General features: G+C 40.5%; 2 protein-coding genes across 2 annotated transcripts; both read left to right on the plus strand.

The window, feature by feature from the left end:
• Nucleotides 1–6,698: 6,698 nt before the first annotated feature.
• LOC148028264 (uncharacterized) lies at nt 6,699–91,807 on the plus strand. Its single transcript, XM_087690052.1, has 11 exons — nt 6,699–7,387; nt 7,473–7,585; nt 53,053–53,227; nt 61,699–62,336; nt 62,421–62,488; nt 66,022–66,109; nt 66,229–66,339; nt 66,410–66,565; nt 90,502–90,621; nt 90,733–90,888; nt 90,996–91,807. The coding sequence occupies exons 1-11, from the start codon at nt 6,820–6,822 to the stop codon at nt 91,302–91,304; spliced, it is 2,502 nt and encodes an 833-aa protein (XP_087546178.1). The 5' UTR covers nt 6,699–6,819; the 3' UTR covers nt 91,305–91,807.
• Nucleotides 91,808–110,195: 18,388 nt separating this feature from the next.
• Nucleotides 110,196–111,350, plus strand: LOC148028265 (membrane protein PM19L-like). Its single transcript, XM_087689022.1, has 4 exons — nt 110,196–110,499; nt 110,590–110,770; nt 110,926–110,971; nt 111,075–111,350. The coding sequence occupies exons 1-4, from the start codon at nt 110,379–110,381 to the stop codon at nt 111,174–111,176; spliced, it is 450 nt and encodes a 149-aa protein (XP_087545148.1). The 5' UTR covers nt 110,196–110,378; the 3' UTR covers nt 111,177–111,350.
• The last annotated feature ends 32,829 nt before the right edge of the window (nt 111,351–144,179 follow it).

Genomic DNA, 144,179 nt, shown 5'->3' on the forward strand with positions numbered 1-144,179 from the left:
CTCTCTTGCAACCAAGGAATAGTAGACATATTTATGCTTCAAATAAGACATAATCTAAGATCTTGAGAGTATTCAAGATGGAAGCATGTCTCATGAGAGGCATGAACTTAATAAAGTGCATCTATTTATGAACTTAATAACCATTCATAGATTCATTTGAGAAGAGCACCACTGACTTGGTAGATAGACCTAGAACACATGGGCTAGGGTTCATTCTAGTAAATTTTAAGTCATAGGCAAAAACAAGATTAGCCATCACTATCAATAGAAATCCCATCAAGTTCTATCATATGATTTCTCGACATCCATGTTGATCAATACAAATTTTCCACCACTTTTCATGGTGTATTCCAATGAAACCATAAGGTTGAGTATCGTATCATGGATTTACAAGAAGCAATATTGGCACTTGTGGAGAATTTCAAGGATAAATATGATCACCATAGTGAGAGATTTAGCAACAATCTTATAGAAAAAATTTAACATGATAAAAGGCTTTAGTTGGCATGGCTTTGATCTCCTAGGGAGATTATTGTAGAGCTTAATATGGCAAACATTCACAAGGCAAGTAGAGTACCTAACATCCAAACATATGCCTCTTCTCATATTTGATGTTGATGGAAATTTAGAACAAAGTTAAAGTACATGATTTCTCCAAAAAATATTTGCAACCTATTTTTGGACCCTCATGGTTTCATTTGAATGCATAGCTTCATATAGAGTAAAAATGTCAAAATCATGATTGAAACATTCCTCACATGACTTTGCAAACTAACACAAAGTTATAAGTAGGGTTGCACCACATGCATGTTAATAACTTGACATGTGGTTAAAAATAAGCTATAAATTAGAGGAGTGCAAGTCCCTAATGTTAGGTCAATCACCCATATATATATATATATATATATATATATATATATCTTTGTGCTTCAAGATTATAGTGCCCTTCAAAGAGGCCTTCTCAAAAAGGGATTTCTAAAACATGATCCTTGAAACGACATTAAATATCACACATGCCCTTTTTTTAAAAAAGATAATGTATTTTTTATCGTCAACATAAGGTTTAGAAAACACATAAGTTATAACACTATAATTAGCTTGGATTCTTTCTTAATATTTGGTGCTCGATTAAGAATAACGTGTTTCAAGGTGTGTAGGGTTTTTTCCTTGGGCCTTTTTACTCTATATAAAAGAAGTCATGACATTATTAAGTCCTTTGGATAGATTCATAACATTAGCTAGATTTTCAATATGTTGCTTTGTAAGGTTAGGGTGGTAGGGCCCAAACTCTAGACCCATGCAAATAACAAAAGCTTCACGGTCAAGTTGAGGGTTGTTAGGGCCGATACTTTAGAAAGTGTATAGAAAGGGATGCCACTTCTTTGTGAGGTGAGGATAATAGGGTAGTGGTGCCATTAGGTTATCACTAAATATCATCTCCTTCAATCTTTAGAAACTTGTTGCGGACCTACAACTAAGCAATGTTAGGCTGCTCGATCAGCCACACATGAGTGGGAGAAAAATTCTACATGTAGAATGTTGCAAATCAAAGAACTGTAACGTGTCCATTCGTTCGCTTGTGGGACACTCTTAGCAGCCCATCGGGAAGAGAGTCTAGAAAGTGCTGCTTGGCACTCGTAAGGAATGTCACTGGGTTTGTGATTTGGGTCTTCCCAAGTCTGCCCCGCACGGAAGTATCCGGCCGTTCCCACTAGGATCGACCTGAAGTCAGGGTTTCTTTCATATCAGCAAGGTCTCTAGGAAGTAGCTAGCATCGAGCTCCAGAGGAACCACTTTGCATAGGAACAATAGAGTCGAAGTGGATTCATGCTACACTTGGTTCATGGAGAATGGGAAACAAGAGGGATGCGAAGCTCAACCTCTCTACCATAAGGCATAGCCCCATTCCTTTCCCCTAAAATAACATAAATCGGGATTCTAACTCTACTGATACTAGGTCTTTATAGTCTCATTATGTCGTCTTTTGAGAAAAGTTCCCAGCTAACTGGGACCACCCTTTCAGAGGACGGACCCAAGTCACGTCCACCGCACTTTCCTCAATTTGCTTAGTTATCTAATTACCTACCACATTACATTTGACATGCAAAAGCAGCTTCCTTAATTAATCAATTTAATCATTGGTTCCTTCACGTAACTTAGGCACTGACACAAAAACAATGTCAAGCAAGTTCATTTTTTTTCAAATATCTAATCTTTATTTATCATAATCTCGGAGTACATCAAGTATCATGCCCAAAGGCTATCCCAGCAATCTACAGGATTGCTGCTCCAAGTTCTGTCCGTAGACTAGTACACGGGCCTCGAGATCCCATCTCGAGTCGCGTCAGCCTCTTGTGTGGGATCCGGAGGCAAGGAATTTACAATCAGAGCCTCCCCTGGCACCCAAGTGTCCTCTCGCTCCAAGTAGCACCCACGGAGAGACCTCTCACAGCGAGTTAGGTCCATATACCCGGTGCGGATAACAACCCCCTTGGATAGGGCTAGGTAGATAGTCGGAGGTAACTGATTTTGCCTCTCCTTCCAGGATTTTAATGTGAAGCATTAAGTGTTTTGCCTTGAATTAGTTCGTTGAGCAAAGAAGTTCAAACAATGTACTAAGTGTACAATCACGATCATTTCGGAGGCCGTTTGTATGACCAACTGCTAAGGTGTGATTCCTTTTTCTCGAATGCTCCCAACATCTAATCCTGGATTGTTCGCGACTTGACGAGATCTCAAACAAGATCATGCAAGCAAATGTTCTTGGTAAGCTAACTAATTTTGACTTACTCTTCCCCTTGGTTTTGCCTTATGGTATCTTAACCCTAACTCAAGCATTAACTGGTTAACCAAGGCAATGGACATGCTTTATTCGCAACCCAACTAAGGGTCTTTTATTCTTCCAGTTCTTTACTCATCTTCCCCTAACCAAGTTCAGTTAACACACTTGGCAATGTAAGACTTTTCATCTAGGCCTTCAGGATACAGTCTAGATGCATGCGTCCCTTCCATCTCTCTTAGTGCGGTACTATGCAGAATTTCCCAATCAAACTTACCCATCATGCACATGGTGCATTTAATATATTTGTACATCCTAAACAGCCTTTAACTCTCTTCATACCTAGCAACGAATACTTATTCCTAATGCACCAGATCTCATGTGACTTGCGTATATGAAAGTCTAGGTTTCTATCCATCGGTGCAATTGCATCCTTTGAACGGAAACTAACATTTCATGTGTTTATTTTAATCACGATTGCGAAGCATGAATTCTAGATGACTATTCATGCACTGAACTAGTTTAAAAACTATTATTTTATGTGAAATAATGTGAAAACATTATCATTCTATGCATATAAACTTATGCGAACTCCATGCTCTACCATTTCATGCATGCAACCTATCACTTGGAGTAAACAAAAATTCTAAGGCTCGTTCTGGTTCCATGCATGTAACTACCCCTTTATTTCTTCTTCTTAAAATAATACAGAATATGCTTAACTAAAATTAATTATAAAGCCTAGGATATCAAAAGGACTTGGGTTTGATTCGTGATCGTAGGGGCATTTCTTGCGTTGGTCACTCCGCTCGCCTCTCTCGCATTTACCAGTACCATTGGTAGCTCTGGTACTTACACTTCCCATTACTCTCCTTTTGGGAGCCATTTACCACACGAAATTTGGATAGTCCTGACCTTAACGGACCTTCAAGATGATAGGCTTGGGAAAGGAAAGGCCGTGAGTAAGGTGGCCTTTGTCGACGAGGGGGTGGCTGGAAGAGTGGCTTCTCAAACAGAGCTCCTCAAACATGGCCCTCGACACCTTCTCTACTCACCAACTCTCTCTCTCTCTCTCTCTCTCTCTCTCTCTCTCTCTCTCTCTCTCTCTTCTTCTTCTTCTTCTTCTTCTTCTCTTCTCCTTCTCTCTCTCTCCCTCTTCTTCTTCTTTTCTTCTCTCCTTCTCCTACTCTCTCTCTCCCTCTTCTTCTTCTTCTTCTTCTCTTCTTCTCCTTCTCTCTCTCCCTTTCCTTCTTCTCCTTCTTTTTCTTCTCTTCTTCTCCTCTCTCCCTTCCTCTTCTTCTTCTTCCTCTGGGTAGTAGGGCGGCATTATTTTCTTATCACGAGGGGGGGGGGGGGAGGGGGGTTTTCTGTCAAAGACGAAGGGGGGGCTGTCTAGGATGACGGGGGGGCCGTGCTACAATCGGGAGGGGGGGTTGCTGCAGTAGCAAGGGGGCTGCGGCCTAGCATGGAGGGGGGGTTCTGCAGACTTATGAGGAGGAGGAGGAGGGGGGGATGCTGATCACGAGGAGGGAGGGGCTACGCTGCCGGAGGGAGGGGGAAGGTCCCTCTTTTTAAAGAGGGGGAGGAGGGTGGCATGGCCGCCACCCCTCCCACCTGGGGGGCTGCATGCCCCCCTATCGCTCACTTCACTCCCTCTCTCTCTCTCTCTTCCTGACGTACTGTCGGCGAGGAGAGAGAGAGGGAGCTTAAAAAATTGCATTAAAATTAAAATTTTTAAAAAAAGGGGGAGTATATTACAAGAACTATATGTTAAAAAAATAAGTTGCACCCGGGGACTAGTATAATGAAGCAACTTGCAAACAATTGTTGTGCAATCTCAACCATTAGATGTGCTAAAGTTGAAATCTGTGCCATTGATCATTTGTGTGAAGTGCACCTCTTCTGGGGGGTGCGACACTCTTTCTTAGGGGATTGCACCATTATTGGGCTTGTTACCCTAGAGCCTAGACTCTAGAATCATTGGGAGATTGTAGTTGTAGGTAGACTAATAGGTCATGGAGGCAAAAATCGAAAACTATACCAAGATCCAAGTGGCAACACAACTTTGGTCAACTATCAATTGTCATAGCTACATAATGCAACCCACATAGCCTAGTGCCCATAGGTGTTGTAACATTGGCAAATATACATTAATAGCATAGGCTAGAGATTTCAATGTTTATAATGTAAATCTACTCCTTTATATTATAACAAAATGTTGATCCTATTAGCTTATATTATATACTAACAAACTTTTAGTAATAGGGTACTAATAATTTAACCTAATCTCTCTCTCTCTCTCTCTCTCTCTCTCTCTCTCTCTCTCTCTCTCTCTCTTTGAAGTTCATATACTAGCATTTACTAACAAACTTACACTAACAACCCATAAGGTTTTTTAAGGCTTAGATTCACTAGACATGAAACTAATGCTAATTTATAGTGTACATTGTATACTATAATCTCTAATGCTTCATATTCCAGTTTGTTGCTTTTGGAATTTACTTTTATATTAGATTGTGTGTGTTATGTGTGTGTGTGTGTGTGTGTGTGTGTGTGTGTGTGTGTAATATTTACTAGTACTCTTTGAGATGTATCTTTCAAAATTTCATATAAATAAATAAATAAATAAATAAATAGAGAGAGAGAGAGAGAGAGAGAGAGAGAGAGAGAGAGAGATCTTATACCAACATATACTAACAACTTATGCTAACATTCTAGAAAGTTTTAATGTGTATATTTAGTAGACATCAAACTAACATTAATGTTAACACACACACACACACAAAATTATGTACTACGTGGTGCTAGTATTTAACTTTGAGATGTCTCTTTGAAAATTTTAGATAATTTGCCACATTTGAAACATTTACTAATATGTGACTAATAGTATGGATTCTCTCTCTTTGTCTCTCTCATATGTGTCAAAATCTTCATAGTCACAAAAAATGAAACTAGTGTGTGAGGTTCCTCCTCCAATAGACACAGAGGAGTCCTCTAGTAGTCAACTAAAATTCATATCCGTGCACATCACCATCCCGTCTCCCCATGAGAAACCTTGGACTTAGTTGAACATGGGAATCTCAGTTCTACTTCACAGGGGAAGCGTGGACAAGTCACCCCTAACAGCAATCTAATTCCCACCTAAGAAAGACCACTTTGTAATCAATCAAAGGTAGGAGTGAGGTTAACACCGCACTTGGTTCAAAGAGAGTGAGAGATGGGGGAGAGTGTAACTCGATCCCCCTACCCATAAGGTAAAATCTCAGCTCCAGCCCCCTAAAATAGTGTTAAACCTGATAACTAATCCTACCGATATTGGGAGGGTCATGATTTAATCAGCTTTATCTAATGTTGCCTAACTTATCGGGTCCACCCAGCCATAGGTGTCCAATCGTCAGGATCGAAGCTCCCACTTTCTTCGATGGGTTTGCTTAGTTTTCTAATGAGAGTTGCACTATCTTAGGAGGATGTTTGGATATGCATGCCATGATAGGCTTGATGTGAATAAAAATCACCATTAAATTTATTTGTCATTGAGAAATAGTCATAAGGGTTCTTTGGAGATATAATAAAGGCTTGATCCTGTTAATGTTGGTCTTCCACTCCCTATATATCAATGAATGCCACATCCCCATGTATTGTATTCCTATGCATGTGCATTCAATATTGTATTAATTTAAATTGACAAAGCTTTCAAGACTCGAATTCTATTCCTTATATCAACCTTTCATGAATTCTCTTGCCACATGAAATACACTTTTGAACCTTAGTTACATCAATAGTTGAAACTCGCTTTCAAACATCATAGATTTATCTTATCTTGGATCTCTACAATGTGGAAGGAGCACGACTAGATTTGTCCTAGGATGTTACAGCAACAATTCCTATTTGTTGCCCCATTTCCTATCAACAAATCGAACGAACCACCGAGGTGCGCTCTTGTCCAGCTGTGATGTATAGAAAATCAGTAAAATTTGCTACCTCACAACGAAACATAAATGCCTCGATCTCACGCGCGCACTAGGCAGTGAGGCAAGGCAATGGCTCGAATCGGCTCCCACCACCATTACGATTACGAGGAAGAGGAGGAGGGGGGCGAGGAGGAGGAGCAGGAGCAGGAGGAGGAGGAGGAGGAAGCGGAGGAGGGGGAGGAAGGGGGGGGAATGGTGGCAGGGACGGCGGCAGAAGACGACGACGACGACGACGACGACGACGACGATTGGGGTTTATCATCTTCGTCGCCGTCTCGTTCTCCTCCCCCTCCTCCCCCTCCTCCTCCTCATCGACGTCATCCCATTCATCAGCCCTATGCAATTACGGCGGAGGACCTGCGCAGCTCCTCTCTTCTGCGGACTCCAAGGACTATGCTCCTTAGCTCTCCTCAATGCAGCATGGACGATGATTCTTCAACGGAGTCGGAGGGAGACGTTGCAGCCTCCCAACCGCAGCTGCATCGACAAGTCAGCGCCACTTCGTTCCCCGCAAGAAGGGTCTCCCGGCAGCAGCATCAAACGGCAGCAGGCCAAACAGGGAGTAGTGCTTCTCGCATTGTCTCCACTCCCTCTTCTCTTACAAGCTCCGAGCTACAGCCGAGCGACTTACATCCAGGTTTAAATATTTGACAATTCTTGCCGCTTGTCATTCTGTGTGAAAGATGGCTTAAACCGCTTCCTTTTGACTGTCGCCATGTCAGCCACGTCTTTCAAGCACAGGAGGTCTATAATTAAGGATCTGGAATTGACGTATTACCAGGATTGCCTTGTTCATTGCCGAACACTGCTAGCTCTCCAACGTCAATGGCGTCAGGTTGGCATTTTTAAAAATCTCTCTTGCATTTGCGTTACACGTAAAGTCAATACGATTACTTTGTTTTGTATGCTCTAGATATGGAACTTGGCACTTGTGCTTGATTTTGCTTGGTTTGCTTGGATACTTGATTAGAGCAAAAGAATGGAAACACTTATGACTGTTCAGGCTTTGTGACATCTCCTTTCTGAAGACCAGGCTAACATCCACTCACTGTTACACAATTACTACAAATAGGCTGCCCGTAAAGGCATAGTCTAAATTATATACCTGGTTGGCATCATCCCTATGGCTCACTGGTAGTAGGGGTTTGCAAGGACATTTTGTTTAGGCACAAAAGTTGATATGTTTGGTCATGGCTTGTGTGCCAACAAGGACTGCTGAGAGATCATGTAAAGCGTTTGAGAGGGACCATCGAAGTTCAAGGGATTTTGTCAAGTCATTTAAAATAAAAAATGAGATAGGCAATTTTTGCCTGTCTTGATTTCAGATTGATGTTTCTCCAGAAAAACAAGTTAGTTGTGCAGATGCATCATTTGTTGAGCCATCAAAACTTGCCTCAAATCTATTGTAATTTTCTGGCATTTTTTGGCTCATTAAAGCAGTCCCAACAAGGCATTGATCAGTTTTGAGACATTCTTCGTCAGATTTTCAGTTATTTTCACCCGCACTCTGCTATGGATTCTTTTCTTGTCGCTTGCAATTCAGCTGTGATTTAGACCACCGGATACCTTCCCATCTGCTGTCCATCTAATGGATTTACAACAACATTTTTGCATCAGCAAAGCATGCATGCATGCATCCCAAGACAGCCATGCATGCCTTAATTCTTGCTTGTTAAAGACTTGGGATCAATAAAATCCTAATAGCAACACTCTAGGTGCAGAATTGAGGCTCTAAACATCAATTTTCAGCACCTGATTGAACATCTTGTTACATCACCTTCAGCTTCATTTGAGCATGGTATTGGTGCTAATCATTCTCAATTTCCTCCCATCCCTCCTCCCTCTTCAAACAATGATTTACAATCTCTTTCTTATGCTTTCAATACCTTAGGATTGGATTCTACACTTGCATCATATACATTAGGTTTCATTCCTCTAATGTAAAGTACATTAGGCTTAGGATCTTCTATTTCATTTCAAATTTCATTTTCATTTTCTGTTCCACATGTTACTTAACATGTGTATCACACTTTGCACCCCGGTATCTATTGTCAGAAATGCCACCCATGTGGAGAAACGATAGGGTTTGCAAGGAGGAACATAGAGTATGTGTGGCAAATGTTGTGACTCAAAAGTTAGCAACACAAAAGAAGGATGAAGTAATGAATCATGAACACTGAATCATGCTAATGCGATGGAGTGAGCCTTAGGGTGGTTGTATCTCTAGGGCTTTTATTGAGGTGAGTGAAGCTCAGAGATAGTTACACTATTGTGGGTGTTTAGGCGGCAGTGCCTGTGGATGAAGATGCTTTGTGGAGGGAGTGAAACATAGTCCTTCGAGTAGTGGGCTGTTGGAGTAGATGGCGGGAGATGATGGATAACAATAGAGGGAGCAAAACACAGTCCTTGGGTGCTTTTGGTGATAGAGGAGTGTTGTGCTATAGCTGAAACCGGCAAAATGCAAAGGGGCTAACCAGCTATGAAGCCGCCAAGAGTTGTAGAGTTGTCAACGGGTTGTAGGAGATCATCCAGCAACAAAACACTAAGTTGGTGATAATAATCATGATGAGGGATAACTAGGTGACAGATGTGGCTCCACAAAATGCAGGGTAGCAAGCATTGACTGGGTCACCTTAGTCTGTAAACTCAAAACTCAAAGAGGGCAGTAGGCTGGGTGGCAGCCAATTGAATCAAGGTGGTAGCCCCAGCTGAGATGGGTGGCAGTAGATCCACTTTTGAAGGCAGCAACCAAGCCACTGCTTTGGATAGCATCCATAGAGCATTGGAGAGGTGAAGGTGCTTATAGCAATTAGAGAGAAGGAAGATTGATTGATTGAATGAATGATTGAGGTGTCTACGTACTGACAATGCCCAACCCTATCAATAGGGAAGGATCGGGTGTTTGCCCTAATGTGCACCATAGTACCAAATAATACAAATAAGCCTTTACAAGGCTGTAAATGGAGACCAAAATTAGGAATCATTGTAGTACAATGATTTATTAATGCACTTAATGACTTGAATTACTCAACACCTTTAGACCCAAAAAGGTGCCCTAAGAAGAGTGTGAGAGACATTCTCCACTCAATATGGTTGTTAAATGTATAGCAAATAAAAGCATGGTACCCGATTGGTGAAATTGAAGGGAAGGGTATTTGATGATGAATGAAACACCTCTAACCAAGTATTCCACTGAAAGGAAACTTGTCCGAATGAAACACTTGTTTCCATGTTGGTCCGAACACGAAGGGCCTTGTGAGAGAGAACACTATCCTTATCTTTATGCTAGGTAAGGTGTGAAGGCATAACCACCAAGTCATGGCTGCAACATTGATCTTAGGTAATCAATAGGGGGGAAGTTAGCTCAAGGTTGACCACCTCGGACCACATCCAAGGTTAGATGAAGTATGAAAAAAGCTTTTTACTAAGTTGTGTAAAGGACCGCAAGATGAGTGGTAACCCCTCTAAAGCCTTCTCTAAGAGAGCCAAGAATTCAGATCCTCATGAACCATGGGTCTTTGTGTCTTTGATGACAATGGAATAATTGAAGGGATTTGAGGTTGCATTGGGACGGAGGTTAGCTGCCAGATAGCTCCCAGAGGTGTCCTTCTGAATTTGAGTGAAAGAGGGATGGGAGGGAGGGGTATCATAGATGATAGCCCCGATGCTCATGTCAAAGTCCGTGTCCATGGAGTCTTACAAGGGAGGAGTATAAATGTGTAACTTTTGTGGAGTCGTGTGGGCGACAACCTTTGTTTCTTAGTGGAGCTAATTGCCAAAACAGTGATATCCAACAACCTTTCTCCTGGTGGAGTGGATTGCAGAGCTAAGGGTTGTGGATGTTAGCCTGCTCTTTTTCAGTCTCAGTCTGTCATCTCCTGGTTGTGAGCTCCTGTCAGAGTCTGACAGGAGACAGAGGAGCTCTGTCAGGACATTTTCTGTTCAGCATGCAGTCTTGGTTTTGTTCCAGCCCAAACTGGGCTGTTTTTGTGCTGACTGCCCATTTTTCTGGGCAGTCGGCCAGATCTGGCCATAGTCGGCCAGATCTGGCTGGTCGGCCAAATCTGGCCAGGTCGGCCAGTTTGCTGGCCTGGGGGCTATTTATAGCAGCCCCCCCAGTCAGTCCAGCATTGTTCTCTGCAGGTACAGCACTGCTCCTTCCGTCTCCGTCTCCGGCATTGGTGCTGCCTCTGCCTCCAGTCTGTCCTGGTTCCCTCACTGACGCTCCGGGCTGCGTGCAGGGACTGTTCTGTCCATTCCAGTGTATTCAGCATTCATCTCAGTCAGTGCAGACTTTCTTCCTTCATTCTCTGCTTTCTCTCTCCTCTCCTCTGTGTTCGTGTTTTTCTTCCGCTGCGCACTCTCACAGTGGAAGCCATTGGACCCAAAAATGGGTGGGGAAAAATTCCATAGCACATTGTAGTGGTCTCTAGGAGGCTTATCACCTTGTGGAGTCTCCTTTTGCTTGCAATGGCTTATTGCATGTTGTATGTGTCTTATTGCCTTGAGCATAGAGTTGTGATTAGTTGATGCAGAACGAACCTAGTCGCTTGAGGTGGCACAAGGGATGCTTGGGGGGTAGACACGTATACTTGTGCGTAGGGAGCAAAGGTCAATGATGATAGCAATAGGTGCAACTAAGACTGCCTAGTAAGCCTTGTCACACATTTGGATCCATTGTGTTGTATACCTTGCTGATCCATGGTGGGCAATTTGGGGCAAACCCCCAAGAGGACTCCAATCCCCCACCCTACTCTCCCTAGGGCCTAGTCACAACTTAGCACACATATGCCCATTGCTGCAGTCAAGAATGCTTTTAGTGACAGGCCTCATTTTAATGGGTTGGATTTCATGCAAGAGTACCATCACTAATTAGTAGCAATGGAGTCCAACTTCCCTTCCATGGTCTACAACCGATGTACATCTTGCTGTGCATCATCAAATGAAGTAGGCTCATCTTCATCCAAAAGTGAGCTCATCAATGCATGCTCATCAAAAAAGCATCTACTTCCTAATTTCATCCAAAAGTGAGCTCATTAAAAAAGCACCTACTTCCTAATTTTTTGCAAAATGTGCCCCCTCACCCCCCACATGATGGGTAGCCTTTCGAGTGGGTTGAAGCAGACAAGCATCAATCTTCGTCTCCTAGAGAGTTTGTAGTAGCCATCTCAGGAGTGTTTTTGCTGCATTTACAGCAGCCCTTTCTTGCTCAACTACTTGGTCCACTGCCGGAGGCAGAATAGGATCAACCAAGGGCTGATCTAGGGCAAGTGGAGCAGTGCAACAACTTTCTGTAATACATTTGTTTCTGTGTTTATAGTAGGTATGGATCCCAATGCAAGTGGCAAAAGACCCTCAAAGACATCATAGTCTCACAAGTGGTTGGGATCTCAAATGGATCTTGAGAATAGGTTGCATTTTCAACAAAAATGATATCTCTATTGACAAAAATCTTTGGAGTGTGAGAATTATACAAATGATAGTCTTTGCTCTCTGAATTGTATCCAACAAATGTAGGTGCTTTATCATTTAGCTTTCCACAAAGCTCTTTAGGCACATGAGCATATGTTATACATCCAAACACATGAAAGTAATCAACCTTCTGCTTCCTATTTTGCCATGCATCATAAGAAGCGATTGTCTTAAGTGCCTTAGTTGGAGCACAATTAAGTACATGATTTGCACATTGAAGGCCCTCAAGCCATAATTTGTGTGGCAGTCCTTTGCTCCGGTCATTTTCATGAGTGTGCGATTCTTTCTTTCAACCACTCTATTTTGTTGAGGTGTCATCCTCACAATGGCTTGACACGTAATGCCATACTCAAACAATAATGTTTCAAATGCAGGAGACATATAGTCTCCCCTTCAATCCATATATAGTGTTTGCAACTTCAAACCTGTTTTTGCTTTCAATTTTGCAACCAAATGTTTAAAGTGCATAAGCACATGGGACTTTGCCTTGAGATCATACATACATGTGTAATGAGAATAGTCATCTATAAAAGTGACAAAATACAAATGACTATTGAGTGCTCTAGTCCACATAGGACCACATATAGAGATTTCTACAATTATCAGCTCCATTGGCCCAAGTTCTTTCTAGTGCTTCGGATTCACAAATTTGCCTAATTATCTTATCTAGGACAACCTTTCCTTTATCTCGACCCACCTCAAACGGTCTTCACCTTGATCAAGCCATAAACACTCCCGCTCAGTGTTCCTCGCGCAACTCGACATGAATAGAAGAAGAAGAAGATGCAAAAGTTCACCACCACCACCATGATTGCCACAATCCCTCTCATGGGTCGTCATTAGCCCATTTTATGAACACCTTGAACTTCATGCAATCGACACCCAATTGCATAGGATATCTTTTTTTTTTTGTTTGTTACTTTTGTTGATTGATACTTCATGAGTCCAACTTAAATTTTTGAAATGCCGCATCATCAAAACAAAAAGCTGAGTTTAGGAAAAATGTTGTCTCCAGCCTTCACGATGAAAAAGCGTCATCTCGCTACCCATGATCCAAGATGACCTACTTGCCTAACACATGTATCTCATCTCTCGTGCAATCGTTCCCTTGTGTGCTTTCATGTAACGTGTCCACTTGTATTTTTCAGGACACGTCTTAGCAGTCCATCGGAAAGGATGTTTAGAAAGCTCCGTCCGGCACTCCCATGGAATGTTACGGGGTTTGCGATCTAGGGCTTTCCGCGTCTGCCACGTAGCGGAAGTATTCCGGCCGTTTCCACTTAGGATCGACTTGAATTAGGATTTTCCTGATTGGTCATTTCCTAATAGCCACTAGCGTCAGACCCAAGCGAATTACTTTACGTAGAAACGCCAGGTCCGAAGCTGATTCACGCTACACTTGGTTCAAGGAGAATGGGAAATGAGAGGGATGCAAAGCTCAACCTCTCTGCCATAAGACATAGTCTCATTCCGTTCCCCTAAAACAACGTAAATCGGATTCAAATATAACTCTAGGTCAACGCTCTTGTTGTTCGTGTTCTTTAACGATCTTCCAGCTGTCCATCGTGATTTGAGAAAAGTTCCCGGTCAACCGGGACCACCCATCCGTAGGACGGACCTATGGCCCATCCTCCACACTTTCCTCGGGTTGTTTTAGTTATTTAATTACCTAACACATTAGTTGGACATGTAACAACCAGCTTTTTTAATTAACCCATTAGGGACTGGTTCCTTCACGTAATCTTATCACTTGGCATAGAAAAACAATATCAGACAAGTTCCTTATTAACAGGTTATCATATTTTTCTTTGAAATACAAAGAGTCCAATCCGTAGGCTTATCCACAATCCGCCCGAAGGCTATCCAGCAATCCACAGGGATCACTAATCCAAGTTTCCGCCCGTAGACTAGTATGCGGGCCTCGAGATCCAATCCCGAGTCACGTTAGTCTCTTGTGCAGGGCTCGGAAGGCGAGGGATTTACGGCCAGAGTCCCCCCTGGCACCCAAGCGTCCTCCTGCTCCAAGTAGCGCTCAACGGAGAGACCTCTCGCGGCGGGTTCGGTCCACTTGCCTGGCGCGGTTAACAACCCCCTTGGTTAGGGTTAGGCAGGCAGTCGGGGGTAACTGAAGCTGCCTCTTCCTTCAGGCCTTCAACCTGAAGTATAGATATCCATTTATCTTTTAATTCATTGATTAAACAAAGCCAAACAGTGCTCTAGAATCTGTAGCAAGCACAAACATTTCCATTGATCGTTTTTGTTGGCAAACTGCTAAGGAATGAATCCTTCATTTCGAATGCATCCAGCACTCGATCCGGGATGACTTGCAACTTGGCAAGATCCCCTATATCCTAGGTTAGGGCGTACCTTATTAACCCAACTTGGTCAAACCTTAAGTTCATTGGTTATTTCGGTTTATCGGTTAGTCATTACCTTCCAATCAATCTTCTTTACTCAAGAAAGATACTAAATTGGGATGATTATTCATCCTCTTGCAAGATAATCTGCGTAAGGACTTGCCATCCTTGTTGCGAGAATTTGGCCATTCCCTTGTGATCCAATCACAAGATCATATGACTCCACACTTGTTGCAAAAGTGTCGCATTGAATGGAGTTTCGAAACAATCTGTTCTTGATTACATTAGTCTAACGTCGTTTAGACTTAGGGTTTCCAAGTTTCATCTTGTAAGATTCTTAGGGACAAACCCTAGCTCACTTCCCAATTACATTTTCACTGTCCCTACATTCAGTGAATTTGGGCAAGTATTTAAGGTATAGGAATATCAGTTTTAACAATACGTACGATTAGGTCACGTATTAAATTCCCCAGTGAATTCTTTGGAATTCAACTTTTTCTAAACGAGTACTCCGCGGTTTAGGTGTTTTAGGTTTATGCCAATTTGGTTAACTCTAGAAGATAATTTCGAGATTACTTCCACATGATTCGTTGTCTATGCGTAAATTGATTTTTCAACCTTAACTTATCGATTTGAGGTCAGGCACAGGTTAGGTTAATTTCAACTAATCTTCCCTTTGCTTTGCGAACAAAATTCATGCTAAATAAGCAATCTTTTACTTGATAACTTATGTAATTGACAAACTATAATTTCATAGAGTTTATGCATCGTAAGAATCATTTCATGCTTTGCACTTTTCATGATGATTCATTGCGAAGAGGATATGGGTTAATAGTGCGAGATGCAGTTTATACTTCTAGGCTTAACCGAAGTATACTATTTTAATGGATAATAATCTAGCTTATAATTCATTTCAATGCATAAAGCTATTTACTAGAAATGCATTTATGCTTTCTTTATTTTGCATGTTTCATTAAAAGTATTAATGACTAAGTTCCTTCGTCGTGAACAACTAGGACAAAAATATATCCTATTTCTAACAATTAACCTTGCATGATTGAATTACAACAATATCAAATAAAAATTAGGAAGGAAAACCTGGGCTTGGGGTGAGATGTCCATGTGGATGCTGGGAGACGACCCTCCCGCGGCTGCACCTTGGACTTTCTTAGGAGGCATCGCAATTGTAGTCTTTCGGATGTGGAAGTAGCTTTACAACTCCTCTTTGAAATTCCACCGTCGCTCCCTTGTACCGTTCGTCGAAAGTAGTTTTAGAAGGCTCCCTCCTTGAAGTAGGGATTTCGAAGAAAGGGGTGTTTCAAAATCTTTTGCAGATAAGACCCATTAAAGCCATGGGAGTTTAATGGCCTTATACTGACTCGCACAAACAGGGAATAAATAAAGTGTGGAATCCCTTACGAGGTTTTTTGAGTGGGAAAGGGAGGTGTTAAAAGATCCTCAACACTCTCTTTCCTTTCGCGAGTGGGGAAAAGAAAACAAAGCCCAAGGGTATTTTGCATTGGCCTGGGAAAGGGCTAAGGGGTTTAAACAAGAGGGGGGGTGTGGTTTCAAGATGCCCAAGGGAAGGGCTTAAGGGTTAAGACACGGGGGAGGAAAAGGGTTTTAAAGCCTTAGGGAAAGGCTTAGGGGATAAAACACGGGAGGGGGGGGGGAGGGGGATAAGACCTTTAAGGTTTGAACTCTTTTTTTGGGGGGAAAAGGGGCTTATAAAGCTTTAAAACCCGGGGGGGGGGGGGGGGGGTTTCCAAAGCCCAAGGGAAATGGGGCTTATAGGGGTTTAAAACCGGGGGGGAGGGAAGGTTTCAAAAGGCACAAGAAGGGGGCTTATGAAGCTCCTTTCTGGAAGCTTTTGGAAGCTTCTACGTGTGGTAGGGGGGAGAGCACAGTCGACGGCCGGCCCTTAAGGCTAGCGTAGGGCCTCAGCGGCGGGGCGAATTCCATGGCGGCGGTCTGCTTGACCTCCCTCCCTCTCTGCAGCAGCAGCGGCAACGCTGATAATGGCAGCCCCTCCGTCTAGCGTCACGGCAGCCCACACCCTGTATCTCCTTCTTCACGGTAGCGGCCCCCTTCTGGTTAAATAGGGGAGGGGAGGGGGATCCTCCCTCTCCTATGTGTCGACTTGCATGGCCTCAAGTGTGAGCAAGCTCCAGCAAGGAGCTTGTTGGACCACGACCGTCGGCTGAGGGGGGGGAACAAGGAAAAAAAATTCCCATTATCCTTAGTAATTTTTTAAAAAATTGCTATATCATTATCCTTATTTCCTATAAGAGGTAGTTCACGCGAAGAAAATTTTATAACGTTACATTTCATGATCCTTCTCACTCACAGTCCCTTGACCATGTCATCCACCTTGGTTTGTCCCATTGCTTGCCCAATGTACGAGCACATGCATATGGATGCAATATTAAGGTGCATTACATAGTTATAGAGTGAAAATGCAGGTGGTCGCCTACTAAGTAGAGGTTGAGGAGAGCAAGGAGAACACTGTAAGCAACTCCATCATTGCTAGAGACGGCGGGTGTAGACAGCAATGGGCATGAAGAGGGCTGATGGTAAACAACAAGGATAGCTCTTTGAGCAGCTCCATGAACTTGGGATATCCACTGCAGAGGAGTGTGTAGACAGTAGTGGGCATGAAGAGGGCTGATGGTAAAATCTAGCTTGTAATGATGAATTATGGATGAGGGGGCACTTACATAGGCTCTTATTTATAGAAGATCTGGGGTGCACTTAAACCTTTTGCCAAAAAGTAATCCATTTAATATGAATAAGCATTAAAGTACTTTTGGGGTTGGTTAAAGAGACTTAATTATGGGTTATTGAAAACCCTAAAATTAGTGGCCCAATGAGAAGTAGCCTCTACATCAACTCAACATTTGTTGTGGCATTGCAAGCCTTTCATTGACAAATATGATTAGGGTGGGCCAGTTGAGGTTCGACATAGACTACCAAAGACCTTGAGAATTGATCAATTTTGTCGAGTTGCCACTTGGCACGAAGGCTACTGGCACTAAATGGGGTTTTTGAACTCAAATGCAAGGTTGATGGTTCCATTGACAACTACAAGGCACACTTGGTTGCCAAATGGTATGCTTGGAATAAGGGCATAGATTTTGAGGAGACTTTTGCTCCTACCTCCTGTATGAGTACCTTTAGATATGTTACTGCTATGGCAGCCCATCATGGATGGAAAGTGCATTAGTTGGACATTATGACAACATTTCTTAATGGTGATTTGCACGAGGATGTTTGTGTATCGCAACCTCTAGGGTTTGTGGTTCAAGGCAAAGAGCACTTGGTTTGCAAGTTAAACAAGGCTTTGTATGGCTTGAAACAAGCTCCTTGTGCATGATATTCAAAGATAGATGCTTATTTGAATAGCAAAGGGTTTAAGAACAATCCAATTGGTCCTACTTTATACATTAAGAATGAAGGCAAGGACTTGGTGGTCATCATTCTTCATGTAGATGATATGTTGCTTGTAAATTTTAAAAAAACTTGTATCTTTGTGGGTATACAAGGCTTGTTTATATAGCCATAAGATAATGGAAAGAATGATTACAAAGTGAGTGGGCATCTATGAGTTGGGGCATGCGCAAAAAGAGAGTTGAGTGCGTATGAAATTTCTTTACAAAAGGTATGGGATAAGCTATCAGCCCAAAAAGTGTAGGGTACCAAATGTTGAAGAATGTTAGTCCCAAGTAAAAGATCATATCTCATTTGCTTCATGAGTTGAGTTTCAATGGGGACTTTTATATGACCAAGCTGGAGATATGCTGGTGTCACATGTATCAAAGTAACCTTCTTGTTATTGGATAATTCAACTGTAATAGGGCTTGTGACTTTGATATAATGAGGAGGAAATAGTTCATAGGGTATAATAGTGAGACTTGATCCAATGCCAATAAGAGTATCCACATAGAGAGAAAACTGTGGCATGTTCTTTAACTGGACACAAATCATGGGGATTGGTCCCTTAGAATCGAGAGCATTCGCTGTGAGAGCATTAACCTTGTGAGTAATTGGTTTTGAAGATAGCCGGATTTGGTTTAGAGGTGTCAGTGGATTATTAGGTGGGATTGCTTGAGCTTGTAATTCTACTAGGACTTCTGTAGTATTCTAAGCTATAAGTTTTTGTCCTTTTAGAATTCTTTTGAACACTTTACATAAAGTGTATAACTCCTGTTGCATCTGAGTAAGCATGCAACATTTCATTCCCTTCATGCTGAGTTAAAGTACTGGCATGGTGGAGAGATTGTAAGACTTGAGTAGCTGTGCGAGGGTGATGCATTTGCTCAAGAACATGGGGAACAAACATATTAACTTTAGCTTTTGTGTGAGCACTTAACATACGTGGTTTTGGTAAGTCATATGGGTTATGAAAGAATTCTTGGCTCCATTTATCCTTTAGCCTTCTTATTTAAGATTCTTTAGTTGGTGAGGTAGCAGAATTATCAGAATCTGAGGGAACGTGTTTACCCTTCTGTTTCTGTCTAGAAGTTGATGCTCCTAAAAATACCTTATCCTTTTTTCCAGAAAACTGTACGGAATGTGCATTCACTGGTATAAAGTGTTGTGTTCGGTGGGAGCGAGGATTGAGACACGTAGTGCTTGCTAGTAGCAGAGAAAGACACAGAGAGAGTGAAGAGCGAGCACAACTTGTGGGTACAATCACGAGCGTACCACTTTAGGTTTTATATATATATATATATATATATGAAAGTATGTGTGCGCTAAGGGTGTGTTCACACCTAAGCACATATAAAAGTTTGTTGTGTTTGGTGGGAGCAAGGATCGAGACACGCAGTGCTTGCCACCAACAATGAGAGAGAGAGAGAGAGAGAGAGAGAGAGAGAGAGAGAGAGAGAGAGAGAGAGAGAGAGTGTGTGTGTGAAGAGTGAGCACGACTTGTGGGTACAATCATGAGTGTACCACTTTAGGTGTTTCTCTCTCTCTCTCTCTCTCTCTCTATATATATATATATATATATATATATATATATATATATATATATATATATGAAAGTACAAGTGTGCTAAGGGTGTGCGCATACCCGAGTACATATAAAAGGCATGAGGGCCCTTTATTCCCAACAATCTCCCACCTAAAGGCAATGTGCCTTAAGAGGAGAAAAAAATCAGCTAAGTCTAGGTATGTACAAAGCTGAAATACATATATCTATCCAACTCCCATCATCTGTCGGCAATGAGCAAACCGCTCTACTGGAAGACCCTTCGTAAGAAGGTCTGTAGTATGCAATTTGACAAGCTCAATGCTCTTGCTGTCAAGTACATCTCTAATGAAGTGGTACTTCACCTGTATGTGCTTCGTCTTTGCATGAAAGACCGGATTCCGTGCTATCATGATAGCACTCTGACTATCACAATGAAGAACATGTAACTTTGTAATGCCAAGCTCTCCCACCAGATGTGAAAGCCATAAAGCTTACTTGCACGTCTCAGTGGCAGCCACATACTCTACCTCTGTAGTAGACAATGCAACACACTTTTGTAGCCTAGAGATCCAAGAGACTGCTCCTCGTGTGAAGATAAACACATATCCAAAAGTGGACTTTTTGCAATCTGCATGACCAGCATAGTTTGCATCCGTAAAGTTAACGATAGATGCCTTCTGCTTTCCAAAGTAGATGCACAAATCCTTTGTGCCTTGGAGGTATCTCATAATACCTTTCACTGCTTCCCAATGCTTTTTACAAGGGTGTATCTGCTAACCACTCCCACTGCAAAGGCAATGTTAGGATGTGTAGCAACCATAGTATATATCAAACTGCCAACAACTGAAGCATATGGTAACTTGGCCATTTCAGCCTTCTCATCATCAAATGTAGGACTGTCCTCTGCAGTGAGTTTCACATATGGAGGCAATGGAACCCCAATTGTTTTCCCCCCTTCTATATTAAAACGGTGCAAATCCTTGGAGATATACTGTTGCTGAGATAGATAAAGTAAACCTTTCAACCTATCTTTGAGTGTTCACATGCTAAGAATGTGATTTGCATCACCAAGATCCTTCATGTCAAAGTTGCCATGAAGACTTTGCTTCAGTGAGTCCAAGGCATGAGTATCCCTGCCAGCAATCAGCATGTCATCAACGTACAGAACCAAGATAATCAGGCTGCCATCTGCGGCCTTCTTGGTGTACAAGCAGTGATCCACTTGACTTCTATGAAAACCTTTAGACTACATAAATGTATCAAACTTATGATACCATTCTCTTGGTGCTTGTTTTAGCCCATATGCAAACTCCTTTTCAGTTTACATACCATCTTCTCTTTCCCCTTTGCCACAAACCCTTTAGGCTGCTGCATATATATGTCTTCATGCAGATCACCATGTAAGAATGCAGTCTTTACATCCATCTGCATGAGCTCCATATCTTCAGTTGCAACCAAGCCCAAAATGGTTCTCAATGTAGTCATCTTGACTGCAGGAGAGAAGATCTTATCAAAGTCAACTCTATGTTTCTGCTTGTACCCCTTTGCAACCAATCTTACTTTGTACTTTGGTGAGAAACTAGAAGTGACCTTCATCTTGTAAACCCATTTGTATGGAAGGTTTTCTGCCCTTTAGGCAACTGCACCAAGTCCTAAGTGCCATTTTTCTCAAGAGATTCCATCTCTGACAACATGGCTTTATACCATTTCTTGCTGTTCTGTCTGTCCATTGCTTCCTTGAAGCAAGACAGTTTATCACAGTCTGTCAACATGACATAATCAGCCACATTGTTTGCATCAGGAACAAATATATCAGGTTGTCTAGTAGCCCTAGACGATCTCCTAACCCAATGATCATTGTTTGCTGGCTGTTGAGCATTTTCAGCTTGCTGTCTTGGCATTTCAGCCTTCAGCATTAACAGCTTGCTGTCCTGGCTGTTCCTGCACATGTAGTGGCTCATTATCATGGGCAAAAAGGCAATAGCTGGCTGATCATTTCCAGCATTATTTTCTGCATTTGCAGGTTCATTTACAGCAGTTATTTGTTGCTGTACAACGGGCACATTTTGCTGTCCAAAAGGTATTTCTTCTTGGAATATAACCCTACGGACCTCCTCAGTCTTTTCGGGCTATTTATGCATGCGATCTTCCCGGAAGCTAACATCATTGCTGTGTACTACTTTCCTTTTCTCGGGATCCCATAATCTATACCCCATTTCAAGCTTTGCAACTCCATTTTGGGGTGGATTATGAGGGCAGTGAGCTCCCTCTTTATCCCTTTGCTGTCACAAAATGTTTGAAAGGCCTTGGACACATATTCCCCACCGTTGTTAGAGCGAAGACACTTAAGTGTCTTATCAGTCTGATTTTCAATCAATGCGAAGAATTTTTTAAACTTTTCAAGCACTTCATCCTTGCTACGAATAGGGTAAACCTATACCTTCTGTGGAGCTTCATCGACAAAGGTGACAAAATATTTCTTTCCCCCTAAAGATAACCGTGGCATTTGACATACATTAGAATGTACTAAGTCTAGAGGAGAAGATACGCCTGTGCATGTTTACCATAAACACAATGATCACAATGCTCAAAATTAGCATAACGAAGACAAGGCAAGCAACCCAAATGAGAAAGCACTTTCATTCGAGCTTGACTCATGTGTCCCAACCGGCCATGCCACAAAGAAACACTTGGCTGCTCGGTCATGGCAACAACATGATCACTCACACTAGATACATGGAGAGGATACAAGGCATCACTTTTACAACCTCTGACAATCACTCTAGATCCCTTACAGATCTTCCATTTTCCATCTCCAAAGGTGGTATGAAATTCATCGCCATCTAGCTCCCCTATGCTAATCAAGCTCTTCTAGAGCTGAGGTACATGTCGTACATGGTGAAGTGTGAAGACAGAACCATGCTGAAACTGCAACTGCACACTGCCAATATCTGCAATGTGACATGCATAGATGTCCCCAAGATGGACAACACCATGTCGACCCCCTGTATAGTCAGAGAATCACTCATGATGAGGGGTGATATGAAAGGAAGCACCTGAATCGAGAATCCAAGTATGCATGTCATCATCTGTATCTGCAAGTAAAGCATGTGCACTAAAGTGTGAAGAGACCAAGAGTACGTCATTCCCACTGTCAGTGTCATGAGTGACTACATTCACCTCTTCAATTTTGACACTGCTCTTCTTAGGCTGACTCTCTTTTTTCTCTTCCTTGCTATTGTTTGTCTTCTTGCCCTTTTCTTTCTCTTTCTTCCATTTGTAGCAGTCACGTTCAAAGTGACCCTTCTTGCCATAGTGATGGCATTCAACATCCTTGCCATGTGGTTTCCTACGTCCCTTGCTATCAGATTTGTCTTTCTACTGTGATCTGTCCCTAGTATGCAAAGCTTTGGAAGACTTACTAGATGCATTGTTCTGCCGATTCATTTCTTCCATGAGTAGAGCACTCTCTACATCAGTACACAAAAGAATTGCATTAGAATTGCTCATAGGATACATAGTGCAAAGCAAGAACGTAGCCTTAAATTCTTCATCAATCAAGAACTTCAAGGCAACCAGCTGGCTGAAAATGGAGTTAAACTCACTCAAGTGAGTAGACATTGCTGTACCCTCTTTTGTATGCAAATCCATAAGCTTTTTTAGCCAATATACTTTGCTTGCGGTACTCTTTTGTACATACAGTTCTTCCAGTCAAGTCCAAATAGCATAGGGAGAATCCAAACCTTCAATGTTAAACAACAAGGCATTAGAAATCGATAGCTCGATGGTTGAGCGTGCAAGCTCGTTTAACTCATCCCAATCTTCCTATTCCACAACTGCAGGCTTTTCCCCTTTGGTCTTAATTGGCTTTGCCTGCTTCTTCTGCAACAAGATATTGTAGCATAGTTTTTGCTAGACTGCAAAGTTATGTACTTCTTCAAGCTTCTTAATGTGCATGAGATTACTGCTGTCATTGCTGCTAGCCATGATTTTCAGCCCAAATGTGACCAAAAAATTCAGCAAATGTAGGCCCAAACTGTCACACAAGTGACCAAGGTATAAACAAGTACCAACCAGCAAAAAATAACCACGTTGAAGTAGAAAATTCAGATCTGCAGATAAATTTTCAGAAGCACTAAACCTTGTGCTACAGCACTCCACAACTGATTACAGCTGTTTCAAGGGCAAATACATCGCATTACATGAGAAGTCCCAAATTTTAGTTGCAATTTCTCTTGTACATGCACCCATAGGCACAAAATTGGACACGCACGGTCAAAAGCCCCAAAATTTTGTGCTCAAAGCATCAACCATACATCTACATTGTTTCTGACATGCATAGAATAGACCAATTTTGCCAAAATAGAGCAATTTCAGCATCCCCCCAAATTTTTCCAAGTGCTAGATGTCCAAATTGCATGGAATTAAACCCGCTTGTATATAAAATGACCAAATGGTGCAGAAATTTTGCCCAAACAGCAAAGCCCCAAATTGCATGGGGTCCAATATGCATCAATATAGAGAAATTGGGCAAATTTCAGCTCAATTCTTGCATGTACATGAAAAGCCCCAAATGTTGGAGGCAAAATGTCACAAATTCTTGCAATTTCTGAGGCAAATGGTCTTGTCTTGCATCACAATGTGCAAATCCGAGAAAAGCCCCAAATTTCCAGGCCAAGATTGCACAAATCTGCACTTCGTGCTTCCACGTGTTAAACCTCGTCAAGAAAGAGGGGTAGAAGCTGATTTTTTTGAAAGAAAAAAAATTTGTGCGTGACCTGACGTGGGTCTTTGTCCAACTCCTTGTCTAGATGTAGGTTGGTTGGATGTCATCTGTGCCTCAATAAATGATCTAACTCTAGTTAGGAGTATGGTTAGGTTAGCATTATGGTTTTCACTCTATTATAGTTGTGTATAGTTATGTGTGTTACTCAATGAATAATGAAGGAGACTACTAAGAGCACTCTACTCTTTAAGATTGCCTCACTCCATCTCTCTCTCTCTCTCTCTACATCTTGAATATGATATCAGAGTAGGAGAGCTTGGCTTTATGGTCCACTGAGCTCAACCATGAAGGAGCTAGAAGCTGAAGAGTGATGTTTACTTGTACCTTCAAGAAGGAACCTTGTAGAGGTTCCTTGATACCCATAGACTGCACTTGATGTGGTATGTATTAGTGATTTTTTATGCCTACTCTTAATGAAGCCTATTGAGGCTTATAAAGTGAGCTCATTAGTAACTACTAGAGCCTAGAGAAATTATTAGAGTGGCCAATATTAGCAGTAGTGGAAGACGTGATGACCTGTTGAAGCCTCCCGTCCGCCGCGTGCCATGGTCCCACTGTCAGATCCCGTGAAGTTGCCTGGTGGTCCCGCCGTCTCGTCGGCAGCCTGAACCAGGTCGTGTGCCGCCTAGTTGGTCGCGATTGTTGCCCCATCGACCTGCAGCTGCTGCTGTCGCCTACTCCGTCGCATGCCTGCGCCTAACTCACGCTGTCGCCATCTGCAGCCCACAACCTGACTGCTAGCCTTTGATTATTTGCTGTCTGCCGACGTGCCCAGTCTGCAACTTGACGTCTCCTCCTTAACTCGCCCTCTGCGCACATGGTCTTCTGCCTCAGCCCGACACATAGGTCGCTAATAACTCCAGTTGTCTGCTGGTCTCGTCAGATCTCGGGTAGTGCGCAGAACCTGATGGCTCTGATAACAATTTGTTGTGTTCGGTGGGAGTGAGGATCAAGACACGCAATGCTTGCTAGCAATAGAGAGAGAGTGAAGAGTGAGCATGACTTGTGGGTACAATCATGAGTGTACCACTTTAGGTTTTTAGATAGATATATATGAAAGTACAAGTGTGCAAAGTGTGTGTTCACACCCGAGCACATATAAAAGGCACAAGGGCCTTTATTCCCAACATAAAGTTCTTTGGATTAATCGGTGAATCAGGCGAAGAAGTAGAAGCAGAAGTAGGTGTTAGATCTATACTGGATTCTGTATACAAAGTATCATCAGTGAAAGAAGTATCCTCTGAAGCTGTATCATTCTCTGTAGAAATGTCTGATATAGCTGTATCTGAAGTAGCTGTTTCATACCAAGACTCTTCATCATCACTTTCTGAAGTAGAGCCAGAATCATAAGAAACAGAGTCAGATGTATACTCAATGTCATACTCATTGTCAGAGGAATCACTCAGATAGTGCATATTTACTTTGGCAGCTTCTTTTGTTGAGTTTTCTTTTTTTGAAGGGCACTTGTTGGCAAGGTGTGATGAACTTCCACACAAAAAATATTTCAAATTCTGTGTCTTAGCTTTGTCTGTCTGTTTAGACTTGTATGCATGCTTTCTTGAAGAGTGCTTGCGATGATATAATGCTGTTTATGCCTGTAATTGTCATCTCTGTATGTAGTGTTGAATCTGTAAGAATGTCGACCCCGAGATGAGTGATATTTGGAGGATGATCTTCTTTGGTATCTATTATAAGGGGAGTAGGAACACAGTTGACATCCAAAGTCAGCTTCATACTTAGCAGCAGTTTTACAGACAATTGCGGGAAACTTTTGATTTAAAGCAGTCATCTTCTGTTGTTGGTAGACTTCTCCGATGGTTTGTTCTATAGATTGGATTATTTGGCCAACACTATCTGAAAAGTCTTTGTTTTCTTGTTTCATTTTCTACTTGCAGTAAAATGAAACGGGTTTAGGGAAAGAACAGATTAAGTGTTCTTTCATGCTATTATCATGGCCTCCAAGGTCTTCATATAGTAGATCTCTCATGTAAATTCAATATTCTTTGTATTGCCTAGGATCACATAGCTTTGATTTGAAAAATGCTTCACGGGCTTCTAAAACGTCATCTAATTTAGTACCAACCAATTCACCTAAAAGAAGTTCAAAGAAGAGTTGAACTGGATCCACATGTTGAACAATAGCAAGTTTCACTTGTGGATGAATGGAAATCCACCACTGTTTCAATCCTCCTACAAACCCATGTGTCATAGCATTGAGGATGTCAATGCGATTGGTTTGGGGTTTGTCTACCATCTTTTGTCCAACATATGCATACATCATATATATCAACAATTTAATTTCTTCTGGAGACTTGGTATCAATAGACCAAATAGGGAATGAACCAACCTTTTCGAGCACTCCAATCTTTTTGTAGAAATTGGTGTATGAGGGAGTAGCTCAAGAAGTTGAAGTAGTAGTAGCATTTACAATGCCAGATTATTGTTTAGCAACATCATGATGTTTTGTGGCAGAATATAGAGGAGTAAGATCTGTAGTAGCAATATGAGCATTTAGTGTCTCATGAGGAACCCATTGCTCTGGAGTTTACATGATTTTCCACATCTTGTTGTCTATCATCCTTAGATGTGTCTGCTGGATCTAAACAAAGAGGCATTTGATCTAAAATCTTGTTGGCTTCCTTTTGTCACCAAATTTTGTCCAGCATACATCCATCAATATAATCAAAAGCAATGTGATAGTCTTTTTCAGACCACTTGGGAAACATCAATCCTAGATATTCAGAAAGGTTGAGTGCTGAGTCACCTGATTGTAGAGGTGGTTGGAATAAGTTTGGTGATTGACTTGTACTGGGAGCTGCATCATTTAACATAGAAGCAAGAGACGGATAATAGATCTGTTGTAGATCCTTGAAAATACCATCACGGTCTTTAGGATCCTCTTTAGATTCTTTAGAAATAACTTATTTTCCCTTGTCTTGTAAAATTTCCATATGCATATTTAGGAGAGGGAGAAGAGAAATGAGAACTACATCCCTTTTGCAATCTTTTTGTAGAAAAACTATTCTAATCAATAGCAGGGGTAGCAACTACTATTGGAGAAGAGCCAGAAGTAGATACAGACTGTGATGGGGAACCAATTTGTGATGCTTGGGTTTCACCGGTTGTTGACAAATTTGAAGCGCAAATTCATAGACCATCACAAGTTGATCTATTTTTTCCATAAGGCTAGATAATGCTAATGAGTCCAATTTGAGGCTTGAAGCTCTACAGTCCAGGAAGAAGCATCCTGTGGACGAAGATAAGGGGCAGCCTTGTATGTACGATTCTCATATTCAAACTCTTATAAAACATTTACAATAGAGGAAGAAGCTTGCTCTATCAATTTTTTACAATGTTGACATATACCATTGAGAATAGTAGTGTGAGAGCATGGTTGAGTATGAAACTTTAATTGATTGGTCTGCTGAGAGGGTGAGATCCTCAATTGTGGTTGAGGTGAGAGTTTTACAATTCTTTGAAGTAAGTGCAGAGTCTTACCTTTGATGTTTTGTACAGTGATAACTCTTGGAGGTAAAAGTTCCTTCTTCTTTAAGGAAGATATATCTAATTGCCATTCATGTGGTAAGTCAATTTTTGATCAATTGACACAGTCCGGTAAGAAACGCCAGTGCTTTCATCCGACTTCATTATAATAGTTTGTCCTTTGTCTTTGGAGGAATTCATTCCTTCTACAACTCTAGGAATAGCCAAAGACAGAGAGCGGAATACCATGCGATATTGAATAGCAAGGTGAGCTGAGAAGGCTTTCATTTGCAAACCCATTGTGCGGATATGTAATACGAATATCTCAGGCAAATATAGGTCATCCATAGCTATGACATAGTTTGGTCTAAGGAAAAAGAAAATAGGTCCATTAGAGAGGGGAGAAATTGTAGGTCCTACTATCATGTCCATAAGTTCTATATGACGAGTATCTAATATGGCAGCCATACAAGGAACATTTCAGCCACATCAAAACAGAGGAATATGTCTATTGCTATGTAGCCAAGATGCAAATAAGGATATTCAAAAACGTTTTTTTCACTTGCAAGGCCAAGTTTTGCCAAGTGGTAGCCTTCCAAACTCAAAATTTCAGCATTATCAAATTTATTTTTGGATCGAAGCTTTTGAAAATTAAGTTAATAATTATTTGAGTATCGAAAAAACTAGTTTGACCAACCAACAATTAAATTGGCTAGGCCAATTAATCTCGCAAGTATTCCTGAGTCTTCTTTAGCCTCCCAATTGGCCTTATCTACCATTAAATACCAAATCCCTAGTGTCACCAATTGGCATTGATGGCTAATAAAATGTCTTAGGCCAATTTTTTGCACGAGATACACCTAGTATCTGTGCAAATATTACTTAAGACAACTTTTGCCTTTGACATTCCACAGATTTCCTCGGGTCCTTGGCTCATAAATATGAAATAATCTCAGTTGCACTTCACATGTAATCCAAATGTTAAGTAAAGCAAGTAAAATTTCACGTCCTTATGACAGTTAGCCTCTACGCTATGCACACGCATCTCTGAACCATGTTTTACTTCGGGTCCCTGAGCTTCTCGATTGACCATGTCATCCTCACGTTGCAACGGAGAGGTGATTAGTGTTGTTAGCTGAGTGCTCCAACTAAGATGTACCTGGTGAAGGAGTATGAGACAAAGAAGAGTTGAAACATTGTTAGTGATACCTAAAAGAAAGGTTAGTAGGTGGAGCGTTGTCCTCCAAATCAAGACTATAATGCCTTTGTAGAGCCTCCATTGAAGTAGCAACTTGAGAAAGCATGAGAGTATTCGAAGATGGAGTTTGAGCAATTGTGAATTGGTTATGTGTCATTTGTGTATCTCACACAAACCAAGCTCTCCATGATAGCCACATGATACTCTTTATGAAAGCACTGGCTCTGATACCATGTGAAGATATGCTAACTTTTACATAGAGAAAACACAAAATGTATGAGCATGACTAGAACACAATAACTCCAACAATAACACAATAAATGCAAAATACAAGGAGAAACACAAACACAAATAGAGAAGAAAGAGAACTTTGAAGTGAATGAATGAATGCTATAAATGAAGGAAAGAATGTAGAAGATGCTGAAGGGCAGAGCTGTCCAACAGCTGATGGCTCTTGTGGGAGTGGGCTAAGGGAGTAGTTAGAGTGTGATGTTCATTGGAGATGGATCCTGAGTGCTGTAACCACCGGTTGGAGCTAAAAGAGTGCTAAATTGGAAGGGCACCAGGCTGGTAACCAAAACACAGCAGTCTGGAGGTTGAAATCTCCTAAATGCAGTAGTGTACCACCCGGCGGAGGCTAGAAACTGATCATTGGAGCTACAAATAGCAGGGCTACAGTTGGAGTGTAAGTTGATCCAGGGCAGCCTGCTAGACAGCGACATGCAGGCTGTAGCAGGTGCAATGATGACATCAGCAGCTGGGGCAGAAAATGCAAACTGTACAGCAGATTCTAGAGGAAGGTGATAGCTGGCTGATGTCCACGGCTGCAGCTGCAGGAGTAGGCGGCAGCAAACTTGAGTGAAATGCAGGCTGATTAAGTCATTAGGCTGGTGGGCATCAACTATGGAGAGCTGATGGGCTGAAATAATGCAAAAACAGGATGGGCTCAATGGTGGGCAGCCTGTCTATTTATAGATGCAAAAGGATCCTCCCAAATTAGGGGTTTGTTTATGGGACACAAACTCTCTAGGAACACAATTCATTTTTAATGAAAGTTTTGGTAAATACATGTTTTGGGGTTGTTTAAAGTAGCTAATCAGTTTGTAATGCATTTTTAGCTCAACACTAGGTGCTTTGGTGTGGGAGCCCTCGAGGTATTAGGGGCTGAGCTATGCTTGCAATCCCTTTCTAGTTCTAATTTTGGGCGTGAGAGGGGGTGCTAAGTAAAAAATGATGCATTACACATTTAAAACTTCATTAGCTCATTAAAACAGCCCCAAAACTCAAAGATTACCAAAATTTCCTTGTCCCATAAGCAAAACACCCAAACTTTGGGAGGATCCACATCTATAAATAGAGGCTGCCCACACCACTTAGTTTATCTCTCTCTTGCAGATTTCATCTTTGTTTTTTCAGCCACTAACACTCTTCCACTAGTTGTCTAGTCCCTAGCTAGTGCTGCTACGTCATCTACAGCCCTTGGTGCCTTGTACATCGCTGCTGCCTACTATCCAACAGCCTAGTGATCACTTCTAGAACCTTTTGACGGCTACAATTTTAGTTTGAGTAGGTGGCCTTGTTGTTGAACCTCCTTAAGAGCATCTTCTAGCTAGTATTGTTTGTAATGCAAGCCCAATATACATGAGCTTCACCTTCATTTGTTGTTGCCCAGTCTTGTACAACTTTTGGTAATCAGTTGCCTTCATCCTTGGGTGGTTACACTACCGCATTTACTAGTTCCAGCCCGAAAGACTGTTGCGTTTTGGTTTCCAACTTGTTATTCTTATTGTTAGCCTTATTTGAGCTTTGATTGATGGTTATAGACCTTGGACTTTGTCTCTTGTGGATGCCACTCTGTGACTACTCCTATTGCTTTGCCTTTGAACATCTTGGACACTCTTTCATTTGTTTACAACATTCATTCATTTACTTCAGAGTTCTCTTTCTTCTCTGTTTGTGTTTTGTGTTTTTGTGTTTATTGTGCTATTGTGTTTTAGTTGTGTTTGTACATTTTGTGCTTTCTCCATGCAAACGCTAGCATCACTTCATAGGCACCATGAGTAGTGGGGAGACTTCTAAGAGGGCAGCTGCTCGGGAGGAGCAAAAGAGGCCAAAGGAAGAGAACAAGTGTTTCACATGCAAGCAAATGGTGAATATCCCCAAGAATTTCCTTGAGAATCTTGACTCGAAGAATGCAACTTTCAAGGTGCGAGTCAAGATTGTGGAGGCAACTGCAGCTTCGTTCGTCATGGCTTCTACCCTAAAGATAGCATCCTTGGGAGATGTGGGCTCTCCTTCCTTGGGGTGGCATGGTCTTGTGCTTGTGGTCATAGGCCATTTGACACTTTGCTTGGTTGATGGTGGAGCATTTGAGAATTTGATCTAAGATAGTGTGGTGATTGATGCGCAGTGGAGGTTCAATGTTAGGCAATGGCGATGGTGCGTGCGCACACACACACACACACACACACACACACGGAGCAGTAGTAGAGTGTGATGCACGATATGTGGTTACAAAAAGATGTACCACTCTACATATTGAAAAGATATACCACTCTGTAGGTTTTTGATAGTTATATGTAAAGGACTAAAGTACAAGTGCAAGGGTGTATTTACACCCAAGCACGCATAAAAGGCACAGTGGCTCTTTATTCCCAACAACCTCCCATCTAAAGGCAGTGTGCTTGAAGGTCAAGAGAAGAGTCAGCTTAGTCTAAGTATGTACAAAGCTGAAGTACATATACTATCCAACTCCCATCATCTATTGGCAATGAGTAAACTGCTTTGCTAGAAGTCCCTTTGTGAGAAGATCGGTAGGATTATCATTTGTATGTATCTTGACAAGCTCAATGGTTTTGCTATCAAGTACGTCCCTATAAAGTGATACTTCAATTGTATATACTTCGTCTTTGCATGAAGGATGGGATTCCGTGCTAGCATGATAGCACTTTGACTATCACAGTGGAGGACAAGATTCTCAGTAATACCAAGCTCTCCCACCAGACGTGAAAGCCATAAAGCCTCATTGCATGCCTCAGTGGCAGCCACGTACTCTGCCTTTGTAGTAGACAATGCAACACACTTCTGTAGCCTAGAGTCCAAGAAATTGCTCCCCCTATAAAGGTGAATACATACCTTGAGGTAGACTTCGTGCAACGAGCATGACTAGCATAGTCTGCATCCACAAAGCCAACAACAAATGCTTTTTGCTTTCCAAAGTAGATGCACACTTTCTTTGTGCCCTTAAAATATCTCTTGATACCTTTCATCGCTTCCCAATTCTTTTTACCAAGATGTGCCATGTATGTGCTAACCACCCATTGCAAATGCTATACCAACATGTGTAGCAACCATAGCATACATCAAGCTACCCATAGCTAAAGCATATGGGATCTTAGCCATTTCAGCCTTTTCATCATCAAATGTAGGTGTGTTCTTTGCACCGAGTTTCACATCTGGAGGTAATGGTATACCAATTGCTTTCTCTCCCTCCATATCGAAATGCTGCAATATCTTAGATACATACTCCTGCTGTGATAGATAAAGAAGACCTTTTGATTTGTTTCTAAGTATATGCATCCCAAGAATATGATTAGCTTCACCAAGATCCTTCATATCAAAGCTGCTATGTAGGTTCTACGTCAAATGTGTCTAATGTATGAACATCCCTACCACCAATCAGTCTGTCATCCACGTACAAAATCGGTAAAATAAGGCTGCCATCTGCCACCTTCTTGGTATAAAAGCAGTGATTCACTTGACTTCTTTGAAAACCTTGAGATTGCGTGAATGTATCAAACTTATGATACCATTCATGCGGTGTCTGTTTTAGTCTATACAAGCTTTTGTGGAGTTTAGATACCATCTTTTCTTGCCCCTTAGCCACAAAACCTTTTGGCTGTTACATATATGTCCTTATGCAGGTCACCATGTAAGAAAGCAATCGTTACATCCATTTGTATGAGTTCCATATCCTCATATGCAACATGCCCAATATGGTTCGTAAAGTAGTCATTTTGACTACAGGAGAAAAGATTTGATCAAAGTCAATCCCATGTTCCTACTTGTATCCTTTGGCAACCAGTCTTGCTTCGTACTTTGGCAAGGTATTAGAGGTGACCTTCATTTTGTAAACCCATTTGCATGGTAGGATTTTTTGCCCCTTGGGTAAATGCACCAGATCCGAAGTATCATTTTTCTATAGAGATTCCATCTCTGATAGCATAGCTTTATGTCATTTCTTGCTGTCTTTTTTGTCCATTGCTTCCTTGAAGCATAACAGTTCACCACAATCTATCAACAAGACATAATCAACAATATAATTCGCACTAGGAACAAGTTCCAAAGGTTCAGCATGCTGTGCTGCTTGTTTGAGCCTTCCAAAGGCACATTTTCTTGCTGAAACTGTGGTATATCATGGCCAACTTCTTGCTAATCTATTTTAGCATCATTCCTTGCATTTAAAGGGTCATTTACAGCAAGTGTTTGCTGCTGTATAACAGACACTCTGTCACGAGGACGTGAAAATTTGATGCTTTGCTTATGTTTAATTGACATTTGATTAAAGGATTAATCAAATGTGCAATTAAAAGATGCACATGTGTTGCACATGTGAGGTGCAAGCTACTTTTTCACAGTTGAAGGCCGAAGGACCCTGTGAAAAAGATGGGTGTCAAAGGCAAAAGTTTTAACAAGTTACACTTGTTAGATTCTAGGTGAATTTTGGTGTCGGTTTGCCCCTAGGACCATTAATTGGCCATTAAGTGTCAGTGGTGACACTAGGGACTAGGCATTAATTAATGGATTAATGCTTGTCCAAGGGTGAATTAATGCATGGGACCACTTTGGGTTGCAAATGGCCTAGCCAATTAATTTTTGGATGGGCAAGGTCAATTTTTTGGGTATGGATTAAGGGTTGAATTAATTTTCAGAATTAATTAATTTTGAAAATTAATTAAATGGCTGGAAATTGCTGAAAATGGATTAAGAAAGCTGCCACTTGGCAAAACTTTCCCATGCAAGTGGGGGAAAGGTTAAATAGAGTTGAAGGGAGAGGGAAATCTCGTTTTTTCATTTTGGAGCTGTTGGGAAGAGGTGTTGGACTGTTGTTGCCAGCTTTTGGGGCCATTTTGGTGATGGAGATTGCATATTCTTGACCTTGGGAAGCTTGCAATTGCTGCTGATGCACTTTCTCCTGAAGATCACAGTCTCTGATGCTCCTATTGTTGTTAGTGCATCCGTTTGGGGCTGATACAGCAGGGCAATAGCTGATTTTGATCAGTTCTTCATGATAGATCTCAAAATTTTCTCTCTACACAGCATTCTCTCATCTCCTTCAGCCTATGCTCAGCTATTCTCAGCAATTCTCTGCCATTTGGAAGAGATTTCAGCCATTTTTGGTGGGCTGATTTGTAATTTCTGCAGTAAACCCTAATTTACAGTAGAAATTAGGGTTTAGCAGCCACCTTGGGATCCGTGCGAGAGATTGAAGGCTCCAGGGACTGAAATCAGCAGAGCTGATCATTGAAGATTATCAAGGGAATTTAGGAGCTAGCCCATCCCAAATTGATTTGGGGCAGCATTCGGCCAGCCAAGGGTCGAATTGGAGAAGAAGTCCTGGGTGAATCAAGGGGCAAATGACCCAAAAGGCTTGCTGGTCATTTATGATAGCAAGAGCAATTGGTTAGCAGGAGGAGATTGAAGAATCTCAAGTTGTACTCCTTCCAATTGAATGAAAGCTAAAGAAATACCGCAAGGGGCGCCAATTTTGGGGCCAACAGGGTGTCTACTGTCCAAGAATGTTATGGTAAAGTGTGTATTTCATTTTATGTGCATTTACTTATTGCTGTAATTAACTCTTAAATCAGGTTATCACCACCCATTCCAAGAAGGAAGGCTGGTTTCATGGTTCCATTGCGGGGATACATAAAATCTCTCGATTTGGTGGGCCCGAGGCACCTGATTGTAAGCCAAAGCTTTGTGCTAGTGTTGATCTTTATGCTCAGCTGAGAAATTACAGCAAGATGTCTTCATATAGTGGGATGCAATCAAGCGGTAATGATGCCTCTCATGATGGACATTTACATGGGAAAGAAGGAAATGCAATGCCTGATCTTGGACAAGGTACGAATCATGGACAACATGTTGAAAATGTGGCTGAAGGCCAAGATGTTGGACCCTTAATGCAGAAAGAGGATGATGATCAACAAGGGGAAATGGAATTTGATGATGCATTCAAGAATCGAATGAGGGCAGCAGCCAATATCTTTGCTGAATTAGCAAAAGATCCTCAGATTACTCGGTTTTTGAACACTCCTACGAAGGACAAGAAGGGCAAGAAGGGCAAGAAGAGAAAATCCTCTTCTACAACTTCGGGACAGCAATATGCACCGAAGAACAAGCCAAAGCCTTCTCAAGATGCTCCTAAAGATGCTCATGATGAAAAGTAGTTGGTGCCAGTTGGGCAAGAAATGCAAATGCAAGTTCATGATGTAAATGCTAATCCTATGGTTTTTGGACAGCAAGGTTTGTATGAGAATTTGGGGCAGCCAACTTACTTTGGTGGTAGCACAAATTTTCATGCTATGGTGGGTGAGCGACCGAATGTGGGAATGTATGGCACGCCTCCCCATAATTTTCAGCAACCAATGCATGGCTTGCATAACCTAATGTACTCGGGTATGGCTCATGGAATGCATAATCCGATGTATGGCAGCATCGGTATGATGCGTGGTGTGCAAAATCACGCATATGGGCAAGCATCGGTACACCTCGTGCTTTTGGAGCTTAAGGAATGAGTGCTGGTCATGCAAATGCTCCGTTTAATGCTGGCTATCATGGAAATTGCCTCTACACTAGCGGATACACTATGCCTTTTATGTTGAGGCCTTTTTATGCTAATGGGCCTAAGGATGTATCTGCTGAAATTCAGTCCAATGTAGAGGAGCTAAATGAGATATTGGTATCTGAGTAGATTCTGGCACATAAAGAGAAAAGGTCAAAGGTAATGCTTCCATAAGCTATTGGGTGAAGTTTCACAACTGTTCACCAATGGATGCTAAATGGATGGAAGAGGATGACTTGGCAAACCATCCTCAGTTGTTGCAGCTTTACCTTGATGCCTTTCAGTTAGAGTCGACTTTGGATCGGGCCCTTTCAGGTTCAGCAGGGCAAGGGTCTTGAGTACCACCTGATACTCAAGGGGGAGGTAGCAATTCCACTCCTCCAGGAATGGACTGCTCTCGTGTATAGTGGATCTCGGATGTATTCAGTATGTATCCAAGGTACTGTGCTGACAGTATGTCTGCCATGAGGTCACTATTCAGTGTACTAGTCACTATAGTATGTATGCAGATGGATATGGTTTTCATTGCAGCTTTGAAACTGTACATTTGCATCAGGTTATGATCACGAGAGACTGATTTTCAAGTGCTAGTTTTCAGTGTATGATCATTAGTTTCAGTGTTATTCAGTTGGTTCTATGGACAACAGCATGTGTATTGAATGCCATTGACAATTCAGCCATGGTTTCGGCTCGGTTTATGCTTTACTATGGTTGTGTAGTCAGCACTGTTGAGAAACAAGAGTTTGGGATACATCCGATGAGTTTCTGGCAATAGTTCTGGACTATTGTTGAGCTTTATGCTATGTTTATGCTGGCTAGAAATTTTCAGTAAATGGTAGGCATATGAGATAGTTAGCCAGCAGTGGCTAATGTTGTGTGATGACTATGATGCCTTGTGAAATTTCCAGTGCAGTATTGTTTGCTTTGACACATTACAGTGCAATTGAGGACGATTGCAAGGATTTCAAGGGGGTGGTCTGTCACGAGGACGTGAAAATTTGATGCTTTGCTTATGTTTAATTGACATTTGATTAAAGGATTAATCAAATGTGCAATTAAAAGATGCACATGTGTTACACATGTGAGGTGCAAGCTACTTTTTCACAGTTGAAGGCCGAAGGACCCTGTGAAAAAGATGGGTTTCAAAGGCAAAAGTTTTAACAAGTCACACTTGTTAGATTCTAGGTGAATTTTGGTGTCGGTTTGCCCCTAGGACCATTAATTGGCCATTAAGTGTCAGTGGTGACACTAGGGACTAGGCATTAATTAATGGATTAATGCTTGTCCAAGGGTGAAATAATGCATGGGACCACTTTGGGTTGCAAATGGCCTAGCCAATTAATTTTTGGATGGGCAAGGTCAATTTTTTGGGCAAGGATTAAGGGCTGAATTAATTTTCAGAATTAATTAATTTTGAAAATTAATCAAATGGCTGGAAATTGCTGAAAATGGATTAAGAAAGCTGCCACTTGGCAAAACTTTCTTATGCAAGTGGGGGAAAGGTTAAATAGGGCTGAAGGGAGAGGGAAATCTCGTTTTTTCATTTTGGAGCTGTTGGGAAGAGGTGTTGGACTGTTGCTGTCAGTTTTTGGGGCCATTTCCCAACCATTGGAGACCATTTTGGTGATGGAGATTGCATATTCTTGACCTTGGGAAGCTGGCAATTGCTGCCGATGCACTTTCTACTGAAGATCACAGTCTCTGATGCTCCTATTGTTATTGGTGCATCTGTTTGGGGTTGGTACAGTAGGGCAGCAGCTGATTTTGATCAGTTCTTCACGACAAATCTCAAAATTTTCTCTCTTTATAGCATTCTCTCATCTCCTTCAGCCTATGCTCAGCCATTCTCAGCAATTCTCAGCCATTTGGAGGAGATTTGAGCCATTTTTGGTGGGTTGATCTGTAATTTCTGCAGTAAACCCTAATTTACAGCAAAAGTTAGGGTTTAGCAGCCACCTTGGGATCCGTGCCAGAGATTGAAGGCTCAAGAGACTGAAATCAGCAGCTGATAATTGAAGATTATCAAGGGAATTCAGGAGCCAGCCTGTCCCAAATTTATTTGGGGCAGCATTCGGCCATCCAAGGGTTGAATTGGAGAAGAAGTCACGGGTGAATCAAGGGGCAAATGACCCAAAAGGCTTGCTGGTCATTTATGACAGCAAGAGCAATTGGTTAGCAGGAGGAGATTGAAGAATCTCAAGTTGTACTCCTTCCAATTGAATGAAAGCTAAAGAAATACTGCAAGGGGCGCCAATTTTGGGGCCAACAGGGTGTCTACTGTCCAAGAATGTTATGGTAAAGTGTGTATTTCATTTTATGTGCATTTACTTATTGCTGTAATTAACTCTTAAATCAGGTTATCACCACCCATTCCAAGAAGGAAGGCTAGTTTCACACTCTTTGCTGTTCTATATGTATTTCTTCTCGGAACACAACCCTTTTTACTTCTTTTGTTTTTTCGGGCTATTTATGCATGCGATCTTTCTGGAAGATTAAATCGTTGTTGGTTACAATTTTTCTTTTTTCGGGATCCATAACTTATACCCTATTTCTCCCTTGTCACCATATCCCAAGAAAATGCATTTTGTTGGGTTTCACTCACGCCTACGCTCACATAGGAGTGTTGGTGATCGGTAGGACACTGGCGTACTTTTTACTCTCCATATGAGAGGTTTTTTCCCCTAGATTCATTCTCTTTATTGTAGGTGTCTATGCTATACATTTATGGGCACTTATCATGTTGCCCACACTTTCGAGTGTGAACACCCTCTTACAACCCTAAGGTTTAAGGGTTGTACCTTGTACTTTTATCTTACACTCTTTCAGTCTATTGCATTGGGTGTTTTGCTTCACTCTCCACATTGTCTACTGCACTCTCAGCTGAGCTTCGATCTTCTCAACTACTCACATTTGGTATCAGAGTTGAGTTCAACTCTTCTCTAGGAGTCCTCGCCAAGTCTACAACTCCTGCTTAGCACCTCCACCAGGTACAAGGCCGCTAGTGCTAGTGCTGCCCATCTCTAGCTCACGTGTTGCCAGCTTCCACCCTGAATGGGCGCGCCACTGCCCTGCTGTGCGTTGCCCTGTGGTGCTCCTCTTGATATGTGTCGGCTGCCCCCCCCCCCCCCCCCCCCCCCCCCCCCCCCCCGCGCGTCTGCTGGCACAGCCTGATTGTTCCATCGGAGCCCTTGGTCTGCACCACCTGTCCACCAGTAGTCTGCCTCCAACCCAGCTGCGCCTTGCTGCTTCCAGCCCTGCGCCTGCTTGCTCTGCCCCTAGTGCCTATCAGCGCCGATACTTCGCTAGTCCGCCACTGCTGTTTCTTGTGCCCTACCCCAGGTCAACACCGCCTCTGACTTGAAGTGGCACTGCTACACATGCCTGCCTACGCCCTAAACAAACGCCGCCTGTATGCCAGCGCTACCTATCCCACGCCTGCTGCGTATGACTGCAGCTTTGCCAGCACCCCTGGCCCGCCACAGCTCAGCAGCGCTTGGTCCTGTGCACCTCCAGTATGAGCCTGCATGACAGTCAAATTCAAGGTAAAACGACATTTTTAAATCAATTTTTTATTTCAAATCTTATTTGCAGGAAAAGGATTGTGCTTGGGCAACATATCTCTGCATTTGCAAGTGTTTGGGACACATTTCACGGAGAGATTTTGTGAAATTTTGGGGCTTTTGTTGTCAGTTCAGAGATTGGCAAATGTACTGCAGTTTTAGTTTGAACTAGACTCTTTTTGACCATTTTGGGGCAAGAAAATTTGGGGCTTTCGCTTCTAGAGTGTTGCTGAGCATTAAATGCACCTTGGACTGTGTGCATTACAGACAGTTTTGACAGAGTGAACTGCAGTTTGTGAATTGCAGCAACCTATTTGCTGTAATTTCTGGGGAGCTTGAGACATTGAAGATGGATGAGGGTGATTCTATGCAGGATCACTTGAACAAAATTCAGGACTTGCACGAGAAGCTTATGAATGTCGATGAGTATTACTCAGATGCGTAGTTGACACTACTACATTGAACTCACTACCGCCCTCATACTTGGCCTTTTATATGGCCTTAAACCTCACCATGAGGATTTCCCCACAGCCGATTACTTTTCTTCAGCTGGTCAGTTTGCTCTTAGAGGAGGAGTAGGCAAGAAGAAACAATGGTGTGGATGTCATAGTCTTTGAGTAGGCTTTTATGGCACGACAGAAGGGCAAGGGCAGCCAAGCAAAGAATGCTCCACAGAGCTCTAGAAATTCAGGCACTTCACAGGGTAAGAAGCAAGGGGGCACGCAAGCCAAGAAGAAAAAATGCCATTATTGCAAGAAGCTAGGCCACTACATCACTGAGTGTAGAAAGCGCATAGCCAAAGAGAAGAAAAATGAGTTAGGGATATCTGTTTTTGATGCTTCTTCCACTACTACTGGGTCAGCTTCCTTTGTTGTAGACATGAACTATTGCTTTTATATATGCAGTTATGACTCTTCTTGGGCTGATAGAGCATTTAGCTCTATTGAGGATGTAGGCACTTGGTTTTCTGACAGTGGTGCTTCTAGACACATCACATCTCGCAGAGATTTATTTGCTTTTGTTGGTGTAGCTCCAGTTAGCAAGTTTGTATAGTGTTCCAACAATGCATCATACCCTGTTAGAGGTATTGGGGAGATTGTGCTCATAGCCATTGATGGCTCTATTCTCTGCCTACAGGATGCTTTGTTTGTGCCAGGTATCAAGAAGAATTTGCTCTCTATTTCTTCTTTGACAGAATGTGGATTGCAGGTCACCTTTGATGATGGCAAATGCATGGTGCGAGATAAGGAACACATGACTTTAGTATTGATTGGTACTCTTGGAGACCTCTTAACTACTTATGCAAGGGATGTATTTTGGGGAAAATGTATCGGTTTTCGTTTCCCTGTGATGTTGCTTGTAGAGTCACAGCCAAGTTACAGTTAGTGCACTCAGATATATGTGGCCCTATACAGAGAAAGTCATTGGATGGATATTACTATTTTGTGACTTTTATTGATGACTTTACTCGCTTCTGCTGGGTCTATTCTTTAGTGAAAAAGTCAAGAGTGTATGATGCATTTTTTGCTTTTGTAGCACTTGTTGAGATTCGAGAACCAATCTGGCTGTAAAGCAAAGACTTTCCGTTCGGACGGAGGGGGGGAATATATGTCCTCTATGCTAAATTCTTTTTTGAAGCAGAAGGGCATTGTTCACATCAGTTTACTACTACTTATACTCCACAACAGAATGGGGTTGCGGAGAGGAAGAATCGGTTACTCATCGAGATGGCCAGATGTATGTTGAAAGCAAAGAGCTTGCCACACAGTTTTTGGATGGAAGCCGTTATGTGTGCTTGCCATGTTTTGAATAGATGCCCCACCAAAGCATTAAAGAATGTCACGCCTTTTGAGGCTTGGAATAGTTAGAAATCTTCTGTTGGGCACTTTCGTACCTTTGGGTGTCTTGCATATGCACACATTCCCCAGGTACTCAGAAAAAAGTTGGATAACAAGGCTGTCAAATGCATTTTTGTGGGATATAGCAGCGAGAGCAAAGGATACAAGCTATATGATCCTGTCTCTAAAAAGGTATTTGTTAGTAGATAGAGATATACTTTTTGATGAAAAATTAGAATTATCCCTTGTTGGTTTTGACACATATCAGGCTGCCCGTGATGTATTTGAAGTGTTGCTGTCCGTTTCATTTGGTGATTCAGTTGGAGTTTCAGCAAGTGAACTTAATGTTCAGCCAGTTGCTCCATTGGAAAATGTAGAAAATCAGCCATTTGCTGATCTAAATATTCAACAAAGTGCTGAATCTGAAATTGAGCAAGAGCTTGTGCATAGTCAGGAGGCAAGACAAATGCCTAGATGGCATTTACAGACTATGAAAGATAGTCATTTGGATGCTCCCATGGTTGGTCGTACTAGAAGGCAAGCTCGTATGCATGATAGTGCACATACCACCATGGAGTTTGTTATGGCAACAAGTACAGTTGATGATGAGGAGCCTGAATGTTTTGAGGATGCACAACATAGTGTGCATTGGATGGCAGCGATGTAAGTTGAATTTGATTATATCATCAAGAATCAAACATGGGATTTAGTGTCTTTGCCTATTGGGAAGAAAGCATTGGAACAAAATGGGTCTACAAGTTGAAACGGAATGCAGATGGATCCATTGACAAATATAAAGGCAAGGCTTGTAGCGAAGGGATATGCACAGAAGAAAGGCATTGACTATGAGGAGACATTTGCTCCTTAGTTAGATATTAAGACTGCATTTTTGCATGGGGAACTTCATGAAGAAGTATATGTATAGCAGCCCATTGGTTTTGCAGTTGAGGGATTCGAACACTTGGTTTGCAAGCTAAAAAGGCTTTATATGGCTTGAAACAAGCTCCTAGAGCTTGGTACGTAAAGATTGATGCCTTTTTACTCAGCCAAGGGTTTATAAACAGCTCATCAGAGTCTACCCTTTACTTATGTAAAGAAAGGGGATCCATGCTGATCATTTGTCTATATGTTGATGACCTTTTGCTTACAAGGACACATGTTGATAAGATTTGAGGATTTAAACAAAATTTGCAGCATACTTTTGAGATGTTAGACTGGGGTCTTTGCATTATTACTTGGGCATACAGTTTATACATGATGCTAGAGGTATTGGTTTATCACAATCAAGATACATTGGTGAACTCCTTAAGAGGTTTGGCTTACAGGATTGCAAGCTAGTTTGTACACTAATGGAACCTGGACTAAAGCTGTCATTGCATGATGACAATGATGTGTTTGATATACACACATGCTCCAGGAGTTGGATGCCTTATCTACCTATGCAACACTAGGCCGGACATACAGTTTGTAGTTTTAGCCCTGAGCAGATATACGCATCAGCCAAACATGTCACATTGGCAAGCTGTCAAGCATGTCTTCCGTTACTTGCAGGGTACTAGATCTCTTGGATTGCTTTATGCCAAGGGGGAACCACTGCACTTACATGCTTATAGTGATTCTAATTGGGCTGGTGATTATGATTCACGTCACTCTATCAGTGGCAATTGTTTCTTTCTAGGCTCATCTTGTATATCTTGGCTTAGTAAGAAACAGTCCACTATTGCCACATTGTCATGTGAAGCTGAATACAAGGCAACTTTCACTACCATAGTTGAATGTGTATGGCTTAGACGCTTGCTACATGATTTGGATGTATTTGTCTCACAGAGCCTACTCCTTTGTTCACTGACAGTCAAATTGCCATTGCAGTGACACAGAATCTAGTGTTTCATGCACGCATGAAACACATTGAGATACATTAATCTACATGTAGGAGATATGAGCCTTGTCTATTGCCCTATCACCAGTAATGTGGCAGACATCTTTACCAAAGCTCTTTCTCGTGATAAATTTGAAGCATTTCACAATGCTTTAAATTTGATCTCCTTTGGTGGCGGATGACCCTTGTATTTTGATCACTCTTCACTCCAGGGGGGTTTGTTAGGTTTCACTCATGCCTATGCTCATAGAGGAGTGTCGGTGATCAATCAGATATTGGAGCACTTTTTACTCTCCGTACGAGAGGTTTTTTTCCTAGATTTATTCTCTTTATTTTATGTGCCTATCTTACACATTTACGGGCACTTATCGTGTTGCACACACTTTGGGTGTGAACATCCTCTTACAACCCTAAGGTTTAAGGGTTGTACCTTGTACTTTCATCTTACACTCTTTCAGTCTATTGCATTGGGTGTCGTGCCTCATTCTCCACACAGTCTATTGCACTCTCAGCTGAGCTTCGATCCTCTCAACTTCTCACACATTTATAGGACTTTGGCTCCAATTTGCTATGTTGTTCTTTGCGTATGTGCACAAATGCCTTGCAGCCAAATACTCTCAAGTGTGTATACGAAGGTGCCTTGCCTGACCACACTTCTTAAGGACTTCTCCCTCCCAAAGACGTGTTTGTTGACTGATTTATCAAGTGTACGGTTGTCATAACAACCTTTGCCCAAAAACCATGGGGTAATGTAGTATGAGACAACATGATATGGATCTTCTCTTGAATAGTCCTATTCATACGCTATGTGACACCATTTTAAGGCGGATTATAAAGGGCAGTGAGATCTCTTTTTATCCCTTTGCTGTCACAAAAGGCTCGAAAGGCTTTAGACACATATTCCCCACCATTGTTAGAGCGAAGACACTTTAATGTCTTGCTGGTTATATTTTCAGTAAGTGCCAGGAAAATTTTAGACTTATTCAAGGCCTCGTCTTTACAACGGATCGGATAAACCCATACTTTGTGTGTGGCATCATCAACAAAGGTCATAATATATTTCTCCCCCTAGAGACAACCTTGGCATCTCATATACATTTGAATGTACTGACTCTAAGGGTGAAGATTTTAGTGAAAGAGACTTTTTATGTGATGTTTGAGTATGCTTGCAATAAATACAATGATCACAATGGTCAAAATTAGTATATCTTAAACATGGCAAATCACCTAAACGAGAAAGCACTTTCATTCTAGTTTGGCTTATGTGCCCTAACCAGCTATGCCACAAAGATACACTTGGCTGCTCGATTATGGCAACAATATGATCACACATACGAGATACATGTAATGAATACAGAGTATCACTTTTAGAGACTTTGGAAACAATTCTAGAGTCCATACATATTTTTCATTTGCTATCCCCAAAAGTGGTATGATAGCCTTCATCATCTAGTTGCCTTGTGCTTATCAAGCTCTTCTTGATTTGGGGTACATGTCTCACAGTATGAAAGTGAACATTGAACCATGTTGAAATGCCAATTGCACACTGCCAATCCTTGCAATGTCACATGCATAATTGTCCCCATGTGGACAATACCATGTCTATCACCATTGTAGTTAGAAAGCCACTCATGGTGTGGTGTTACATGGAATGAGGCATCATTATAATTTGCACACAATGATTGTACACTAAAAGAAGAAGCAAAGAGTTTTTAAAAAAAAGGAAAGCGCGTGACGGGATTGCGTGTCCTTGTTGAATTTTGTGCCCGCATTAACTTGCCCTGTGTGGACGTGCTCGCGTTGACTTGCTCCTTGACGGCTTGTCGATAGAGCTGCCGCTTGGATGACTTGCTACATTGCACCCTGTCGAGGGCCTATCTTCCCTGCACTGACTTTCCCGCCTTGTTGAGGGCCTGTTGGCTACTACTGCACACTTGATTGGGACTAACGACCTGCAACTTGATTGCGACTTGCAACCGACAGCCATGCAACCTTCAGCTCTGATATCAACTTGTGGTTATTGATGCACAGTGGATGAAACCAGCCTTCCTTCTTGGAATGGGTGATGATAACCTGATTTAAGAGTTAATTACAACAATAAATAAGTGCACATAAAATGAAATACACACTTTACCATAACATTTTTGGATAGTAGACATCCTGTTGGCCCCAAAATTGGCGCCCCTAGCGGTATTTCTTTAGCTTTCATTCAATTGGAAGGAGTACAACTTGAGATTCTTCAATCTCCTCCTGCTAACCAATTGCTCTTGCTGTCATAAATGACCAGAAGCCTTTTGGGTCATTTGCCCCTTGATTCACCTGGGACTTATTCTCCAATTCGACCCTTGGATGGCCAAATGCTGCCCCAAATCAATTTGGGATGGGCTGGCTCCTGAATTCCCTTGATAATCTTCAATTATCAGCTGTTGATTTTAGTCCCTTGAGCCTTCAATCTCTAGCATGGATCCCAAGGTGGTTGCTAAACCCTAATTTCTGCTGTAAATTAGGGTTTACTGCAGAAATTATAGATCAGCCCACCAAAAATGGCTGAAATCTCCTCCAAATGGCTGAGAATTGTTGAGAATGGCTGAGCATAGGCTGAAGCAGATGAGAGAATGCTGTAAAGAGAGAAAATTTTGAGATCTATTGCGAAGAACTGATCAAAATCAGTTGCTGCTCTGCTGTACCAGTCCCAAACGGATACACCACCAACAATAGGAGCATCAGAGACACTGATCTTGAGGAGAAAGTGCATCAGCAGCAATTGCCAGCTTCCAAAGGTCAAGAATTTGCTATCTCCATCACCAATATGGTCTCCAATGGCTGGGAAATGGCCCCAAAAGCTGGCAACAACAGTCCAACACCTCTTTCCAACAGCTCCAAAATGAAAAAAACGAGATTTCCCTCTCCCTTCAGCCCTATTTAGCCTTTCCCCAACTTGCATGGGAAAGTTTTGCCAAGTGGCAGCTTTCTTAATCCATTTTCAGCAATTTCCAGCCATTTAATTCTGAAAATTAATTCAGCCCTTAATCCATGCCCAGAAAATTGACCTTGCCCATCCAAAAAATTAATTGGCTAGGCCATTTGCAACCCAAAGTGGTCCCATGCATTAATTGACCCTTGGACAAGCATTAATCCATTAATTAATGCCTAGTCCCTAGTGTCACCACTGACACTTAATGGCCAATTAATGGTCCTAGGGGCAAACTACCTCCAAAATTCACCTAGAATCTAACAAGTGTAACTTGTTATAACTTTGCCTTTGACACCCATCCTTTTTAGAGGGTCCTTCGGCCTTCAACTGTGAAAAAGTAGCTTGCACCTCACATGTGCAACACATGTGCGTCTTTTAATTGCACATTTGATTAATCCTTTAATCAAATTTCAATTAAACATAAGCAAAGCATCAAATTTTCACATCCTCGTGACAGACCACCCCCTTGAAATCTTTGCAATCATCCTCGATTGCACTATAATGTGTCAAAGCAAACAATATTGCACTGGAATTTTCACAGTAATCAGTCTCTCATGATCATAACCTGATGCAAATGTAGAGTTTCAGAGCTTCAGTGAAAACCATACCCATCTGCATACATACCACAGTGACTAGTACATTGAATAGTGACCTCATTGCAGACATACTGTCAGCATAGTACCTTGGATGCATGCTGAATACATCCGAGATCCACTATACATGAGAGCAGTCCATTCTTAGAGGAGTGGAAGTGCTACCTTCCCCTTGAGTATCAGGTGGTACTCTGGACCCTTGCCCTGCTGAACCTGAAAGAGCCCGATCCAAAGACGGCTCTAACTGAAAGGTATCAAGGTAAAGCTCCAACAACTAAGGATGGTCTACCAAGTCATCCTCTTCCATCCATTTAGCATCCGTTGGTGAACAGTTGTGAAACTTCACCCAATAGCTTATGGAAGCTTTACCTTTGACCTTTTCTCTTTATGTGCCAAAATCTGCTTGGATACCAATATCTCATTTAGCTCCTCTATGTTGGACTGAATTTCAGCAGATACATCCTTAGGCACATCGGCATAAAAAGGCCTCAACAAGCTCACATGAAAGGCATGTGTATCCGCTAGTGTAGAGGCAATTTCCATGATAGCCAACATTAAACAGAGCATTTGCATGACCAACACTTATTCCTTGAGCCCCAAAACCACAACGGGGTACCGATGCTTGCCCATATGCGTGCTTTTGCACACGAGGCATCATACCGATGCCGCCATACATTGGATTATGCATTCTATGAGCCATACCCGAGTACATTGGGTTATGCAAGCCATGCATTGGTTGCTGAAAATTATGGGGAGGTGTGCCATACATTCCCACATTCAGTCGCTCACCCACCATAGCATGAAAAATTGTGCTACCACCAAAATAAGCTGGCTGCCCCAAATTCTCATGTAAACCTTGCTGTCCAAAAACCATAGGATTAGCATTTATATCATGAACTTGCATTTGCATTTCTTGCCCAACTGGCACCAATTGCTTTTCACCATGAGCATCTTTAGGAGCATCTTGAGAAGGCTTTGGCTTGTTCTTCAGTGCATCTTGCTGTCCCGAAGTTCTAGAAGAGGATTTTCTCTTCTTGCCCTTGTTGTCCTTCGTAGGAGTGTTCAAACACCGAGTAAACTGAGGATCTTTTGCAATTTCAGCAAAGAGATTGGCTGCTGTCCTCATTCGATTCTTGAATGCATTATCGAATTTTGTTTCCCCTTGTTGATCATCATCCTCTTTCTGCATTGAGGGTCCAACATCTTGGCCTTTAGCCACATTTTCAGCATGTTGTCCATGATTCGTGCCTTGTCCAAGATCAGGCATTGCATTTCCTTCTTTCCCATGTGAATGTGCATCATGAGAGGCATCGTTACTACTTGATTGGATCCCACTGTATGAAGATATCTTGCTGTAATTTCTCAATTGAGCACAAAGATTAGCACTAGCACAAAGCTTTGGCTTGCAATTAGGTGCGTCGGGCCGACCAAATCAAGAGATTTGATGTGTCTCGGCAACGAAACCTTGAAACCAGTCTTCCTTCTTGAAATGGGTGGTGATAACCTGATTTAAGAGTTAATTATAGCAATAAATAAATGCACATAAAATGAAATACACACTTTACCATAACATTCTTCGACAGTAGACACCCTGTTGGCCCCAAAATTGGTGCCCCTAGCGGTATTTCTTTAGCTTTCATTCAATTGAAAGGAGTACAACTTGAGATTCTTCAATCTCCTCTTGCTAACCAATTGCTCTTGCTGTCATAAATGACCAGCAAGCCTTTCGGGTCATTTGCCCTTTGATTCACCTAGGACTTCTTCTCCAATTTGACCCTTGGTTGGCCAAATGCTGCTCCAAATCAATTTGGGATGAGTTGGCTCTTGAAATCCCTTGATAATCTTCAATTATTAGTTGTTGATTTCAGTCCCTTGAGCCTTCAATCTCTGGCACGAATCCCAAGGTGGCTGCTAAACCCTAATTTCTGCTGTAAATTAGGGTTTACTGCAGAAATTATAGATCAGCCCACCAAAAATGGCTGAGATCTCCTCCGAATGGCTAAGAATTGCTGAGAATGGCTGAGCATAGGCTAAAGGAGATGAGAGAATGCTATAGAGAGAGAAAATTTTGAGATTTTTCGCGAAGAATTGATGAAAATCAGCTACTACCCTTCTGTACCAGCCCAAACGGATGCGCCAACAACAATAGGAGCATCAGAGACTGTGATCTTCAGGAGAAAGTGCATCAGCACCAATTGCCAGCTTCCCAAGGTCAAGAATTTGCAATCTCCATCACCAAAATGGTTTCCAATGGCTGGGAAATGGCCCCCAAAGCTGGCAGCAACAGTCCAATACCTCTTTCCAACAGCTCCAAAATGAAAAAAACGAGATTTCCCTCTCCCTTTGGCCCTATTTAGCCTTTCCCTCACTTGCATGGGAAAGTTTTGCCAAGTGGCAGCTTTCTTAATCCATTTTCAGTAATTTCCAGCCATTTAATTCTGAAAATTCATCCAGCCCTTAATCCATGTCCAGAAAATTGACCTTGCCTATCCAAAAAATTAATTGACTAGGACATTTGCAACCCAAAGCGGTCCCATGCATTAATTGGACCTTGGACAAGCATTAATCCATTAATTAATGCCTAGTCCCCAGTGTCACCATTGACACACTTAATGGCCAATTAATGGTCCTAGGGGCAAACTAACACCAAAATTCACCTAGAATCTAACAAGTGTAACTTGTTACAACTTTGCCTTTGACACCCATATTTTTCAGAGGGTCCTTCGGTCTTCAACTGTGAAAAAGTAGCTTGTACCTCACATGTGCAACACATGTGCATCTTTTAATTGCACATTTGATTAATCCTTTAATCAAATGTCAATTAAACATAAGCAAAGCATTAAATTTTCATGTCCTCGTAACAGTGGAGGTTCAATGTTAGGCAATAGCGATGGTGGAGCGAGAGAGAGAGAGAGAGAGTGAGCACCAGTAGTAGAGTGTGATGCATGATGTGTGGGTAGGAAAAGATGTGCCACTCTTTAGGTTTTCGATAGCTATTTGTAAAGGACTTAAACACAAGTGCAAGGGTGTGTTCAGCCTTGAGCCAATATAAAAGGCACGGTGGCCCTTTATTCCTAACGGATAGGATTGTTTGTTGGGAACAAAGGGCCATCGTGCCTTTTATATGTGCATGGGTGTGAACACACCCTTAGCACATTGTACTTTGATACATATATCTATCTAAAAACCCAAAGTTGTACACTCGTCATTGTACCTAAAAGCGTTCTCACTCTCCACTCTGCACTCTTGCACTCTCTTTGTCTCTCACTGTGCGTAACGACAGTTTGCCTCGATCTTCGTGCCTAATCGATTCCTACAAACTGGTATCAGAGCACAGAATGCACGCTCCCCGAGATCAAAGGCAGCTGACGTACAGCTGCCGAGTGTGTGACCGTCGGCAGATAGGAAACGAGTAGCAGTTCCAGGTTGGAGTCGTAGGTAAAGAACGTCAGTAAACAGTCGAGCTAGTCGTGAGTTGCAGACATTGTGGGTAGTCAGGTGCGAGCAGGAGTCGTTGGCGGATTGCTGGCAGGCAACAGTCGGATAGGTGACGGATTGGCTGCATGACAGGTAACGGGCTACAGCTGGTCGGGGGTCCAGTGTGGACCATGGCGACTGCAGGCGTAACACGACGGGTGACAGCTGCACGGCGACAGCAGGCGCGCAATGAGGCTCACAACGACGCTTGGCGGGTTAACAGACCCGCTAGAATTTTCTGAAAATGAGGCTCACAACGACGCTTGGCTCACAACGACGCTTGGCGGATTAACGGACCCGCTAGAATTTTTTGAAAAAATTCAATCTTTTTTAAAATTTCTTTTACCCATTGACAGGGTTTCGCACGCGTAAGCACAAAATCTTAGATCTGTGCAATTTTGGCCCAAAAATTTGAGGCTTCTCTAGACTGAGTACTGTTCGTGAAAAATTGAGGCATTTGTGTCAAAATTGCAGACATTGTGCGCATTTAAATTGGGGATTTCGCCAAAATTGTTGAAATTTTGCTCATTTGAGTGAAATTTCTCAACATTGGACCCACAAAATTTGGGGCTTTTCCTAGATTTGAGGAATGATGCAAGACAAACATATCTGTCTTAGAAATTGCAGGAATTTTGTGACATTTTGTCCCCGACATTTGGGGATTTTCATGTACATGCGCAAATTCGGCTGAAATGTATTCAATTTCTCGACATTGATGCACATTGGACCCCGTGCAATCTGGGGCTTTTGCAATTTGGGAAAAATTTGTGCAGCATTTGGTCATTTTATGTACATGCAGGATGAATTCCGTGCAATTTGGACATCAACACTTGGTAAAATTTGGGGGTTTTGCTGAAATTGCTTTATTTTGGCAAAATTGGACAGTCCTATGCATGACAGAGGAAATGCATATGTGTGTTTGACGCTTTTGAGCACAAAATATTGGGGCTTTTGACCGTTCGTGTCAATTTTTATGCCTGTGGGTACATGTACAACAGAAATTGCAGCTGAAATTTTGGGGTTTCTCATGTAATGTGATGCACATGCCGTTGGAACAGCTATAATCAGTTGGATAATGCTGTAGCACTTGGTTTGGTGCTTCTGAAAATTTAATTACTGATCTGAAATCTGTACTTCTGTGTGGTCATTTATTGCTGATTGGTACTTGTTTGTACCTTGGTCACTTGAGTGACAGTTTGGGCCTGCATTTACTGATTTTTTGGTCACATTTGGGCTGAAAATCATGGCTGGCAGCAATGACAGTAGTAATCTCATGCACATAAAGAAGCTTGAAGGTGCACACAATTTTGCAGTTTGGCAAAAGCAGTGCTACAATATCCTGCTACAAAAGAAGCAGGCAAAGCCGATCAAAACCAAAGGGGCAAAGTCTGCGGATATGGATCAGGATGATTGGGATGAGTTGAATGAGCTTGCACGCTCAACCATAGAGCTATCGATTTCTAATGCCTTGCTCTTCAACATTGAAGGTTTGGATTCTGCATATGCTATATGGACTAGACTGGAAGAACTATATGCACAGAAGAGTGCTGCAAGCAAAGTGTATTGGCTGAAAAAGCTTATGGATTTGCGTATGAAAGAGGATACAGCAATGTCTACTCACTCGAGTGAGTTTAACTCCATTTTCAGCCAGCTGGTTGCCTTGAAGTTCATGATTGATGAGGAATTTAAGGCTACTTTCTTGCTTTGCACTCTATCAGAGAGTTGGGATACATTTACGAGTGCTATGAGCAATTCTAATGTGATCCTTTTGTATGTTGATGTAGAGAGTGCTCTACTTATGGAAGAGATGAATTGGCAAAACAATGCATCTAGCAAGTTTTCCAGGGGTTTGCTTACTAGGGGCAGATCACAGCAAAAGGGAAAATATGAAGGCAAGGGACGCAGTAAATCATGTGGCAAAGATGTTGAATGCCATCATTGTGGAAAGTAGGGTCACTTTAAACGTGACTGCTACACATGGAAGAAAAATAAAGGAAAAGGCATGTACCTAAGCCTAAGAAAAGCTTGATTAGCACAGGGCAACTAGATGATGATGGCTTTCATACCACCTTTGGTGATGGAAAATGGAAGATCTGTAAGGGATCTAGGGTTATTGCCAAAGGTTGCAAGAGTGATACTTTGTATCCACTTCATGTATCTAGTGTGCGTGACCATGTTGTTGCCGTGACCGAGCAGCCAAGCATTTCTTTGTGGCATGGCCTGTTGGGACATATGAGTCAAACAGGAATGAAAGTGCTTTCTCGTTTGGGTTACTTGCCTTGTCTTCGTTATGCTGATTTTGAGCATTGTGATCATTGCATTTATGGCAAACATGCACAGATGTCATATAAAAAATCTATTTCTTTGAAATCTTCTCCTCTAGAGTTAGTACTACACGCAAGTAATTTTCTTGAAGCCTATTAATGCATATGTCTATGCATTAATTGAGTTGCATTAGTTTGTTTTCTTAATCACCCTTAGCTTTTAACTTTCATATCATCAGATGTGATTACTTAACTTCTAAGCTCTGCATTATGTAGTTTCATTAATACATGGGATGCCAATGGGATTGATTGCTTACTCATGGCCAAATCAAGTAGGCTGATGGTCATTATGGATGCACTGCTACCTTACCGCTAGTTAACCCACTTGCAGCTGCATCTTTCTTGCATTTTGTGTTGCCTGTGGAGGGAAAAAAACCTTGATGATTCGATGTAAGGAGAGGTGTCTACTTGAGGGTGTGGTTTTTGTTTGTCCAAATGTCAAATTTATGATTTTCCAAACTTGCAGATATATTGCCCTAGTTGTAGCAAAATAAAGATACAATGTGGACGTTAATAGAAAATTTTGCTTTGGTAAATTTCAGGAGCTAGATGATCCAGTACCAGGATTGAGAAGCTTGGAGCTTTTACAACCCGAAGATAATGATAAACAGAAAGACAATATACAGGATGTGAACTCTAATGTGAATGCCCAAAGTTCTTTTGCAAGACAGGCAAAATTGAAGGAAAACTCCTCAACGCTACACTTTACAAATAATGGTATAACAAACATCATGAAATCATGCTTGTCATAGTCAAACTTGAATGTGTAAATGGTACCTTGTGTGCACATCAAAACCAAATCCAGTAATAGTTGTGGTCTCTGTTGTACTCTCTGATCTGCATAAGTGTTTGTTCCTGATGCATCATGCATCCTAGACTTGGTGAAGCTTGGTACATATGATAATGTCTGATGAGAAATGGAGTATGTATGCCTTCTGGCTTTCAGCTTTGGAGAGGAGCCCAAATGGGTACTGCACCCTGCGCAGTTTGAGACCTGAGCTTTTACATTCTTAAAATTGTTGTTAATCAGTGAATTTGCGAATCACAAGCGTAAGAGACATACTACACCCAGAAACATAAACCATGGTGACATCCATCACATTTTCCACCCAACCATATATGTGCCTGTAACCTTATTTGCAATGGGCACTCTACCAATCAGGCATCATATTCACATCCTAGCATGGTCCTCTTGCAAGATAGGTTCGTCATGTTGCCATTATTGCATGGTTTTCTGCACGTTCCATGTTTGTCATAGTTGCACAAATTTGTTATTGAATATGAGCATGAACTATTTGACAATTGTAGTCCTCATTGTAACGTGCCTACCTAATGTAATTGTGATGGCACATTTTAGTAGTCCATTAAGTGATGTGTGTAGGTAGTGCCATCCGGAACTCCCAATGAATAATTGGACTTTATTACTTAGTGTTGCTTGAGTCTACCTCATGGAGGAAGCTTTGTCTCATTTCCACTAGGATCAACTTGTGGGTCCTAATTGATTTCTAAGTCTCCTATTAGAATTTCTAGTGTGAGACAAGGGTAGCTACTTATGCAATATCCAAGCCGAAGCGGACTAGTGCTGCAATTCATTCATTGAGAAGAAATGAGGGGAGCTAGACGTATCAACCCCTCTACCTATGAGGCAAAAGTCTCATCCTAGCTCCCTAAAACGGCATTGAGCTAGGGTTTTATTATGACACTCTAGGATGGTCAACATTTCTGCCTTTCTAAATTTCCTAGTGTAATGTTTCTTTTTGGAAAATCTCTTGACTATTTGAGACCACCTCGCTGTAGGATGAACTTGTCAAGGATTCATCCACTTGTAAAATAGATAACACAACATAGTCTAAAGACAAAGGCATAGACTGATAAAGAAACATAGTTAGGGTTAGGGTAACTCAGAGACAATGAACATAGTTGTTAGGTTAGGGTTCAGCAACACGCATACACATATGCACTTATAGTGAACAAGTGAATAGCGAGAGAGAAGAGAGTGATGGGTTGTCACATCCACTGTGTGAGAACAATAGAAAGTACAATCCCTAAGGTACTAAGTACCACACCCATTGATGGATGTTCACACAGGGAAAAAACCCTTCTTTAGCTAGAAGATAAAAAGTTCCCTTGGATAAGGAGTGATCACACCAAAACGTAGGAGGAACACAATAAGTGTAACAAATCCCCCTCGAGTGAATGGTGTGAATGTACATAGGGAATAGGCACATTAATCCCCAAATGGTATCAAGTCTAAAGCCTTTCAAAAGGCTTCAAACTTCTCTCTACCAAGTTGTTGTATATAGGGACATAAACCAAGTCAATCTCACTTGCAAGGAGCCTCTCTCTAACATAATGATAATGCACCTCAATGTGCATAGTGTGGCATGAAAAGCTGGAATCCTTGCAACTGCCATGGCACTTTGACTATTAGTATAGATAGCAGTGGGTGACTGTTGTCCCACAGACCAAAAGGCGTAGTCTAAGCCATACACATTCCAATGTAGTTGTAAATGCTGCCCTGTATTCAACTTCACAGCTAGATGTGGTCATTGTAGATTGCTTCTTGCTCAACCAAGAAATACATGAATTATCAAGCATGAAACAATTATCACTAGTGGACACCCTCGTGTCAAAACAACCAGCCCAATCACTGTTTGTGAATGCATGCAAGCAAAAAGAAGTGCCTTTAGGATAGAAAAGGCTCAATGTTTGAGTGCCTTTGAGATAACGAAAGACACGGCTAACTACTTGCCAATGTGTAGTACCAAGGCTGTGCATAAAGCATGTGAATTTAGAGACCCCAAAAAGTGAATATCTAGTTATGTATTACACAAATACAATAGACAGCCAACAACATGTTGATAAAGAGAAGCATCAATGGATCTCACGCATCCTCAAGTGTAAAGCTATGGCCTCTCTCAATTGGAGTAGAGATAGGCTTGCAATCTTGCATCTGAAAATGCTCAAGGAGTTGCTCAACGTACTTAGACTATTGCAAAATAATGCCCTTCTCAAGTGCAGTAAACTGTATGCCAAGGTACTAGTGGAAGTGGCCAAGATCTGCTACATCAAAAGCATGTTGCAATTCAGCTTTTAAGGCTGAAATCTATGCTTCATGAGGTCCAGTCAAGAGTATGTCATCCACATAAAGAATGAGAATAAAAAAAGGTTATCCCTATTTTTACAAACATAAAGTGTGCTTTCAGTATGTGAATCTTTGAAGCCAAGAGCAATCAAGTATGCTTGTATCTTTTCATACCATGCCCTAGGTGCTTGCTTTAAACCATAGAGGGCCTTATAAAAACATCATACTTTGCTTTCCGACCCTTTCTAGACAAAGCTAGGAGGTTGAGTGACATAAATCTCCTCACGAAGATCACCATTTAGAAAAGCGGTCTTCACATCCAACTAATGCCAATGCCAATCATAATGAGTAACCAAAGGGATAACACCACGAATGGTGGCCATACGTGAAGCGGGTGCAAACGACTCATCATAGTCAATCCCATACTGTTGGGTATACATTTTGGCAACAAGATGTGCCTTGTAGCGGTCAACTATTAAATCTACATTTTAATTTGTAAACCCACTTTGTGCCTATAGCACACTTGCCAACAGGCAAGTCGCATAACTCCCATGTGTCATTTTTATGAATAGAGCTCATTTTTGCTTGCATGGTGGCGATCCAATGTTTATTTTGTAAAGCATCATGTAAAGAAACAAGTTTCTCATTGCATGCAGTAGCTACAAGTGCTTGCGCAATGGAGTTACCTTGGGCATGGCGAGTGGTTGCTCTAGTTCTATCGGGAAGTGAACAAGATAAGCCTTGTAGCAATCAATGCTACCATTAGATCTATGTTTTAATTTGTAAATCCACTTTGTGCCTAAAGCATGCTTGCCAATAGGCAAGTCTCTTAACTCCTATGTGCCATTTTTATGAATAGAGTCCATTTCTGATTGCATGGTTGCCGTCCAATGTTCATTTTGTAAAGCATCATATAAAGAAACAAGATTGGAATGGAGTTACTAATTCATAAAGATTCAATCGGTATTATACATATACCAAAAATTTATTGCTTTTCTTTTGAGGAGGGTGGACTTGGTTTAAAGATTTCACCTTACAAAACAAAGAGGTTAGTGTTTTCTTTGTTGTAAAGACTCATAGCATGAAAGGATAAGCAATAATAAAGAGTCCACAAGTTTACGCAGACATAAATAGCTTGTTCCATTCATTTTTTTGCTTTTTGTACTCCCTTCTTGGGCATCTAGTCCACTCTTGTGGCCTCATGACTAGACTTTATAATACGTGCATTTAGAGATTTTTCTGAGACTCTACTCCAAACTAAAATCATTACAATTTGCACATGAGTGAGTGCAGCCCTTGATTTCACATTGAACACTGTCTTTGAAAAAAATAATCACAATTATTTTCTTTGGATAAGATTGCAGCATTTGCATTGGCATAATTTATTTCTCAATTTCTTTGTGCTTCCTTTGTTCTTCCACTTTACTCCAAAGTAGGGTTAACACCATGGATATATATTTGAGTTTTCTAGGACATCTATAGGAAATGATGGCATTTGGACTATCTCATGCATTTTTGATAAGCAGGTCAAATTCATTCTGGTCAGGATGAAGATAAAAGTGGTTCATATGGCAAGTTAGTTTATGCATGCAATACATCTTTAAGTAGTATGCCTCAATTTGTTATCAATGACAAAGATTTACTAATGAATGAAATACTTAAGAGGTAAAGTTTCTTGTCGCTATTTGATATTGATGCAAAGTGGATGGAGGAAGGTGACTTAGAAGATTCACTTGACTTGTAGCTTTACCTAGAGGCTTTTTAGTTAGAGAGAACTTGGTTGTGGCTCATTTAGGCTCATTGGAGTAGAGGTCTGGAGCATTGCTGACGCTCAAGAGGTGGGTTGCACATCCTTTCCCTTGTTATGAACACACTCAGATTTCTAGGGTGCTTAGTGACGCCATATATCTCACAATGAGGTACTAGTTGCTGGCAATATATGTGATTTAGATTGACAATGTATTTAGTTTGGGGCTTCTATGATCAATGTACTAGTCACTTGAGTGCTTGAGTGTTTGAAATCATATATGGATGCTTATTGTGGATGCTAAGAACCATATAGACAACTCTAGTTTGCAATACATGCTGAGGACATGTATATAGTAGCAATAGTTGCAAATGTTGACGGCGCCACTTAGTTGCATGTATTTGGTTTTGTGAATGCATTTTGGATTCTTAGTGTGCAATTGGAGTGGCTTGCAATTTTTCAAGGGAGGTGTGCCATCAGCATATGAATTTATGCCTAAGTAGCTGTGGACATGATTGGCACAATGTACATTGCATTAGTAACTGTGCGGGACATGGTCAAGGACTTGATTGTTAAATTGCTTAAGGTTAGAATTGGACAATGCGGACCATGAGTGAAACTAGGGAAGTTCTTTTCTGATGGAAATACGGAAATAAAACATTGCATGGCTAAAATGGGTGGTTTAAGGCATTTGATTCCAACATGATGATGTGGCATTGCGCTTGCTAATGTAGTAGATAATTTACATTGAAGTTAAATCTCACATTAAACATGGGCCCAAAGTTTGGGTAGCCACTTAACGTTAATCTTTGGGCAAGCTATTTGAAAGTTTTTGCAGCCCAAGGGTACTTTTATATCACTAAGTTGGAGTGGGATTTTTACATGTTGTTGTTCGGCAAGTTAAAATTGCCATTTTCATCTTCATGTCTCACTGAGGCTGCATTTGAGCTTTTGCAGCCATTGCTGGGCTGAGAGCTGAGATCCCACATTCTGTGGCTGAAGAATCATTTCTTGACATCAGGAGAGCAAGGTACGACATTGTGCTGTCCAAAAACAGCAGCACCCTCATTTGGAGCAACATCACTGTATTGGATTTGCTGCCTTGGATTAAACCAGGGCTGGAACAACCCCCCCCCCCCCCCCCCCCCCCCCCCCCCCCGGTTAGTTTGTTGCATAAAGGCCACGGTTGTTGGGAGTAATGGATGGTAAATGCATTGGACAAAGGACTGATCAAAAGGGATTCCAATCAGTCTTTTGTCATGTGAAGTGTTTTTGTTTGTGTGAGAAATTGTTGGCAAATGCACAGGTGCAAGGAAGGATCTGTATAGTGTGCTGGTCTGTTTTGTACATTCAGGGTGTGCTATCGACAATATGGCAAGATCTGTGATTGATCCATATGTGATCACTCAATTGTTTTAGTAAAATTGCCCCTTCTTGACCACACGTGCATGCAGCCCTTGTTATGTTTGGTTAAGGTTTTTGAATATTGCATTGTCTTATGTTGGATCAGCATTCCAGGATTTCAGATTGGAGTTTACAGCAGGTCACTCCTGTTTCTACTCCTCTGTCCTGTTTCTACTTTGATTGCTAAATTGGTGTATCTTTTCATTCTCTCTCCTCAGTCGATCCAAGAGCATGCATGGCAATGCTTTGTGGCAGTCAAATAAAACATTGAAATAGTGGCACAAGTATATGTACAAGATTTGCTTCCTTTCAAATTGAGACCTTTCTCAATGCACTGCTTGGTTGGTGCTTGCAGGCTCCCAGACTGAACTTTCTTTGCAAAGCATGGTATGGGGGGATCGATGGGTGTATGCTGTGTGGCACCTCAGGAAATAGTGCAAAATGTTCTTTGGGGCTGCTGTGTCTCTTGCTCCCCCCTTGACTATATTTTAGCATACTCAAGTGCTTATTCCCTCTGCTACTTTTGGGAAGTTGTTCTGGCTCTTTGGTATTGCTCCTGCTACCCTGAGATTCCATTTCTATTTCTTTGACTGGGTGAGATATTGGGCTTTACGGGCAGTTTGCCGATCTCATAACCTTTTTGGTAATCCATCGTTTGTCTCTTATACGCTTCTTTAGCAGTCTTTGTTTGATTGCCTCTCTTCATGAGATTGACCATTGGATGTGTTCACTTATTTTCTTAGTGCTTTTGATGTTTGTTATGTTCTCATCGAACACAATGATATAATAATTTGAACTCGTTTCACAAAGAAAGTGTTTGTAATGTAAATGCATTACCTTGATGTACTTTATTTCTAATTACTGCACACATATATATGGGCTTGTATGTGTGCATGCGCGCTATAAATGCCACTGCTATGATGAAGTGTTATATATATATGTATGTTTTTTTTTTTTTGAAAAAAATATTGGTCACATGTATGTGTGTGCATGTGTGCCCCCACATATGTGTGACTTATGTATGCAGAATTCCTTTTCTGTATAAATTATTCCACAGGTATATGTAGATAGCACTCGTGTGTGTTTTGCAGTGCGTGCATGCATGCATGCATGTGTGTGCACATGCATGTGTAGTACTGTGTGAGTGTGTGCGCGCACCTTGGCATTGATGATTGTACAATGGTCCATAGTTCACTCTTTTTCTAAACATAGGTTGCATGTATACTATTATTTTTTAAATTTTTAAACATACCTTACAAACTCAATGTACCTAAAATCTCAGAGCATACTAAATCAAGTGCCTAACATATCAAACATTTTCCGAGTACTACATACTGGATCAGTTCTCTCATGTGATGGGCCACTTTTTTCGTGGAAGTAACAGTTGGGGGATGCATGAGGACAAAATGGGGCTGATTTGGAAGAGAATGCACAGAAAATTTGGAGCAGAAATGTGGACTGATTTACTGCTTTAAATCAGGGATTTGCAGCACTATTTTGCTTCTGTATTGGTTTGGGATTGCGGGGCTTTGTCAATTTATAACTTATGTATTTGGTTATTGAGAAATAGTAGCTTGTATCCTAATCAGCAAAGTAATCAACTTTTTGTGTCCCGTGGTGTGAACTCGTCTATGTGGGAGCTCTCTAGCTTCACTGTTTGTGAGTATTGAATGTGCTGATTTATTATTTCAATCTCATTGTGCATAAGTTCATGCACTACTGCCCTTTGGTTTATTCCAAAAGCTGATTGGACTACAACAGACTTGTTGTATTGTTGCAACCTCTACATGCACAACATAGCCCACGATCATCTACTTGGCAGGCATTTGACACATTCCTTCAAGTGGTAATCAAGCCAAATCATGTTTTCTTGACCTTGTTGCGTTGTTTGGACATAGATGGTGGATGGTAGGATTCACCAGCATCGATCTGGTGATAAGGTAATTGCAAACTTCTTGGAAACAGAAGGCATGGCTTATAGAGCCTTGTACCAAGGATAGCAGCCTGGCAGAGTAACTGTTTGACCAGGCTTGTACATTGTAGTGGAGTTATCAATCTCTACCGCCAAGAGCTAGTTGAGTGAAATGCTCCAGAACTACTCTATCTCATTCACCCCTTGTAGCATTCGTTGGACAGGGGACCTCTCTTAGCCATTTGTCATATCTAGATGTTGGACATTGAACTATAGATTATGCCCTAACTTCTGGTTGAGTAGTGCATCCCAAATGCTTGTTCCATTTCTTATTCCATTTCTTATTCTATGATTTCGCATTAATATACCAAAGAATTATCTAATTGAATATAGAGAACAGGATCAACAACCATGATGTGTAATAATTGGAAATTTGGTAGAGCATTGGCTAATCCTGAGGCAAGTCATGTTGATGAGCTATGAATGATTAAAGGCATGCTTGGGGGGAAAAATATTCATTCTAATTTTGATTGTTTTGCACACAATTCCTTGAATCTTGTGCTTACTCCTTGTACAATCGATGGTCCATTCCATTTGAGCTCTCGTCACTTCATCTGCTGCTGTCTCTAGTTTCTTGCAGTACATTTTTCTCTTTGGTTTTAGGGTTCAAAGTAAGAGTTAATTAGTCCAAAAACTTTACTGCCTGTTGTATAGTATAGCAATGTTGGAGCATCACAACTTAATGGGGTACTAGAAGTGTCGTATTTCTTTTTCATTTGGGCATTTCATTGTATCCATTTTATTGTCAGAAGTTTTACTCGTGGACATCGTTTTCATTTACTTTTGCAGATGCTCATGTGCCTGCTTGATGTGGTTTGAACTATCATCTGTCTTTCATACATGTGCTTTGGCCTCTGGCTGCTTTATTATGGAAGAAGAGTGATCTGAATGCACTAGGAGTTGAGAGTAAGATTATATTCGCACATCAGAATTGTAAGGTATTTAATGCTGTCTGATACATCTATGTCCTTTTGCAACAGATGTCTCCAGCTCCTTGAAAGGATCATCCAAAATACCTTTACGTAGGAGGTTAGCTTGGCGAAGCAATGAACGTGAAGCAATACGTCGAGGACTTCTGATGTTTGGCCTGGGCAGGTCAGAAAAAGTTCGAGGTGTCATGCGTGGTACTCTCCGACATATGCAACATGGTTTGGGCGATATTGCTGATTGCTCTTGGGAGTTTCTGCGAGCATGCTCAGCCTATTCAGATAAAAAAGAGGCTACTTATGTGGAGAAATTGCTTGAAAGAGCTAAGAACCTAGGGGTTGAATTGGGTCCAGAGGTTACTGAACGCGTAGGGCAATGGGAAAGAATAGAAAAATCAGGATCAGTTTGGCTTAAACGAATTAGGCTGCTGGATAATCTAGGTCATGTGGTCAGACTTTGTGCAAATTCAGACACACAGGAAGCTGCGTATAATGCGATCGATTCTTTAAATGATGCAACTCTTCCTTGTGATTGGTGGACTAGACAGTCTGATCTAGCACTTTTAGCAGGAGTTTATAAGCATGGTTTTGGTAATTATGAGGCTGTTCGAACAGATAAGTGCTTTGCAGAAGCTTTTGCACCGTCTTTTGGAGAGAGGAACTTCGTTGTAGGGCCATCAAGTGGGCGTAAGGTAAACTGGATGTACACTTTCTAAAATGAATACAGTGGTGATGTATGATTTTCTTGTTGACTTCTTTGGAGCCTGGGGTTGCAGAATTATGGTTCAGGTAGCATTGATCAAATTTACACTGAAGATGACCCTGATGTCCAGCTGAATGTCAGGTTATTAGCTCCAGCCAAATCCCAATGATGTTCAGAATGGTCTACTTGGACATTAAATGGCACAACGTGAGGTTAAGATGACTGAATTCCAAAAGTCTATTCAATGATGGGAAGGATAGTACTGAGTAATAGAGTTCTAAATTTTAAATGCAGAGAGTCATACAAGATCTAAGTAATGATCATGTAAAGTGACTAAAGGTATGCGGAGTAGAAATTTGCACCTTTGTTTCAATTATTTGATTTTCTGCTTTGACTATCAAACAATCCTGACAATGGTTCCCAATGCCAATGGAAGTGCTAGATGCACACACAAGATAAATTACTATAGAGGATTACAGGCCACCCAACCAAGTGACAAGGTGTATGAGGTGATCTATGAAATGTCATACACTATGGTGTCAGATATTATGTGTCATACAAAAAAGTTTCCATGTGGGACCCTTGATGATAACTCACCTGTGTCTCATGTGAAGAGTACGATAAAGATGTGTTAGTTTATTGAAACAAAGGTACAATAGAGGATTACAAGTTGCTGTTCATGCTCTTTGTTTTTGTATTTTTGAATTGTACACAGCATATGGGCACTTTATTACTGTTCTCTTTTGGTTCCCCATCATCACCAATGGTTGCTTATGGGGGATCCCACTGTTTTTAGCCCACATCACCATCCTTTTTTAATTCAGGGGTAAGGACTGAAGATGCGAAGTATGAAAATGCTAAAGAGATTGTTTAATGCCATGTTTGGAGGTTGTATGCTTCTCCCATCTTGTGTGGTTTACTACAACCATAAAGAGCCTTTTACTTGTTTGTTTTGACTAGTTTGACATCCTTCAGGCTATTGGGCCACTTTGTTGCTATTGCCAAATCTGTAGTTCAAACTTCAACTCATTTTTACAGATATAATGGATGTAATGAGTGTGAAGTGGTTATAATTCACTATCTGTTGTATACCTCTCAGTCTCATAGATTATGTTGGAGATTTGGTAGGATTGAGGTTTGGAGGAGACGGCGCAGCGTGCAAGAAGGATTGGGTCATGGTTTGAGAGGCCTGTCCTTGCCAATTTCCCCACTTTTCCACCTTGCATACATTCCTAGTTTCCCACATAGAACTGGTCAAGTTGCTCTGGGAGGCTACTAAGTTGCTGTCTGTTGCTCCAAGAGTACTCTAGGGGTTCTTCTCTCCTGTGGAAGGGTGTCTCTCTCCACATGTCTTACTCTCAATCTGCAATTTTTTGAAACCTGTTGATGAAATCTAATCCAAGAGGAACTCTAGCTTTGATGGACAGATGTTTATAATTTCAATGTAGCCTACAATTCCCAAATAAATCCATGATCTGTTATGGAAATCTTGTGGCAGGACTTAACAATGCCAAGGGAAGCCTATTACAGAGGCTTCACACTCTAGGTGCTCAAGGAAGGATTCAGCCCATCATGGGGCATCAAGCAATTGGATGTAAGTCTGAATATATTGCAAGGGATATAGACTTTGCGACTAGAGCAAGGACATGTTGCTATTCAACATGTTGATTTCTTCCAGTTATTTTGTCCTATCATGGATGAAAAAGACCACTAAGCTCCACATTAAGGTTCTTATGAAAGGGCAGATGTTGCTCGTGATGCAGGCAATGCGATAGAATGCATTCTTGTCGTGTTAGCGGCTAGCCTATCTTCTTCATCATGTGCTTTCAAGTTGGTTTGATTTGGCCTCAAGGTTTCTCCTTCAAGTTGGTGCTGTTGAGCTAAAAATGCATTACAAATTGATTAGCTCTTTTTAACAGCCACAAAACATGTAATTACTGAAACTTTCATTTTAAAAAAATATGTTCCTAGAGAGTTTCTGTGTCCTATAAGCCAAACCCTAATTTGGGAGGATCCACTCATCTATAAACAGATAGGTTGCCCACCATTCAGCCTATCTTGTTGTAGATTATCTATCTGTTTTGCAGGTTCTCAACCATCAGCCCTTCTTCAGTGGCTGTCCAACCCCAAGTGACTGCTGCCACATCATCATCAGGGCCTTGGCATCTGCCCACTGTAGCTGGCAATTGTTCCCAGCTGTTAGTGACTGCTCCTTCAGCCCTAGACAGCTGTGTTTTCAGCTCTTGCTGGCTGCCTGCTGATCAACTTCCTTGTGGACATCAGACAGCCGGCGTTTTTCTCAGTGCAGGCCCATCCAGCATCTGACTCATCTTCCTCAGCTGCTGTCGCCTTGTTGTTCTTAGCCTTGATGATCAGTTTCCAGACTTATCGGGTGGTGCATTGCTGCGTGCAGCTACATTCAGCCTTCAGATTGCTGTGTTTTGGTTACCAGCGTGCTGCCCTTCCATTTTCAGCATTCTCAGCTTCAACTGGTGGTTAGAGTACTCCGGATCTGTCTCCAGTGGACATCACACTCTGACTACTATGATTGATTTGCGTTTGAACATGTTGTACACTCGGTCATTTACAGCATTCATTCATTCAGAGTTCTCTTTCTTCTTTGTTTGTGTTTTTGCATTTTGCATTTGCGTTTTGTGTTTATTGCATTATTGTCAAAGTTATCATGTTTTAGTCGTGTTCGTACATTTTGTGTTTTCTAAGTGCAAACCCTAGCGTAGTCTTATAGTTGCTACATGGATAGATCGCGGTAATGGCCATTTCTTCTTCATATGCTTAACAAAGATGGATAGTACCAACAAGGGCAGCAGGAATGTCCCCACCATGGGGGAAATGGTTCTCATAAGCTATAGGCATAATTTTTTGGCCTTCAAGCTAGTGTCTATATCGCATGGAGAGCATGGAATTAATTGATGCGACCAAGACCTAAGCTCTTTGTGAAGGAAGCAATTGTGGTATGATTATGTGGTACACATTGTCAAAGTGCACTGCTAAGGAGATCCCTGTTTTTTGCACCTCCCATTCCAGTCTTTTAGGATTCTGAAGTCTATGTTGCACATATCCTTAGATGCCTGTGACTGACGGCATCCACAATCTTTTGGCTGTTGGAACATTGTCCAATGTAAGTCTAGATTTGCATAAACAAAAAAAAGAATCTTTCTTCAAATCTTACATGTTCTCTCTTGTACCTACAAGAAGATAAGTTGGCTTAGATCGTGCCAATTTTGATACAAACTCACATACCTTCATAGAGTTTCCTTGTAACAGTTTAGAAGAAAAATAGCAAATTTCTTTGACCTATGTTTAATCTGGCCAAGTTGACCCAGTGATGGCATTAACTGGCATACTTATTTGGAAGCATCATTAGTCTTCCTTGAGAGGATTTTTGTTTGTGTGCACGACTCTGTCCATGTCCATTTTAGCTTCTTGATTCCAGCATATTGACCAGACTCTGAAAGTAGAAGCACAAGTTTGTGCCCTTACCACATTGTACCAAAAAGAGGCTTTATATTTAGTTGATGAGACATTTTGCCAGCATTTCCCCTCTTCAGTGCCTTTTTTCCCCTCTTGGTTGGTTTTTTTTTTTGGGGGGGGGGGGGGGGGGGGAATCGGGGTGTGTTGGAACAGATAACTCTTCTAACATAAGATCCTTACAGAGACGGTGATTCATTGTGGCCTGATTCCAATACATTAACGAGGAGACTAAAACGCTTAGTGGAACATGTGGGACGTGTTGATGAACAGGTAAACAAATTCTACCAACTTATTGGATCATGGGTATGACTTGTTGCGAGCAGATAGCTTAGCTTCTCAAATGATTTTCTTATTGAAGATTTGGAGTGCTACACATATTTTCATTGCAGATGGTGGAAGCTCAGAAAGGGAGTGGAAGGAATGTGAAGCAAGGGATGACATGGAGCAAGCGGGAGAAGTTGAATTTTCTTCGCATACTATTGACATGGGGACTTCCTGCAGTAAGATTTCTGTGTTGAAAGCTCATAGGCAGTACTTTGCTGTTTCTGGTGGTTATGTTTCATCTTACAGGGACCAGGTCATGGAGATCAGATTGATTGGCAATTTTTCAAGGATCAAGCAAGTGTAAGACCATTGAAGAACAAGGCAGAGTCAAGTCTGGAGGCATGCTATGATGGTTTAGTTAAGGAAATGATGCATCTCTTGGAAGGTTCTAATCTGCAAGAAGTGGGTCATCCAACTTTCCTTGACTTCAGTAACATTCTGTTATTCCTTAAAATTTCAACCGTACATCTGTCAGTATTTCGATCAATTCCGAAACCTTCTGCCGTTTCGACAAGCAAACTTTTAATGGTGTATAAGACAGTCATTATATATGGTTGAGCTTTTTATCAGACATTCCAGCTTTCCTTGACTTCAGTAACATTTTATTATTCCTTAAAATTTTATGCTGTACATTTGTCAGTATTTCGATCAATCCCGAAACCTTCTGCCCATTTCAACAAGCAAACAACTAATGGCGTAAAACACAGACTTTTTATCAGAATCTTGGCAGATATGGAGTTGAAATATGAATGTGGTCAGAATCTAGCTGTGGGTTTAGATTTGGAAAATGAACAATTATGCACAACAAACAAACACCTGACCAAGAGATCACTGAATAGGTAGATAGCAAGTGGATGAGCGAAAGGATGAGTGAAATTTACCCCTTAATCCTTTACCATGGAGCTGAGGCACTCAACAACAGACGCTGTAAGCTGAGAATTAGATTTGATTGTCCATGTCACTGTGAAAAGGCATTTTGGTCTGAAAAGTAGGTGTGAAAGCTCTGAAGCATTTGTGCCAATGCAAATTCCTCAACACTATTGCAGGCTTTGCTCACTTCCTTACATGGTTGAAAGACAGACTTACAAGACTGTGCACGCCCTGTGTAACAAGAGTGGCGAACTGAAAACAATAGCTGGTTCTTAATCACAAGTCAAAGAAAAATAGGGAACAAAACTCTCCTTCACATGATATATTCCTTTTCAATGTCATTATTTTGTTTGGGGGGGGGGGGGGGGGTGGGGTTGGTGGGGGAGGATTGTGTAAGAACATGTGGAGAATTAGGTGAATTCGGGCTTACAGCTTCTTCTAGACTCTAGTAGTGGTAGATTGGGTTCTTAGCATGCACATGCCTGTGACTTGTAGCTTAATCTTCACAATGTAGACTCTTCCAACTCTACAAGGTAGCATCCCAGTATCTTCCCTGCTGCAACTGGATGGTGGTCCAAACAGATAGCAATCAATTATCCCAGATGGCAGAAACACTTGTGCTCTACAATAAAGGTTAAAAACCAAGACGAGCACAATGAAAATGTAAAAAGTACACCTTGTCAAAAATCTCCAACAGTGCTGAAACAACCTCAAACCCTAGCCCATAGCTACAAGATGCAGGATACAAAGTTCTTGTAATGCCTCCAAAAGTGTAATAAAACAGCCTAGATCACGGGGGTGAGTGTTGAAGCAAAATTTGACACATTCTAGACGTCAAACTTTGTGCAATATGGTTCTCTCGTGGGTAGCCGACATTCTTTTTGAAATGCTTTTTCAAGATCTCCAAGTGGAGAGGGGACGATTCTGTAAGGAGGTGGAGAATTTGGGATTTACAACTTTTTCCGATAGTGGTAGGTTGTCTTGCTAGCATGTGCATGCCTGTAACTTGCAGCAGAATCTTAATGATGTTGACCTTCCTACTCTACAAGGTGGCGTTCGAATATCTTCCCAGCCACAAATGGATGGTGGTGCAAACAGACAGCAATCAATTATCCCAGAACAACTTGCTTGTGCTGTACTTTCAAAGTTAAAAACCAAGACGAGCACAAAGAAAATGCAGAAGCACACCTTATCCAAAATTACCCATGGGAGGGATTCTGTAAGAACATGTGGAGAATATGGGCTTACAGCTTCTTCTAGTTGTGGTAGGTTGGCTTCTTGGTGTGTGCCTGCCTGTAACTTGGAGCTGAATCTGAATAATGTAGACCCTTCTACTCTACAGGGTGGTGTTCCAATCTCTTTCCAGTGACAACTGGATGGTTGTTGAATAGCAGTCAATTATGCCAGAACCACTTGCTTGTGCTCTACTATCAAGGTTAAAAACCAAGAGCGTAATGAAAATGCAAAAGTCCACCTCGTCAAAAATCTCCAACAGTGATCAAATGACCACAAAACCCAGCCCATTGCTATAGGATGCAGGATACAAAGTTCTTGCAATGCTCCAAAAGCATAGTAAACCGGCCTAGATGACTGGTGCAAATGCTGAAGCAAAATTTGACAGTTTCCAGACCTCAAAGCTTTGTGTGATGTGATTCCATTGTGGCTAGCTCAGATTTTTTTGAATGCTTTTCAAGATCTCCAAAGAGGAGAAAGGGTGGCACTCTTCAAGAATGTGTAAAATTTGGCCACTACAGTTTCTTCCAGAAGTGGTAGGTTGGCTTCTTAGCATGTTTATGCCTGTAATGTGCAGCTGAATCTTAATAATGCAGACTCTTGTAACATCTTCCCAGCCACAGTTGGATGGTGGTACAAACAGACAACAATCAATTATCCCAAAACCACTTGGTTTTGCTCTACTGTCAAGGTTAAAAACCAAGACAAGCACAATAAAAATGCAAAAGTACACCTCATCCAAAATCTCCAACAGTGCTGAAAAATCTCAAACCCTATCCCATTGCTACAAGATGCAAGATACAAAGTTCTTGCAATGGCTCCAAAAGTGTATTAAACTCCTAGATCATTAGGGTGAGTATTGAAGCAATTGACACTTTCCAGACCTTAGAACTTTGTGCAATTTGTTCACTTGCCCAAGTGCCCTTTTACAAGGTTAAAACTATGTAATGTAGTGCAAAGGTGGATACAACAAGAAAGGCATGCTGCTTCGAAGACAAAGAAGAAAACTCAAAACTTGGATCTATCTCATGGGAAGGGCAACCCCTTTCAAGGTGTGCATCACGATTCCAAAGGAGGAGCTGATGTGGTCTTTATTATTGAGAACCGAATGAAGAAGATGTAGAAGTACCTCAGCTACAAGAGCTGTGTTGGAGAAGCAGCCATCATAGTAGCATTAGGAATGCTTGAAGCTTGGCCTTGAGAGGGGAAGCCTCGATGCTGGTCAAAGAAGTGGGGCTCAGCCAAGAGAGAACATGGAGTAACCTTAAACCAAGGAACAACCCACACCTGCCTAGTTAGGAATGGTGGATACTTCCAATGTTAGTCCTCAACTAGACCACAAGCCCGACATATAAGTGCTAGAGAAGTGTAGAACCTGCATACCAACACTTCATCATGAGATGCTTTGATAATATAAGCTAAGAAAGAATGCAAAGCTAAGCAAAGAGAAGGGAAAGTATACAAGGGAAGTGGTGAGAAAAGAGAAAGTCCTAAAAGGTACCTAGCCTAAGGACAGGTAGCCAATGGATGTGACTCAATTAGCCTAAGAGTTAAGAGTAGAATAAAGTGCTAGACTAGCTTAAGGATATAGTAGTGTAATTGACCCTAAAGGACCTAGAAGAATCTAACCTAAGGGTAGGACCACCATTGCTCACGTCATTAGGCAAGCCTTTACCAAGGGAAGTAGTGATGAGGGTGAGAAGCTACACGGAATATAGGCATAGCATGTGTCTCCATAAGGGTGACTACATGACCTTGTGGAGTAAAGTCGAAGGTAGATGGTCCATAAGACTAGTCAGCCAAGCCTTTAGGTCGTGAAAGATGCTAATTAAGGGGGCTTTCCATAAGTTGTTAACTGGCAAGTTGTCTCTAGGTCGAGCAGCACTAGGAGTAAGAAGAATGGGAGTAGGTGTTGGAGTAGGAACCACTCTCGATTGCTTAGAGGAAGGACTACTCGTGGTTGCATTTAAGGCCTAATGGGCATGTATAGAAGATTCAAGAGGATTACCCTAGGCCATGGTTGTCATGTCTGATTGCGTTCAATTGGTACCGTTTGATATTAATTAGACTCTTGGACGTAAGTCCAATGCTATGTCCAATGTAAAACAATTGCAGGTATAACTTTAAGGCCTATACTTAAGGTTGAAACGTAAAGTAATACACTTTAAATGTTTAGGGTTTTTACACTAGGAGCTTACATATAGAGAGCTTTGCTACACTTATCGTGTTCGTCCTAAGTTCTAGTGTGAATGTTTCCTTATCTCGTGGGAACTTTTTACCTTATAGTTGGAGAAGAGTTTTTTTTCCCCATGTGAATACCTATTAGTGGGCGTGGTACTTAGTACCTTAGGGATTGTACTTTCACTCATTCTCACATAGTGGATGTGACCTTCCAACACTCTCCTCTTGTTGTTCACTTGTTCACTGTGAGTGTGCGCATGCGGCTGAACCCTAATCTAACAGTGGTATCAAAGCCATACCTCTTCTCAGTCGCTACTTTACTCGCACATGGCCATAGTTGCCATAGAGCCTCGTACCTGTTGATTGAATACACACAACACAATTGCTGGTCATTTGCAACCCTATGCCCCATCGCGTATCAACTCGATATGGTCTCCACTTTCTGCTAGACAACTGTGCCCATCCAATCACGCAACCCAATAGACTTTTGCTTGGTCAAGTCTTACATCTCGTCACGTTTGACAGCCTTGCACCTCCTCATGCTCGTCTGCTCCGAGTGTTGGGACAACTCTGCACGTGCACCTGTTTGCTCCGGTTGCCCTGATAACTGTTCATGCGCGCAAAATAAGGCCCCGATAGCCTATGGGGTTATCAATGCCTATCAACCACCTACCAACATCTCAGACAGCTTTTGTATTAGTCGTCAACTAGCCACGTCACGATTATCCGACAATTTGCGAGAGTCGATAGCATTAAAATATTTTTTTAAAAAAATCAATCCTTCAAGCCTTAATCAGCATTAAGCCTTTTAAATCGCTCCTATTTGCGTGCAATGCCCTTGTGAAGCACAAAATTTAGGGATTTTGCAACAGACGAATTTTCCCCGAATTTCTTCTAGAAATTTGGAACTTTTGCTTGAAAACCTTGAATCTCATTAAAATTTTAGGGATTTTATACTCGATGCTCAGAGATTGCTCGGTCTTGCACCAAAATCTGGGGCTTTTCACATTTGATATCCAATTTCATGAAATTTCATCGTTAAATTGGGGCTGTTGCAAAATTTCCACAAATTCACCGATATTGAGGCCAATTATACCTTCTGCATTGACATTTGTGCACATTGGAGCCCTTTTGGTTGAAAATTCTTCATCGATACCATCAATTTTTTGAAAATTTGTGAGCTTTTACTATTTTCTTTGCCTTTTTTTGGTGTTGCAACTACATTTGATACTCAATTTTCAATGGTTTACAATTGGTTCCATGGACACCAGCACGTCAATAAATACCCTTGATAGTCTCAGCCATGGTTTATGCTGAAGAAATGCTTTACTATGGTTCTGAAGTCACAACCATTGAGAAACATAAGTTATGGATGTATCCAATGGGTTTTTAGCAACAGTTTTGGATTGTTTTTTAGATTTATGTCATGTTTATGCTAGCTGGAAATTTTCAGTAAGGTTTGGGGTATATGGCATGGTTGGACAATAGTGGTCAATGTTGTGATTGTGATGCCTTATAGAAATTCCAATGCAGTATGCTTTTCCTTTGGCACAATGCAATGCAATCGAGGACGATTACATTTCAAGGGGGAGGTCTGTCTAGCGGCACATGAAATTTTGAGATCCTTTAATCTTGCCAAGTACATTTGATTAAGTTATTAATCAAATATGCAAGGTTGTTTAGCACATGTGATACACATGGCAGTTATTTCATGGTAACAAGCCAAGGACCCCGAGGATGCAGTGGATGTCAAAGGCAAAAGTTGTATTAAGTTATGCCGAGTGGGTTTTGGTGGTCAGTTGGTATTAGATGTGGCCTTTGGGACAGTGGTTTGGCCAATAAGTGTCAGTGGTGACACTAGGCACTAGCATTAGTCAATTAATTAATGCAAGTCTAGGGGGTCAATAGAGGTTGGGAACTACTTCAAGTTGCAAATGGCTTAGCTGATTGATTTAATTATGGATGGGTACATTTAAATTTGGACAAGGTCAAAAGGGTTGAATTTAATTTTCAAAAGTATTTACTTTTCAAAATCAATTGAATGGTTGGATAATGCTGGAAAATGGATTTAGAAGATTGTCACTTGGCAAAAATGCCCATGTAATACTGAAAAACGTTTTTGAAGGCTAGAGAGATGAATTCAGCTCATTCAGGTTGAGGAAAAGAAAGAGAACATGTTGCTGGTCTAATTTTCCTATAGTGCTAGCGGTAGCTGATCGGGGCTGGCGATAGCAGTTTGAGACCTCTTGGCAACTAGCAATAGCATTAAATGCTGTTTGATACAGCCAGCAATCAGATTTTAGGCCTTTCTCGAGTGAAAATCAGGAATTTCTCTCCCTCCTAGCATTTCTCGCCTTCTCTAGCTTGTGCCCTGTTATTCTCAGCATTTCCTAGCCTTTTGGATCAAATTTTAGTCAAAGTTGGTGGATAGGAGGGATATCTATGCTGTAAATCCTAAATTTCTGGAAAAATTAAGGTTTGACAGCCACTTTGGGACCGGTGCCAATTGGTGAAGGCATCGTATATTGAATTCATCACCTAAAATTTGTGTAATTGTCAAGGAATTTAGATGCCAATCCATTCATTGTAAATTGGGGCAGCATATAGTCAATTGGTGGTTCCCTTGGAGCAAGCCCTAGGTGAAAAATCAAGGGGCAATTGGCCCAAATTGATTACTTATTGTTATTTCAGCAAGGAGCTTTCAGAATAGCAAAGGAGATTGTAAAATCTCATCTTGTACTCATTTCATTACCAATCAAAGTAAATAAATACCAAAAGGAGTGCTAGTTTTGGGACCAACAGGGTATCCAATGTTCAAGATTATTAGGCTAATTTGTGCATTTCAAATTATGTTTATTTGCTGATTGCTGTAATTAAGTGCTTAATTAGGAAATTACTACCCTTTCAAAGAAGGAAGGACGGTTTCACATAGTCAAGGCAGCCGATCATTTCTTTTATTGGCCAACTTTGAGGCATGATGTAGAGTAATTTGTCAGGAGATGCATATCAGAAGGTAAAGCATGATAAGAAAAAGATGTCGGGCTTACTGCAGCCCTTGCCTATTCTAGATAGGCCTTGGCAGAGCATTGCGATGGATTTTATTTTTCAGCTTTCTAGGACACCTACAGGAAATGATGGCATATGGACTATCATTTGCAGGTTTGGCAAAGAGGTCTATTTCATTCTGGTGAGGAGGAAAATAATGGCCGATCATATTGTATAATTATTTTTGTAGCACATCTTTAAGTATCATGGTATGTCAGAATCGATTGTCATTGATTGAGACCCTCGGATGACCAATTTATTTTGGAAGGGGTTGTTTGAGAATATGGATACCATGTTGAAATTCTCATCATCTTTTCATCCGTAGTCAGATGGTTAATTTGAGGAAGTAAACTCTACAATGTTGGATCTTTTGAGATGCTATGTTTTAAACCACAATACATAATGGGAGTAGTATTTGCCATTGGTTGAGTTTGCATACAACAACATGGTGCATAGTTCCACTGGTAGAGCTCCATTTGAGGTGGTTGAAGGTGGCAAGAAAGTACCACCTACCTTGCAAACTAAGGATAAGATCTTTGAGGTTAATTGCTATGCGGAAAACTTGGACACAGCCTATGCAAAGATAAAGTTTGCGCTTTAGAGATCTCAAGAAAAGCAAAAGAATGCAATCGATCACCATAGACGTGCTTTGCAGTTTGCAAAGGGTAATTATGTATTGCTACATTTTGAAAAGGCAAGGCTAAACAAGATGGAAGGAAGAGAGAGATTGTATCTGAAGTTAAGTATGAGATACTATGAGTGGTTCCATGTATTGGAAAAGATCAGTAATGTGGCATATCGGTTGAAATTACCTCCACATTGAGGATACACAATGCTTTTCATGTCAGTTTATTGAGGCATTTTCATGGTGATGTACTTTTTGAAATTCAGTCTAAGATTGAGGAGCTAGATGGGATCTTGGTATCTGAGCAGATATTGGCACATAAAGAAAGAAATGCTAAAGGTAAGTTTCCAAGAGATACTTAGTGAGGTTTCAAAACAATTCACCAATGGATGCAAAGTGGATGGAGGAGGATAACTTGGTAGACCTAGATGCCTTTCAATTAGAGCCAACTTCAATTTGGGCTCAGTGAGGTTCAGTAAAGCAGGGGTTCGGAGCATTGCTTGATGCTCAAGACAGAAGTAGCACTTCCACTCCACCAGTTTTAGACAACTCTTGTATGTAGGGAATCTCGAATGTATTCAATATACATGCAAGGTACTGTGCTGACAACATGTTTGTAATGAAATCTCTACTCAATGTACTAGTCACTGTGAGATGTAAACAGATGAGTATGAGTTTCACCTGGGCATTGAAACTTTACTTTTGCATCAGTTTATGATTAGTTTGGCATGAGTTTTCGCCTCAGTTTTGAGACAAAATTATGATAAGTTTTGGCTCAGTTTGAGAACTGTTTATGGCCACTTTTGGGATCAATTTTGTATCAGTTTTTGCATAAGTTTTTGATCAGATGTTGCAATAGTTTGTGATCAATATGGGGTCACGTTTACAGGAGTTGGTGATCAATTCTTAGATCAACAAGTGATCAGTTTATGATCAGATTATGCTCAGTTTTCAATGATTTATAGTTGGTTCCATAGATATTAGCATGTTAGTAAATACGATTGATAGTCTCAACCATGGTTTACAATTGGTTCCATGGACATCAACATGTTAGTAAATACAATTGACAGTCTTAGCCATGGTTTATGCTAAATTAATGTTTCTCTATGGTTATTAGCCAGAACAGTTGAGAAACATGAGGTATGGATGCATCCAATGGGTTTCTAGCAACATTTCTAGATTGTTTATTAGTTCTATTTGATATTTATACTGGCTGAAAGTTTTCAACAGGTTTGGGGCATATAGAATAATTAGACAACAATGGTCAATGTTGTGACTATGATGCCTTATGGAAATTCCAGTGCAGTATGCTTTTGCTTTGGCACTATATAATGCAACCAAGGACGATTGCAAGGATTTCAAGGGGGATTGCAAGGATTTCAAGGGGGAGGTTTATCTAGGGATGTGAAATTTTGAGGTGCTTTAATTTTGCCTATAACATTTGATTAAGCTATTAATCAAATATGCAAGGTTGTTTAGCACATGTGATACACATGGTAGTTATTTCATGGTAATAGGCCAAGGAACCTGAGGATGCAACGGATGTCAAAGGCAAAGGGTGTGATAAGTTGTGCCAACTGGGTTTTGGTGGTCGGTCGGTATCAAGTTTGACCCTAGGACAGTTGTTTGGTCAATAAATGTGAGTGGTGTCACTAGGGACTAGCATTAATTAATTAATGCTAGTCTAAGGACCAATAGAGGTTGGAGACTACTCCAACTCACAAATGGCCTAGCCAATTTAATTATGGATGGACACATTCAATTTTGAGTAGGGTCAGAAGGGCTAAAAATTAATTTAATGGCTTGATAATGCTGAAAAATGGATTTAGAAGGTTGTCGTTTGGCACAAATACCCATGCAAATTGACAAAACGTTTTTGAGCTTGCTTTTAGTCATTCAGATCAGTTTGCAGCTTGGGTGAGAGAGAAGGTGCTACTGGTCAAATTTCAGATTTGTTCTCAGCCATTGAAGGCAATAGACAACAGCCACAAGGTTAAGAGCAGCATGCAACAACAATTGTGGCACTAGGAACTGCTAATGACAGCAGATTGGAGTTCTCCAGGCAGCAAGCGTAAGCCTTAAATGCTGATTAGTACAGGCTGCATGCAGATTTAAGGGTTTTCCTACTAGGAAACTCTGAACTCTCTCTCTCTGTGTGTGTGTGTGTGGCATTCTCTCACCTATTCCAGCCTATTCTAAGGAGATCTCAGCCATTTATAGCAGATCGCAGTCAGATTTGGTGGACATTAGGAGGATATCTGTTGTAAACTTTCTAATTACTGATGTAATTAGGGTTTAGCAGCCACCTTGAGACCCATGCCAATAGGAGAAGGATCGTACATTGAAATTAACACTTGAAATTTGTGAAATTGTTAGGGGTTTCAGATGCCAAGCCATCCATCGTAAGATTTGGGGCAGGATTTGGCTAATCAAGGTTCAATTAGAGCAAGTCCTAGGTGAAAATCAAGGGGCAAATTACCCAATTTGTTTGCTAATTGCTGGAGCAACAAGGGGTTTTTGGATCAGCCAAGGAGATTGTGGAATCTCGAGTTGTAATCAATCCATTAGCAATTGAAGATTAAGAAGTATAGAAAGGCATGCTAGTTTTGGGGCCAATAGGGTGTCCAATGTCTAAGAATTTTGAAGATAAAGGGTACATTTCAATTTATGTTTATTTGCCGATTGTTGTTATTAAGTGCTTGATTACGAAATTACCATTCTATCTGAGAAGGAAGGTTGGTTTCACTTAGAAAGCTTTCATCTTTGAATGTGCCTCCAAGGTTCAAAGTCATATTGCTAAGCTCAAGGGTCTTCTCCATTGTTGGATCTTATTCAACATGGTGGCCTCATGTGATTTATATAATTGCTCATTGCCAAAAAAAAAGGGAACAAGATTTGATCGACCTTGTAGGAGCAAGCCCATGTTCAAGGATTATGTTATGGCAGATTTCTTCCATGATTTTGGGTGACTTGGCCCTTGTTGAAGAGGCTGCCCCATTGTTGCATATTGTTCACTCTACTATTATTGCCTTGCACTTGATATTTGTTTGCTATGTTTTGGTAGCCTTTTGGCTTCACTTATTATTGCACTGATTTTTATTGGCTGATTTTTTCCATGGTTTTGGTTGACCTAGTCCTCATTGAAGTCGTTACTCCAATGGCCACATATTGTTCGCTCCACTCCTATTGTGTCTCCCACATGATATTTTGTGTGCTATGTTTTGGTAGTCTTTTGGCTTCACTTATGATTGTTGTGATTTTTGTTGGTTGGCTAGAAGGCCTATTTAAATATTCTCATTTAATTTAAGCTTCAATATGTGTGTGCGTGTGTGAGAGTGAAACCGGCCTGTTCACTGGGAAGGGCGGTAGTGTACAACCAAAATATATAAATGCTTTCACCCGATTCACAGTCGCCCACTTTACCTGAACTTAAAGACACAGAATCAAGAAGAAAAACAGGAAGCTAGAATGCTCCTGTTGCCACACAGACGCCCTGTTGGCCCCTAAGTCAGGCGCCCCTTGCGGTATTTCTTTATTTTTAAAAAGAGAGAAAGTACAATGGGCTGCCTTTCACCTATTCTGGGTGAAATTTGACAGCATAACAGTACAATTACTGACCCAAATCAAGTTGACCAAGAGGGGAAACTTTGCCCAAGTCTGAAGCTGCTGGTTGGAGTGCAGAATTGACCATTTCAGCCTGCTGTAATTACTGGTTCAGACCTGTTCTGAGACCTGTTTTCAACTCATACCGTTCCCTGTACTGTTCAGCCCACAGTAACTATTGGTTCAGACCTGTTCTGAAACCTATTTTCAGCTCATATTGATCCCTGTACTGTCCTGCATCATCAGTGCCAAGTGCCCCTTGATTCTGACATCAATTGGGCTCTAAAATAATCTCTGAATAGTCCAGAATCAGTACTGGTTTAGTGTTGTTTCAGGCACTTGCTTAGTGAGGTTACCACCCTCACCTGTTCCTGCTTGTGGGCAGCAAACAACTGCTCCTGTTCCTGGAGAAAAGAGGCTCTTGCAAAACAGCATATTCCACACAGTTGTACCTGAATCAGAAGAAAGGCCCTTGATTCTGCAGCATAACCATACTGTCAGGGAGAGAGAGAGAGAGAGTAGGGAGCAAGCCTAGCCCTCTGTGCATCATAGACAAGGTAGGCCAGCTCTCAAGAGCTCTCCATCTGCAGTTGTTTTTCACAAATTAGCCCCTTTCAGCCCAAAAACTGCACGCCAGCCCTCTTTAAAGAGGTAAGTGCACACATTTGTGCCAAGTGGCAACACTGTAAGATATTTCCCGTTCTAGCCTTCCGGTCTAAAATTCTCCATGCTCGGTGCAGAATTTGACCTCGGCACAGACCAGAGGATTGATCCTCGTGCAGAAATGAAGATAATGATGCGAACAGATTCTGGGATCCAAAAATAGTAACTCCCTAAATTTTAGGAGTTGCTTCCATTGCATCCCCACTAGTCTTCTGACCATCTTTGCAAACTATGGCTACATCCAAACCTGTAATGTAGCTCAACTGAAAGTGAATTTCCACTGATGACCCCACATGGACTAATCTCTTGAAGATTTGTCCATCTTCACTTTGAACTAGTCTCTTCCAGGCTAGTTCTTCAACACACTTGTTCATATGCACTTTCACAAGTCTCTTCCAGGCTTGTCAATCTACAGTGCCATCAGTCTCTTCCAGACTTGTACTGGACCTTAACTGTCCAGTCTTGACTCACTAGACATTCCTGTCCGTTTCACATACTGGCCATGCAACTCAGGCGTTTAGATTTCAAGAGGGATCCTTCCAAAAAGAAAAACCAAATAAAATATGTAATAAAGAAATCAACAAAAAGGTAATAGTTGTCACAATTTGGTGACATAGCTCCCTCTCGAAATCGCAAACGTCCTCGTTTGCATGAATGTCGTACATGCTTCCAGCTAACCCAGTGAACTTACACTTGGCAGCATATGTATAACACATACATGCTATCAGTTAACATTGTGTACTGAACACACTGTTAACACATTTATGTTCTAACTATGAAACATGGCAGACTATCATCATGTGACTCCACATCACTGTTTCCAGATATAGTGGCCGGTACACTACAATGATATCCCCATAGTGGCAGATTCTCATTTGATGACTCCACATCACCCTGACTAGAGATCTAGTGGCCGGTACATCAAAATGATATCCCCACTGAGTCAATTCACAGAATACATGCCCGATCGAGTAACCATTGTTACAACATGTATTCAATTCAATAGAAGTAAAAATTGTATTCTTGCAAGCAATACTTACTTCTTTAGCACTGAGAAAACCATATGGACACAATAAGTGTTAACCTGTACAAAATCTATTTCTGTACATAATTTCTTTCTTGAGCAATTGTCACTTTGACAATCTATTTCAGCTTATTAGAGATACAAGGGGTCAAGGTAGGTTGCAAGCGAAATGCTTCAAGGTAAAGTCCCAACACATTAGGTGACTTGCAAGTTCACCTTCGTCCATCCACTTAGTATCTATAGCTGGATAGTTCTTGAACTTAACCAAATACCTTCTAGCAACTTTGCCTTTCACTTTTCTTTCCTTGTGTGCCAATACGTATTCTGGAACAAAAATTTCATCAAGTTCCTCAACTTCGGGCTGTTCCTTAGCTGGCATATCTTCTGGCACATCACCCACATAGGATCTAAGAAGACTTACATGGAAAGCATTATGAATCTTCCAATTGTCAGGCAATTTCAGCCTATAGCTGACATCACTAATCTTCTCTGTTACTTGAAAAGGCCCATAGTATCTCATACTAAGCTTAGTGAAAAGACTTTCCTTGCCTTTTTGCTTCTTTAAGGGTGCCTTTTCAAACCGCAACAGTACCCAATCACCAAGTGAAAATATCAATTCACGATGGTGATGATCAGCAACTTTATTTTGCTTTGCCTGAGTCCTTTCAAGGGCATGCTTAACTTTCTAATACATTTCACCCATACTTTGCACATACTGATCTGCCTGAAAGATCTTATCCTTTGTATGTAAAATGGGAGGAACCTTTTTACCACCTTCAACAATTTCAAAAGGGGCTTTGCCTGTTGACAAATGCACAGTATTATTGTATGCATACTCGACCAAAGGCAAATATTGTTTCCACTTTGACTTGTGCTCTGACACATAGCACTTAAGCAGATCCAAGATAGTAGAATTTGCCTCTTCTGACTATCCATCAGTCTGTGGATGAAATGACGATGAGAACTTAAGTGTTGTGCCCATGTTCTCAAATATGCCTCTCCAGAATAGACTTGTCATTCGTGGATCACGGTCACTGACAATAGATTGTGGCATACCACGGTACTTGAAAACATTGCACATAAACAAACCTGCCATCTGATCTGGTTTTATCTTCTTCCTGACAGGAATGAAATGAGCCTGTTTGCTAAACCTACAAATAATAGTCCATATCCCATCATTTCCTGTCTGTGTCCTTGGAAGATCAAAGATAAAATCCATAGCTATGCTTTCCCATGGTTTATCTGGAATAGGCAATGGCTGTAAAAGCCCTGGTGCTTTTTGCCTGTTAAACTTGATCTTCTGGCAAATCAAACAATGCCGCACAAAAGCATCCACGTCTCTTCTCGAAGTAGGCCAATAAAAGAATGTCTCTACTGCTTTGACTGTTGCATCAATACCACGATGCCCTGCATACGGTGGAGAATGACTCTCTGTCATAACTTTCCGTCTCATTGGCATAGTCACATATAACTTACCATGCATCAACATGAAACCATCCTTGAGAAGATAATACTCATGATGTTGTCCATTAACAAGCTGATCAAAGATCCTTGCAAAATCTTCATCATCAGCATACTGTTCCTTCATATCATCAAGCTCATGATGATAAGGAATTGACACAGCTGAAATTTGTGGCTTCCTTGACAAAGCATCAGCCACAACATTCTTTTTGCCTTCCACATGCACAATCTGAAAATGGAACATTGACAAAAAGTTTGCCCAACGCATATGTTTTTCTGACAGCTTAGTTTGAGTTAAGAAATAACGCAATGTCTGATGATCTGTCTGGACAACAAAATCTGCCCCAAGTAGGTAGTGTTTCCAACAAGAAAGCGCATGAATCACAGCCAGCAATTCTTTCTCATAGACCTGCATAGTCTTTTCTAGCCCTCGCAAGATTATGCTTTCATAAGCCACTACCCGGCCATCTTGCATTAGCACTGCACCAATGCTATTGCCACAGGGATCACACTGGACAACAAATGACTTCCTAAGATCTGGCAGGATGATCACTGGACTAGAAGTCATCTTTTCTTTATGAAGATTAAAAGCTGAAATCTCTTTCTGTGTCCACTGGAAAGAGACTCCTTTCTTCTGTAAAGCATGTAAAGGTGAAGCAATCTCTGCAAAGTTGCGGATGAACCTCCTGTAGTAAGAACACAAATCCAAGAAGCTTCTAACATCATGGACAGTCTTCAAATCTGGCCATGTTCTGATTGCTTCAACCTTAGCAAGATCCATTCGGACACCATCCTTTGACACACTGTGTCCCAGGAATTGAATTTCTTCCAAGAAGAACTCACTCTTCTTGCCATTGATAAGCAACCTATTACTGCAAAGCTCATCAAAGACTGCTTTCAAGTGTTCTCTATGCTCCTGTTCATTCTTTGAAAAGACAATCATGTTATCAAAGAATGTATCAACAAACTGCCTGTATGGACGAAAAATCCTGTCCACATTCGATTAAACGTAGCAGGAGCATTAGTAAGTCCAAATGGCATTACCAAGAACTCATAGAGACCAAACGTGGTCCTAAATGCAGTCTTATGCACATCCTCTTGCTTAATCCTAATCTGATGGTATCCACTCTTCAAATCTATCCTACTGAAAATTGACGCTCCTTCCAAACAATCAAGGATGTCGTCAATTCTTGAAATGGGGAACCTGTTCTTGATGGTACTCTTGTTCAACGCACGATAATCTATGCACATGCGCCAAGAGCCATCCTTCTTCTGCACTAAGAGCACTGGTGAGCAAAAGGGAGATGAACTTGGCTGAATCAGCCCTTTTTCTAAGAGCTCATTCACCTGGCTCAATATCTCTTTCTGTTGGGCTGCACTAACCCTATACGGAGGTCTATTTGGTGGGCTACTGCTTGGCACCAAATCTATCGCATGATCCTCAGACCTCTGTGGTGGCAACTGTGATGGTAATGAGTCAGAAAAACAATCACTGAACTATGACAAGAAAGCAGACCTGTCTCTATCTAACATAGAGAAATTTGACTCATCATTATCTTTGACATCACGTGCAAAAATCAAATACGCAGAAAGATGATTCTTTATTATAGATGTAATGGGAGAAGCCGATACAACAGGTATAGACTCTCCTTTAAGTTTCACATTAAGCACATGAGTCTTTCCCCTATGTTCCAAAGTGAGTGTCTTGTTAAAGGCATCCAACACACCATGCTTTCTGAACATCCATGGCATTTCCAACAAGACATCACAGCCTTTAAGTGGCATGATATAAAATTCTTCTGCATCAACATAAGACTGTATATGAACACGCAGCTTTCCAAGAATGGGTGTCACAGACTCTGAGTGACGAGGACATGCCAACCCTGCCTTTGCTGTGTAGCCCATCTCATCTGCTCTGATGCCCAAAGTAGAAGCCAACTCTGGTGAGATAAAGTTTGCCTTAGCTCCAGATCAAAGAAAATGAGTACATGTTGATCCCTAACTTTACCCCAAGCTCTACAAAGCTCATTAACATCCGAGTGTGGCTTGTCTCCCAGCATATCTGGCACTAAACTTGCTGAAGGTTTGGGCTTCTTTCCTTTCCTGTCGTTTACCTGTGCTTTGAGAAATCTGAAAAACCTGTTTACCAAATGGCTTCTTTGCTGCAAAATTTTTCAGATTTGTCCTGTTTAATGCTGCCCCCAAAACCACTTGACTATCCCAACAATAATGCATTTCCTGTGGTGGCATTCTCAATTAACTGAGTCAAAGTGGTGACCTTTGTCTTTGTACAATAATTCCGGAGTTCCTTGGGCAGCCCACAGCAATATTTCTCTATCTGCTCAGTCAATGGCACAACCCTGTAAGAAGTGACTGGAAGCAAAGCCTGCCAAAACTTCTTGTTATAGTCTTCCAAAACCTTGCATTTAGATGCATCCAAATTGTGCCAAGCTGACATAACATCGATCTCAAATTCATTGGTCAACCAAGCAGAAGCAAATACTTGCTTAAAGTAAGTCCAAGTGGCAGGAGCCTGTCCTTGCATCAATAGTGTACTCCACCATTGACTAGCATTGTCCTTAAGAAAAGTGGCAGCTTTCCGGACCTTAAAAGGCTCTGTAAAGTTTCCTCCTGCAAATGCGGCATCAAACTGCTGTAAGAAAGAGAGAGCCTTAGTTCTATCTTCAAATCCTCGAAAGATGTCAAACTGCACGGTTGCACCACCTTCCTTGTATGGCTTTGGCTTCTCATGAGCCATCAAAGGGTCCGTAGGATATGCTTGTAACATAGGAACACTAACAGGTGGCATGGGAGTTGCCGGACCACTGACTACAGGGCTTGTAGACACAATACTTGCTTGCTGATTTTGATAACTAGCCATACCAAAAGTGCCCTGTGGCATGCCAAAACTGCCCTGAACACTCTAAAATCCAGGCTGCATGCCTATATTGCCATACATGGGGTTTGGCATAAACCCTGTGTACCCCCAAACATTGTTCCTATTACATAAATCTGATTTCCAGGTGCATAACCAGTCATACTCTGAAATACAGATCCACCTCCAAAGTACCTAGGATGTACAGAGGTCGGTGGGAAAACCTGTGGTAAAGCCTGAAAATTGTTTCCCTGTCCATTTAAACCAACATTTGGCTGCTGTAAAGTGGCGAGCTGAACCGGCAATGCCTGTGTAACTAGCGTTTTCGCCTCCTGTTCTTGGACAATCGGAACCAATCTTGGAGTCTCCATTGACTCCGCAAGCTGCCTTGGTGTTTCCACTGAATCTGCAGCATGCTTACCCTTATCCTGGACCTCTACTGGATTCGAAATCTTTCCAAATTGCCCAACTTGCTGTAAAGGAAGGGAAGGCTGCAGAAATGCCAAAAACCTTGGATTCTGCATCACTTGAGTAAACATACTCACGGCAGTAACTAACTAAGTCTTGAAAATGTCTTCATCCATAGAAGAAGCCGTATGAACTTGTGGCTCAACCATAACAGGAGGAGTAACAAACTGTGGAGGTCTAGAAGACTCTCCCACCTCATGAACAACAGGGATCTCTTATGATGAAGACGCTGCCTCTCTGGTGTCTTCCTTTCTATCAGCCATAATGCACAATTCTGTGTCTTACACCCAAACAAACCCTGGCTCACTCTTTAGGGAAAAAGTGATTCGATCCCGGCAATGGAACCATGAAACCGGCCTGTTCACTGGGAAGGGCGGTAGTGTACAACCAAAATATATAAATGCTTTCACCCAATTCACAGTCGCCCACTTTACCTGAACTTAAAGACACAGAATCAAGAAGAAAAACAGGAAGCTAGAATGCTCCTGTTGCCACATAGACACCTTGTTGGCCCCTAAGTCAGGCGCCCCTTGCGGTATTTCTTTATTTTTAAAAAGAGAGAAAGTACAATGGGCTGTCTTTCACCTATTCTGGGTGAAATTTGACAACATAACAGTACAATTACTGACCCAAATCAAGTTGACCAAGAGGGGAAACTTTGCCCAAGTCTGAAACTTCTGGTTGGAGTGCAGAATTGACCATTTCAGCCTGCTGTAATTACTGGTTCAGACCTGTTCTAAGACCTGTTTTCAACTCATACTGTTCCCTGTACTGTTCAGCCCACAGTAACTACTGGTTCAGACCTGTTCTGAAACCTATTTTCAGCTCATATTGATCCTTGTACTATCCTGCATCATCAGTGCCAAGTGCCCCTTGATTCTGACATCAATTGGGCTTTGAAATAACCTCTAAACAGTCCAGAATCAGTACTGATTTAGTGCTGTTTCAGGCACTTGCTTGGTGAGATTACCACCCTCACCTGTTCCTGCTTGTGGGCAGCAAACAACTGCTCCTGTTCTTGGAGAAAAGAGGCTCTTGCCTCATGCAAAAACAGCATATTCCACACAGCTGTACCTGAATCAGAAGAAATCCCCTTGATTTTGCAGCATAACCATACTGTCAGGGAGAGAGAGAGAGAGAGTAGCGAGCAAGCCCAGCCCTTTGTGCATCATAGACAAGGTAGGCCAGCTCTCAAGGGCTCTCCATCTGCAGCTGTTTTTCACAAATGAGCCCCTTTTAGCCCAAAAACTGCACGCCAGCCCTCTTTAAAGAGGTAAGTGCACACATTTGTGCCAAGTGGCAGCACTGTAAGATATTTCCCGTTCTAGCCTTCCGGTCTAAAATTCTCCATGCTCGGTGCAGAATTTGACCTCGGCACAAACCAGAGGATTGATCCTCGTGCAAAAACGAAGATAATGATGCGAACAGATTCTGGGATCCAAAAATAGTTACTCCCTAAATTTTAGGAGTTGCTTCCATTGCATCCCCACTAGTCTTCTGACCATCTTTGCAAACTATGGCTATATCCAAATCTGTAATGTAGCTCAATTGAAAGTGAATTTCCACTGATGACCCCACATGGACTAATCTCTTGAAGATTTGTCAATCTTCACTTTGAACTAGTCTCTTCCAGGCTAGTTCTTCAACACACTTGTCCATATACACTTTCACAAGTCTCTTCCAGGCTTGTCAATCTACAGTGCCATCAGTCTCTTCCAGACTTGTACTGGACCTTAACTGTCCAGTCTTGACTCACTAGACATTCCTGTCCGTTTCACATACTGGCCATGCAACTCAGTCGTTTAGATTTCAAGAGGGATCCTTCCAAAAAGAAAAACCAAATAAAATATGTAATAAAGAAATCAACAAAAAGGTAATAGTTGTCATAATCTGGTGAGAGAGAGAGAGAGAGAGAGAGAGAGAGAGAGAGAGAGAGAGCGATATATTAGGGGGGTGTGCACATGTGTTGTGGGAGAGGAAGCCTAAACAACACCTACAACCATCCTAAAAGTAACCCTAAATGGTCACAAACATGTAATTTAAAATAGTTGGGCAATTTGAACCGAATGCCGTTGTACTTCATTGGATGTGTCATATTGGATAGGACGGATCAGGCTAGTCTATCCATTCATCGGATGTGGACAACTATGGCCTAGGTTTGGAACAGCACTCTTCATCCACATGACTCAAGTCGTAGTGGTGAGCGCAATATCTATTCTTTGAAGGAACAATCTGCCAAGGTGCAATATCTATTCATTGAAGGAACATTCCATCAATCAAAAAACTTTACAAAGCGCTGGGAAAAATGCAATGCCTAATCTTGGACAAGGCATGCAGCATGGACAGCAAGCTGAGAATGAGGGGACTAGACAAGAATCAGGTCCTAGATCTCTTGAAGCTGATGACCAGCAAGAGGAAAAGGAATTTGTTGACCAATTTAAAGATCAGCTGAGAACAGATAACATACTTATGCAATTGACAAAATATCCTTGGTTTATGCTTGTGCAAAGGCAAGAAGAGGAAATCATCTTCAAGATCTTCGAGATAGCAAAATGCACCAAAAGCCAATGTAGAAGCATTATGTTCCAAATGTGGGTAATGAGCATAAGCAAATGATGCCAATGGGGCAATTGATTCATATTCAAGGCCAACTTGGAAGTGCCAATCCAATGCCTTTTGGAGAGCAAGACGTGTGCTAATGTGGGTCAACTGGGTTACTTTGATGATTGTTCGGTTTTCCAAGCAATGGTTGATAATGCTTCAGCCATGGGCATGTTCGGTTTTCCAAGCAATGGTTGATAATGCTTCAGCCATGGGCATGCAAGGATTAAGTGTATTTGGTATGCAGACACCAATGCATGGTATGCAAGGTGTAGCTAGGTATGGTAAGTGGAATGCAAAACCGTATGTATGGTGATGTTGGCATGATCCTTTGGGTAGAAGGTAGTATGTTTGGTAATGCATTTGCACACCTTGGTGTGCTTGGAACTCATAGTATGAATGTTGGTCGTGCAAATGCTTTGTATAGTGCTGGTTGTGAGGAAAATGCAGCCAATGTACCCTTTTTGGCAATACTTCAACCTTTAGCCAACCCGGTGTCCATTATCCAAGATTAAGCAATAATGTTGCCTTTTTAGTTTATGTGAATTTTATTGTTTGCTGTAATTAGTGCTTAATTAGGTTATTCATCACCCTTGTTGAGGAGGAAGGCTGGTTTCAGTGGCAAATTATTCCATTGTGCGACTTACTAAAAACGCTTCATGCTTGGTGTATGGATCAGTCTTGGTAGACCATGTGATAGCCTGCACTGTCAGGTTGACCTGAGGCACTGATGCTCATATGTTTCATGTCAGAAGAGTTTGGCTGAAACATTTGTTATCCTAGGTGTATCAGATTGGCCAGCATCTCTCCCTGTTACTTACTATAGGCATAGTGGTCCATCCAGTGATAGGGTTTACATAAAGAGGATTGGACTTCTGATCAAATACATGTGAACTGAAAGTTAAAGAATTGGACAGACAAAAGACCCAGGAACAAGGCATTAAGGTGGGAAGAGACCATCGCCCTTTGGAAAGATACGACTTTTTCCCCTCGTGTCCCTCAATTAGGATTCTCAACAGTGACAGAGCAAAGCAAGTGAATCTCATAATGGTACAAAGTCCTCATTAGAGGACGTTTTAGAATCTCAGATCCCACAACAAATTATGAGCGAACAATGTCAGAAGACCAAGTATACAGAAAACAGTGGTGGGAGAGCTTTATTTAAACTTTGTCTCGGGAGAATTGGAGTGGAACAGCCTTGCCTTTTAGAAAGCAATGTCGGACAACCTTGCCTTATGACAATTATGGCAGGAACAGCTTTCTTTGGGAAAAATAGTGGAGCAGGCAACCTCAACTGTGGTAACTGTAGTGGAGGAGTTTAGAAAAGTTTTCTGTGCTAGAGATGGGATTGAAGTTCTCGGAGACGTTACCAGCAATTAATAACATCCAGCAGATGAACACTGCAGAAGTTTTTGGAAGATGTGGATGTCAGCAAAAGGGCTTTGCTCTCTGATCGAGCAAATCCTGAAACAACTACAATTTTCTCTTACGAAGGTTAGGTTCGCCTTGAAATGGATTCTAGCATTTAAATAAGATAATAGAGTCCTGCATTTGGCTTTTGAGCATTTTAGCTTTATCATTATGGAGTTGCTTCAATTTTGTCCTACATTCTTATCAAAGTTATCATGTTAAATAACGTATTAAGCATGCTTCTGTGATGCTGCTAGAGCCCACACTGCTCACTTCCTCTCCATATCTTCTCCATCTGTCTCATACTGCTCAAATTCCAAGAGAGATCCGTCTTGAAGCCTATAGCGAACCGCCAAATTCATAGGGATAATAAAGATACCCGAAAAGCAAACAATTTATGCTGATTCATGTTAGCTTTTGATTCACACTTTCACTGCAGCTTGGAAGCACCTGAGGTCATACATGCTGCCCTCTAGGTAGATGAGTGTGTGATTTGCAGCAGCTCTATATCATCTGCCCCAAAGGGTGGCAATACAATGGTGTAGTCTCTGTTGTGTTGTGTGATATGGGCATATGGCCTCCACCATAAACGAAACGAGTAATTAATAGGGCCCTGTCTGAAAAGAGGCATGACAGTGAATCTCTGTGCACTCAAGCTGGGCTCAGAACTTGGCTGTGAACCAAAGAACACAATGCAGCAGCCGCTCTAATCCAACTGGAGGAAAGACCCCATCTTGTAGACAGTGTCATGAAAGTTTAGAAAGACAACCAGCACACATATTTGTCCATGCAAGAGAACAACTGGCGTCCTAAAGGAATTGTAAGGATGCCATTAGTTTAGGTGCAGGTTGTGGGAAGAACAGGTTTTAGGTGTAGGTTAATGGCTCAGCCAATATTTTGTGATCGTATTCAAGTGTATCCATGCATCAATGAACAAGATATGGGTGACCAGTTCCTTCCGTGGAAGTAAGGTGGATTAAGCCTCTTATCAAAGTGAGTGGTACTTTTTTGGTGCCATTGATATTGTTAAAAGCAAGCAAGAGGCCCAACTTCCAAGCAGAAGAGAATGTCAACCAAATAAAAGCTACTCTTATATTACAAATCAGTGCATCTCCAATCAGATCCCAGCGAAAGGGTATTGGACTGACTGGCCTGGTACCTAATTTCTAGTCAGCTTTTGGCAACAAGCCCCAGAACTGTTGATCAGCAATCCTTCAATCCATAACATCTCATGAAGGGCTGAAGCTCCTTCAGAGATAGGTTTGTCATTTTTGCAGTCACCTCACCGAGCTTCTGTCCTTGAAGAATAGCAATCCCGTTTAATCATTTGTTTGGAACCCCTCATTGTTGGTGGAACTATTCTTGGGAATTAGTCAATTTCTCCTCCTCAGTATGATTGACTGACTGCAGAGATAGGTTTGTCAACTTTTGCGGTCACCTTGCTGAGCTTCTGTCCTTGAAGACTAGTGATCCCCTTTGATCATTTGTTTCGAACCCCTCATTATTGGTGGAACTATTCTTGGGAATTAGTCAAGTTCTCCTCCTCAGTATGTTTGACTGACTGCAGAGATAGGTTTGTCACCTCACTGAGCTTCTGTCCTTGAAGAATAGTGACCCCGTTTGATCATTTGCTTGGAATCCCTCATTGTTGGTGGAACTATTCAAGCTCTCCTCCCTGGTATGTTTCACGCCAAGAAAATACTTGGAAAGTAGTGGCATTTTTACCTTCCAAGGTCAGCCATATTGGACTGAAGTTATTGAAACTCGCTTTATTTTAGTTCCAGGCAAAGGCCTTACTGGTTTCCACTCTTGATCTCATCAAGGTGAGGGATTGTTAGTCAGGCACCTATCAGCCATTCATGAATCGCTACAGCTCTCACTCCATCAAGGACCTGCTACAAGACATGCATCTTTCTCTATTAAAGAAACTGACATTATCCATATCCCTGCTTGGCCTGCTCTCCTGCTAGCTTAGCCACATCAAGAACTGTATGGGACTCCTTTATGTAGACTGGTTGACCATGCCAACCCAAACTTGAGACAAAAGTTCCTGTTTTTGGGAATTATCCTGCCCAAAGATCGTTGCTTTTGAGATAGGGTGATGTCGGTATCAAGAGAGTCTAGCACTTTGGTATAAAACATAAGAATGGCGTTTGAGAAATAACTTCTTGGGATACATCTGAATTATGCAACATGTGCTGCTTGGAAATTGAGTTTCTAGTGCTCTGAAGTGATTGACTAATGTGGTAGTAAACTGGATGTTCTTATTATGGGAGAAGGCTCAGCAATCAGGATCACTAGATCATGAAGGCTCATCAGAGGATAGCGCTGGCAAAAGCAACTCTGATTTTGGAGAGACATATGGAGCAGGTCCAGCAGTATTGACTCAAAAAAGTGCAGTAAGTGCTGAACAATAAACGGTGCTACCTCTTCTGTATCGCTTTCTGTAGCAGCCTTCTACAGCATTCTGTTGAACATTGACTTCAGAATAACATTATAAGTTTATGCAGGTGAGGTTGAAGGAAAGACTTGAATTGTTTGACACACTGAGGCAAGCAGTCTACCTTCTTCCTGAAGATTGGAGATATTTAGGGCAAACAGTTCATCAAAGTCATGATCTTCCAACTTGGTGGCAAGCTGGCACTCATGATAAACAGCTTGTTCTGGTAATTTGTGTGTGTGTGTGTGTGTGAGAGAGAGAAATCAATAACGGGGTTGCTTTGAAAAAGCTCGAGCTGGTACGATGTTGTTGTTTTGCTTCTTTCTATCACAGGGAGTTTTGAAGCATGGATTTGGCAACTGGGATGCAATCTTCGAGGACAGATCATACGGTTTCAAAGCAGGCATCAGAAGCGAGGATTTGGAGGCAAGGTGGGAAAGGCAACAGAGTGGGGAGACCGAGGAGTACATGAAGGGCAAGGGTAAGAGAACCGTTTCTCCTGGAGAGACGATAACCTCAGGTTCACCTTCGCCCAAATCCTGCGCAAAGCGTCTGAAATTTATAGGCAGTGTCGTGCGTCGCCATCTTCAAAAGCACTATAATGGCAAGTCCAAAACCTCACACACACAAGCCAGTTCTTAAAAGCGAACGTCCTTTCAGTACACGTGGGGGCTAGAGAATACCCAGTGCTGGAAATGATCTGTTCATATTCAAAGTAGACTCGCGGCTTCCTCGTCCATCGTTGATTGCATCGTTTACTGTTTTAATGTCGTGCCCTACGACACACACGACTCGCGAGGGTTCGGTCTCGTTGAGACGGTGTGCCCTGGTTGTTGGTAAACATCACCAACCAACCCTCACAATAAGTAAACTCTCTAGAAATGTCTGGACATTAGACAACATTGCGAGGGTTGTAGTCCTAAGTTTTAGACCAGGATGTGATTGCATTGGCTTCGAATGACAAGAGGTCTCCTACGCAAGGTCCCAATGCTATGACCAACACTTTCCAACAAGAAGAAAAGCTTTGGTTTTGTCGAAATTGTAAATTCATATGTTTTTTCCTTTGTGAGTGGAAGCAAACCTTGATCGGTCAAAACTTCCAACCATGTCAAACGGCTTCATAAATGTTATGAGATACTTTGCAATTTGATCTTCATTTTGGGCATTAAAAATGTGTTCATTGTATATGCGAAATGAGACAAATATATAAAGCTTCATCCGATGCAATGGTGTGCAATAAATAATAAAGCACACAAGGATATTCTTTTTGTCCTAATTTTCAAATTTTCTAGGCATTAGACTTCATATTGTTGTTTATACTTCATGTTTTATCATTGTACATTTAGTAAATGATACATGTCACTCTCTAACGCCTATTTTGATATTGATTTGAGTTGAAAGTTATTTTACCTCATTCAGAGTATTCCTAAAGTTTATGAATTTTGATCTAGTTGACTTATTCTTTCATGGAAGCCACACAAACCAAGCTTTGATATAATGAGATGATGTAAAGTACTACATACAACTTTACTACCAACAATCTCAAGTATAAAAGTACTACAACTTCGAACTTGATGAGCTTTTGCCCAAAAGGTGTACTAATCAAGACCTTCAATATATACAACTATTTTGTTGCACCATTTTTATTTATAATATTAGTTTCCAAAGCAAATGCTTGCTAGTGAGTTCTTTGAAATCTTAAAGAGTGTTGAAAATGTTATTAGAGTTTCTTAGGGATATATTTGGATTCTTATTATATGAGAGCCCCTTAACCCATGGCTATTCAACTTCAAAAACCAAAAGCTAACGTTTGTTATGATTTTCTAGTAGTGATTTGCGTGAATACATTGGGACAAGTAGGGTATTTTTCTCACCAGGCTTTTCTTCTCAAGCCTTGTATATATGCCCATTCATGAAATAAGGCTTGCTAACTATAACAAACTAATATTTAATGACTAAAAAAAAAGAAAATTGAACAAAATTTGATGGGCTTTCATTCACAGATCTCCATGAATCCATGGTTATAAGATACAATGGAAAAGAAGACTCATGATAATGCTATAGCTAATGCAAATAATAATAATAATAATAATAAATATATATAAATATGGTTTGTCAAATGATCAAACAGCATTTACAATGCCACCAAGGCTTCTTTTATACTCCTCAAGTAATATTATAAATCTCTTTTTCTCTATGTACAATTGTCTTCTAATTTAATAACAACTCTGAAAATAGTCTTTTACAAGCATTTTCCTTTCATTACAAACCATTCTCTCTTGAAGTAGCTTTGTTCTCAAAGCTTGGATGGTAGAAATAAAAGAACCAAATGAATATCATAAAATCTCAAACACAAAAGTTTGTTGAATAGATTTGTGTATGGTGAACTATTCTCTATGAAATTTCATGTGTTGTCCAAAACAAGATTGCAAGAGAGAATTTGCCAAAACTTCCAATATACAACTTTGAATAATACACATGAGGTGCTTAAAGATAGAAGGCACCTATATTACTTATTTGAACCATAAAATTAAAATATGATGAAGTTAGGTCAATATTTTCATTGCAAAAATTTAATATGTCGTTCTTTTTGTCCAATAATCAAGAATCCTCTTGAAGAAGCCATGGAAAGTTATTCAAATAAATGGATGTTTGCCAATAGACTCTTTCGATGGTAAACCCTTCCATTTGATGAGAGATGCAAGGAGAGAATGGTTGCGAAGAACATTCTCAAGCTTGCCAATAATCTTTTTGGGTTATAGATGAGTAACCCATCCTCATCAATGGATGGTAATGCCTCAAGCACTTGAATTTCATATTCCAATTCATGTGAAAGACCATATATTTGGGGTAGTAGAGGTAGTTGAAGCTTATAAGCAAGGTCTTCGACCCTTGAAGCACTCATTGTAGTTCATAGAAACAATGGGCTAACATACTGTGACCTCCTTTGAGTGATGCATTACAAGACTTACGTACTTTTAAAAATGCTCAATTTTCTACTTGAAACTTCTTATGTCTTCTCTTATTATTCACATAAGGTTTCATTATGCCTTCGATTTTTGAATATTCTCTTGATATTATGTCATAAGAGAGACTAGGCGCACAAGTTCATCTTTAGCTTGAGGATTGACATTATCATGAAAGACTATTGTAGGTACTGACCTTGTATTCATATAGAGCCTTGAAGGGTTAATATATTTGGGGTAGTAGAGGGTAGTTGAACCTTATAAGCAAGGTCTCAAACCCTTTGAAGCACTCGTAGATCATAGAAACAATGGGCTAACATATTGTCTCCTTTGAGTGATGCACAACGAGACTTACATGCTTTTAAAAATACTCAATTTCCTACTTGAAACTCCATATGCCTTCTCTTGTTATTCGCATAAGGTTTTATTATGCCTTAGGCTTTTTGAATATTCTCTCGTTATTGCTTCATAAGAGAGACCATGTGCACAAGTTCATCTTTACCTTGAGGATTAACATTATCATGAAAGACTATTGTAGATACTTAGACCTTGTATTCATATAGAAGGGTAATATATTTGGGGTACTAGAGGGTAGTTGAAGCTTATAAGCAAGGTTTCCAACCCTTTGAAGCACTCGATATAGATCATAGAAACGATGGGCTAACATATTGTGACATCCTTTGAGTGATGCATAATGAGACATATACTTTTAAAAACACTCAATTTCCTACTTGAAACTCCATATGCCTTCTCTTATTATTCGCATAAGGTTTCATTATACCTTAGGGTTTTCGAACATTCTCTTGATATTACTTCATAAGAGATATCATGCGCACAAGTTCATCTTTAGCTTGAGGATTAACGTTATCATGAAAGACTATTTATTGTAGAAACTTAGACCTTGTATTCATATAGAGCCTTGAAGGGTGACATCCCAATACTCAAGTGATGAGAATTATTATATCAAAACTTAGCAAGGTAAAGCCAACAATCCCAACTTGACTACATATCATGCAAATAGTGTCTCAAATTAACTTCAAGCCATTTATTCACTCTTTGTCTATCCATTTGTTTAGGAATGGTAGGCAATGCTAAGAGCGAAAACAATGCTTGTAGAGTTCAACAAGCTCTTTCAAAAATTGTCCATAGACTTAAAAACAATCTTCATGGGCATATCATGCAATTTAAAACCCCCCTTTATAAACTGCTTTGCCACTTACTTGGTTGAATATTACATCTTAGTTTGAAGAAAGTGAGAAAATTTTGTAAGATGGTTAACAATAACAAAGATTATATTCCAACCATATTTAGTAATGAGAAATCCTGTAATTGAATCCATAGATATATCAGTTTTTTTGTCAATAGGAATGGGTAATGGCTGTAATAATCTACCAAACAATAGAGAAGAATCCTTGTTCCGTTGATACTCTTAAGCATTGAGAAACAAAATTATTCACATCTATTCAAAGTTCTTTTCAATTAAAACTCTTATGAACATTATTAAATGTCTTAAAAAGATCCAAATGCCTCACCATTGGAGAAAAATGTATCTCTAGAAGAATATTTTGCTTGAAGTTAGACAAGGGAGTCAAGTGTATGTAACCTAAAAACCATAGAAAATCATTATCCCACTTATAATTGGAGAATTCTCCATTATCTCCTTACTATAATTTCTACATAATGATAGTCGCATGCTAGTCCAACAAATACTCTTCATGGATGTCATCTATCCAATCTTTGTAGATAGTAGAGAGGGTTGCTGAAGAGTAAACACTTTTAAAGAGAGGCCAGGCATTGACCACTTGCATCAACATATATGGACAAACCAAGATAAGTGCTAAAATAAGTAAGGATTTCAGCTCATTGAAGCTCCTCTCTATTATAGTGTCCCAGAAGAAAGCTTTTTTCTGTAACCTATTGGTAAGAGGCATTGTAACATGGGAATAATCCCTAATGAACTAATGGTAAAAGAAAGAGAGTCCAATAAATCTTGGCAATGTAGTGTTGGTTGGAGTAGGACAATTTCTTATGCACTACAATATCTTAGGGTCCACTGTAATACCTTGCTAACTAACAATATGGCATAGATACTCCACCTTATTCACCCCATAAAAGTGCACTTGGACTCTCTTGCAAATAATTTATGCTGTCTCAAGAGCTCAAATACTTCTTTGGCATATTACAATTGATCCTCCTTGTTCTTGCTTGAAAACCATTGTGTGCCAAAGCAAGTTTGCCAGTTTCAATTTACTGATCCTAATGCACACTTATCTTACATGTACACTAGCAGAAATCCCACCTTAGATTCAGGTCCATCTTGAATTTGAGAGTTTTAAGAGGTCTGAATAGGATTCCATGAGACGGCAATTTCTAATATTGCTTGCACTACAGTGCTTTGCTTATACATCGAATCAAGTGAAGGGGAGCAACAATATCACATTATGTTGATATGTGTTCCTACACATTGACAGGATCGAACCTATGCAAGGTCTATTGTTTCCTTACCATCATGTCATTTGATATTGACATATTCGCCTTCTCAATCAATGTTATCTCTTTCACCATGTTTAAGGCAGAGTTTCTAGAACTGCTCCTACCGATGCCAACCACAAGTTTCTTACTCTGATCAATTGGGTGCATGCTTGTATTGCCAACTTCTTGGTAATACATTTGCTCAATCAGTTCAATTGAACCCTGATCAAAATATCCTTCCCCTTCACTGGACCCTCTTCATTGTTAGAATCAAGCACCTGAAGTTCTATCAGAATCTTGCAAAGAGACACAGTGGCTGAGAATTCTTTGTTGAACAACTCAGGTTGGATCATTTATTGTACACCTGTCTGTCATTGAAGTGGGTTCAAGCAATGAATGTTAATTGCTGTAATTATATGATAGAAGCCTGTTGTCAACATATAGATGTCACTGAACTGATTCAGAAATGAAAATGCGCATGTGAGACTATATACTCTCTTAGACATTGATGAGATTATGCTAAGTCCAAAAGAGCAATGAGTCCTGAATAGGTCTACATGTGGCATTGTTATTACTGCCTTTGAGAACTGGGAGAGCCTTTCCCTGTGTGTCTTTGTCTAGATGCCAATCTCTGGGGTAATTGTTGGTTGTTTCTTCATTTTGGCATTTTTCTGCTTCCTGAAATGATATGATTGAAAAGCCAACTACCAATAGACATTGTTGGTTATTTGGTTCTCCTGGCATGCTTTTGCCTGCTGAAATGATTGCATTCCCATGGCTGTCCATTAGACATAGTCTTTCAGTAAGAAGATAGATTGCATTCCCATGGCTATCTTTCCTTTTTTCATACGATTTGTTGATCCATTGTGAACTCGACTTGCAATTCCCCAGTATTGACATTCAGTGCGTCTTTGTATATGCATGCTTGTTCCAATGAACATTGTTGTTATTGCATATTCATTTCCATGTATTTTCCTGCTAATGCCATTGAATTGAGAGCATGCTCTCACTCATACCATCAAAATATTTGAGATTTAACCATTGACCATCATCAAACCAAATCCGAAGCTGTAAAGCCTAAAATTTATAGCTATAAGGGAGGATGAGACATTAGACCCTACACTCCAAATACATAAATCATATTTCCACAACAATAAAGATTACATTCTAATGGGTGCATGTTTGCTCTTCAACCTCAGCGCCTACAAAGTAGCACTCCTACATGTTCACACCACCCTTGTGGAGCACAACAGGTCTCTCTTACTGTGGCTAATATATGTTGCAAGTATTGTAATTCAACAAACATACACTCAATTCAATAATCCTCAAAATATTGAGCTCACAAATTTATACCGCCATTGATATACAACAAGATAGTTGCAAACTTGTGTCCAGGAAATTTGAGAACAGAAATCCCTTTTAGAAACATGAGAGAGGACCTTTACATCCCAACAACCTCCCACTTAAAGGTGCAAAGTGAACCTTTAACCAATTCCCACTAGTCGTATCAGCCTATTATGTCAACCTTTGAGAAAGGAGAGCTATCTACATTAAGGAGTACTCATTACCAGCCACCAATATCATCAAAGCACCATGCCCGTCCTCAATTCAATCCAAGACGTGAGGCTACTCATGAAGAAGAGAAGGATATAAGAGAAGAAGTGAATGAGGAGTTTCATGGATGTGGCCCCTTCCACAAATCTTTTTCCTCTCGATCAACCTTCAAGCAAAAAGAATCGAACTTTCATGATAAGAGTGGAAGATTTGATGAAAGAAGGCCATTTCATAATATCACAAATAAAGATAAGTCATTTTATGGTCAGCCCACTAATGGAAAACATCATTCTTTTGGATTGGGACAACCGAATCATGGTCGTAATAATCCTAACAATGAAAAAGTATCCATCGAGCTCTAATATTCTCAAACCAAACTCACCACACCCATTGAGAATCCCAAAGTAGGAGTACCATGTATGATTCTCAATCTCATGCCCCAAAAACCAAGGTGCCCCCAACAATGTCAACCGAAATAGGGGAGGAGAAAAACCAAAAGGAAGGGTGCTCAATCCTTGAGTGCTCCAATGGTCTATTGACCCAAAGCTCAAGCAAGTGTCCATGAGCAACCGCTCATGCATGACCTCCTACCTAATGATTCTAAGGGTGATTACCACAACAAGAATCAATGACAAAGTATCCGTCAAGCTTTAATCTTCTCAAACCAAGCTCACCACACCCACTGAGAATCCCAAAGTAGGAGTACCATGCATCAACTTGTCCAGTTCAACTAAACCCAATCAACTAAACCCAAACCACCATCAGGCCTTAGGCCATCATAGCCATGATGATCCATTCTTGAAGTGGTTTCCAATATGGCCATGGACACAAGGGATAACTTGGTAACATACATCTGATGACTGGACTCAACTTTCATGTTCTTTGCTAGATAATACGAATGTTTGGACCTAGGTCTACTTGATGAACCTATAGCAAATGAGGTACATTCTTTGACGTGTTCTTGGGAAGAATACGAATTAATTTTCATAAGACCCCTACTATTGTAGATGAAATGATTGGCAATGAAATTTCATGAGAAGAGGCCTTAATCCAACACTTAATATTCTCCTATAAGAAGGGTAAAATTCCCATGCTACCATAGAAACTTATTGAACTCCAACGATTAGTCGAAAATTCTAAGTCCAATTTCTTATGCAAGTGGTATACTTTGCACATTTCATGGGCTCAAGAGGGTTGTCAAATCATGACCAATGCGGAGCAATGACATACTATCAATCAAAACCAATGCGGAGCAATGACATACTATCAATCAAAACTTTTGAGTATGACTAGACCTATGTGGCCCCAACCTCATTTAGAGTGTTAGCCATGACAAGGAATCAACCATTAGAAGACAACATCATGCTCCACCCATACTTGGATAGGATCTTAACAAAGGAGGAACTCCACATTGCAAGCCAAATCAACTCTAATGACCTCTTGACTTATGTCTTAACTTATATCATCCAATTGGGTATTCATCCATAGGATATGGACTATTATGTGACCCTAGAGTATAACCCCAAGTTTTATGACTAATTTTTGAAAAAGTAAGGCACACCACATATGCATTGAATGCCCATCCACCTTGCTTTCCACAATCCTAGAAAGGATTTTCATCCTTTCCAAGGGGGAGGGGGGCAAAGCGAAAAATGGATGGGAAATTGAAGTAGGAATTGAATTAAAGGGAAGAATTGTTGTGTAAAAATGCATGGGTTGATTGATGTGAGAGTTCTCATTTTGTGGTTTATACCCTTCATCATCGGACACTAATCTTTCTAGTCACTTTACCTTCTGTAGAAGAGATGTCCTTTAAAGAGAACTAATTGCGGGCTATTGTGTAGTGATAGAAACCCAAATGGCAAGTCAATGGATAAAGCCAACAGGCTCCCCTTCTTGGAGGAGCATAGAAGATATGGTTTAGCCATGGACATACGCACATTCAACCAACTAAAATATTGCAACATCCACGATATGGAAGGAGTGGTGACATCTGAAGAGGTCATTGGGCAGATGATAGAATGATGTAATCTTGCCAAGTACCTGGAGAAGGTGGGACATGACATCAACCACAACAAATGCATAGAGTTCTTGAGACCTTTTGATGCCCAAAGGAGCAATGGCATAGTAACCATCAATCAAGGAGAGACTTTTAGAAGGGTGGAAGTTACCCTTAGTCGAAATGATGATGATTAGAGAGAGAGAGAGAGAGAGAGAGAGAGAGAGAGAGAGAGAGAGAGAGAGAGAGAGAGAGAGAGAGAGAGAGAGAGAGAGAGAGAGAGAGAGAGAGAGAGAGAGAGATGAATCATAAAGCTCCCAAGCATCACACTATGGGATCACCTACTAGAATAGAGGGAAGATATGGATGCCTCTCAACTCCCATAGTCGGCATTTATATAAAGAAATAAGGAGGAAGAGTGGGTTTGCATGATACATTCCACATAGAAATGAATGTTAACCCCAAATAGAGAAGGTTGTAGAGAGGGTTGGTTTCCTAAGGGACTGTTAAGTAAGGACACATGGTATCTCCTGGAAATACGAGAAATATAAAAGAGAGGAGTTTGTGTTCGAATGTTCTATATGTTTTAGCGACGCATCACATTGCTCGACTTAGATGTAATATTCCTTTTACTATTAGCTTGTCTACTAAAATGATCCTATTCTTTGTCAAGTATTACAAGACAATGAGGATTATCTTAAGAATCAAGAGACACTTAGAACTCAAGTTGCTAAAGTATAACTGAAGGCATAGTGGGAAGAGGATGGGGGCTTTCCCTTTAACATCTACTTCATTGCATGAAGAACAAGGAAAGGAGTGAAACCATCAACCTTCTAATGACACTTGGCATTATTTGCTCAAACTGTACTAGCTAGGAGCTTCTTTTAGGGTATGAAGTGGCTCTTCTTAAGTATTGATTTGTTGTGGATAGACCCTTTTTGAAGGATGAATTCTCCTATGCTTTTTGAAGCAAATGACGGTTTAGGAATCTCCACACATTGGTGGGCTTCTCGCATAGCTCTATAAATCCATTTGGGAGGTTTATGGAAGGACTTTGTTATGCTTTTGAACGACTATTTTAAAGAAGGAGCTATGTCCTAAGAGGTCAATCGAGGTCAAATAAAAATGATTCCTAAGTCTAAAAATTGATTAAAAATCTCTCAATGGAGACCTTTGGCCATGCTTAACTTCTTTTATAAACTAATGGACACAATTGTAGTTTGAGGATTAGGATGGGGCTTTCTTGATTTCTTCACCCGTGGGTTTGCATATGAAAGGAGGTTGCAAGATGTGATCCTCAAACTTGTGATGGCTATTGATTGGGAATTAGTAAAGTATTTGTAACTATGATCTAGACCTTGTTTGTGAATGCTCTAGCTTAGATATGTATCAATGGTGCACTTTTAGGTTCTTGTTGCTAAACTTTAGAAATGGAATATTGAGCCTCTTTCCTTAACTCCATGCTTGTCTTAGCCTTTTTTTTTTTGTGGCTACCCTATTTTCCTTCAGTGTTTCTATCTAGAGAGAATCAATGAAGTCATTGAAAGTTTTTTTATGGTCCCCTAGAGAGGGACACCATTGGCATGCTATTGCTTGAGATGTAGTCATAGCTAACAACCTAAAAGGAGCCTTGGGTGTTGAATACCTAAAAAAAAAGTGGAGATGCTTGTTTTTAACTTGGTTGGATTCATCTTGACAAACCTTTGTTGTGTTGCTAAGATATTGGATAGCTAACTACATGATACTAGGGGGATACTGATTTGATCATAGCCAGTCAAATACTCTCCTTAGCAATATAATTGTTCTAGAGATACCCAATCTTGAAGTGGTAGAGAACTTAATAGCCTTCCATAGAGCTTTTGACACTAGAATGGGATTCCTTAGATAGTTTGGGCTATTTTATGGAGCATTCAAAGGTAACTTTGTGCCCATTCGAGTGAAACCCAAACCATCTAAGGTGCTCTATATTAGATGTGTACCAAGAATAGGTAACAAGGTTGTAAGAGATGAAGCTTAAAGATACCCAAATGAGAAGGAATAATATGTGACAAGGTTGTGGAGAAAACCTTAAAGACACCCAAAGGAGAAGAAAGAAAAGGCATGTTGATTGCTTCAATCCCTAACCATAGGGGGACATGCCCATCCATTGTGACACCTTACCATCATGACAATTGACATGGAATCCATGAAGGCCTATTTATTCAAACCAACCTATCTTCAAGGGAGCAAAGAGTACCTTGACCACCCATCTCCTCTATTTTCCTCAATAACAACAGTATTTTCTATCCCTCCACCATGGATATTACCCTTTCTACTCAATAACAACAATATTTTCTATGCATCCACCATGGATATTACCCTTTCTACTACAACAACCTTGAACAAGAAGAAATCAAAGAAGCCATCTTTTACTACTACCCTACATAAGCAAAGAGTACCTTGACCACCCATCTCCTCTATTTTCCTCAATAACAATAGTATTTTCTATCCCTCCACCATGGATATTACCCTTTCTACTACAACAACCTTGAACAAGAAGAAATCAAAGAAGCCATCTTTTACTACTGCCCTACATAAGCACCTGCATTCATATATTAATTAAATTGCAACTTATACAAGAATTGGGTCCTCAAGTCTAGGACATTCCTAGGGAAAATTTTGACTCGCGACCCATCTCCCAATCCAACAACATGTGTCATTTTCACAAGAGGGCTAGCACTCCCCTTAGGAAGTAACTGTATGTAAGGTTTTAATTGCATGTACCAGACCTTATGTTGAACATTCGATCTTCATCTCCATATCCAACCCCATTTCTTCATTCTTCTATACCAAGAAACTCCTCTCTCCCATTACTTTAAATTGTAATCACTATGGAATGACTCATTAGCCAAGTGTAGTAATGTCAACAATCCCATAATCCTTTGCAAAACCTTGTGTCCACCATGGCCTAAATCATCATTTACCCATGGAGGCCAAGTACAATCCCCACCTTCACCATCATGAGCTTTATGTCGATAAAGCAACAATCATTGCTCCTCCATCAAACTACACCACACTCAAGCACATTCCATGTCTACAATGTGTGCTACCATATGGTACCTTTGATGGCGAGTGTGAAGGAACAAACAAGCATGTAGGAGGGGATAAATGTTAATTTTTGAAATTTCTAACTAATGTAATAAATAAAAATAGTAACTATTATTATAGTTACTCAAACCATCATTTTCAAAGCTACCACAAATAGCAACTACCATAAATATTAATGGTTAAAAGTAGTAATTTATAGTCAAAATCTAAAAGTAGCATGAAGAGACTCAAGTGAGAATTAGAAAAATAGGAAAGTAATTGTTTGAGATATTTAAGGCCTCATTGTCCTTTTAGTTGTATCTCCATGATTTTTCCATTCTCAAGTTTGGTCCATTGTAGTTTAGAGTTAGTTGCAAAATACTTGTGGTAAGTGGGGAATGATTATCGTAAAATTCTAAGCATCACGTGCACTTCTATGCATATTGTACCTATGGGAAAATATCCATAGTAGACCTAGATAGAGGTAAAGTTTTGAGTTCTTGCTTCCATCTTCTTCCTTCTTGCATGCACATGAGCCATAGCTTGTAAGAGAGAGGAAGAGAGAGTGTGTGGGTGTGAGGCACTAAGTAACCATTGAATCCATGGGAAAAAGAGAGTCAGAGAGTGAGGGATGGGGAAGGAGAAGCTTCTTCTCCTCTTTTGCTTTTCTATTCTATTTTCAACATTGTAGGTGAATGGGTTAGATGTAGATCATCCACTTGAGAGCTTGAGGAGGTATGGCTCAAATCGTGAGCTCACAAAGCTCCTTTGGACGAGGAAACTATAACTAGAAATGTAAGATTGGTTAATCTACTATAAGATTTAAGCCATTTGTGTTTTCTTTTACTCATGGGATTGAGTGGAAAGGCACATATGGTTTGGAGCTAGAGTACAAGCCATCTATTTAATGATAGTCTAAAAGCCTTGAGGATGATAAAAACTCTAGAAAGGTAAGAGTCTGTATGTCATGTTGTTGTGCAAAATTCTAACATTTCTAGTGGTTTAGTTCATCCTTGTGTTGGGAATTACTTGTTTTATCAAAGCTCCTAGGGAAATCCAAGGCATGCTCATTAGGTTGGCATAAAACCATGGTTACTATTGTTTTTGATGCATTGATGTGCACATGGAATGGGCATCTAATATGGCTACAAATAATATTGATAAACTTGAAAGGCAAGGCTATGTGTGTGAACATCCCCAATGGATGTTTTATGACATCCAAAACACTTCAAGCTTCCTTAATTGCTACATGCTCATTACGCTCTAATAAATAGTTACCCCTTCTAGTTGCAACACTTACCTTCTTGTAACTAAGATACACTTTGATTTTAACATTTCTAATTAGCACCACAACTATGGGTGATACCCAATCTCTGTGTTCAATCTCATTGATGAACCTGGTTTTTGGTAAATGTCTAGTTTGTCTATCATGAATAACTCATATCTTGGGATTCATAGGATACAACCTTTTCTCCATAGATTTAGCTTCTAGAACCACCAAGCATTTTTCCTAATTTGATGTGAGATCCTTTACTACAAGTGATTCTAGAGTGAATAGGAGGACTCCTTGAGGAGGTCTATTAAGCATTCTTCCTCATTTGTTATGTGATCCTCATCTAGATAGATAGGCTTATATCCCTTCTCTACCAAGTTTATTTCCTTCACTTTTGCAATTCTTTCAATGGACTCACTTTTGATTGATTACAATTAGCTTCAAGCATGACAATCACTCAACCTCCTTATTTAAAATTTGTGAAGGATATAAGGAGATCTTCTGGCTTTTCTTGTTATTTACTATCATGAAGAATTTCTTGAATTCACAACTTTTTGTGTTGTGCTTGTCTCAAATGAACATGTATGTCTCATTTTGATTTTCAAACTCCTCTTTCTTATGGTACTTGTGCATCACTCCCACCACTACTATTCCTACTAGACTTTGATGAAGTACCGGATGGTCATGCATTTGAAGGTTGTTCACTTATATGCTTCCCATCCAATTCAAATAGCATGTTCGTGACTCCATCATGTTAAGTTTTACTTGATAATCTAAGACTTCTAAGAGCTTTAATTGATCAAGTACCGAGTTTAACTTAATCATTCACCTTGAGATACTAACATTGGGATCTCATTTGGCTTAGAATAAAGTAAGATCTTCTCTATGGACCCTCCATCAGTATCATAGTTAGTTGTTTCATAATATTCGTTCACAGTAGTCGCAAAAGCTATTAGTCTTTCCTATCATGGCTTGCAAAGAGGGTGTAGTTGTATTAGAAATTGAGCCATGCATTCCCATCCTTTCTTGCATAATTTCTAGTGGGTGCAAGTTGGTGAGTGCCTTATTTCTTAGTGTACCTTAGTGACACATGCATTGTGCCACTAAGGAAGTGATGACCCCTATAAGAAAACTGAAGGATTGTGCTTATCTTAGACTTACGCATCTAGAACAAGATCTCCTTAGTTAGCTCATCCATTATGCTCAATGTTAGTAAGGGCACGCTCTCTACTTTTTTTATGACCATGTCTTCTTGTAGAGAGTGACTTGATGTACTAGTATCTTTTCATTTGTGATTTGTGCTAAGTCTATCATGCAACTTTGACTTATTTCCCACCTATGAATGGCAACTCTAATGTAGGCGGTAAGATGTGCATTTGTTTTTTCTCATTGTCAAGGGTAGGTGATATACTTGTTCCAACTTTGGTTGAAAGGTGTGGCATATATGCCCTTTAAGCATGCTTAAAATATAATTAAAAGGTGATTTTCCAAGTCTTTGTTTCTCCTCTCATTCCTTGCTTTTTATTCTTGAATAACACTGGTTAATCACCCCAATCCCCTATTAGCCCTGACATTGTGCATCCGTGGTTTTTCGAAAAGCAAGCATTGTTAATGCCGTTCATAAACGCAAAGTTAAAAGAGCATTGTACAACTATATTCTTTAGTGGCCATTTGATTAGCTTGGAACCCTTAGCGATAGGTTGAAGTGCACATTCCCTACGAGTGGATCAATACACTTCTAAAGTAATTGGCCATTGATAATGCTCACTCATGCTCTTATATCTAGAATTTGTTTCTTATAAGTGTGCCCTAGGGCTAACATCAAAAGCATTGTGTGATGCTCAATCCCTTATCAAAAGGCATTAGCTCCTAGAATTCTTAGGGTTTTACCAAGTACTTGTTTGCAAAGCTTGATATTGAATAGCTAGGTTGCCTCCTCCTCCTATATGCGTGGCATCTTCTTCATCACCCTATATACATGCTTTAAAGGTCTTCCAAATGGTAATGTTTCCTTGAAGAAACAATCCTAAGGCTATGGTCATAGGGTTGAAGCTATTTTTGTGATCATGTTCGTGTCTACATCTTTAAAGACATGTGTCTAATTGGTCTAGATATATGAATGATAGCTTCTAATTTTCTAGTGGCTCTTTAGTTTCTTGACGATGGGTGTGTAATCTCTAAAAAACTCACCTCTCATGGATTTTAAAGGTAAATTTGTGCTCACATTGTATGAGCATTTCCGATATCTCCTCAACTCCATGTCCTAATTGACTTTGTGCATCTTTGACCCAAACTATTACTTTGCCTATGGCCTTGAAATGGCGTTTAGGGTCAATGTATTTGTTGATCCTAGTGGATTTCACGATAGTTAGGGAAGGTGTTATGGTTGTGATCCTCACTCTAAGTACATGAGGTATTGTGCATTAGATTGTGATGTTGAAGAGCATGTTGTTACTGGGCATTCTTCATGATATTTTTTATTTTATTAACCTATCACCAAACCATCATCATTGAGGGTTGAGGGATCTCACACCTCATTTTTAGCTTCAATATTTGGTGATAACATTCAATGAGATTGGGCTAGGCTCTTCTTTGATAATCTCAACTTGAAACAAATTCAATGGCATCAAGAATACAATTGCCTTGCTAGTTAAAGATTTTGGTCTAGAGCAATCTAGATACACATGAACTATACTATTAGGAAACATTTGGCATTATTTGTTATCCTTTTTTTGGTGCTTTTTAGGGAATCTAGGCTAAGATGGCCAAGTGCCCATTGTTCCATCATGCTATCTCCTCATCACAATGTTGTCTCATATCTCTATTGCTTCCTCTTCCAAGCACTTGATGATAATGGGCCTACAGCTTGTTGAAATATTATTGTCATTCATCATAGCTTAAGTATGGATTGGTATAGATGTCTTTTTAATTAGGCTCTTCAACAAAGTTGATTGGAACATCACTTGGAAGATGTGTAACAATTTAGTCCTAGTGGTCTTAGTATGCCTCAAGGATTGGTTCCTATTATTGGGACTCTTGATTTGAGTGCCAAACTGAGCTTGCCTTTCATAGGATGTGTTTGTATAAATAAAATAAGGGTTTCTTGTGTAAGGTAATCGTCTAAGGACTCTACAATTTTCAGATTTATGTGTATATTTGCAACCACAATCTACACAACCCTAACATTCTTGGGTTCAAGGTACTCTAAAGGCAAGTGGTTACCAATGCACTTTGACACTCTAGACGTTTGGCCTATAAAGAAATCTAGCTCACAAGTTTCCAACTAGCTTGAAAAGATCTTGTTTTAGCTACCTAAGAGCAAAAAAAAAATCTCATAGGAAATGCTAGACTCTTTCTCACTTCTTCTACCTCTCTACCATAAGTTTGTGGATGCTAGTCTTTGTTTATCCCTTGTTGCTTTTAGTATGCAAGTTGTTTACTTTAAATATCTCATCAAGAGGTTGTTTAAGCTACCTTAGTCTAGGTTAGAATAAGTAGGTATGATATCATATAGTCTCTTATTTGGGATACCATTGATGAAGGCCCTTGAAATAAAATTTTAGTGAAGTTGATTGGCCTTACGTATTCTTTTGAACTAACATTATATTGTTAATACATAATCGTGGGTATACTCTTCATGTCCTTGTCTCTTGTTTGTGAGATTGGCTATGCAATTATCCTTGTCACCAACCTTTGAGAACTTCTTGAAGAGGTCCTTTCAACTGCTCCTTTAGAGTATGGAATGTCCCCTTCTCTATTGCATCTAAGTTGGTGAACTAAGAGAGTTCTACCTTCGTGAGCCAAAGGCTTGAGCACAATTATCCTTCGCAATAGAGTTGTCATCAATCAAATCTTACCTTGCTCCTTTGAAGTGATGATCTCTCCAATTGTACAAAGCAAGCTTGCCATGACTCTTACACTAGGTTGTCTAGAATTGAATATCTTTGGATGAGATCTATGAGATGGAATGTTTAGAAGTATTAGCCATTCCAACATTAAGCATGATAAAATTTAGTGCCCTTTATCTCATTTTCTTGCTTTTGGATGCCTTCTCACTTAGAAGCCCACCACCCTAGCTATTGCCTCAAAGCTTGTGACTTAAGTGTCTCTAGATGCTCCATCATTTGTAGGGCGATCACTTACCCAAGTGAAGTTCCAGCTTCATGGAGTGCTAGAGTGTCCATATGGATGCTTGCTTCTCTTGAGAGCTTCTTAGGTTTAAATGTAGAAATGATCCTAACAATTTATGCATGTTGGAATTGGATTACTTAGCTATATTCAAATAACTATTAATTTTAGCAATACTAATCCTTTGCCATACCAAGTTGCCATTATACAGTGACATGGTTCTATATCTGTGTCCTAAGAGTTCTATAATGGTGTCATCGAGAAGATGGGGCTCAACTAAATTGGAATAAGTGGCTATCCTCTTTTGATTCCTTTTCACTATTATAGCATTTATATAGAGAGTGCATTCAATATGCTACCCTTGCCTTCAAGACAAGCCTCCTCCTTATCTTTTTAGCTCTGATCTACTACTTTTGTTTGTTCTAGCAACACAATAGGAGCTTCATTTGCTAATGGGAAATAATAACCTTCTTCTTGAGTTATTGCCATATTATGCTCACTATTTCTGAGTTTCGATTGGTCAAAGATTTGTTGTTCGTTCCGTTGACTTGGTGACATGTTATGGTCCTAGTCTTGGCTTATGCTTGTAAACTTGTATGTTGTATAATTTAGCCATATCTTTGCCCTTGATTTGAGCATCGAATGGTCAAAGTTGTATTGTTTGTTCCATTGACTTGGTGACATGTTATGGTCCCGGCCCTAGCTTATGCTTGTAATCTTGTATGTTGTATGATGTAGCCATATCTTTGCCCTTGATATGATTTTTTTATAGCATTCATGTACACCAAAGATTATGAAGATGTTTTTCACATGCAAGTAATAGTAAACTCTAAATGTGATCTTATCTATCCCCTCAAGGGCTTCCAACCTTTTGACAAGTATAACTTTATAAGAGCACTTGGTTTTTTGTCAGGCCTCTAATTTTTCAATTGGTGAGAAATTGTTCTTCGGGGTCTTGCAAGTGACTTGGAAGTGTAGCAAAAAATGGTAAAACCTGCTCCATCTACTTGGCTTACTTACATCATGTTCATCTTTTTCCTTATTGTCATCCTAGAGATTAGTGGTTTCAAGTCTTTGTTGATATCGCTTTTGTCCGAGCTATGAGGCATATGAGAAGAACTCCTTTTTGCTATCATCATGTTCTTTGTTAGAATGAGTAGTCTTTCCTGCATTTCTTCATTATTATCTTGAGCACCAGATATTGGAGCAACTAACTACATAAAACAAACATTCCTGTGGGGTGTGATGGATGCATAATGGATTTTGTATGATGCTCTAGATGATCTAAAAGATTCCTATTGAGTTTGGAATATAAGAAGGCAAAGCACAAGGCTATAAAGGTATATGAAAACCTAAAATCTTTTAAAACATCTAGAATGATCCAAAAAGTAACCTATAAGTACGTGATGCTGGGAAATTCTAGGAATGTAGAATTTAAGCGCAATGTAAGTTTCAACAAGTTTCAAGCACAATATCCATAAGAAAGGAAGATTAACAACTATTCAAGCCATATGAGCATGGATGAAGAAAGAAAAGTATGTAATCCATTGGGGAGCATAATAGAACCATTATTAGGATATTATCTCTGAGTAGAGGGTGAAAAAAAGGTGGACAACTATAGGAGGTTGAAAGTTGCTCTTTATAAAGCTTGGCTTTATGCTTCAAAGTTAACCTACAAGGTTAGCTTTGAAACAAAGAGAGAGAGAAGAGGGAAGAAAATGGAGCCTTGGTTTAAGGCTACAAACATTGGAAAAAGAAAAAGAGAAGGATGTAAATGAAGCATTCATAAGTTACTTGGGCAAGTAAAAGATATTTTAAAATAAAAGAACTTGTTTTTAGAAGGTAGAAAAGCCAAGGCCATGAGAAAGGTTCATCCTACTTAAATTGTCTTGCACTTAAATGTGAGTTGTATATGCACATGGTGATGATATGGGCTTTAATAGTTGGAAAGTAGGCATGGCGTAATAGAAGGAATGGAGGAAAGCAACCCAAAGATTGCTTGCATGTAAATTTCACTTCAAAGATTCTTGATGCAAATTAACAATCTTCACTTGTTTTGTGCAAATTGAGAAGACATGCACTAGTTTTCAGGTAAACACTCGAGAATCGATGGCTTTCCACATTTGCACTCGAATCCCTACCACAACATGCATATATAACTGCCCACTTCTTGAGGGGGTAGAAAGGATTTGCAACAGCTTGTCTCGGGACATAGAGATTTGTGTTTCATAACTCGCATAGACTCATCAAGCAAAAGAATGAGGTCAAGTATCCTCGATCGTTCATTTGCTGCACCTATTCTCATCCTCAACTTTGCCCTGTACGCAATAGTGCTAGGGATTGCGGCATGGGCTCTTAAGAGCATGGTGGATGGGATAAGTAAAGCGCTCTTTCTTTCATCTCTCAATTTCATTTCTTCTTAAGATCAGCAATCAGTCACAGTTGATGACGATGATGATGATGATGTAGGTACCTACGGGAACGAGGTCACCCCAAACTTCACACTTTTCACACTGGTTGTAGGGGCAACAGGAATCGCTTCCGTCTTCACGGGGCTTCGACTCATGCAGTCGGATTGGAGGGTGGACCTAGTCGTTGCTAGTATGACATCCAGCTTGACTGCCTGGATATTCCTGCTCATTGCGTTCGGGTAAGGGTAATAATTTCCAAAGTAGACACACAGATTATGTTTATCTCCTCTCCTTCTTTGTTATATTATGAACTAGAACTAGTCAATCAGTTGGCTAGCGAGCGATGCATCATCCACCAGATTTTCAAGCACTCACTCCAATGGACGTTTGCCAGGTTGGCTTGCAAGGAGATTCGGATCGGGCACAGTGGCACCACCTTGGTGAGCGACATTTCTCATTCATACTCCTTTTCCGAATTCGGGCTGTTTCCTTTCTCTCTTAACTGACAAAATTGGAGATCCGAGTCCTGGTTGGTTTTGGCAGAATTTCTTGGAGGCATTCGTGATCGTTCTCACGGTCACGCAGGGATTTTACCTGCTGCTGCTGCTGCTGCCGCTGCCGCCTCCCACGCAGCGAATTATCTGATTCGAGGCCAAAAAAAAAAACAAAACAGCAGCTACTTTTCCTCTGCATTGTTTGCTATCCTCCGTTTCGAGTAATCGGATTACAAGCTTATTTTTGTGGATTGCTGACATCCTTCATTTTTTTGGACTTTGATAATTACCTACTGGAGTGTACTGATAGTGTCCATCCAAGGTCTCTTAACTCTTACGTTTTCGCGAGCATCAACGCAGCTTGCACCAACACACACACAAAGAGCGAGCGCATTCGCATTGCAAAGGTTGTGGCGACTCGCGAGGCGGATGTGGCTTTGTTTCTTTTCGGGGGGGGGGGGGGGGCGATTTAGTGAGATCATGAGTGCGTAAGCACGTGCTCCTTGTTTAACTCCCCTCCCCTCCACTCCGCATTACTCCCAAGCAAATTTGATCGAATACTCGGGTCGATACAAAATGCAAGGGCTTGCTTGCTTGATGAGCCTTGGCCCTTACCTCATGCACTACTCACCACGGTGATAGATGAATACATGCATGCAATAGATAATGAAAGCGTAGCATATCTTAAGCTCACATAAAAAAATAACATGTTCCCCTAATAATTTGCTCCATCAACAAGCACAAATCACATTAGTATCACTGACATTTAACTACCAGGCATGAGCAATCAATGTCACACCCACACCTATGCATAAGTTATAATCATGCACCCATTAAACAATGTTTAAAATTTATAGAAATAAATTATCTTATTTTCATATAATTTTTTGGGTAATTTTTATAACATTATTGCTATGTCAGATTAGGGAAAGAATAGGTTGGGTTTGCAAAGGAGAAGAGGTCGAAATAACTCTTTGGATAAAGCATCCTATGGGTAGCACCTAAGTGCTAGTACTGGATTAAGAGATTAAGAGAAGATATAGAGAGGACTTAACACTTACATACAACTTGAGGGGAAGAAAGATGAAAAGAGATTTGAGTGTTACTCGACAAAATATTCAAAACTGGAAGAAAAAAGAAAATTTTTGAGAATGAGCTTTAATGAACGGCAGTGGTGCATAGTGAGAGGAGTATTCTTTGATACATACTTGAGAAGAATAACACCTTGTATGCTATAGCAAATTGTTAGGGTGTATGCCATCAAAATCCCTATTACAAGGAATAGAAGGGATACAATGAGTGGTTGATACTTTTAAACTTGGCCCACTCGAGTAGTAAAGAAAATGACACTCCAAGCACTCTTCCAAAGGGCACTTGAGTTGCACCCATTTGACAGGAGTTCAACAGCTCTTTTCTAAGAGTAGGAGGAGGAATAAGTGTAAGGAGGAGAACTCTTTCAAGTGCTTTACCAAGGAGCACTTGACTCTGTGCCCTTCCTCTCAAGAGGATACCTCCATTTGATCTCACCATTGTTTTTTATAGGGAGTTGGGATCCTAGTAACAAAGCGTTCAACTTCACCTCAAGATGTCATTTAGTCTTGTTTGCTCAATACGGTAATAAACCATTCAATTTTTAAAGGCTCCAAATGATGTCAATCTATTCCATTAAGTCGGCTATAGGTAAAAGACATATTTTTGTTTAACTAAGAGGACTCATATCACAGTCTCTTGGAAAAGACTCCAATTCATTGGATTTTTCCCTCATCTCATGGTAAACCTTTTCTTTGCAATTAGTCACTCTCTCGGCTTGTCATAGAGATAATAATCACCTTAAGCTTCCACGTGGTATAGTAGATGAGGAGGAGGAGGAGAAGAAGATAAAGATGAAGAAGAGAGAATCAATGGGTAAGGAGAAGAGAAGCAATGAGTAGAAGCTTCTCTTTATAAAGGTATAATGGAAGTGGAAGCACAGGTGGAAGCAAGAAGAGAGCAAGAGTTATGGACGTTAAAGCAAGAAAAGAGAGATCTATAAGTGGGAACTCCACTAGTCACAATGTGTAACATGCCTTTCCTTATTCTTTGCCACAAAAAGAATAAAGAATAAAGTGAGGGCAATGATGGGAGCTCACCACCTGGAGTGTACAAGTATGTGGGTATAGTATATAAGTAGATATAGGTAGCTAAGCATAGACGACCTTTAACCCCCAACAGCTTGCCACTTAAAGGCAAATGTGCCCGAGTGTGGAGAAAGTAATAAAAAAGTAACAAAGTACAAAGTATACATAGAAGTACAATAGGATGAGAAAGAGACCTCATCTCATCCTATGCCCATCATCTCCATAAGGAAAGTATAATATCTCATTAGGAGACTTTTAGTGAGCAGATATATAGAATTCATATCCATAGGGATCTTGACAAGCTCAATAGACTTGTCCTCTATCATCTCTTTGATGAAGCAATACCGCAATGTATGGAAGATCATATTACGGGTGAAGTGAATGGCACTCATCAAATTTGAATGCAGGGTAGGAGTCATAGTCATATCAATATCTATAATCACATGGTCTAACCATGTGGCCTCCTTATAAGTCCTAGTGGGGATGCAATATACTCAGCCTCGGTAATAGGCAAGGGTATGCATTTTTGACCCTCAACATCCAAGAGATAACATATCCAGCAAAGGTAAAGACATACCTAGAGGTGGACTCCTTACTATTTGCATATCTCACATAATTTGAGTCAATGTAACCCATGACTCTTGTATCCTAGCTATTATAGTAAATGCACACAACTCCCACTACAAATGCTATGTCAAGATGAGTGGCTATCACGACATACATCAAACTTCCCACACTACAGATACATACAAAACCTTGGCCATCTTGGCCCTCTCATCATCTGATTAGGGACACTGGGGACAATCTACCTAATTAACCTTCACATGAGAAGCTAAAGGATAGCCAATAGGCTTACCATTCTGCATGTAGAATTGCTCGAGTACTCTATGAATGTACGTACTCCTTCTCGGACAAGTGGAGAAGTCCCTTAGTACGATTACGTGTAATGCACATACCAAGTATGTGTGAGGCTTGCCCCATGTCCTCCATCTCAAAGTGGTTTTTGAGCTAAGTCTTTAAAGTGTCAAGCTCAACATGAGCACTCCCAACAATAAGCATATCATCAACATAAAGAACCAAGATAATAAGGCTACCATCACACAGCCTTCTTCCTGTATAGACAGAGATCCATATCATTGCAAGAATATCCCTATGAACACATGAAAGCATCAAACTTATGGTACCATTCCATGGGTGCCTACTTAAGCCCATAAAAACTATTCTTCAATTTGTACACTAGGTGTTCCTTACAGTTTTCCATAAAGTCCTTAGGTTGCTACATATAAATATAATCATGCAAGTTTCCATGTAGAAAATCTGTCTTGATATCCATTTGATAAAGATCCAAATCCTAATGAACAACCAAGGCCAAGACCAAGTGTAGGGTAGTCATCTTGACCATAGGAGAGAAGACATAATCAAAATCAAATCCCTTTTCATACTTAAAGTCCTTAGCAAAAAAATCCTTTAGCAATCAATCTAGCCTTATATGATGGCTTAGGGTCATTGTCACTAAATTGATTGCTTATGACGCATTCTCTATTTAATAAATTCATGTCAATAAATTAATGATTCACTTTTCTTTAAGTGTTGATGATGATCTAACATGGCCATGAGACCATTTAGAGACCGGTATTCCTAGTGCATCACTTAATGGGGTGATCAGAGCACTGTGACGGGGATATCTGGTATAGGCAGTACAAGTTATGAAGGGGGAAAGAATTGTTTGCCAAGTGTAATAGTGTACACAAGAACCAAGGAGTTATACATAAATGAAGATGGATTGAGTTCTAAGAAGAGGAAGTGCATTAGCATTGTGTATATGTATTTATGTGTGCATCCAGGGATGCCTGGGAATATTTACTTATGTGTAATGAGCATTGCATTCATTTGGGGTCATCCTCTCCCCTACATGTCAAGGTTTAAGGTATTTTCTTTCATTAAGAAAAGTGAGAGAGGGAATTCTCTCACTAAGAAAGACGAGAGACGTGATTCTCTGGAAGTGACGAGAGAGGTGATTTTCTCTTTCTAAGGTATAAAATGACACAAGCTTTTGTGTGGAATTCAATCTTAAGGTTGAGGCCCAAGGCAATCTAATGAACTCTCCTTATCTATGACTCAAGGTGGTTGCATGGACCACAAGTTAAGAGAACACTTTAAAAAGCTGTTTTTTAGAAAATCTATTTTTAAAATATCTTGCAATAGAAAAACGATCTCTAAAAATAGGCCATACGGGTTATCGAAAACAACGAGATCTACAACTTTTGTGTTGGACATTTTTTCATCCAAACAATGCACAAAGAGATATCTCAAAATTAGTGTTGCAGAGTGGAATAACCACATCTTGCATGAAGATCAACTCAACACTCTCTCCAAGAAGAGAAGCTCTTGAAAGCCTATAAAAGAGGAGGCTCTCCTTGGCTGTAAGGGAGAGGTAAAGGAAGCATCACTTTGCATGTATCCAAGAGGAGAAGAGAAGGTGCAAGTGCTGTGAAAGCCCTGCTGAAATCAAGTGCTGCGGAAGCTTTACTGAAATCAAGTTCTAAGAGGAGGAGAGAAGGTGCAAGTATTGCGGAAGCTTTGCCGAAATCAAGTTCCAAGAGGAGAAGAGAAGGTGCAACTCGTGCAGAAGCTCTGCCAAAATCAAGTTCCAAGAGGAGAAGAGAAGGTGCAAGCTGCAGAAGCTTTGCTGAAATCAAGCGCCAAGAGAAGAGCCTTACACATATTGTGTAGGAGAGAAGGAGACTCAAGAAGGATCAAAAGGTGCCAACTTCCAAGTTGTGCAAGTGTTAGCCGGTTGTATACCGTGCAAGGAACCGTGATCTTGTTTCCAAGATCTACAAGTAAGAACTGGCCTATGTGTAATGGAGGAGCTTGCTCCTTGTCAATAATATAACTCCACAAGGGGAGGGACTGGCCCATCTTCCAGTCCCTAGTGTGTTGCCAATTTCTCTACCTCTCTCTCTACATCTTTCTTTTCTCTCATCTATTATCACTCTATGCCAACATTAATAGATGAGAGAAAAGAAAGATGTAGAGAACTGGCCTATGTGTAATGGAGGAGCTTGCTCCTTGTCAATAATATAACTCCACAAGGGGAGGGACTGGCCCATCTTCCAGTCCCTAGTGTGTTGCCAATTTCTCTACCTCTCTCTCTACATCTTTCTTTTCTCTCATCTATTATCACTCTATGCCAACATAATATTCATCATATATATTTTAAGTATATAAGAAAGTCGAGCGTGTATCTCAGATTCTATAACAATTGTATTAGAGTAGGTCTCTTTGCTTTTCTCAAAGTAAAGGCGATCCTTGCAAGAAGAAGGTAAAGATGGCAACTGATGAAGCACCTACAAGTGAGCAATTATAGGCTCAATTGATAGAGTATCATAGCTTGTTGGAGATTCCTGAAGTACGTCAATTGACTGACAACTTAAGGGCAAGGAAAGAAGCTACTTATGAAGGACCGAATCCTCCAAAAGATGGTGATACTGGAGGAAACACCATTGCACCAATTGATGGTGAAGATGCAAAGCATCCAATTGTTGAGAAGCTTCCTAGAAGGAAGAATGATTCTCGAGTCAAGAAGAGTAAAAAGACCTCACCTCGAGTGAGGCGGATAAGGAGGGAGCCATCTCCCTCAACAACCAGCTACTCCCCTGATTACTCAAGTTCCTCCTCCTCCTCATCAGCTTTTAGTTTCTACTCTCTTGGTTCTAAGTCTCATGTAATCTGCAAACAAACAAAGAGGGACTATAAGAGGAGCAAGCTTAAGAAGACTAAGCCTTTCAAGTTTGGGAATAAGGACATAAAGTTTGACTCTTACTCCGGTAAGAGAGATCCTGCTAAGGCGTTAGCCTTTGTCATGCAATTTGAAGTTGCTTTCTCTAATGGTAATTTCTTAGAAAAGTCCAAGCTCAGGCATGTAGGCATGCACTTAAAAGACACTGCTAGCAATTGGTGGTTGACTCTCCTTTTGGAGGAAAGGAAACATATGACTTGGGAAAAGTTCAAGAAGAAGTTTTATGCTCAGTTCTTGCCTCCTGATTTTGAGAATAATGTCAAGGAGTGGGATTGGCTAGGCCAGAAAGAGCATGAAAAGGTCACTAGTTATGTGGACAAGTTTTGGTCTACTCTTCTCAAGGTTATTCCTTTCATGGAGATCAGCGATGAAGAGAAGAAAAGGAAGTTTGAAGTTGGCCTACTCCCTCATTTACACAAAACCATGAAGGTGTATCCACATGAAACCTTATCTCGCATGATGGAGTCTGCCATGATAGCTAAAAGTTTGCATACACCTGGCACATCTCGAAAGTTGGAGATGAGTTCTTATAGAGATAGACAAGAGCAGCTCTATGATCAACCAAGAGACATGACTAATCAAAGAAGACCTACCTTTACCCATGACCAATATTCAAAGCCAGAGGGTAACAAGAAGAAGTGCAAGTATCTCTCACCCTCTGAGATACAAAGGTACAAAGAGGAAGGAAGGTGCTTTCTTTGTGGTGAGTTAAGGTATATGAAGCCTGATTGTCCTCACAAAAGGAAGGAACCAAATGTGGTTAAAGATCCTCCTCCGCCATCCTCAAATTCTATTCCAGACGTGCTAGTTAACACTCATTCAAATGAGAAGAAAAGACAACTTTTAAATGGTTGGGGGACACTCGATAATCAACGAGTTTTGATACTCTTTGATCCAGGGTCCGATCTAGGGTCCATAGATAATTTTGTGTCAGCAGATACTGTTGAAAGGCTACAAATTCCACCGGATCGATTGGGAACACCACCTGGATCAGGTTCTCGGCATTTGAAGGACTTACAACCAATTCTACACTTATTCAAAGGAAGTTGAATCTTAGAATTGGGGATTACGGCGACCAAGAATCTTTTCTACTTGCACCCATAGGTAACTATGATGTTATCTTAGGCATGCCTTGGCATTACAAGATTAGACCTCTTCTCGATTTTGTTAAGAAGACCCTTGCATTTCAAGGGTTAGAACATAGTATGCATTGCTGATGCTGGAGATTGGCATGTGCCAATGGTTAGTCATGTTAGCATTTCTAAAGAAATGAAGAAAGCTATTTCTACGTACATGATTTTTGTGAGAGATTCAAAAGAAACTAATGATTCAAGGGCACTTGGTGCCATTAATGAACACACAATACCAACTAATGCTTCTAAGTCTCAGAATTTAAAAGAACCCCTCTCTTTAATTGATCAAGCTAGACATGATTTTGTTAAACAATATGAAGATTGTTTTAGTGATTCACTCCTAGGAGAGTTACCTCCTAAGCACTTGGAAGATCACACAATTGATCTTATCCCAGGCAGTTCACCACCTAACCAACCGCTTTACCGAGTAAGTGCAAGTCAGCAAGAGGAGATCCTAACACAAGTAAACAAATTGTTGGAAAAAGAGTTAGTTCAACCTAGCTCTTCGCCATACTGCTCTCCAGTCTTACTTGTTCAAAAGAAAGACGGTTCTTTCCGTATGTGCATAGACTACAGATCTTTGAACAAGATCACAATCAAGAATCGTTTTCCTATCCCAAGGATAGATGATATCTTGGATAAGTTGCAAGGGGCTAGTATCTTTAGTCGCATTGATCTCAAGAGGGGCTATCACGAGATATGGATAGCACATGAAGATGTTCATAAGACAGCTTTTCATACGACATTTGGACTATACGAGTTCTTAGTCATGCCGTTTGATTTGACTAATGCACTCGCCACATTCAATCGAATGATGAAGAGAATTTTCAGACCTCAATCAAGGTTCATATGTGTCTTCTTTGATGACATTCTAATATTTTCACGGTCTAAAGAAGAGCATAGAAAACATATATCTATTGTTTTTCAAGAGCTTCGCAAGCATAGACTACAGGTCAATGCTAAGAAGAGTGAATTTTTCCTTTCAAAAATTCATTACTTAGGCTATATTATTTCTCACAATTTGGTGGGAATGGATCCTGAGAAGATTTGAGCCATTGTTGAATGGCCTACACCTACTTTTGTACATGAAGTTAGAAGTTTCTTGGGCCTATGTTCATACTATAGGAGGTTCATACAAGGTTTTGCATATGTTGCATCTATTCTACATGACCTTATTAAGAAGCGAATGCCTTTTTGTTGGGGATCAAGGCAACTACAAGCCTTTGAAATAATTAAGCTTCTTGTGACTCAAGAACTAGTTCTCACAGTTCCAGATCTTTAAAAACCTTTTGAAGTTCACTGCGATACTTATGGGAATTGCATTGGAGCTGTGCTTAACCAAGAGCATCATGTAGTAGCATTTGAGAGCTGACACCTCAAGGACCATGAGCTACATGCTCCAGTATATGAGAAAGAGCTTATGGCGGTGGTACATGCTCTTCAAGTATGGAAACACTATTTACTTGGTGCAAATTTTGTAATTAAAACAGATCACCAAAGTCTATGATACTTCCTCACTCAGAAGAAGCCCTCAAAGAAACAGATGCATTGGGCAAATCTATTATCTATGTATCATTTTCAAATCCTTCACACATCTAGAACTAAGAATGTGGTACCAGAAGCTCTATCACGGCGACCTCGAGTGAATGCAATCACAAATGTTTACCATAACGAGTTCATGGATTTACCAAAAATGTATGCAACTGATTCCGACTTCTCAACCATATGGGATCAGCTTAACTCAGGTCCTACTCAAGCATTGGAAAGATATTTCTTTTGGCCCACTCTTAGAGCTAACATTGAAAGATATGTCCGCGAGTGCAAAATATGCCAAAAAGTAAAGTATGACAGGCATAAACCACCTGGTCTACTGAAGCCATTACCTATTCCCAATGAGCCTTGGGAAATTATAGCCATGGACTTTATCATGGAGCTTCCTCGCACACAAGCAGGCAATGATGCAATCTGGACTATCATTGATAGATTCAGTAAGCAAGCTCACTTTATACCTGTGTGAAAGACAATCAAAGTCGATCAATTGCAGTAGCGGCATCATTAGCCCATAGACACTAAGGTGTCTGTTAATGCTCCATCATGGTATTAGCCATCTTGATCACACTATAATTCTTCTGCTCTAATATGTCATTGTCTTGAGGGGTGTTTGTATTGGCAAACTCTTGGTGGATACCACGAAGTGCACAAAAACAAGCAAGCTCATTATTTGGAAACAAATTCTCTGCCCTTATCCGAGTGTAAGGTCTTCAGTTTTTGGCCCTGATCAGTTCTCCTCAAAGAGCAACCAATCCGTGAGGTTGGAGAAAGCCTTTGACTTGAGCTTCAAGAAATAAGCCCATGTCATCTTGCTATAATCATCCACAATTAGCATGAAATACAAGCTCCCTTTAAGGGACTTTGTCCTCATTGGTCCACAAAGATCAGTAAAAACAAGCTCCAAGGGTGGGAAGGACCACCTCTTGAAGCCTTGCGGGGAATAGCATCATGAGTTTGCTTCCCATGGATGCAAGATACACACAGTTGTTGGCTCACCATAATATATGACAAACCTCGAACAAGTTGTCCCTTAGACGCCTTCCGTAGGCAATCATAGTTGAGGTGGCCAAACCGAGCATGCCAAAGCTTAGACTATGTTCAAGAGGTAAGAAGAAGAGAAGTCAAGGTAGAAGAAGATCGCAAATTATAGGCTCCATTCTCCTCATAACTTAAATCAAGGACATGTCTCGATCCACGATCAAGAATTCAAAAGGAATCCACATCAAACTCAAGCAAGAGGCCAAGGACACAAATCTTGTGCACAAATTGAAAACAAATGGTATCCCAAGGCTAGCACATAAAGCACCTCCGATGTATGGGCACCACCCTGCCCATGTGGAATAAGATGCATGTTACATTGTCCTTGAGTAGGGATAGAATAACTATCACCAATGAGAATCTGGCCAGGCGAAGGCCACAAATGAGCAACATGTGCTGTGAAGAAGTCGTGTGCCAAGAGGCACCATTGTCAACAATCCACTCCTGAGTGTATGGAGTCGTCAATGTAGTATCACAGGCCTTGAGGGTCGATTCTTCAACCACCTCCAAGTGGAGGAAAGCAATTGATAAGGGAGTAGCCAACACTCTGGAATCCTTTGAAGATTTCTCCTTCTCCTTGTCGGGGTAGTCCTTCTAGTGCCCTGTCTTGCCACCATATATATTGTCCTCCTTCTTCTTCTTGTGGTCCTTCCCCTTCTTCTGAGAGGGTTGACCTAACAATGCCTTTGATTTAGAAGCATTGGTTCCTTTCAATTTCTCCTCTTGGTCCAAGACCATAGGAACGAACTCCTCCCAACGCGGAGTCTTTGACTGCCTTGAGGCAATTAAGGCAGAATAAAAACCACTGAAATAAGGCAGTAACTATAAAAAAAGAGTTATCACCATGGCTTCAGAAGTGATCACCTTCCTTGCGTTTTGCATCTGCATCTAAAGCTGGCTCAGCTTGTTAATACGCTCCCGCATAGCAGATGACTTGTTGACACTTATGGTCCTCATTTGCACTTCCAAAGAAACTTGTTTCATGAGGGTCATATGATTATACATACAACCATATCTCCCAGGCCACTGTCAAATGCCGTATATGGGAGATCACAACTGTGGTGCATAAGAAAAATAAAAACGAGTGAATGCAGTCATTTAGTTTGTCCCAATGTGCCTAAGCCTTTGCCAACTCCAACTCATCACGTGTATAGAGTCTAGACTTGTCTCCAAAGAAGGGCGATGGATAGCTTCGTAACAAGCTCTACCAAATCATAGGACTCCAAGATGGCAAGCATCATAACCCACCAAATACGGTATTTCTCGCCATCTTGATGGAAGAGTCAATAACATATGCACCTTCTGATCCATGATTAACTCTATCTCAGCCTCAGAAAATATATTCACCTAAAATGCTTGCACAAAACACAAAAGCAGCCCCGTGTGACTGTGCATATGCAACTTGCTAAGGCATTTCTCCACTCATTCCATTCCTCCTTTACTCGTCAGAGGCGATGAGAAGATAAAATCTCCACTTGAAGGCCCAAAATGCAACCTTCTTCCTTCTCAAATAGCAAAAATTAGAAGCTTTACCAACTCTGCTTCTTTCTTGCATGCCCATGCTCGCCTTAGCCTTGTTCTAATGCACAACCCTTGTGTTTACCCTTGAGCACTAAAAACGTAGCCTTGTGTCACCCTAAAATCTCCTCTTCAGGTGGGTCACCCTTCAATGCTCTAATACAATGTCAAAGTGAACAAATGCGGAAGTGCATGACCAAGACATAGAGTGAACAGAGAGAGAAGAGAGGGAGAGAGAAAGCGACAATGGAGCACATAAAATATGCAATGAAGAATGTTGTATAAGGAAGCAGATATGTATATGGGTGCAGAGTGTATGTCTCCACTCCAAAGATCTCACAATATGTGAACCCTGAGGTAGTCTCCACAATCAGCAATTTGGAAACCTGTGATTAGAATATGTGAAAGTGTGTGCCAAAAGCAAGCAATAAAAAGCCTGAAAAAAAAGAGAAAAATATGATATCAAATGCATTTAATACAACCAATTGTAGTGTTTGATTGGTTGCTACTCTCCGATTGCTTGTTGCTAGCATGGTGATTGGGGTAGTGTTGCCACGTGGCACTCTTGCCTATTGATGTGGCACACCTGCAAACTAAAGTGAATTACCACCACACACAAATGACAAGAAATGCCTATTGAGGAGATGAAAATCTCTAACACCTTTGGCCTTCAATAAACCTAGAATTAATGTGCTCTCCTTGGGGGTGTGTCTACCTTATTGTGTAGTGTAAGGTGCATGTGCAAGTGTAATCGGGAGACACACTGAACTTGCTATTTGAGTAAGCCTAGGATGTCCTTCCCTTAATGTTCACTAAGGTTGTTTGTGGGGCAAGGGACTACTTGGTTAGAAGTGGAGCTGATCGACTGAGGCCATTAAATGTGCCTAACTTGATGATGCCTAGGTGTAGTGGTCATGTTATGTGGCTATCCAAGTTGGAGATTTTGATCTCCTTTATTGTTTTTCTCTCTCTCTTTTAGCATTTTCTTTCTTCTTTCCCCCTTGTTTTTGATCTTGTCCTTCAAGGAGTAGCTATAAAGTGTGACTAAGACACCTTTTATTGAGTAAGTCTCTCTTGACTTCCTGTAGCTAGATGGAGGACTTGAAATAGAATGGGTGGGTATAAAATGTGTACAAGCTGTCCACCATGTCCTCCAACAGTGCCACACAATTGGAAAAAAGGAGCGCAACACGTAGGTGTAGCCAAACCATAACTACTATGTTTATACCTATATTGACATAAAAAATTAATGGTAGTAGCATATCATCATACAGTGTTTGCAGTTGCTCCAAAAACATTACCAAAAGTCAAAGATAGTTGCATGTGGTGATAAAGGTAGGGTCAAGGAAATTGGTGAAGTTCATGAGAAACATGTTGAAAAAAGATAGAAGATAACATGATTGGAATACATACAACTTGCCATACGTATAGGCACTGACATTGGGAAACTTGGGAAAGTTATAATAGCCATGGTATTGTGGATCATAGAGTTTGTGTTGCCTATGATAAGGGTAGTGAAGTACATCAACCCTTTCATAATGCCCTAAATAGCGAAATGTTGACGTTGCAATATCATCAGGCTCCAAGGCAACATACTACCATTTTGGTTGAAGCTTCTAGACTTTGATATCAAATGTTCCCTTTTGGGGTTGCCTTTTTAAAGCTAAAGAGCTTCCCACAATACATAAACATTTTGTTACTCCTTCCATCTTCTGGTGATACTCTCCCCTAATCTAATTAATATCTACACCATGCTTAAGTGTGGAGCCTTGTAGAACCTTTCTTATTGTGAGATTTTAAAATCAATAGCTATGGCCAAGTCTGTCCTTCTTTATTGATATGTCCTTAGTGTCTCTTCTAGATCCTCATGTCACTCTTCATATCCATGGAAGTCAAGGGGATGGTCTAATATCTTTTGAGTGGGAGTTTGGAACTGATGAATCATCCATGTATAATGCTCGTGTATCCTAGGTTCTATCTCTGCTGCTTGCTGAGAGCTTTTAGGTAGGTCACTAGTGCTCTTTCTTGGCTCAATAAATTCTAGTGGCTCTACATAGTCTACGATAGCATACAAGATCTCAAGTGACTCTATGGATGTGGACTATTCTAGCTCAAAGGACTCTAGTTCACCAAGCTCTATAGCTTCCAATTCTTGTTCTTCATAGCCTTGTCCCTCAAATGACGTATAAGAGCTTATGTTGGTTTAGCTAGGTTGAAAGATTACGTGTTTGGGCCAAGTTTAAATTTTTTAGGTTGGTATTGGCCAAGCTTAACTATGCCTTCAATTTAGCTACATCCTTAGTATTGGAGGTAGAAGTTATTTATATGGCATTCCTTTAGAGCTCCTATTTTTCTATGTGATCACATATTTGTTGATATCAACATGTACATTAAGTTGTTTCTCTTTGTATAGTGATATTGCTAGCTCATTGGTTACCTCTCCATTCGTAAGCTTTGCTAGTAGCCATCCATAGGTCCTTCTCACTTCATTTTTCATTAGGGTGACGACTCTAGTTATACTTGCTTTGATGGTCTGTTGCAAACCTGCACAAATTGCTTTTAGTTTTCCTTGGGCCAGCCAATTGATTCTCTTAAATTTCTCTTACATAGAAAGTTGCTTTGGCTTTCTCCTGCTGGATAGTGAGGTATGTACTTGGACTCTTTTGTACCTCTTCCATCTCTTATATTTTAGATTATAACACTAGCCTATATTCCCTTAACTGTACTTGGAGATGTTGTATTTGTAGATTAGTCAAAACTATGAATCCTATATGTATAATCTAACTATGCTTGGAGCTCCTGCTTTCCATGAATTACTTTTGTTTTATCCCAATGTAGTTCTTTGCACATCAATTTTAGGTTTCTTAGGGAAGTTCCTGCTACACTCAGTAGTAAATTGCCCTCTTGGGGGCCCTAGACAGACTTAATAGGGTATTGCTTGTCTCCTTATGAAGTAGCTATGACTTCCTCTACGATTTTTACCTTCTCCAACTCGATCATTTTAGTTTGCAGATTTTGCATGTCACCAGTTGATAGAGGACTCCTTGGTAAACACTTTGTGAGCTCTCAACTATGTTCTCCTTCCCTTTATTGAAGCTACCTTCACCTCTCTTTGTCATTATTACATCTATCCATTGTGGAAGCGCTTGATCCATTTGCTATATAGCTTCTTTGTACGATTGCAAGAGAATTGTTTCAAATTCTTCAATGTGCTTCCTCACCTTGGCTTCTAGCTTCTTCATTATTTTTTTAGATCTTCTTTTGGCCGTGGATACTATGGCCCTTTCTTTGAGGGTATGTCCACTATAGTCTTGAGGTAGATGAACTTTTCTCAATCTCTTCCTTGTGTCTCTTTTCTCTCCCATGGCTACTTCACTCTTTGCTGGAAGTTTGACTTCTTTTTTCTTGTTGTCTTTGCTCCTTTTTCCCTTTCCCTACTTTATTCCCTATACTCTTTTAAATTTGCAACTCTTAAAGATACTTGTGGAAGAGGTTGATTTATTGTAAGTGAACTAATGGTGGAAGATTTTGGATGCTACATATAATTCTTCCTCCACCACAGCACTAAATAGGAGTCCATTTGATTGGTCTCATGCTTTTTCTACCTTTGTGAAACAATGGGAATTCTTATAGCTTTCTCATGTTTTCCTTCTGGAGGCTAAAGTCTAGTAACTAGGATATATGTGTTATTGTTTGAATATTTTGCTACCCTATTACCCAAATAACCCAATAAATGTCTTTCAATTGGATTCAGCCTCAAAATGAAGTTGAGACAAGTGGCTAGATGAGTGGGTTTGCCACATATTTCAACATAGCCTTGAGGACCACATCATTTGCCTAGTTTTTTGGCCATGTCAATTGGGTAGACATCTTCTTGGTTGCAGAATTGCATTGCGGTTTCAATTGTATGTATGTGTGTACGTGTTTCAAAAGAGTTTTATTATATATGTAGAAAATGTGTGCTTTATTCATAAGTAGATTTTATCATGGCATCTTAGCATAGCCCCCATTTAAGAAGCTTTAGGTTATTTTGGGGCTTGCTAAGCATGCCCAAGTTGAAGGGCCAACAACGGTGCTTAAAAAGATAGCTCACGATATTAGTTAACAAGGATGGACCTTTGGACTGTGTGCTACATGATTCTTCTAGAAGAATTTTATCCTGTAAAGGATATTGCTCTAGTTTTGAGAGGTATGAAAAGTCATGAGCAATGAGAATTGCATGCAATGAGATTCCATTGAATAAGTTAAATCATGTTGTAGGGCCTTGATAGTGCATTGATGTTTTGGATTGGTCATTAGTCAATTTTTGTTACTAGAAATGTAAAGCCGGTGACATATCAAACTTTGAGGAATGGTTCAAAACCATAGGAACCAACTGCTCCCAACAAAGAGTCTCTATTTGTGTTAAAGCAATCAAAGTGGAGTAAAATGCACTAAATCTAGGCAGTACTGTGAAAGGAGCATTATCACCATGTCTTTAGAAGCAATCACCTTCCCCGCATTCTGAACTTGCATCTATAGGTGCCTTAGCTTGTTCACATGCTTTGGCCTAGAAAATGATTTGTTGATGCTCAAAGTCCTTATCTATACCTCTAAAGAGACACATTTCAAAATTTTCATTGTGTTATACATCTAATCAAGCTCCAAGAATATCTCCCTAGCCACCATCAAATGCTCTATATGGGTGACCACAGTTGCATGAAAGAAAGACAAATGAACATATGCAAGCATTCTATTTATCCCAATGTGCCTTGAACCTTGGCTAGCTCCACGATCTACTCTAGAAAGTTTGGACTCGTCTCTCAATGAAGGATAATCGATAGCCTTCTTCACAAGCTCCACCAAATCATAGGACTCCAATATAGTAAGAACCATAATGCACCAAATGCATTAGTTCTCACAATTGAACTTTTGATTCGATGGAAGAGTTGATAGGATGTACCTTTTGGTACATGATCGCTTGAAACTTTGTGTCGGTCTCAGAAGACATCTTCAGTTATAATGTCTACAAAAACACAAAAGTAGCCCCTTTGATTATGCAAATGTAGCCTGATGGGCTCTTCAGTTATCATCCTCCTTCTTTTTCACTTGTAGAAGAAGGTGAGATGAAGGCTCAAAATGTAGCCTTCCTCCTCCTTGAATAGCATAAATTTGCTCCTTTTTTGCACGTCCACGCTCACCTCAGGTTTGTGTCAATGCATGGCCCTCTTGCTTGCCCTCAAATCACTCTTCTTAGACTATGACAATGTATGCTTTGTCTCGAGCAATGTGACTATCCAATCATAGGCTGTGACAATGTATGCAAAACTCCCCACTTTGTGAAAAATGTAGTTTTCGGTCTATTGTCTAGATAGATTTGTACATGATTCTACCTTGAGAACTCATCTAAGAAGTTGCAAGCTTCCTTCCTTGTTACCCATTCAATAATTTAATCAGTGTAAGGCAGAGGATAATGGGCTCTCTTAATGGTAGCATTTATTTTCTTGTAATTGATGCAAATTCGGATTTTAATGTTCTTCTTGAGCACCACAACAATTGGTGATACCCAATCGATATGCTCAATTTTGTATACGAATCCTCCTTTTTGTAACTTTTTCATCTCTTCCTTGACATGATGAGCATAGTGAGGATTCATATGATAGAATCTCTACTTTATGGGGTTAGCATCAAGTTGAGAAAAATTGTGTTTGTAGGGACTTGTGGGGGTACACCCTTAAGGTCTGAGTAGTTCCAAGTGAAGATGTCTTGATATTCCTTTAGCAAGTCCACAAGTTATATTTTATCCTCTTCATTGAGGTCCTTAGCAATGTATATAAGCTTAGGGATTCCCCATGTTTTGCAATATTCACCTCTTTGACCTTTGTAGGTCCCTCAATGGGTTCATCGTTCATTGGATGTGCCTTCGCACTTTGTCTCGAGTAATGTGACTATCCAATCACTCTTCTTAAGCTTTATGAAGCATAAAGGTAAGCCATGTGGTTTCTTCTGACTTCAAAATTCAAACTTAGTGTTGTGCATCATCCTTGAGGTGTTTTCTTCTCAAAAGAATTGGGAGTTTTTTTTCGGTTTTTACAGATTGGGATGGTAGGAAAATTTTTGGGTCAAAATCACTATCTCCATTTGTATTGGAGTCAAAACTTGTCCTGGGCTTTGTCTTCATCACTCTCAAAGCTAGGAGTATCTTAGGGTTTGGGTATAGATCATTGATCTCATGCCCCATTTTTTGTTGTTAAGAACCTTGAGATAATCAAGTCATTTCAACTCATAGGTCGCTCTGACAATGCAAGCATCAATGGGCAGCCTATCAAGTGGAGAGGGTTTTGGGTGTAGGTAGATTTGCTCAATGGTGCGACCATCAATGTCATAGCCTATTGAGTTTTACTCAGAATCCTCGTTGTCCTAAATTGACAAGTAGCCCTCAGAGTCACTCACTTTTCTCAATGTCTATGCCTTACTCTTGCATACAAGATGAAGAGGGCATTGTGAAAATCAAATGAGACTTGGTGTAGGCTCGCGTCCAGTGCCATGTAAGGTTGTTCAAGAGTTCTTCAAATATACTCAAGCGATCATGGAAACATGGTCTCCATTGGTTAAGGATCTTATGCAGCTCAAGCCTATCTATTGGTGTTAGATAGCCCTGGAATCTAATGGTGGTTGAGTCAAGGGCCATCATGAAGAGGGGCACTGAAATGGATTCAATGGGAGGTTCGAGGATAAGAGCTATAGTGTTCAGTGCATCTGAGAGACTCACACATTTGTGGATTGAACGATGCTCTAATTCCTCAACGAATGGTAATTCTAAGGTTGCAAGAACATGAACCTTAGAATTATGTTTGTAGTAATTGTGTCTGCAACGTTATTGGCAGCTCTTGCCTCCACCACCTTCATAGCTTTCTTCTTCGGGCCCATGGTCTTTAATCGCGAGATCACAAAAAGGAAAATTTGGCGAAGGAGATTAGGGGTGATTAGATTGACAAAATTTTGATTGCACCGGGGGGAGGGGGGAGGGGGGAGTGATCACCAAGAATTTCGAGAAATCGAGAAGAGTCTTGATTCCATAGGAGAGGGGAATAGGATAGAAGGGATGGAGGAATTGAATTCGAGAGCTCACGGAGTATCCTTCTTGTCTTCTTGATGAGAAATTCCCGTGCTCGCATTTCTCTTGCCCCACTCCCTCTTGCTCTATACTTCTCAAGGGCCTCTCCTCTCTTGCTCAGGTTGCTCTCAATGGCTCCCCATGCCTCTTATTTATAGCTAAATTAGAGAATAAGGGTTATGGATAAGAATAAGAGCTCTTTAATGAGGGGGTCTTGGCAAAATCAGCAATCTAAAGCTTCCAAGATGCAATCTGATGCTCAGGCCGCAAATCTAATGGTTCCGTTGGCTCCGAAAATGGGTTAAACCCTCAAGACAGCTAATCAGAATTCTTTCAAATCACTCCTCCTCGTTCGGAGTGTTGTTTGTTGCCTGTAAATTGTGATCACAATGCTAATGATTTCGCCAATCCTTCTTTTTGCATGAAATCTCCAAAACTGGATGAAAAAGCCACTTGTTTTTTTTTTTGCATGACATTCTATTTTAGAAGTTTTTATAGATTTTTATAATATTTACAATAAATAATATCTAAAATATAAAAATATGCTAGTTTTGTCCAAAACTCTAGTATTTTTGGACCATTCACACTATAGACACTGACACTAATGACTAATATGGCTCATAACTCTCATTTACGCAGTAACTTCCATGATGGGTAGCTACAATCCTTGTCAATCTGGGAAAATGTCGGGTTACGATCCTCGGGTCTTTTTATTGGAGATCTTCTCGATTTAATGAATTTAGAGTTCTTCAAGTCAAATTTGTGAGAAGTCCGGAAGATTGAATTAAAGTTAGGATATCACATCCTCTTTCCCTTAGAGGAATCGAGATGTCCTCATCTCGAATGAAATTGGGATATTGGTTACATAGTGATTCATGGTCAATCCGAGTAGCATCCTCTTTAAGGTAGTCTTTACACTGGACGAGATATACTCTGAGGGTTTTGCTTCTTAGAGTCTTCTCCCATACGTCAAGCATCTTTTCTGGTTGAAGTTCTAGGATTTCTTGATTGGGTATTACAATTTATTGGTTGCTTAGTACATGGTATGGGTTAGGGACATATGCTTTCAATAGACTGACATGAAATACATTATGTGCTTTTAAGTTGTTAGGGAGTTGCAGCTTGTAGGCATTTAGCCCTAGATACTTTAGCACCTTATATGGTCCGCAATACCTGGGACTTAGCTTCTTGAATTTCCCCAAAGATAAGGAAATTTTCTTTGGGCGAACTCGTAAAGGAAACCATGCCACCTTCTTATTGGGGTAAGATAATTTTGCCTATACAGTGCTTGAAAAGGAGTCATTTGAATACTTTGATGGTATGATGCATTGTAGGCAAATTCAACAAAGGGTAGGTATTGGATCCATCATTTGGGTTCCCTATTACAATAAGCCATCAATATTTCCTCAATAACTTGGTTGACCCACACTGTTTAACCATCGGTTTGCGGATGGTAAGTAGTACTAAAGCAGAGCTCAATTCCTAGAGCTTCGAACAAACTCCTCCAAAAGTTTGAGGTGAAGAGAGAATCGTAGTCACTGATAATTCTTTTGGGTAATCCATGTAATCTAAAAATTTCCTTAATGAATAGCTTGGCGATATCAGAAGCCTTGTTATTGGTTTTTACAAGAATAAGGTGGGCAATTTTTGTTAACATATCAATGACTACCATTATTGAGTTATAGCCTCCTTATACCGGGGGTAATCCAACTATGAAATCCATATAGATATACTCCCATTTCATTTGAGGGATGTCAAGTGGCTGGAGATCTCTTGGCATCTTGACACGCTCGACCTTAATTCCTTGGCACTTTAGGCATTCGGTGACATAGTTGAGTACATTACCCTTGAGTCTTTCTTAGTAGAAGTATATTCTGACTATATTAAGAGTCTTAGCATAACCAAGATGACCTGAGAATGGAGAATCCTGAGCTTCCCTAGAGTATTTTCATTTTGAGTTCCTAACTTGCAGGAATACATAGTCTTGTCCTGTAATAGGAAAGCTCTTTGTTTATGGAAAAATCTTGATACTTAGTCTTCAGTTATGGATTTGAATCCTTGATAGAATTTCTCTTAACAAGTTTTGATAGCTTGGATCCTTTGATGCCTCTTCTTTAGCCATTTCGATGATAGGGTTATTGAGCATTGAAATCATTGTGGCAAGACTTCCAACCCTAGAGGGTTCTTATAGGATTAGAGCATTAAGGAATTATTTACATCTTAGGGCATTTGCAATCAGATTCTCCTTTCCTGGTCTATACTTGATTTCAAAGTCAAATTCTTACAAGGTCTCAACCCATCAACGTTGTCTCATATTGAGATCTAGCTAAGTGAAATTTCACTTTAGGCTTTTATGATCAGCGCTGACTAGAGAAAACCTATTACCAAGTAGGTAATGTCTCCATCGTTTAAAGGCATGCATTTCAACAAGTAATTCTAGATCATGTGTAGCATAGTTTCTTTCATGGATCTTTAATTTTCTTAAAGCATAGGCTACTGGAAGTCCTTCTTGCATAAGCACACAACCCAAAGCATGAAAGCTTGCGTTAGTTATGACTTCAAATTCTTTACTAAGGTTGAGTAGCCTTAAGATAGGGGTGGCTACAAAACTCCGCTTAAACTTCTCAAAGCTAGATTGTTTGGCGGATGTCCATGTAATGGAGACCTAATTTTTGAGAAGGTCAGTGAGAGGTGGGGATATTGAGGCATAGACTTTAATGAAGACTCTATACCAACCCGTTAGCTCTAGAAAGCTTTGCACTTCCTTGACCGTTATTAGGGTGGCCAGTCTTGTACATCTTGGACCTTGGCAGGATCCACTGAAATGCCATCTACCGATACTATGAACCCTAGATATTCAATCTGCTTCTTGAAGAAAGCACATTTCTTCTTTTTAGCATACAGTTTGTAGGCCGTCATTGTTTCACGAACTGTTCGTAGATGTGGTTCATGGTCTTCTTCATTCTTGGAATAGGTTAAGATATCATCAAAAAAGACAAGGACGAAGTTGTTAAGGTAAAGTCGGAAAATGTCTTGCATCAACTTGTTGAAGGTGGCAGGAGCATTTGTTAATCCAAACGAGAGTTCCAGACAAGACCATTTGAGCTGTCATTTGCCTATCCACGCTCGATGGACCGTGCGTTGCTCCTAAGCATCCTATCCAAGATCAAGGACCTGGCCAATGACTTGGCGAATAGATGGATAGAAGAGAGGAGCCTTATTATAACCAGGTGGAGGCAAGAGCCTGCAGATTACTAGCAAGACAAGGTGAGTTAGGTTCCCAAATCCGTCTAAGGCTATGAGGTGCAGCCAAAGTGGCGAAGGAGGATTTGGGACACCAATTTTGACGGCTGGACCACCTTCTGCAACTCACTCCCCGAGGAACGAAATGACCCCACCTACATGCCCTACCCCCACCATCATGGAGTGGATTATGACCGCACTATTCATGGGGATTTCGATTTTTCGAGAATATATAATGTAAATGCTCGCACTCCCGAGGAATGCCTAGTTTTTAGAGTAGAAGATCTCCTTCCATCCATCACCCGCTTCCTCATGGACTTTTCTTCTTGCACGGATCCCGCCTTCCTAATGCCTCACCATCCTCCCTTAATTCCCCTTTATCTTCCCTTGCAAATAGGGTGGATGTCAGGATTGTGAAGGAGGAAAGAGAGGCTCTTGTATGTGCACTAGGGTGATGTTATTGTGCAATGACCTAGGCTAAGATAATCAGAGTGCATTATAGTGCAGTAATTACTCAAGGAAAAGCCAATAAACCTAGAGTCCAATCGGCAAAAGCTTCTTGGATTCTGAAAGGGTTAAAAAAAGGACTATATGTCTATTCAATCAAACTTAATAAAGTTGAGCTAGGTAACGAAGCCAATGAAGAGCCACTTTGGTTAAAGGAATATGCAAATGTATTTCCAAAAGAGCTTATTGAACTTCCACCACAAAGAAAAGTTGATCATGAGATTAAGCTATCACGAAGAGCTACTCTGATTGTAAAGAGACCATATTGAATGTCTATCCCCAAAGCCATTGAGTTAAAAGAGCAACTCAAGTCCCTCTTGGATCAAGGATACATTAGACCTAGTAACTCACCATGGGAAGCCCTAGTATTTTTTCAAAAGAACAAGGATGGAACCCCTCACCTTTGCATCTACTATCACAGGCTAAACTAGGTGACAATTAAGAATAAGTATCTAATGCTAAGGATAGATGAGTATTTGACCAATTTAGTGAGCAAATATCATCTCCGAAATTCATCTTAAATCAGGTTACTACCAAATAAGGATTAAGGAAGAAGACATCCCAAAGACTTCTTTCAATATAATATTTGGCCATTAAGATTTCATCATGATGTCTTTTGGATTGACCAATGTATTTTCACCTTCTTCTATTCCTATAAGGTTCGTTCCCCTAGACGTAGTTGGTCAATACTTGTTGCAAAACTATCCTTGGAGAAATCTCTGGCCAAGCTTTGAATATTGCATCTTGAAGTGGCCTAGCTCATTGCAATGGAAACATCTCGGTGCTTTGTTATTGCCACCTATAGGCACAAAGTTTCCAAGTTCATTTGTTTTGGCCTTCTTCCTTTGGCTAGGTTGGTGTTGTCCTTGGACTCTTTCGGCATAGCCACAAGATCCTTTGTATGGAGAACTCTACCCCAAATTTTTTCTTGTTTTAAATTTTGATCAAAGCTCCTAATGAATAATTGGCTTAGCTCAAATTAATGCATCTTGCAAATTTGGCGAATGCACTACTTCAAGGTGTGTATCTTGTGGAGGGTTCAATAGAGAGAGAGAGAGAGAGAGAGAGAGAGAGAGAGAGAGAGAGAGAGAGAGAGAGAGAGAGAGAGAGAGAGAGAGAGAGAGAGAGAGAAGAGTAAGAGAGAAGAAGGGAAGGAGAGAAAGAGGGGAAGAGGGGAAGAGGGGAAGGAAAACAAAGAGGGAGGGAAAAGAAGCAGAAGAGAGAAATAGAGTGATGGAGGGAGGGAGAGAGAAGGAGAGTGAGTGAGAGAAACAATGAGGAAGAGAGGGGGGAGAGGGAGAAACAAAGAGAGAGGAAGGGAAGGAAACAAAGAGAGAGAGAGAGAGAGAGAGAGAGAGAGAGAGAGAGAGAGAGAGAGAGAGAGAGAGGGATGGGGAGGGAAATAGAGAGGGTGGAGAGATAAAAATAAAGGGGAGAGAGAGAAGGAGAAGAGAGAAAAGATGAGTGAGATAAAGATAGGGGTGAGAGTGAAAAGAAGAGAGAGGGAGGGAGAGACAAATAAAGACATGGAAGGAAAGAGAAAAAGAGAAAGAAAGAGAGAGAAGAAGAGAGATACGGAGAGATGGAGGGGAAAACAAAAATAGAGAGCGAGAGAGAGGGAGAGAGAGAAACAGAGAAACAATGAGAGAATGAGAGAGAAAAGAGAGAAAAGTAGACTAAGAGGGGTGGAGAGAGAGATAAAGAAAAAGAAGAGAGACATTACTTCCCATTTCTTTGTTTTTTAAGTTTCTTATTTTCTCTCTTTACTTTTGTTTGTAGAGAGATACATTGAGGAAGAGGGATGGAGGGATGGAGAGAGAGAGAAAAAATGAGAAAAAGGGGGGGAGAGGAAGAGAGAAAAAAGGAGGAGAGAAGGGCTTCATGAAAAAAAGAGAGATAGAGAGAGAAAGAGAGGGGGATGGAAAGAGAGAAATAGAGAGATGGAGAGGAGAGTAAGGGAGAGAAACAATAAGGAGGAGAGGGAGGGGAGAGAAACAATAAGGGGGAGAGGGAGGGGAGAGAAACAAAGAGAGATGTAGGGAGGGAAACAAAAAAAGGGAAAGAGAGAGAGAAAGAGAGGTGGGGAGAGAAATAAAGAGGAATGAAATATAAAAATAGAGAGGGAGGGAGAAAAGGAAAGGAGAGAAACAGAGAGATGGAGGGAGGAAGTAGAGAAGAGAAGAGTTAAATAAAGAGAGAGAGAGAGAGAGAGAGAGAGAGAGAGAGAGAGAGAGAGAGAGAGAGAGAGAGAGAGAAGGGAGAGAAAGGAAGCTTCATGAAAATTAGAGAGAGGAAGAAAGAAATAGAAAGATGAAGGGAGAGAGGGAGAGAAACAAAGAGGGAAAGAGAGGAAAAGGAAGTGAGAGAGAGGAAGCTTCATGAAAAATAGAGAGAGGGAGAGAAAGAGGAAAATAAAGAGATGAAGGGAAGGAGAGAGGGAGGGTGGGTGGGTGAGGAGAGAAACAATGAGGGAGAGATAACAAAGAGAGAGAAAGAGAGGGAAAGGAAGGGAGAGAGAAGGAAAAGGGAGAGAAAGGAAGGGCAAGGAGGGAGAGACAAATAAAGAGATGGAGAGAGAGAAAAATAGAGAGAGAGGAAGGGAGGTGAGAGAGTTATAGAGAGATGAAAGGAGATTGAAAAAGAGAGATAGAGGGAAAGATAAAAATAGAGAACGAGAGAGAAATAGGGAAACAAAAAGAAATTGAGAGACAAGGGAAAGAGAGAGATAAAGAGAAAGGGAGACATTGCTTCCCATTTCTTTATTTTTTAAGTTTCTTATTTTATATCTTTACTTTTGTTTGTGGAGAGATGAATTGGAAAGAAATAGAGAGGGAGGGGAATACAAATAGAGTGCTGGAGGGAAAGATAAGAATAAAAAGCGAGAGAGAGGGAGAGAAAAAAGTAGAGAGAGATGGGGAAGAGAAACAATGAGTGAAACAAAAGCATATTGTGTGCCGTAACATAGATGAAATGGATAATGATGATGGCCCTGGCATTCAAGATTGTGAGGCATATCTCAATCAACATGTCCCATGCCCTTGCACTCAATGCAAGTTTGCATTTTGATGAAAGCATCGCTTGTCTATAGAGCACGTGCGATGCTTCACTGAGTTTCAATCAGAGATCATTTACCACGCAATCTTGGACTTTGAGCTAATGCATCAAGAAAGTGTATACCAATCATGCTTTATATTCAAACTGTAATTGAATATCATATATAGTAATATTAGATGTACCCAAAAAATATCTATGGAGAGGTGTCATTTCATCCCAAGGAATGCACCTCTTACAGCTTGTAAGAAAAGTTTGTGTGGGCATACAATGGATGGAGTGCCTGAGAAACAATAAATCCATTGGAGGACACATCGTTAACTACATCCTTGACACCAAAAGAGATAGTGGGCCTTTTGGACCTTCCTTCTATCTTGAAGCTTGAGATGGAGACAATGATCGACGCATTACTACACATGGATGCCGAGTCATCTAATCCATTGAGAGAGGAGACCTCCATACCATTAAATGATTGGTATCGGCTATCTCACTTAAAGATGCTACTTGCGCTCCCAAGTGTACATGCAAAGTATGGATGGAGCGATGTAAGTGTAACCAAGTTATTTAGGTATACACTATGCTCCTTTATCTTTGGCTCCATTATAAAAATGATTTTTATGCTCTTCAAAGGTGCTTGGGTTTTCTTTAAGGTTGCTAAAATATCACATATTGTCACCTGAAAACACGATGCCCAAGTCTCATGATGATGCACAACTAGTGTTACAAAATCTTGGCATGGACTACAATAACATTCATGCATGTATCTTGTGTTGTTTCAAGGAGACTATGAGACTATGGAGACATGTCCAAAGTGTGGTGCTCACATGTATCGATAGGACTTACAAGCAAAAACCGTCCTCAGAAGGTTCTCAAACTCTTTCCATTTATACTACATATACGTCACATATTTACACGTCAGGCATAGCGAGCTTGACAATGTGGCATGCACAAAATAGATCTATAGAGGAGTCAACAAATACCAACAAATTCATGCACATGGAGTCACATTGATTTTACATTTTTAAGCTTTGCATGAGAGCTAAGGAATCTTTGGCTCGTTCTTGCTATGGATGGAATGAATCCATTTGGTCTCTGCTCAACTTCTTACAGTGTGTGGCCTATAGTCCTTGTAAACTAAAACATCCCACCATAGCTTTCTACAAAGAAGGAACACTTGATCCTTAGCTTCCTCAATCTTGGGCACTGTAAATTTAAGATCATGGTCCGCTAATATACGAGCCATTCCTATGTGGACTATGCATAACTTTTTGAGATTTGGGAGGGCTCATGTAAATAATCTTATATTCTCATTGCCGATATCTAACATAGCTCGTTTATGTTTGTGTTGACTAGATAGGGTTATTGTGATTGGTTTGGTTACTTTAGGTTATCATGCATGTTCATTCTATGGACCACAATTAGACTCTCGAAGGTTGCGGACCATGAAGAAGATAATATATCAAGGACGCACTGCTTTCTTGTCGAAGGGCCATGAATTGAGGGTAGGTTTTTTTGGACGACCTCCAGCACGAATAAATGGCCAAAGATGGTATGAGTTGAAAATGGTCCATGCAGAGTCACTTCCAAGCAGAATGCTATGATTCTCAATTTTCTATGAGTTGCCATATTGGATCCACTTACAGATCAAATCCCATGCACATTTTTAAGAATATGGAGAGCTTATTGTGGGACCATATCATAGGAAAGAGAGGCACTATAGGGGCATGAATGGATTTGAATATTAGTGCATATTTTGAAGTGGCTACTACAATAGTGAATTCAGATAACAGTATGCTATGGACACAAAAGGATGATGATAGGCTGACAGAAGATATGGAGGTTGAAAATGGGATAGAAAAGAGGATGGATGGTACCATGGAGGAGAAAGTGAATCATTTTTGTATGTTGCATCATGCATCCATGGAGAAATGACTCAGCAGATACGAGCAGACCAAAAGAGAATGGGACGGAGCATAATCAGAATTTAATGCAACACACACCATCGATAGGTTTGATATCCCGAGGGCATGGAGAAGATGCTACAATTCATATCCTATTTCTTCAATCAAGGTGCTTTTTCCACTTTGCCCTACATCTTTTTAATTTTATTTTTGCTTTCTTTGCACTGGGGTTAACATTACCCCCCTCCTAGCCAAGTGCAAGCCCCATGGTAGTTGTAGATACTTATTGATGAGGGCTCAAGTGATTGAAGGGTTGCCATGTGGATCAGTGATGGGGCTTCGTAAAGATTGGATGAAGAGAAGAGGCATCACAAAATTGAATGAGAGATTGCGAAGGTCAAAGATAGATTTGATTAGATAACGGGGGCCTCTGATATCAGTGGTTGATTGCAGATGTTGAGAGTGTACCTGAAAAAGAAAAAGGAAGCGCACTACTTGGGGGTGTGCCTACCTCACCATGCAGTGCAAGGTATCCATGCCAATGAAACTGGGATGAACCACAGGGAAGCCTATAGTTTTGTCCCACACTTAAGGACCAAGTTTGTGTACGAGGGGAGGTGATGTGGTTGTGACTTAGAGAGACAGGTCTACATAGGTGTTGAGGGTTGAAATGACTCGATTTTATGGTTGATTTTTGTTGTTTTTTAGAACTGACTAATTGATTTTTGGTTGATTTTATATAATGATTAGTTGGTTTGGAAGTTTTTAAGAGTGTTTCAGATGAGGTTGATTAGGTTTGAGAAGCTCATGATATTTTATAGTGAAGATATGATGTTCTAACATGTTCTATTTAGTGTCTTATCAGTTCTAATTGAGTTTGTTGAGCTTCTTTTTTGCTATGTTTTCTTTTTGTATAAGAGGTTGGAATTGATAATTGATGAAGTTTAACAGTTTTTGGAAGCTTATTGAATGATTATTGATGGTTTTGAATGGTTTTAGTTGAGCTAAAGGCTTTTTGGTAACCTTTTATATGATACTATTGACCCTCTATTGACCGTCTGTAAGCCTTTGTTTCTGTTCTGTTTTGTTATGTATGTCTCTGTAAGTGTTATGTGGGATGAATGTGTGGCTTGTGGAAGTTTTCTAACCTTGGGAAGAGATGAATACAAGTTTAAAATAGCTCAAAGAAGTGGAAGAAGTAGCTACTGAAGACTCAAGTAAAGATTAAAGTGACACTGTTGAGCTATGAAGGGACACTATAGTGGCTCTGGTGACCTTTCAAATCAGATATACCTCTTGGGAGGGGTATCCATGACAAAGAGGGATTATGGATGATTATTCTTTATTATTTCATTGTACCATTGAGAGAGAGCATGTATGAGAGAGTTTGTGTGTGTGTGTGAGTGGGTGAGTGAGTGAGTAATAGCCAAATTTATGCAAAACAATGTATCTATGGATAAGAGATTGTGATAGAAAGCTATGGAACTATTGAAGAATAATGCTATGTGATGATTTCAATTCAAAGCGGTGTATTCTCTTGTGTTTTTGTGGTCTCTTGATGAATTTTATGAAGAATACAAAGAGCATAATCAACTTTGTTCAAGTTAAATCCACGGGAGAATAAGTTGCATGAATGTTTGAGAAGATTGGTGTTTTTTTTCTTGTTGTGGTCACATAAAATATGAATTTATGCTTGTTGATAATACAATATATATTTTCTTGCAATAGATTTTCCATTTTCTTGGTGTTCCTCTTAGGGCTCCATATTTTTTGTACACAACCTCAAGAAAAACTGCCATTAATACACATCAAAAGGGGCTAAAATGAAGAAAATGGCATCGCTAAGAGGAGAAGAATTCAATAGATGCTTGCAAAGTTTCTTCTACCATTGAACAATTGGAAATTCTCATTGTCAAAGCCACTTTCTACAAGAAGTTCATCCCACAATAGTGAAAACATATTACCATCTTAATCCAGGCTCTATGTGGTGGACTATTTCCTCGCCCTGCTAAAGCAACAGAGACGTGTATCTTGGTGGCAAAATGTCTAGGAGCAAACTGAAGTGCAAAAAAAAAGAGAATGACCATCCATGGGAGATTAGCATTCATTGAAGAGTTTCCAAACATCATCAAGTAGGAGATTGTGAAGAAGCTTCAGGAGTCGTGGTCAGTTGAAGTTTACAAGAACAATAAGAAAAACAGTTGGAATGTGTTTATGGATGCTCAATAGCAAGATACGTGGGATGCTTGGTGCACTAATAACCTTTTGTTTGTTCAATTAAGTAACCCACTACTGCTAGCTCATTCTCGGCTTTGATTTTTCATTTTCTCTTCTCACGTACCTTTGGACTCATTCTAGTGCTTGCCTCTTAATCGCGTTATTCATCAGGGTCTTAGCTCCACCCATTTTATCTATACTCAACATAAGAGAATCAGAAGGGCTTCAGTCTCTCAAGGACTCTCTTGCCAACATTTCTTCTACCTTCTTTTCAAAGTCTCTGAATTCAACTTTCATTCCACTATAGAGGGGAAGATATTCAATTCTGAAGGTATTGAACTCATACTTCTGAGCAACGTTGTGGTGCCATCATCATAGTAATTCCAGCTTCTGATGGTTTTGACTATGTATGTTGTGAACAACACTCTATCTACTAGCCTCCTTTGATGCCCTAGTGGCATTCTTTACAAAAGTCCCCATGGCGACTCAAGGTTCCCTTCGTAGTCAAACCCATCCTGAAAATATTCATGGTAGGCCAATGAATGTAGTCTCATTGCCCATCTTTAAGGGACAATATAATGAAGACCCTAATTTTCATGTAGCTGAGTTCATGGTAGCATGTGTAGCTAACAATGCCAAAACCCCTGAGCATTGGTTAGCGATATTCACTGCCACTTTCAAAGGCATGGCGTTTCAATTGTATGAGAGACAAGCAACTGAAACTTTTGGCACATGGGACGACCTGAGATTGGCATTCCTCTCTAAATTCATGCGCAAAGGTTTTAAAGAACGAATGTGATAGGGAGTTCATGAACTTAAGCCAATCCTTTGGTGAATGGGTGGAAGCATATGTCTCTAGAATGGAATCCATACTGATGAAGAGATGGACCAACCATCACTTGGATGATGGCATCCAAAAGGGAGTTTTTCTTAGAGGCCTACAACTAGAAGTTCGTAAGTTTGTGAAATTGAGAAGACCAGTCAACCTGCAAGCTACAGTGGAAGGTGCAAGATTGTATGATGAAGTTGAAGCAAGGCTATCGATGACCTTGAAAAGAGGAGTCTTACCCCTCCCATGCCACGAATGGTATACCCACTAAATGTAGTCCTCTCAGGGACAATTCCCTATCCCTACCCTCAGATGCAGATAGTAGTGCAATACAGTGTACCAAATCCACAATGGCCGCAAATGATAGTACCTCAAATGATGGTTCAATCGCAAACAATAGTGGCCTCAAATAGTTCCCCCAATGGTTACTCAACAACAACAGTGGAACCCTACCAACAACTGGAACAAACCACCCCTAGTCTCAATAGGAGCTCTAAATCATAATCAAAACATAAGACTCTCTGGATGAACCCAACCAATCTATGTAGTGATTATATAGGCTTTTCGAAACCCTACTACAAATACTCTTAAGAGGTGAGAATTTGAAAGACTATATGTCCAATTTAGTTGCAAGCATCAAGAAGGAGTTGATAGAATAGTTGCACATGCTGAAGGTGAATACCGCTAATATATCTTGTCTTGCAAGAGGTGGAAAAGATGTGATGCGATCTAATACATGGTGCGGAAAGTGTCATCAAGAGAAACATTTAGCCATTGAATGTACCCAAAAACCAACCATCCCTAGAGCTTTCTATTTGTACTATTTAAGGAAGAAACATACACAGAGGATATTTGCTCCCTGAAGGAGATGCATGAAAGAAGGAAGAAAGACAAAGAGCCAAGATTCAACTTGTTGGAATCCAAGATGACCACCCAAGATATCAAACCAAACCCTAGAGAGTTCGGTCCTAATTTTGGCCCAATGAGGCTTCCCTCTCAAAGTTACAGAGGATGACATTCTAGCGGTGGCTAGAGATCAAACGTGGAGTTTATATATGCAGAGAAAATGAACATATCTCACCGAATTGTCCAAATCCTAGAAGGTTTATGGACTACAAACCCTTATGTAGTCAATGCAAAGGAGAAGGCCACATTGCGAAAGACTATCCAAGTCCAGCTCCTATAAAAGCTACCTACCCTGATACCCCACAGAAGACCCAATAAGCTGCCTCCAACTTGGTGGAATGGGAAGTTGCCACAATAACATATGCCAAGAAAGAAGAACCCATAGTTCCAAAAAGAGAACATTCTCTCTGTCAAAATGGTGAAGTTCAACCTCCCCAAGGAGAAACAAAATAGTGCAAAGCATAAGAATGTAGTACAGAGCACTGTAGTGTCACACAGAGCTACAGAGACAAGACCAAAGGTCCAAGAGATGGAGGATGTCAAAGTACCTCTAGTAGTAGAAGTGTTGGTGTTGCCCCTCTAGAGGAAAGAGAGAAGATAAAAGTGGGGATTATCCCATTCCCTAGCTGATTGGAGAAGCCCGTGGACCCTATCAAAGAATATGACTTGGTCAAAGATCTAGACACATTCAAACCAAACCTAACATTTCGATAATTGCTGATATTGTCTCCTAGCTGTCGGAAGAAATTAAAAAGCATATTGACTAGAATAAGAGGCCTAAGGATTGTTCCCTCAACAGCAACCAAGTCTAACAAAGCCCCAAAGCTTGTGAGAGAAATCGATGTGGCTAACACCTTGGATCGTGGCACCTCAAAGATTGGCGTATGGATTGAAGGATGCTTTAAAATAGATGCATTGATTGATAGATGTTCATTAGTGAACATAATGATGGATGTGACAATGAAGGATCTAGGCTTGTAAGAAATGTAGCTTGCACAGTGGCTTATCAAACTAGCACATCAAAGCAAAAGCCCTTGGGCATTCTCCCATATGTGAAGACAACCCTTGTAGGAAGAAGAGATTATTGGCTGACCTATCTAGTGGTAAAACCAAATTCCTATGGGACCTCATATCCTCTGTTGCTTGGAAGACCATGGCTTTTTGAAGTAAGGGCATGGACGAATTGGTTCAAAGAAACCCTAACCCTAGGCAAAGGAGCCAACAAAGTGGTGTTGGATTGTATGACTCGCAAAAAGGTAATAGATCCACTTCCATTGAAGTCTTAATAAACTCTTCCAACAAAATAACATATGGTACATTAGGAGATGAAGAAGCTATCAAATAGATCTTTCCCAAGAAAATAAAGGCATGGTCCCTAACAATGGGCATTATATGCCAACTTTCAAAACAAACAATGTCTTTGTTAATGGGTGAACACCTCTTTCTTGAACTTGAATTGACTTCTGAAATCACCTCTGACAACAAGATAGAAGCATGGATGTATTGTTTTCCCTATTACATGGCTATAGCAGAGATAGAGACTATAGCAAAGATAAAAATAGAAACAAAGGCAAAGGCAAAAGATACAATAAAGGATTTGTTCTTCTCTTACAAAGCCCCTACAGAGGCAAAGATAGAGTCCAAGAGGACGAAGATGTCAATTGAAGAAAAAGACTATGAAAGCAGGGTAGAAGAATCTATCCTACTCACAGAAGTCACAAATGAGGAAGAAGTTCAAGAGGCTACAGAAGCACAAGATTCCATGTTAACAAAATGACTATAGTACCCTTTGGACTAGCTAATGAGTTACATCATATACAAAATATCCATAAGAAATGGATTAAGCAAAATAAGCCTTCCTTCAGTAGTAGCTCTTGTCCCTCGAAGTTACCCTTCTCAAGAGAAGATGATGACAATGCACCTTGCCAATACCCACCAGTCATCCTACATCCCAAATAGAACTCTGAAGGGTCTTGTTGTGTGACCTTCCTAGAGCCATCCTTAGAAGATGAGTCCTCGATTCAAGAGATAAATAACCCTTCCATTAGATCCGAAACAACAATGATACCATTTCAACATCTGAAGGGGTTAGTCCATCCCCCATTGAAAGAGGGAGTCAATTCCAATGGTGTATTAGAAGAAGAGGCCACTCCCTTGAAAGAGTCCAATCTATATCCAAAAGTATTCCGTGGGAACTTCATCTGTGAAGTGGAAGGTGAAAAGAAATTAACATTCATGGATGCTG

This window comes from Lygodium microphyllum, chromosome 12 (assembly GCF_053477565.2).
Source record: "Lygodium microphyllum isolate KBCC chromosome 12, Lygodium_microphyllum_v1.1.10, whole genome shotgun sequence".
Taxonomy (NCBI): Eukaryota; Viridiplantae; Streptophyta; class Polypodiopsida; order Schizaeales; family Lygodiaceae; genus Lygodium; species Lygodium microphyllum.

Bases quoted from the DNA above. Each gene is read 5' to 3' on its own strand.
- LOC148028264 (XM_087690052.1), top strand. From the start codon at position 6,820: ATGGCTCGAATCGGCTCCCACCACCATTACGATTACGAGGAAGAGGAG. The intron at 53,228-61,698 runs GTATAACAAACA...CTTTTGCAACAG, and splicing joins GCTACACTTTACAAATAATG to ATGTCTCCAGCTCCTTGAAA. The intron at 66,110-66,228 runs GTAAACAAATTC...TTTTCATTGCAG, and splicing joins TGGGACGTGTTGATGAACAG to ATGGTGGAAGCTCAGAAAGG.
- LOC148028265 (XM_087689022.1), top strand. From the start codon at position 110,379: ATGAGGTCAAGTATCCTCGATCGTTCATTTGCTGCACCTATTCTCATC. The intron at 110,771-110,925 runs GTAAGGGTAATA...GACGTTTGCCAG, and splicing joins TTCCTGCTCATTGCGTTCGG to GTTGGCTTGCAAGGAGATTC. The intron at 110,972-111,074 runs GTGAGCGACATT...TGGTTTTGGCAG, and splicing joins GGCACAGTGGCACCACCTTG to AATTTCTTGGAGGCATTCGT.